Source organism: Peromyscus eremicus, chromosome 6, assembly GCF_949786415.1.
Source record: "Peromyscus eremicus chromosome 6, PerEre_H2_v1, whole genome shotgun sequence".
NCBI classification, from domain to species: Eukaryota; Metazoa; Chordata; class Mammalia; order Rodentia; family Cricetidae; genus Peromyscus; species Peromyscus eremicus.
The window spans coordinates 62,623,623-62,761,498 of record NC_081421.1 but is presented as its reverse complement, the minus strand read 5'-3'; the positions used below and the strand labels follow the sequence as shown (position 1 = coordinate 62,761,498).

General features: G+C 51.0%; 8 protein-coding genes across 12 annotated transcripts; 6 read left to right on the top strand and 2 right to left on the bottom strand.

Annotated features, from left to right (window-relative positions):
• Positions 1 to 4,992: 4,992 nt before the first annotated feature.
• Lmna (lamin A/C) lies at positions 4,993 to 25,344 on the top strand. 2 transcript variants are annotated; one of them, XM_059265614.1, is made up of 12 exons: positions 4,993 to 5,580; positions 18,133 to 18,289; positions 19,268 to 19,393; positions 19,628 to 19,798; positions 19,985 to 20,110; positions 21,399 to 21,619; positions 21,707 to 21,929; positions 22,349 to 22,456; positions 22,552 to 22,671; positions 23,083 to 23,172; positions 23,875 to 24,141; positions 24,392 to 25,344. In XM_059265614.1, exons 1-12 carry the CDS (start codon positions 5,225 to 5,227, stop codon positions 24,416 to 24,418), a joined length of 1,992 nt encoding a protein of 663 aa, XP_059121597.1. In that variant the 5' UTR covers positions 4,993 to 5,224; the 3' UTR covers positions 24,419 to 25,344. The 2 variants fall into 2 exon arrangements, with proteins under 2 accessions (XP_059121597.1, XP_059121598.1); XM_059265615.1 differs by lacking the exon at positions 4,993 to 5,580 and adding an exon at positions 13,454 to 13,587.
• A 29,952-nt stretch (positions 25,345 to 55,296) lies between these two features.
• Positions 55,297 to 76,325, top strand: Sema4a (semaphorin 4A). 2 transcript variants are annotated; one of them, XM_059265612.1, is made up of 15 exons: positions 55,297 to 55,384; positions 59,238 to 59,405; positions 60,948 to 61,108; positions 61,995 to 62,057; positions 62,304 to 62,402; positions 62,633 to 62,738; positions 63,455 to 63,571; positions 63,964 to 64,088; positions 64,208 to 64,368; positions 65,938 to 66,088; positions 71,011 to 71,191; positions 73,693 to 73,811; positions 73,915 to 74,078; positions 74,366 to 74,466; positions 75,044 to 76,325. In XM_059265612.1, exons 2-15 carry the CDS (start codon positions 59,267 to 59,269, stop codon positions 75,634 to 75,636), a joined length of 2,280 nt encoding a protein of 759 aa, XP_059121595.1. In that variant the 5' UTR covers positions 55,297 to 55,384; positions 59,238 to 59,266; the 3' UTR covers positions 75,637 to 76,325. The 2 variants fall into 2 exon arrangements, with proteins under 2 accessions (XP_059121595.1, XP_059121596.1); XM_059265613.1 differs by lacking the exon at positions 55,297 to 55,384 and adding an exon at positions 58,327 to 58,533.
• Positions 76,326 to 88,672: 12,347 nt separating this feature from the next.
• Slc25a44 (solute carrier family 25 member 44) lies at positions 88,673 to 101,909 on the top strand. 3 transcript variants are annotated; one of them, XM_059265610.1, is made up of 5 exons: positions 88,673 to 88,834; positions 88,899 to 89,087; positions 92,426 to 93,063; positions 98,547 to 98,674; positions 101,539 to 101,909. In XM_059265610.1, the coding sequence occupies exons 2-5, from the start codon at positions 89,032 to 89,034 to the stop codon at positions 101,728 to 101,730; spliced, it is 1,014 nt and encodes a 337-aa protein (XP_059121593.1). In that variant the 5' UTR covers positions 88,673 to 88,834; positions 88,899 to 89,031; the 3' UTR covers positions 101,731 to 101,909. The 3 variants fall into 3 exon arrangements, with proteins under 3 accessions (XP_059121593.1, XP_059121594.1, XP_059121592.1); XM_059265611.1 differs by lacking the exon at positions 88,899 to 89,087; XM_059265609.1 differs by having other exon boundaries at positions 88,673 to 89,087.
• Positions 101,910 to 104,030: 2,121 nt separating this feature from the next.
• Positions 104,031 to 121,655, top strand: Pmf1 (polyamine modulated factor 1). The gene is made up of 5 exons (XM_059265606.1): positions 104,031 to 104,242; positions 115,666 to 115,771; positions 116,649 to 116,749; positions 119,531 to 119,726; positions 121,267 to 121,655. The coding sequence occupies exons 1-5, from the start codon at positions 104,091 to 104,093 to the stop codon at positions 121,318 to 121,320; spliced, it is 609 nt and encodes a 202-aa protein (XP_059121589.1). The 5' UTR covers positions 104,031 to 104,090; the 3' UTR covers positions 121,321 to 121,655.
• A 2,108-nt stretch (positions 121,656 to 123,763) lies between these two features.
• LOC131913742 (osteocalcin-like) lies at positions 123,764 to 124,501 on the top strand (the record flags this gene model as incomplete). Its single annotated transcript, XM_059266532.1, has 3 exons — positions 123,764 to 123,818; positions 123,958 to 124,027; positions 124,239 to 124,501. Coding segments are annotated over 3 exons (258 nt in total), but the record flags the coding sequence as incomplete, so codon positions are not given.
• Positions 124,502 to 124,912: 411 nt separating this feature from the next.
• Positions 124,913 to 126,208, bottom strand: LOC131912501 (membrane progestin receptor delta-like). Its single transcript, XM_059264788.1, has 3 exons — positions 126,062 to 126,208; positions 125,696 to 125,846; positions 124,913 to 125,383 (listed from the first exon to the last, which is right to left on the bottom strand). Exons 1-3 carry the CDS (start codon positions 126,188 to 126,190, stop codon positions 125,109 to 125,111), a joined length of 555 nt encoding a protein of 184 aa, XP_059120771.1. The 5' UTR covers positions 126,191 to 126,208; the 3' UTR covers positions 124,913 to 125,108.
• Positions 126,209 to 132,120: 5,912 nt separating this feature from the next.
• On the top strand, positions 132,121 to 133,042 carry LOC131912500 (osteocalcin-like). Its single transcript, XM_059264787.1, has 4 exons — positions 132,121 to 132,184; positions 132,327 to 132,359; positions 132,499 to 132,568; positions 132,780 to 133,042. Exons 1-4 carry the CDS (start codon positions 132,121 to 132,123, stop codon positions 132,910 to 132,912), a joined length of 300 nt encoding a protein of 99 aa, XP_059120770.1. The 3' UTR covers positions 132,913 to 133,042.
• Positions 133,043 to 133,280: 238 nt separating this feature from the next.
• Positions 133,281 to 136,586, bottom strand: Paqr6 (progestin and adipoQ receptor family member 6). Its single transcript, XM_059264786.1, is given in 7 exon segments — positions 133,281 to 133,925; positions 134,238 to 134,388; positions 134,604 to 134,700; positions 135,378 to 135,550; positions 135,553 to 135,781; positions 135,880 to 136,007; positions 136,514 to 136,586. Coding segments are annotated over 7 exon segments (1,104 nt in total). The 5' UTR covers positions 136,565 to 136,586; the 3' UTR covers positions 133,281 to 133,650.
• Between the last annotated feature and the right edge of the window lie 1,290 nt (positions 136,587 to 137,876).

Here is a 137,876-nt window from a genome sequence, read left to right as displayed (position 1 = left end):
TCTGTCTCAGCATCGGGTCCAACCCCACTCCCACTTGTTCTATCCTGGCCCTTCATTCACACTTTCCCGTCTCGCCCCTCTACCGGGTCAGGCCACAGCCTCTGCTGCTGCTCATTTCGGACCGGTGCACAGAATTTCTCTGGCACAGGTTCACCCCTTGCACCTTCCTCACAAGCACTGACAGAAGGTAGTAAAGCAGGCCCTAGGTTTGGATGAGGCTGGGGGTCTGAGCTGACCCGCTGCTGCCTACCTTGCTGTCTGATTAGGAGAATGGCAGACTCGCATGAAGCATAGGGTGTGCATTTCCAACCCATGCCGTTGTTTGGTGGTCCACGTTAGGAATGTGTATAAAAACACAAATAGAAGAAGTATAGAGGAGCCGGGCGGTGGTGGCACACGCCTTTAATCCTAGCACTCAGGAGGCAGAGGCAGGCGGATCTCTGTGAGTTTGAGGCCAGCCTGGGCTACCAAGTGAGTTCCAGGAAAGGTACAAAGCCACACAAAGAAACCCTGTCTCGAAAAACAAACAAACAAACAAACAAACAAAAAAGAATTGTAGAGAGGCTGGCCAGAAGACAAGTAAAGGTGCTGGCCACACAAGCCTGGTGACCTGAGTTCAGTTCCCAGAACACACGTGAAGGCAGAAAAGAACCTATTCCACAGAGTTGTCCTCTGACCTCTGTATTCATGCTGTGGCATGGGTGGCCACACATACATAATGCACACAGACACGAGGTAATTCTAAAAAAAATTATAGGAGCCAGGTGTAATGAAATGGGGCATGCCTTTAATCTCAGCACTCAGTAGGCAGGCAAATCTCTGTGAGCTTGAGGCCAACCAGGGCTACACAGTGAGGTCCTGTCTCAAAATGAAACAGGCCAGGCAGTGGTGGCGCATGCCTTCAATCCCAGCACTCAGGAGGCAGAGGCAGGTGGCTCTCTGGGAGTTCCAGGCCAGCCTGGTCCACAGAGTGAGTTCCTCCCAAGTGCTGGGATTAAAGGTGTGAGTCACCACGCCTGGCTTGCTTGGTATTTTTATGCTCATGACACTCACCACCTTGTTGTAGTGGAATTCTGTCCTTCGTTAGTTACCGTCTTACCTCCGCTAGACTGTCACAGTGTCAGCTCCAAGAGGGCGGGAGTTTTCAACTGTTGTTTTTTTGTTTTTTTTTTGTTTTTTGTTTTTTTTTTTAAAGATTTATTTATTTATTATGTATACAGAAGAGGGTGCTAGATCTCATTACAGATCTGGGAATTGAACTCAGGACCTCTGGAAGAGCAGCCAGTGCTCTTAACCACTGAGCCATCTCTCCAGCCCCCTTGTTTTTGTTTTTTTGTGTGGTGGTTGGTGGTGGTACTTGTGTGTGTGTGTGTATCTGCATATGTATGTGTATATGTGTGCACATGCGTGTGTATCTGTACACATAAACGTGTGTGTGTGTGTGTGTGTGTGTGTGTGTGTGTGTGTGTCTGTGTCACATGTATGTGTGTGGTGCTAGGGATGGAATTCTGGGTCTTGCACATGTTACACAAGTGCTCTACTGCTAAGCTATCCTTCCAGCCCATTCTGTTTTATTTTAGTCTCTCTCTCTCTCTCTCTCTCTCTCTCTCTCTCTCTCTCTCTCTCCCTCTCTCTCTCTCTTTCTTCCTTTCTCTCTCCCTCTCTCTCTCTACTTTGAGGCAGGGCCTCACTGTGTAGCCCAGGCTGTCCTGGAACTCACTAATGTAGACCAGGCTGACCTGAAACTCACAGAGACCTTCCTGCCTCTGCCTCCTAAATACTGCATACCACCACACTTGGCTCCCCAGCCCCATTTTTTTTATATGTTTTATTCATTGCTATATCCCTAGTGTCTAGAAAAAAACACTGGCACATAGTAGGTCCTCAGTAAACGTTCATTGAATGAGTAAATTCTCCATCTACACTTGAGGCCCGTGTGTAGCAGCCCTAACCTACCTCTAGCCAGGATGGTTCCTTCAGTGTGTGTCACCCACTCTGGCAGCACAGCTTCATTTACAGATGGAGGAACTGGGCTAGGTGACTCAGTCTCTCGCCTGAAAGTGCCAGGGCCAGGTGCATTTGTTTCTTAAAGGACACCAAGCACCTCTCGTGTCTCAATACAGAGATGACCAAGGCTCATGTCCCTCCCAGCACTCCCAGAAGGAGGAGTTACAGGAGGAGGCCAGCACCCTTGGTCCTGAAGCCTGGTAGTGGTGGTGCACTCCTTGAATCCCAGCACTTGGGGAGGCAGAGCCAGGCGGATCTCTGTGAGTTCAAGGCCAGCCTGGTCTACAGAGTGAGTTCCAGGACAGGCACCAAAACTACACAGAGAAACCCTGTCTCGAAAAACAAAACAACAAAAAAAAAGACCGTTGGTCCTGATGGCAAGTGCCACACAACCCTGTAGAATCCATTGTTAGATTCCAATAATGCTTCAGCTCCCAGACTTCTGGGTTCCATGTGGAATTCATTATCCAGTTTTGAGTTCCAGGCTCTGTAACCGTAAGTTCTTCTTGTGTGTGTGTGTGTGTTTCTTTCTTTCTTTTTTGATTTTCTTTTTCTAGACAGGGTTTCTCTGTGTAACAGCACTAACTGTCCTGGAACTAGCTCTGTAGACCAGACTCACAGAGATCCCCCTGCCTCTGCCTCCCTTTAATCCTCTGGTTCTTCCTGGTTTTGATCCTCTCCACCCTTCTCTGTCGGTGGGAGGCTCCCTTGACACCAAGCAGGGTAATGCTGCTGCCCTGTAGCATTGTTTGGAGAACTCCACACCCTGGAAGCCCAGTCCCCAGGTCTTTGGTGGCTACTTTGCCCATGTGACAGTTGAGGACCAGGGAAGGCAGGTGCAGAGCTTATGTGACACATCAGAGGATTGAGAGCTGGTCACCTTCCATTGCACGTGGCCTCCCATTCTGCTGCGGCTTCTGGCACTGATGAGCTGTGCTTTCTTCACAGAGGAAGAGCAGACTCAGGGCTTTGGGACACAGAATTAGGATGGGACACTCAGGACAAAGATGTCTCTGAAGTTCAGGTTTAGGATTGAGGCCACCTTGATTGTAGTGGTGACACAGATCCTTCCATAAGAGCTCCGAGTACAGTTTGGGGTGAACACCCTCTTCTCTGTCTTCTCTGCAGAACGGGGACTGGTAGGAGAAGAAGGGTTAAGGGTGGTTTTGTTAGGGAAGCCAGGCCAGGGAGGGGGAGGGAGGGGATAGGGAGGGCTGAGACAGTGGGAACAGCCCAAGCCCCAGCCCTCACGTTTCGCTGGCTCACCCACTCGCCTCTGCTTCTAGTTTAGGAAATAGGAGTGGGAGAAGCAGAAGAAGCTTTTTTGCTGTTGTTTTGTCTGGGAAGTTGAGTGGCAGTGCCACACCCTGAGGGAGAGGACTTGCAGGGAAAGGAAACTATGTTCTCGGACCCCTAGATGCATCCTGGGTCCTCATCACACTGCCCAGTCACCCTCACAGGAATAAGAACTCTCCCTGAGCCTGGCAGTGGTGGTGCATGCCCTTAATCACTCGGGAGGCAGAGGCAGGCGAATCTCTTGAGTTTGAGGCCAGCCTGGTCTACAGAGCGAGTTCCAGGACAGCCAGGGCTACACAGAGAAACCCTGTCTCGACAACCCAAAACCCAAATAACTAAATAGAAAGAAAAGAACTCTCCCAGAGTTCAAACTCAAGCTCATTGCCCAGAACCTGCCCAGCCCTGATATCCTGGAACTCCAGGAACCAGCAGCTTAATCAATGCCCTTAGTGCCTTTTCGTAGAGGAAACGGGAAGGCACCATTGCAGACGAGGGTGACAGGCATGGCTAGTATAACCAGGGTTACAGGAGAGGACTAGGCAGCTGATCAGAGGAGTCTTTGATGGAGGCTGAAGAAGCTGGGACAAGGAACCTGGGGACCAGGGTAACTATTTTGGGAGATGGTCTAGTCTGGAGAGGCACATGTGCTGTGGCTGAGGAGGGGTAGCTTTGCTGTTCTGGTTCCCACTGCTCTCTCGGAATGGAATCAGGATGGAGACCCTGCGGTAACGACCCGACTCCCCACCCCGTTCCTCTTTGCAGGCCCTTCTTGCAGCCACAAAAATCTGGAACCTGGTGTCCTGGCCATGTGATGAATGCACGTACAGCCCTGGTATCTGTTTTAAATTATCCATTAAAATAAGTACAGTCCTGGAAAAAAATATAAGTACAGTCTTGGAATTGGTTGGGTGGGGCAAGCTGCTGAAAGGGGCTGAAGTGGAGGGATTTCAGCAGCCTCTTTTTCCAACTGTCTGGGTTCAAAGGGAAGGGGCAGGAGATGGGAGGGGCCAGCTCCTGACTTCTGTTCTTGGCCTTCTCTGGAGGACTGAGGCCCATTGCTTAGCGCTAAAACCCAAGGCTTGGTTTTAAAGTCAGAAATATGGGGGAAGTACATAGGTAAAAAGGTCCTTGATCTTTGCCCCACACTTGAGGGCATAAAGTAATTCCTCAGCCACCTAAGAATCCGGACGGTCCTTTGCCATCCCACTCCTGGTATACTGAAAAGAAGCCCTGAATGGCCCGCCCCTGTGCGCGGGGGAGAGGTGACTCACTATTGCTACTGGGGGGGGGGCGGGGTGGAAGAGGAGTGAATCACCGATGGGCCTTAGCCCTAACCCCCCCCCCCCCCCCAATTTCCTGGCTCCGTGGCAATGCCTGGCTCTCTCCCTCACTTGGTACCTACTTCCCCCGTCCCTCACCACTACCCTTTGCCCACCCACTCTCATTCCTTGGCTCTGCTCTTTACCCCAGAAGGCCAAAGGCAAGCTTGGAGCTGAAAGAGTTGAGCAGGCAGGAACCCATACTGTGAAGCCCTAGGCCCGAAAGGGGTGTTCTGGAGAGGGTGAGGCTGGGCAGTCCTGGCCCCTCCTCACCATACCTGCCCCCGCCCCTTTGGGTCTGGGCTGGCTCCTTTAAGAACAGTGGATCCACCCCCTGGAGAGGACGGCCTATTAGAGCCTTTGCCCGGCTGTCAGTGACTCAGTGTTCGCGGGAACGCAGCCTCAGCTTCGACACCAGCCAACCCAGATCCCGAGGTGCGCCAGCGCCCAGCCCAGATCTCCACGCCTGCCAGGAGCGAGCTTAGAGCCAGTCGCCGGCTCGCTCGCTGTGCCCCCGAGCAGCCGCCTTCTGTCCTTCTGTCCAAGTCCCGCGCCCTTCTCGGGACCCCTGCCCAGTGGGCAGCACTGCCACCCTGCCGGCCATGGAGACCCCGTCGCAGCGGCGCGCCACCCGCAGTGGGGCGCAGGCCAGCTCTACTCCGCTGTCGCCCACCCGGATCACCCGACTGCAGGAGAAGGAGGACCTGCAGGAGCTGAACGACCGTCTGGCGGTGTACATCGATCGCGTGCGCTCCTTGGAGACGGAGAACGCGGGGCTGCGCCTTCGCATCACCGAGTCCGAGGAGGTGGTCAGCCGAGAGGTGTCCGGCATCAAGGCGGCCTACGAGGCCGAGCTGGGGGATGCCCGCAAGACCCTCGACTCGGTGGCCAAGGAGCGCGCCCGCCTGCAGCTGGAGCTGAGCAAAGTGCGTGAGGAGTTCAAGGAACTGAAGGCGCGGTGAGTGAGGCCAGGCCGGCACCAGAGAGGCAGAATCGCCGGTAACTGGCCATCTAGTCCCCTCCCTCCCCGGAACTGCCTCCCGCGGGTGACTGGCAGTGCCAAGGGGAATAGTCAAGACAGGACACAGAAGGGAGGGGTCCCTGTGAGAGGGTGAGGGGTATAGAGAGTGGTGGGGGTATTGGGACCGAGTAGGGTTGGTGACAGGGCCTCATTCTGTCAAGGTGGGATTTTACAGCCATTTGGAGCCTGGGGGGGATGGGCTTGAGCAAAGCAGAACTGGCTCTACCGGGTCTTGGAACTCCGGGACACCCGGGACACATCGGAATGGGTGAAAGGGTTTTATTAGAACTTTCTTGGCAGGTTTGGCACTTTGCCAATTTTGCCCAACGTGGTTCTGAACACATGGTGTCCGGTAAAACATACCTCCCACACTGACATTTGTCCAGCCGGACTATAGAGGGGTCACCAAGGCAGCATACCCTCCCTTCCCCCATGGCTGTGGTAGCGGTGGCCTTCTCCTGGTTCTTTCTAGGAGTTAGGAATGTCTGGGACTTTCCCTTGACTCTCAGGCCCACCAGAAGCTCACCAGGAGATCTGCTCCCCCGCAGATCCCACAGCCCTTGGCCTGCCTGGCCCAGGAATGCAAGGGAGGGTGGGGAGGGAGGCTGGGCACAGAGGGCACTGGCTCAGGAAATACTGTTATGCCTGGGTCTCCGGCACCCCACTCCAGGCCCTCTCTGCTTAGTGACTTCAAGGTCTGGAAGCTCTGTCCTTTCCTCCTCCTCCACCAGGGAGCTACTTTCATTTCCCTAGCCAAGCCAGACTTCACTCTGGCCCATCCTCTCAACTGCTGATGTCTTGATCTGGCCTTATTAAACTGCTGGAACACAATGACATTTTTGAAATCCAGCCGTTAGGGAGCTTCAGACTACTCCCGCCTCACCCATCCCTGCCCCACCCTACCCCACCCTACTTGGCTCCACCTTCTTTCTAAAAAGCCCTTCCAGAGCCTGGGAAGTTTGGGCTGTGTTCTTCCTCCCAGACTCCCACTTGGTTCTGTGCTCCTCGGTCCTTTCTTCAAGCCACAGAGCACTACAAGTGATTGCAGACACCTAAGGGGCCGGTAGCTTTGAACTCTCCTCTTTTTTCCTTTTGCATTATCTTCTCCCCAAGCTCAGCATGTGTCTGTGGTTAGTCATTACTGGATCCCAGCCCTAGGTGTAAGTATGGCAAATTCATCACTTCCTCAGGTATAAACGGAAGTTGTGTGAGCAGATGGGTCCAGCCTTTCTTTCTGCTAAAAGGAATTACCTGTCTTTTTTTTCCCCCCCGTCAGAGATATGAACAACTTATTGAGAAATGTAAGAGGCAAGTTTGAGGAGTTAACCAGTGAATTAACTAGTTAGTGATCTAAACTAGTTAAATCAGCCCGATCCCTGGGAAGAACTTGTGAGGCAGATCTGGGGTTAGCACTGACCGGAAACAGGGCTAGTGGAGTCTCTAGCATCTCATTCATGTAGTTGTGCCTCCTCTGCCTCCCAGTGCAGCTGTCCAGGCCTGGGACACCAGGCGGTGTGTGCACGTAGGGTAGGGGCCGGGTGATGTGTGCAGTGGTTATATTTAGCCACCTGCCTCTGTTCTGTACAGGATCCTAACTGAGGAGGAGGCGGGGCTTCCGGGAAGGCGGATGGGTGGGTGTGCACACCTGGGTCCAGGCGGGTGGGACGGAGTGGAGAAGGGACCTGAGATGGGGTGTCCGACCTTCTATGTCTGTGGTAGGAAGGCCTGTGGCTGCTACTCCTTCTTGTGGCTCTTGAACTCAGGCTGAGGTAGAGAAAGGGCCTGAATGAAGTTTGGGGAGGAAGAAAGGAATTGTCCAAGCCTTCCCACCAGGGCCGGGAAAGGTGACTGGTTTAATGTTTAATTAGATTTAGAGCTCAGAGTTCAGAGTCAGGCTCGGAGTCAGAGACAGCTGCTTGTGAGACCCTGTGACAGTCTTTGGCACAACCCAACTGGGGTCCCTCAACCACACCCATAGGCCCCTTCTTTTCCAGCTGGGTTTTAAGTTCCAAGGGAAGAAAAAGAAAGAAAGAAAACAAACAAGGCCCTCTTTCTCCCTCTTCTCAAGAGGTTCAGACACCGAAGCTGGGAGGAGAGGACAGCTGGAAGCTTGGGGAAGGCTCGCCAGTTCCAGGCTGAGAGCTGGATAAGCCTCACTCCGGGCAGGACAGCTGCAGGCGTGAGTCAGATGCGGCCCCTCCCACCCTAGTGGCTTCGTGAGACACCGCAGGAGACCAGTGTAGACCACAGATAGCCTGAAAGGGAAGGAGAGGGGCCGAATGTCTACATCTTCTGCCTTCTCCCCACAACCGCCTGGGGTCCCCTTCCTGCCTCCCTCCTTAGGTTTATTTAAGTGCATGTGAGAGTGTGTACATGCACGTGTACCACCGTGTGCACGGCAGAGCGCAGCTTGGGGGATTTGGCTCTTAATGTGGGGCTTGGGGATCGGACTCACGGCACCAGGCTTGACATCAAGCACTCCTACCCATTAAACCTCCTTGATAGTCCTTTCCTTGGAACCTGATAGTAATCCTAGCACTCAGGAGGCGGAGGCGGGAGGATCACCCTAAGTTCAGGTTAGGCTAGCCTAGCTTACAAGGTTAGTCAGGGCCCAAGCAAGGCGTAAGAGCAAAGCCAGACGAAAGAGAGGATGCGGGCTGTAGTTCTCCGTAGTTTCTGTCCTTCCTCCCAACGCACGGCCTCTTGCATAGTGCACAGCGCTCTTTTCTTTCTTCTTTGTGAGGAGTGACACACATAGAGGTCAGAGGACAATGTGCAGGGTCCCTCCACTATCAGGCCCCAGGGAACGAGGCTGTCAGGCTTGGTGAAAAGGGCCCTTACTCCCTGAGCCATCTCGCAAGCCCTCAATAAGCTATTCGTTTATTCTCCTTCAGGTCTTTACAGTTTTTATGTGCACGAGTATTTTGCCTGCGTTTATGCATGTGCACCACTTGCATGGATGATGCCTGTGGAGGTCAGAGGAGGCTCAGGTTCTCTGAAACAGGAGTGACAGGTGGTTGTGGGTGCCGGGAACTGAACCTCTGCAAGAACAAGTACTCTGAACCATTGAGTTCAGTTCCCAAGCCACTTACAACTGCCTATGACTCCAGCTACAGGGATCCGATACCTTCTTCTGGTTGCCACAGACTGTGGCAACCACACAATATATCCTAATCACCACCCCCCCCCCACACACACACACGCACACACACAATTTTGAAATTTTTTGTTAAAAAAAAGACTGGTAGAATCTGGAACAGGCACTGCATATGAAATTAGAATGGCAAAAAGACTAGGGTGTGGCTGTATGGCATGGTGCCCACCCAGCACACCCAGCCCTGTGTCCCATCCCTATCAACACACACACACACACACACACACACACACACACACACACACACAAGTATATTGTTGTAGCTAAGGCTCAGTGGTAGAGCACTTGTCTAACATGCTTGGGGCCCTGTGTTCAGTCTCTAGCACTAGTCAGGTGTGGTAGCACAAGCTTGTAATTCCCAGGGCTTGAGAGGCGGAGGCAGGAGGAATATGGTGAATTCAAGGCTAGTCCGGGCTATGTAGAGACCCAGAGTGTGATCTGAGTGTGCCTTCTATGAGAAACTGTTGGAGTGAGCCTGGGTCAGAAATGGGGACAATTCTAGACCCACCACACAGAAGCACCTCTTCCCCCTGTAAGGCCTTCACGTTAGATGCCCCCTGGACTGGCAGGCTTCTGTGACCCCAGCACAGAGAAGCAGGGAGATGCACTCTGTGGAGGCTGTGGTCACAAGAACAAAGGCGGAGGTTTGTCCCATACTCTGAGGGGTGAAAGGTCAGGATGTGAGCATCTGACTTCCCAGTGGCTACTCTATTAAACCTCTAGCCTGAAAGACAGGTTGGAAATCTAACTGAGGCTCATTTCTGCTGCCTAGAGATCCTGCTCTGAGGCCAATGCCATGTTTGCCTCGATCTGTACCTAGAAAGACCCAGAACCATGCTAAGCTCAGCATCATCAACAGTTCAACCCTGGGAGCCTGGAGATTATGCCTTCAGTCTTGAGGCTTGGGGTAGGACTTGGCTGCCCAGGTTGGAAGGAACTTTGGAGGAACTGTTACACTGATAGAGGCAGGTGTCCTTGAGGGTACCTGGGCCCTAGGTGTCCCCGTCCACACTCTGATTATAAGGACAGAAGAGGTGCAGCTAAACAAACCTGGGGGCTGAGAAGTACTTATGGAGCCCAGGGAAACAGAAAAGCCATTCCTCACTGGGGTCCCCATTGCCTTCCCCTGGCCTCACGAGGTCAGTGGTCCTCCTGCATGCAGCTCAATGTCTCATTGTCAAGGCTGAAGCCAGGGACAGCTGGGAGGACAACTGGGGGTAGATGCCTTCACCTACAGCTGCGCCCTCTTCTCTCCCCATACCCTCCTCCTCCCAGCCCTGTCCAGCTCTGACAGCTGTGGCAGCTAGACATGCGGCCGGCCGTCTGGAGACCCAGACACTGGGCAGAGTCTCTCCCATGCTCCCCTCCTTGGCCCCGGCCGGGAATGCACTGAAGGGGTCACGGCCAAGCACTAGCATCCACGGAGACACTGGAGAAGTGCAGGATCTGCTGTGTGTTCCACCAAGGTGACAGATAGGGTGAGGTCACAGTTAAGACAGCTGTGGCCCTCAGTGTCCATAATTCTAGGTTTACCTGTGTCTCTAAACTGCTGTGTAACCTTGAATTAATCAACTCCCCTCCCGTGTTTCCCTAACAAGGAAAGGGAGTTAGCACAGCGCTCCAGACGTACCTTGAGTTTCAAAGTAGTTCAACGACCCATAAAGTGAGGGAAAGTCCTCTAAAGACCACACGAGAAGTCATAAAGCCAAGCACAATCAATTGGAGCGGAGTTAACAGCCAGTACAGCTTTTTTTATAGAACTATTTCCCACCGCGGTGGGATGAAAACCACTCTGTCTTCTTCCTGTCTCTCAAAGAGAGCTTGTTAGAAATGGTTAATTATTGTGACATTACTGTCTTGGCACAGGCTTTGTTTCCACTGCTGTTGGGAAAATAAAGTTCATGTCAGTGTGTCTGCCTTCAGACAATAGAAAGGGCCCTATCATGTAGCAGGACAGAGTCTGTCCCCGAAATTGACTGACCAGTTCTTGGGGACTGGAAGGGAGGGGAGGCTCCTGGGAAAGACAGGACTGACCTCTTCAGCTGCCAGGGTCAGATCTCACATGCTAGGAGCCTGTGGGTGGCGCACAGTGACCTTACCTGCTCGCCTGCCACTCGCTGGTGTCTCCAGCCGGAAGTGGGGCTGTGAGTAGGTCTTGGCCCTTACAAGTCCCTTAAGAAAGGGACAATATTTGGGAGCAGGGGGGGTCTCAATATCTTACTGTCTAGTTACAGGAGAGGAAGCCAGAATCCTGCCTGCTGAAACCAGGAATAATTCTGGCTAGGGTCCATCCGGGGCCCAGGTTGGGGAGCTGAGTCATGGTGGAGTACAGGGTTGGGTGGAAGGGAGTCCCAGAGCTTCTCCAGCCAGTGGAGAAGGTGCTGAGGTGGACTTTCCCTGAGCATTACATCGAGCCACAGCCAGAAGATCAGTGTCTGAGTTTGGTGGGGACACACAGAATCTCTTTAAGGTCAGCTCAGAGTTAGAAGCTGGGTAGGCCTTTGGGATACAGTGAATGACGGTGAGGAGGTTTGTGGAAATGGGAAGACTCCCTTTTCTCCCCAAGAAGCTGTATGGCTGCCACCTCTGCCAGCCGGGAGAACATGGTGCATCTTTCCAGGTGTAGCTGAGATGCAGTGAGACCCGACGATGTCCAAAGCTTTCCTCTACTTCCTCTCCTGACTTGGGGTGTGTCTCAGGCTCTCTTCCTGAGACAGTCAGGGTTAATAAATGTGTGCTACCCGTGGAGGGCTATTAAGTCCCGAGAAGTCCTTGCTGAGTGACATTTTATGAGGAATCCCTCAGGTCCCCACCCTTCCTCCCCTCAGGGCATCCTGTCTTCTTAGGCCACTCCCCCCTTACCTTTTTGCTCTCTCTCTTTTGCCTGTCCCCACCCTGACATTTTGTGACAATACAAGCTTGACTTCTGGAATGATAGGCTAGAAGGATGGACAGTGAAGCTGAGCAGGGCCCTGAAGGGAAGGACGTGGTTTGTGAAGAAGCTGGTTGCCCGGTGTCTAGGACCCCTGTGCAGCGCTGGCCTCTGGCTCCGGGCTTCTCTTTTGCACAGTGCCACGTTGATACACCCAGCAGCTGTGACTCAGGCCTGGCCCCTCGCCAGGCCCACTGCCTCTGCTGGAGTGGTGTCTGAACATGTCAACAGGCTCCTATCCTGCTCTGGGCACCAGAGCCCTACCAGACTCCCTCCTCCTGGAATTAAGACTTGCTTTGTCTTTGGGGAGAGCCACCGAGATTCTGGCTGCTCTGGAAGTGGATCTGAGAGGCCTCAGATCCCAGGCCTGTTTAGCAGTCCACGAGAGGCATGAGGAAGCTGAGCTTTGCCAGCTGCGGGCACATGTGCCTATGTGGGGAGGTGTGGGATACACGCTGTGGTGCTTACCATGTGCTTTTCTTTGTATTTCTTCCTTTTCTTTTCTTTCTTTCTTCTTCTTTTTATTTTTTTTTAATTTTTTTTTTTTTTTTTTTTGGTTTTTCAAGACAGGGTTTCTCTGTGTAGTTTTGCGCCTTTCCTGGAACTCACTTGATAGTCCAGGCTGGCCTCGAACTCACAGAGATCCACCTGGCTCAGCCTCCCGAGTGCTGGGATTAAATGCGTGCGCCACCACCGCCCGGCTTTTTTTTTTTTTTTTTTTAAATTTTATTTCTTGAGACAGGGTTTCTCTTTGTAGCCCTGGCTGTCTGGAACTCACTCTCTAGACCAGGCTGGCCTCAAACTCACAGAGATCCGCCTGTCTCTGCCTCCCTAGTGCTGGGATTAAAGGTGTTTGAAGGTGATGTTTGAAGGTGGTCAAGGGTGGTAGATTTCATTAGGCCTTTGTCCTTTTGACTGGGGTCTCCTGGGACACAGATATTGCACCTTCTGGACGGCCTGTATCTCTGTCTCTGCCACTCTACAGCCCACTTGTGCCCTAACATCTTTTCTTTCTCCTCCCTTTCCAGTAATCCTCCTGCCTCATCCTCCCAAACCTTCTCTTCCCTTCTCTTTTAGTGTTGGGACTTGAACCCAGGAAATTACCCCCCCAGCTCCATGTGGTTTTCTTTGCTAGCCTCTGTCTGTTGTGAGTGCCCTGCTGGGTAGATTTTTAGAGTCCGGCCCTGGCCTCTCTTGGCTTTCTAAGTCGGAAGGTCAGTCTAGAAGCCCAGAGCACCTGAGCTCTAAGGTATCAAGGGACATAGAGAAAAAGCCAAAGATCCCACAGGTAAAACCCGAGCTGACATGGAGCTCAGTGGAGGTGTAGAAAATGGGTGGGGTAGCTGTGCAGGGTTAGATACAGAACCCTTTCTCTATTTAATATGCAGTGCATGCATCATTCATGTCTACATAATTAAGATAAAGAACACTGCGTTGTTAATGGAAAAAAAAAAACAACAGAGCCTGGGAATGTAGCTTGTGAGAATTTAAGGGTTTGGATTTGATCCACAGCACCCCATAAACCACATGTCATTCCCAGCACTTGGAAGCTCCGTGGAGGCAGGAGGATCAGGAATTTAAGGTCATCCTTGACTCCTTAGCAAATTTGAGGCAGTTTAGGAACCTGAGACCCTGTCATGAATGAATAGTAAATAAACCAGCAAGGGTCTAGGTCGCGCAGGGGCCGGGGCAGGGTCGGGCCGGAAGTCAGCCAGGTAGGGGGTTGCAGCCCAGGGGATCTGGGAGCAGCGCCTCAGGACCCTGCCTAGCCACAGGGGTCAGCGGATCTTTCCGGAACTCGCAGGGGGCGAGGCCTCCCTCGCTTCTCTGGTCCAGCTATGGGGAACGCCGAGGGCCGGTGAGGCTGGCTGCGGGCGGCGGGGCGCGGGCCGGTCTGTCACCCCCTCCCGCTCCTTATTTTTAGCCGAGTGTAGCGTCTGAGCGGCTGGTCCCTCCCCCAGGACAGGGGAGGAAATGCAGGCCACTCCCTCCGGGCCTAGGCTGTTGCTCCGGGCAACCGGGCCAAACAGGCCGCGCGGCTTCCATATCTGGCGTCTGAGGTGGCCGAGGAGGATGACTCAGTGGGCGGGTCAGCGCCTGGCCCTGTGCCCATCCCGTCCCTCTGCTACTGCCGTCTGTCTTCCCTAAAGCAGCCCGGGGACCCCAGCTGCGCCCCCCACCCCACCCCACCCCACCCCGTCGGCTTCTCACTTACCTTGTTCTGGACTGCTCTGCCCCCCTCCCCCACGCCCCTCTCTGAGCCAGGATTGCCCACTGGGATGAGTTAAACCGGATACCCAGCCCTTCTGGCCCCTGGCCCCTGGAGGCAGCGGGGATGCAACCACTCCTTTGCTCACGCAGAGCGCTCTCGTGACACCAGGCCTGGAACGGGACACTGGCAGGCAGGGCTCACTGCCCCTGAGAGCCCTGGTATTGTGGGTCTGGACGTGAGTCACCCCAGGAGCCCAGGTTCCTATCCCTTTCCAGCTCCCCTGGCCGGCCCCACCCAGGCCTCCGTACCAACCCAGCACAAACCCAGCTTTCCCACTACCACGCCCAGTGGGCTGGCGCTGGACCTCTATGGAGAGAGCTGCAGAGGCCTAGTCCTGTCCCGGTGTCTGGCCTGCCCAGGCTGAGGCCCCTCCTCTCCTAGGAAGGAACTAGTGTTTGGTAGAGGACAGGCATGGAACTCAATTTTTTTTCCTCTCTTTTGTTAATCTATTTTAAATAACATCACATAATTCTGTTACAGTGTTATTTAAACATGTAAATTGTATTGCTATCTATAAAATATGCTTTCTTTTTCTTTTCTTTTTTTTGTTTTTGTTTTTGAGACAGGGTTTTTCTGTGTAGCCCTGGCTGTCCTGGAACTCAGAGATCCACCTGCCTCCAAGTGAGTGCTTGTATTAAAGGTGTGCTCCACCACCCAGTTCTTCCCCCCCCCCCCCAACTCGGGGAATAATACCTCACTATGTAGTCCTGGCTGGCCTGGAACTCTCTGGGTGTACCAAGATGGCCTTGTGGCCTTGAACTCACTGAGATCCTGGCCTCTGATTCCCAAGTGCTGTGAACTAAAGTTGTATACCACCATGCCAGGCTTAAAACATGGCTTTAAAAGAAAAAAAAATTGTTTTAATTAAAAAAAGAGAAAGGGAGATATTAGCTGGGCCATGATGGCACACGAATCCCAGCCTTTGGAGGCAGACAGATCTCTGAGTGCGAGGCCAGCCTGGTCTATAGAGTGAGCTCCAGGACAGCCAGAGCTACACAGAGAAACCCTGTCTCAAAAAAATACAAAAGAAAAAGGGATTAGAGAAGGGTGTAATGTGGGTTCTGGTCCCTTCCCCCCACATTTCTTAGGGTGTGCTGTGGTTCTCTGTCTACTGAGCTCCAAGGGTCTGAGTCATGAGCTCATGGGTGATAGTGGCTTGCTTCTTCCCCCAGATGGGGCTCCCCAAGCCTGACAAAGAAAACCACAAAAGCTCTTCCCCGATTCCATCTGCTTGAGGTTCCCTCAGCTACAGGGTGTGTCTTAGTCCTTTGGAGTCTCTTCAGGGCTGGGTAAGCGCTGGAAGCAAAGGGAAATAGTCCCTGGTTTCATGGAAGGCATGTGCTGGATGGGTACAGAGAGGAACTCAGACCCCGCTTTCTGCAGGGCCCTGGCTGGAGCTCTTGCTGCCTTCCTTTTCTGAAATCACATTGGTAATGGCGCCCATCTCCGAGGGCGGCCATGAAGATTAGCCGAGTTAATACTGTCGTGGTTAGAGCAGTGCCCGGCACATATAAGTTCATTAGATGTATTTGCTGTTGCAGTCGTGTGCTACCCAACAATGTTTCTGTCGGTGGCAGGTCACATATGATGAGGGTCCCCAAAACTATCATCTTGTGTGAGCACACTGTGATATTTGCATAATGACGAAACTAATAACTCCTCACAACGCAACCCATTGTTATATGACACATGGCTATATTATCCTAAAAACCCAACCCTGTGCCTATATTATCCTAAAATCCCAACCCTGTGCCTATCAGACCGTACACTTCTGGAGGACAGGGCCATTTCACCACCTCCCAGTACAGCCAAGGACAAGGGGAACCCTGGGAAGTCCCCCTCTAGTGTCCAAGGAGGCTGGACTAGGAAGTGGCCTTGAGGCATGTTCAGAAAGCATCCTCAGGCCCATCAGGGATGGATTTGTTGAGTGGGATCTGCTTTCTTCCCTCTCCTGGCTTATTTCTTCATGCTCTCTACACCTGTGCCTTAGGAAGGCCGTGAAGTAGAGGGAGAAAAAGTCTGAGATCAGCAAGCATGGATGAGAACGTTGCCCCTGCACCTGGCTGCCATCTACCCTGCGCCTCAGTCTCCTCGTCTCTGAAAGAAAGAGGCTGAGTGACTCTGAGCTGGTTCTCTAAACTCTGAGTCCCCCTACATCACCAGCAGCAGCCCATCAGGTGGCCTTCAGGGTGGCGGGTCCCCTCTGGGAAGCCCCCTGCCAGCCTTGGAGCTGGCCCAGGGAGCTCGGACTCTCTGTCTGCAGCTTGTTTCGCCTGTGTTTTTTCTTCATTTTCTTTCCTCCCCTGCAGCTGCCTCAGCTTCGGAAAAGTTCTGAAGTCATGGAAAGTTGGGGCTGTGCTTCTCGCCAGGGCTGGGCCGGATGGCAGCCAAAACCTGAGCTGGGTTTTGACTTTATTTTTAGCTTTTCGTGCTAAGATGGAGGAGGAGAAACAGTCTCTGGTTCTGGAAGGGCCTCTGCAGGAGAAAGACACGATTGCATTAAATAATTAGTTTTGCATTGTGGATGGAGCAGTACACCGCCTGGGGAGCAGCCTGGGGGACTTCATACTCTTCCCAGCCCCTCTTTCCCCTCCCAGACCAGTAGAGCCTAGGTGGAGGGCGTGACTCTCTGAAATGTCCTGAGTGGCTCCTCCTCTGCAGCGTCCCCAGGTCTAGCCTTTTCTCTCCTGCTCCGGGGTGAATTGCTAGAACTGTTATTGCTTAGCAATTTTGTGGCAGGAGAGAAATGTTGGCAAGGCTGTGCTTCCTGGAGTGGGTCCCCGGCCACATTTGCCCATCTTTTTCCTTTTCAATCTTGGGGGATAGATGACGTGATGTGAATGAGTGCTGACCTAGCAGAGGTAGAGGTGGAGGTCAGAGGAGGTCCTTCCCCATTCACCTGGTTTGAAACATGGTTTCTTGTTGGCTACTGCATAATCAGGGTGATTGAGCTGCAAGCTTCCAGCCGTGTTCTCCCAGCCTCCCATCTCCCCACGGAAATGCTGGGGTTCCATACAGGCTTTAAGTGGCTGACATCCAAACAGTTCCTCATGCTTGTCGGGCCCAGAACCATCTCCTCAGCCCCTGGTGTTCCTGCTGCTGTGGCAGGCTCCTGCTGAGAACTGATAATGCTTCAGATGGCTGCTAGCAACAGACCCTTGGGTCTTCTCTGGGTTTACGGCTCCCCGCCCTCTTTGGTACTTGGGAAGGGATTATGTCTGGAAAGTTCTCAGGCTTTCCAGAGATTTTTCAGGAAATTAGGGCCTCTCTGCTTCTCTGGCTCACTAGAAGAAAGAATCAGGAATGTGGGGGAGGCAGAGGCAGCCTCGGGTGCTAGAGTCTTGCTAAAGCTAGGGATAGGATGTGGCTCCAGACTGGAACCCCATGGACCTGGGACCAAAGGCTCCACATCTGGAGTGAGAAGGGCTTAGCCTTCTGTCTGGGCTCTGATGGAGCAGGCTGGCCCTCTGCCCTGCCAGGATCAGGGGTCTTAAGATTAAGTCCCAAGAAGGGAAAGGTCTAATACTCTGCCTCCTTGTCCTTGTTCCTGGCTTCCCTAGCCAGACTTTCTTTTCCCAAAGTCCCACATGGGCAAAAGGGTTTAGACCAGTTTGAAACTCAAACTTCTTTAGACCAGTTTGAAACTCAAACTTTAGACCAGTTTGAAACTCAAACTGAGAGGTGCTGGGACTTTGGGTTGTGTGTGTGGCCAAGACACGCCCAGTCTGTTTGCTCCGAGGGAGGGAAGGGAGCTGAATGGGGAGCCGAATGGGGAGCCGGGTGGAGTCCAGGGGAGGAAAAGGTTAAGGCCCTGTGTGGGAAGGGGTGGGAGACAAAGGTGCCCTGTCTATTTTAGAGGGACTGGGAGCGGGGAGAGCGCCAGGCATTTATATCATGAGATCTAGCTTTGCCCTTGGCCCCAGGCACGTTCCTGGGCCCTGAGTCATGGGAAGGGAAGAGAAGCAAGAAGGGGCTTTTGGGAAATCTTAGGGAGGTAAGCACCCAGCCCCAGAAGCTCGTGGATGCAAACAAACCTAATGTAAGGATGCCCTCTTCTGACCGTTGGGAGGACCACAGAGAGGCCCTGTCCTAGCCAAACAGGATCCTGAAACCGACTCTTCTCTTTCCTAGCAATACCAAGAAGGAGGGTGACCTGCTGGCTGCCCAGGCCCGGCTCAAGGACCTGGAGGCTCTTCTCAACTCCAAGGAAGCCGCCCTGAGCACTGCTCTCAGTGAGAAGCGCACACTAGAGGGCGAACTCCATGATCTGCGGGGGCAGGTAGCCAAGGTAGGCCTTCCCGTGACCCCAGTGACCCACCCAGATGAATGCATACTGACTCTTCTTCCTTAGCCTGCCCTTAGGCGGTGTCTGGTCTGACCTGTCACTCCGTCCCAAGGCCATTCACCTGTCTAGCATCACTTTAGCTGGTCTAGACCATTGCTCATCCTTCTTTGGCCACCAAGGAGCAATCCACAAACCAGTTCCGTTTAACTGCACAGTGTGCTTGCTATGCATAGCTCTGGGTCCCTCCCCTCCCGTCTCCTCTAGACAGCCTAACCTCTTCAGAGGAAAGCTGTCCACCGAGGCCACCATAGAGTCCTGATGGCTGATTATACCTAGGTGTGGGTCAGTACTGCTTTGTGTGTGCAGTGTCCATTCCTTTCAAAGCACTCCTCTCTGATCCTCTGATTTCTCATCTTACGAGAGGAGCAGGGCCGCAGAAGCCAGTGACGCAGTTTCATGGTCTTGCCTGTTTAGAGTGGGCCAGACCTGGAGCCCATGACAAACTGGCACCCGAGATGTTTTCCTTTTGGGTCCTTTTCTCACCCCCATCGCACCATGAAACACAGGAGAAACCAGCTGGCTGACTCCAGAGCCCAAGCTGGGCCCCTCCCTGCCCAGCTCTTCCAGGCCCGCTGAGGGGCCGGCACTTTGGGTGGCTTGGCTTGTGCTTCCTGCGGGAACAACTTGTAGGGATCTGTTCTCTCCACTTGTCATGTGGGCTCTCGGGATAGAACTTAGGTTCTGCCCTGAGGATGGCAAGCACCCCTACCTGCTGGACCTTCTCACTGGCCCTCACCCGTGACTTCTTAGTGCCATGGCTACCATGAGTAGTTACTGTGAGAATGTGGACATTTTCCCCCCCTAACGGGCATTGAAGGCCTTTACTGCCTCTAGGCCTGTTCTCCCTGGGGACAGCTATCACTCGGCTTCTTTGGCATGTCCTGAGCACCCTCTCCATGACCTGGACTTTCTTCCTCTCAGCTCGAGGCAGCCCTAGGTGAGGCTAAGAAGCAACTTCAGGATGAGATGCTTCGGCGGGTGGATGCTGAGAACAGGCTGCAGACCCTGAAGGAGGAACTGGACTTCCAGAAGAACATCTACAGTGAGGTGAGCACCACACTGTATGGGCCTGAGAGCTGAGGAGCAACAGCTGGACACTGGGCTAGGGGCACAAGCACACCTGCCTGAAGGCCTGTACTCGTGGTATGCGCCCAGCTCCCAGGCTAATGGAAGGCTGCCCATGGCCTGTAGGGTTAAGGGAAGACGGGGAGCTAGGGCTTCTGGGTCTCAGCTTCTAAGGAACCATTCTGATGTGCATTCCCGTGTCTTGAACCCTTTCAGGAGCTGCGTGAGACCAAGCGCAGGCATGAGACCCGGCTTGTGGAGATCGATAATGGGAAGCAGCGTGAGTTTGAGAGCCGGCTGGCGGACGCCTTGCAGGAGCTGCGGGCCCAGCATGAGGACCAGGTGGAACAGTATAAGAAGGAGCTAGAGAAGACTTACTCTGCCAAGGTGCTGGCCTCACCCCATCCCGCCCGGTGCTGCCCCGGCAGCCCATTCTGTCCATGCTGGGTGTGCCTTGGGTGGATGGTAGCAGGGAGCTTGAGCCAGGACCTGAGGCTGCCGCAGCAACATCATCCTCAGGTCCCTAGCTCTGTCCCTCCAGGTCCCTGTTCTAATACCGTCTGCTCCCTGCAGCTGGACAATGCCAGGCAGTCTGCAGAGAGGAACAGCAACCTGGTGGGGGCCGCCCACGAGGAGCTCCAGCAGTCTCGAATCCGCATCGACAGCCTCTCGGCCCAGCTCAGCCAGCTCCAGAAGCAGGTGATGCCCCGTTTACCCTTTCCACCAGGGCACTGGGCTGAGCAGAAGCCCACGGGAAGAGGGGGAGTAGAGGGGAAGAGGGACCCAGGACTACACACTGTGTTTGGAGTCTGACACCTGCCTGGGTTTCCAGTATCCCCCTTAGCCTGCCTTGATCCTCAGAGCCTCTGGTTTACCATTTGTGTACGAGAGGTTTCTTCCTGTTTATTTTGTGCATGCTGGGGACTGAACCCCAGGCCTGGTGCATGGTAAACAGGTACTTTATTCCTGAGTTACATTTCCAGCCTCATTTCCTATTTGAAAATGGAGATTACCTTTGGCTGGGCTTATAGCTTAGTTGGTAGAGTGTTTGCTTATCATGCATGAAGCCCTGGCTCTGTCCCCAGCATGACAGAACCTGGCATAGTGGTCCATGCCTTTCATCCCAGGCTGAAGTATCAGAGATTCAGGGTCATCCTCAACTATACAGCAAGTTTGAGACCAGCCTAGACTACATGAGACCCTGTCTCAAAAAAAGAAAAGAAGGCCAGGTAGTATGAGTGCACGTCTTTAATCCCAGCACTCAGGAGGCAGAGGCAGGTGGATCTCTGTGAGTTCAAGACCAGCCTGGTCTACAGAGCGAGTTCCAGGACAGCCAGGGCTATACAGAGAAACCCTGTCAAAAAAAGCCAGGTGGTGGTGAAACACAATTTTAATCCCAGCACATGAGAGGCATAAAGAGGTGGATCTCGCCGGGCGGTGGTGGCGCACGCCTTTAATCCCAGCACTCAGGAGGCAGAGCCAGGCGGATCTCTGTGAGTTCGAGGCCAGCCTGGGCTACCAAGTGAGTTCCAGGAAAGGCGCAAAGCTACACAGAGAAACCCTGTCTCGAAAAACCAAAAAAAAAAAAAAAAAAAAAAAAAGGTGGATCTCTGTGAGTTCGAGGCCAGCCTGGTTAGGAAAAAAAAAAAAAAAAAAAAAAAAAAAAGAGCAAAACAATAACACCCAAACCAAATAAAAAAGAAATCCTTAAAATAAAATTTAAAAAAAAGAATGGAAAATGGTAAACATTATTGTCCTCCCTGTTCACAGATCTGTCCTAACACACTGTGAAATATTATTTTAGATGGCTGTGCTATTTGCGACAAGAGATTTCAGTTAGATGTTAGGAAGAGCTTCCTGGTCACTGGATACGGCCATGTCAGTCAGTGCTCTTAACCGCTGAGCCATCTCTCCAGCCCAGGCCATGGTGTTTCTAATTAAGCACCTCTTCATTATTTTTGGCCCTTGCCTTTCCCACCCACCCCAGTTGGCAGCCAAGGAGGCAAAGCTGCGTGACCTGGAGGACTCGCTGGCCCGGGAGCGGGATACTAGCCGGCGGCTGCTGGCTGAAAAGGAGCGAGAGATGGCCGAGATGCGGGCGAGGATGCAGCAGCAGCTGGATGAGTACCAGGAATTGCTGGACATCAAGCTGGCCCTGGACATGGAGATCCACGCCTACAGAAAGCTGCTGGAGGGCGAGGAGGAGAGGTGAACCAGGAGGGTGAAGAGACGCTGGCGGGAGCCTCCGGCCTGCAGCCACCGTGACTAACCCCCACCCCGTCTCCACCTTCTTAGGCTGCGCCTGTCCCCCAGCCCTACCTCGCAGCGCAGTCGCGCCCGCACCTCCTCTCACTCCTCCCAGTCGCAGGGCGGGGGCAGCGTCACCAAAAAGCGCAAGCTGGAGTCCGCTGAGAGCAGGAGCAGCTTCTCACAGCACGCTCGCACTAGCGGGCGCGTGGCCGTGGAGGAAGTAGACGAGGAGGGGAAGTTTGTGCGCCTGCGCAACAAGTCCAACGAGGTGGGCCCCTGGAGGAGGGTCTCGCATCCAATGGCTGGGAGACCCTGGTTCTCACGGAGGGAGCATCGACTCTCTGTCTGGGAATCTGGAGTGTGTGGCAGTCCCTACATCTCTAAATTGTTGGGGAGATGAAAGATGCCAGTGTGTGTGTGTGTCACAGCATACACGTTCACACAGCCACATACGACCCTCGAGGGGTAGGGTGGGTTTGAGTGCCGGAGATGGTGGGGCAGGCCTGCCTTTTTTCTGTTTTCTTTCTTTCTTTTTCTTTTTTTTTTTTGAGGTGGGGCCTCAGCCTCCAGAGTAGCTGGGACTACAGGTGTACACGATGGCACCCAGCCTACCTACCTGGGCTCTTGCGTGAAATAAGCCAAGCGCCAGGCTGAGCCTGCCCATCTTCCTCCCTCCCCCTCCGGCAGGACCAGTCCATGGGCAACTGGCAGATCAAGCGTCAGAATGGTGATGACCCCTTGATGACATATCGCTTCCCACCAAAGTTCACTCTAAAGGCCGGGCAGGTGGTGACGGTGAGTGGAGGGTGTTCGGGACCCAGGAGTGGAGAGGTTGGCCTCTGGACAGGAACAATAAGAATAAGCACCCTTCGTAAACTGTCTTTCCCCAGATCTGGGCTGCAGGCGCTGGGGCCACCCATAGCCCCCCTACTGACTTGGTGTGGAAGGCGCAGAATACCTGGGGCTGTGGGAATAGTCTTCGTACCGCCCTCATCAACTCCACTGGAGAAGTGAGTATGTTACAAGCTGGCCGCTTGCTGGAGTCGGCGCCCCCTGGTGGCCATAATGGGAGCCCGCCACCCCCAACCCAATGCAACCTGCCCGTTTGGGATCACTTTCCTGAGCCCAAGTGCTCAACCAGTAAGCAAGCTAGAAGTCTCCCCAGTAGGATGATGGGTCGAAGTCAGCCAGTAGACGTTGCTCGCCACGGACTCTAAGCTAAAGAACACTGAGCTCCCAATGGTGTCCTTCCTGCCTGTGTCTATAAGCACATTCCTGAGCTCCGGCATCAGAGGTCCGGGCAGTTAAAGAGCAGAGCCTGGGACGGTTCTAGGTGGGAAGGTTCTGGGAAGGTACTATGGGTAGACAGGCTGCACGGCCCTCCCCCCCTGACTCTCGGACCTGCGCCTATGTCCCCATAGGAAGTGGCCATGCGCAAGCTGGTGCGCTCCGTGACCGTGGTTGAGGACGATGACGATGAGGATGGAGATGATCTGCTCCATCACCACCACGTGAGTGGCAGCCGCCGCTGAGACCCAGCCCACATGGGTAGCCCTACCAGCCTAGGGCAGCTCTCCCACCTCCATGCCAAAGTCTTTTCATTAAAGAATGTTTTGAATGCCACTTGCTGCCCTGGCCTTTCTTCTCTCTCCTCCCTCTGCCTTGCCCAGGGACCCCAGGTGTCTGGTAAGGAAGGGAGTGGGAACTTTCTGATTCCATGGACTATTCCACGGTGGCAGTGGGCAGGATCTGGATTTGTCTCCGGGGAAGGGGATGGGAGGACAGAGATGCCCCCCAGCCCTGTCTCTCTTCCCCATCCCATTGCATGCACCCCTCTCTTGTCTCTTCCTCTCAGTTGCATGCTTCTCTCGTTTCCCCGACTTCCTGCAACACTGCTTTCTCTCGTTCCTGTCTCCCCACAATGAAAAATCTCCATCTTTGGTCTCCCTCCCAATTCCCCTGCGAGTTTCTAGGATTCAGGAGAGAGTGAGAGCCACGCCCCTCCATCTCAAAGCCTTCCTGGCCATTTCCCCCTGTCAGGTCCTTCCTCCCAGCCACAGGCCTCCCCAGTCCCTATTCACTCTGGCTGTCTGGGTACAGATGCCACCTTCCTGCCCAATGGCCAGGAAGCTCCAGAGCCCAAGCTTGGGTGCTGGTCCCGAGCAGTCAGTCCCAGGCGCGCTGTCCCTCCTGAGCCGTGTCTCCCTTCCCAGGGCTCCCACTGCAGCAGCTCGGGGGACCCCGCGGAGTACAACCTACGCTCTCGCACCGTGCTGTGTGGGACTTGTGGGCAGCCCGCCGACAAGGCTGCCAGTGGCTCAGGAGCCCAGGTGGGCGGATCCATCTCCTCTGGCTCTTCTGCCTCCAGTGTCACAGTCACTCGAAGCTACCGCAGTGTGGGGGGCAGTGGGGGTGGCAGCTTCGGGGACAGCCTAGTCACCCGCTCCTACCTCCTGGGCAACTCCAGTCCCCGGACTCAGGTGAGTCATCTCTGCCTCTACCCCTCCAGCAGGACACTGCTCACTGAACAGCAGGGCAGGGCAGGGCAGGGGGTGGGACCCTCCTCCTTGCAGCCCCCCTTGCGCCCTGCCCCTTCTGTCTGAACCCCAGACTGGAGGGCAGGGCCAGGGCCAGAGTGTGAGGGTTGGGGAGACACACCCCCCTTTGGGGTCAGGGAGGGAGAGGAAGGGCCAGCCACTGTGCTCACACCTGCCTTCTCTTCTCTCTTAGAGCTCCCAGAACTGCAGCATCATGTAATCTGGGACCTGCCAGGCAGGGGTGGGGTCAGAGGCCACCTGCTCCCTCCTCACCTCATGCCCACCTCCTGCTCTGCACCTTATGGGAGCAGGCCTGAAGCCAAAGAAAAGTTTATTCCCTGCCTTTGGGTTTTTTTTTTTTCTTCTATTTTTTTTCTAAGAGAAGTTATTTTCTACAGTGGTTTTATACTGAAGGAAAAACACAACCAAAAAAAAAAAAGTCTCTATCTCAATCCTAAGTCCTTCCCCTTCTTTCCCGTATCTGCCTTAAAACCAAAGGGCTGCTTCTCCCCGGAGCCCAGGGGAAGGACTGCTTTTATAGTCTAGATTTTGTCCTGCTGCCTTGGCCTTGCGCTCATCCCAGGACCCCGTGACATGGTGCCTGAGAGGCAGGTGTGGAGTTCTCTTCACCAGCTTCCTCCAGACAGCTGGCCCACTGCCATGCCAGCTGCAGAGAAGTGGGGTGCAGAGGGGATGGCCGAGAGAGGTCAAGCCCCTCCTGGGTCCACTACACTTGGCTGAGGCTCCTCTGCCTGCCTCACCCTCTTCCTGCCCCGTCCCCCCGCAGCCTGGGGTCAGTGGATTCTCCCAGGCACCTCCGCCATGCTTGCTTTTTCTATATTTTATTCAGACAAGAGATGGAAATGAGGTAGAAGGAGGAGGGAAGGTCAGTTTGAGCCCACCTTTTCCCAGCTTTACGGCCTGGTGGGCCTTGTCCCGTCGCTGGGAGGCAAAACCAAGTGGGGTGTAGGGAAGAGTGAGAAAGTAGGCTGCTGGAAAGGCGGAGAGCCTGCTGGGGCCCTGCCGCAGGGGAGTAGAGGGTGTGGTGATTGATGGGGATGGTAAACACTAAGGAGCCCTTCACCCCATTTCCCATCTGCACTTCTGCTCTCCCTCCAAATCAATACACTAGTTGTTTCCATCCTGGATGCTGTGGTGTCTCTTTGTTGGGTGTCACGTGTGTTTCCAGGGGCAGACACATGCACACACAGGTGCCACAAGTCACCACATATTCAACGCTACCCAGCCTCCCCCTCATCTAGGGCCACAGGAAGATGTGAAGATGCATGTTGGGTCCTGGAAGGGACTTCTCTGAAGACTGGCACATGCGGTGTGAAGGAGAGGCATTTCCTTCCTAACCTTCATCTGCCCAGCACTGATCCAGCACTTTCTAAATGGGGCCCTCAAGTGTGAATCAGAAGACACAGGGACACAGATGGAGGACAACGTGGCTGAGTAGGGAGCAGCAAAGCATCCCTTGCGAAAGGCCACACCTGTAGTCCCAACACTCTGGATGCTGTGATTGCCTTGATAGTCTGAGATACTCTCACAGGAAAAAAAAACAAAAAACAAAAAACAAACAAACAAAAACAAACAAACAAACAAAAAAAACCAGGTGTGACTCACACCTGTAATCTCAGGACCTGGGAGGCAGAGGCAGGAGGACTGCTACAGTTCCAGGCCAGCCTGGTCTACATAGTGAGTTCCAGGCCATCTAGGAACTCTGTCACAATAGGGAGAGAAAAAAAAAAAAAAAAAAGGCTGAGGTGTGGTGAGTTTGAGGCTATCCTGGGATACATGAGATCCTTTTTCTTTTTCTTTTTCTTTTTTTTTTTGGTTTTTCGAGACAGGGTTTCTCTGTGTAGCTTTGTGCCTTTTCCTGGAACTCACTTGGTAGCCCAGGCTGGCCTCAAACTCACAGAGATCCACCTGGCTCTGCCTCCCGAGTGCTGGGATTAAAGGCGTGCGCCACCACCGCCCGGCTGAGACCCTTTTTCAAAAACAAAATGTTAGTGTTTCCATGTAGAAGAGCTGAGCATTCAGTCAAAAGTAACTGAGGTCTGAAGAGATGGCTCAGAAGTTAAGAGCTTGTAATGCTCTTAACAGAGGACCTGAGTTTGATTCCCAGCACTCCTATCTGGGGGCTCACAACTGCCTGGAACTCCAGCTCTAGAACATCCAACATGTCTTCCGGTCTCCAAGGACAGCTGCTTCATATATTCACCCCCCATATACCCTAATTAAACCCTTTAAAGAAATGATTGAGCCGGGGTGGTGGTGCACGCCTTTAATCTCGGCATTCCAGAGGTGGAGGCAGGTGGATCTCTGAGTTCGAGGCCAGCCTGTTATATATAGCAAGTTCCAGCAACCAGGGCTACATAGAAGAAACCCTGTCTTAAAAAAAAAAAAAAAAAAAAAAAAAAAAAAAAGGCAGGAGGGGCTGGAGAGATGGCTCAGAGGTTAAGAGCACTGACTGCTCTTCCAGAGGTCCTGAGTTCAATTCCCAGCAATGACATGGTGGCTCACAACCATCTGTGATGAGATCTGGTGCCCTTTTCTGGCCTGCAGTCATGCAGGGGGTGGTGATGTTGAGCGCCAATGAGATGGCTTCATAGGTGAAGGCCTTGCTAACCTAAGTTCCATCCCTAAGACACACTCCTGCACAACGTCCTCTGACCTCTACGTGCATGCCTATTCTGTGATACCATTCTTTGGGAGACTGAACGATGACTACTGACCCCAGATAGAGACATGACAAAAGTAAAAATTAAGGAACCACAAAGCCCAACTTGGTGAACCGGTGAGCTTTATTGGGGTAACTGACAGAGTGTGGGTGAGGGGTTAAGAGGGCTGCCTCACCAAAGCCCACCCAGCATGGATGACAGCTCCTAGACGCCAGAAACCTGGAGCACACTGCACAGACTGCAGCAGCTCCACAGACTGGAGATGCCCTTTCTGGGTGGCTCAGTCGGCCCAAGCCTCTTCCAGGCAGCTCACCTAGTCTCCGCTTCTAGGCATCTTCGTTTGACTGAGTCTCTGGGTAGTCCTTACTGCTTATATATACTTGAGGAGGGAGGAGCCTAGTGAATCTGGTCAGTTTTGGGGACTTCCTGAAGCTATTGAGTTGTTCACTTCCTCACTGAGGCAAATGTATTGAGTCTTTCTTTGTACTGCCAGCTCCCAAGTAATGACATGGAGACTTCTTATTAAGTATGAAGGTTTGGCCTTAGCTTAGGCTCATTCCCAACTAGCTCTTGTAACTTAAATTAACCCGTTTATATTAATCTCTGTTCTGCCACGTGGCTCTTTACCACCTCAGTACCACACGTCTGACTTCCTCTGTGTCTGTCTGGCCAATGTCCTGCGCCTCAGATTCTTTCCCAGAGTTCCTATCTCTCCCTGGGAGTCCCACCTACCCCCTCCTGCCTAGCTATTGGACATTCAACTCTTTATTAAACCAATCAGAAGGTGCCTTTTAGGCAGGTGAGGAAGGACAGAGATACATCTTCACCTGGTGTACAAAAAGATGATCCCAACACTTCCTGAGCGTAACCAGTGGGTCTCCCCACCCATGAAAGATGGAATGTTTCACCTTCTGTTGGACAAGCTGAACATCCTGTTGTTTTATCCCCACCTCCTTTTTGAGACAATGTCTCACTGTGTAGCTCTGGCTGTCCTGGAACTCCCAATGTAGACCTAGCTGGCCTTGAACTCACAGAGATCTGTCTGCCTTTGCCTCCCTAGTGCTGGTATCAAAAGTGTGGGTCACCATGCCCCATCCTAACATCCTGTGTCTTAATAAGCTTCCCTCCAAGATGAAAGGTTTTTTTTTAATATGTATTTTTATTTTGACATGTGTACTGTATTTATGTACACCTGTGTGCATGTGCATATACATGAGTTCATGCTCCTATGTGAGGCCAGAAGAGCTTGTTGGATCCCTTGGGTTGGATTTAACAGGCAGCTGGATGTGGGGAATCAACTCAGGTCCTCTGCAAGAGAAGTCTGAGCTCTTCACAGCTGAGCCATTTATCCAGCCCCCGGGATAAGAGGTTTTAATCTCAAGGGAAACTGCCACGCCACGCCTCCACCCACAATAAATAAATGTAATTTTAAAAATCTCGAATTCATTGAGAATGCCATGGTGCCACTGGTAGGCAGGAGCACTTGCTTAACATCCTGCCTTCTCTGGTCCATCCCCAGCATGGAAAAAAGAAAGAGAAAGAACAGGATGTGGTCCTCATGCCTGTAATCCCAACATTTAGGACATGAATTTGAGGCCAGCCAGGACTACATTGTGAAACCCTGTCTCAAAAAAAACCTAAAATAAACAAACAAACAAATAATTTTTTTTTTTTAAAGAAAAAGACTCAGACATTGGTGGCACAAGCCTTTAATCCCAGCACTTGGAAGACAGAGGCAGGTGGATCTCTGAGTTCGAGGCCAGCCTGGTCTACAGAGTGAGTTCCAAGATAGTCAGGGCGGTTACACAGAGAAATCTTGTTTCAAAAATCTAAAAAAATCTTAAAAAAAAAAAAAAAAAGAAAGAAAGAAAGAAAGGAAAAAAAACGCCAGGCGGTGGTGGCGCACGCCTTTAATCCCAGCACTCGGGAGGCAGAGCCAGGCGGATCTCTGTGAGTTCGAAGCCAGCCTGGGCTACCAAGTGAGTTCCAGGAAAGGCGCAAAGCTACACAGAGAAACCCTGTCTCGAAAAAACAAAACAAAACAAAACAAAAACAAAAACAAAACCAGCAGCATGTTTGGAATTGAAAGAAAAGAAATTTAGGGACGGGAGAAGAAGAAATTAATGAACGGAGAAAGGGCTCCGGAATCACGCAGCATGTCCTGGGCATCTCCTCGGCTGAGGCCCACAGCCTCAGGGGAAGGGATGGGAAGAGGAAAGGGGCTGGTGAGAGTCCAGCCTGGGTGGGCATCCTCTGCCGGCCCAGCCCTGCGCATTGGCAGCAAGGCCCCAGCAGATAGCTGGGCTCCGGCAGGGGAACAGTTTCTAGTCCACAGTTACATGATGTACGCATGCACTTTCCATCCAGAGCACCTGGGGGCGCCAGGAGTCACCCCGCGGCTGCGAGGTGTCAGTGCGCGCACAGGAGCGGGCGGGGCAGGGCTCAGAGCTGACAGAGAAACCAAGCAGACTGCAGAATGGAGAAAGCCTGAGGCTTTACCGTCACCGTGCGGTCGGGAACTGCACTCACAGGCCTCGAAACCAGCTACTGGGCTGAGGGCCATTAAGGCAAGTGCTAACTGGAAAACTCGCCTTGAGGGTAGAATCCGCAGTTAGTGTCTTCATGCTCTTGGTTTTTCACGAGATCCACACAACTCAGTACTCAGGCTTCAAAGGAATACTTTGTCCATATATTTTTTTTTTTTTTTTTGCTTTTTTGAGACAGGGTTTCTCTGTGTAGCTTTGCGCCTTTCCTGGAACTCACTTGGTAGACCAGGCTGGCCTCGAACTCACAGAGATCCGCCTGGCTCTGCCTCCTGAGTGCTGGGATTAAAGGCGTGCGCCACCACCGCCCGGCCATATTTTTGTTAAACATGTAATACAGGGCTGGCGAGATGGCTCCGCGGGTGAGGACGCTTGATGCCTACCTGACTACCTACCTGAGTTTGGTATCTGGAGCCCATGTGGTGAACGAGACGGGACTCTAAAAGTTGTTCTCTGCCCTCCAAAGGAGTACACACAACACACACACACACACACACACACACACACACACACATTAATGAATATCTTTAAGAAAAATAATGTGGGGCTGGATAGATGGTTCAGTGGCTAAAATCTGCGTTGGCTGCTCTTCCAGAGGACCCGGGGTTCAATTCTCTGCACCCACATGGCAGCTCACACCTGTCTGTAACTCCAGTTGCAGGGGATCAAACACCCTTATACAGACATACATTGGCAAAACACCAATGCATGTGAAATAAAAATTAATTAATTTTTTAAAAAGGCGAATGCCTTTAATCCCAGCACTGGGAACACCAAGACAGGCAGATCTTTGTGAATTCAAGGCCAGTCTGGCCTACAGAGTGAGTTCCAGGACAGCCAGAGCTGTTACACAGAGAAACCCTATCTCAAAACAAACAAACAAACAAACAAACGAACAAACTAACAAACAAACAAAATAAAAAAACGAAAAACAACCACCCCCCCCCAAAAAAAAACCAATAATGCAATACATACTTGTAAATCTGACACACTTTTTTTTCTCTTTACAAATAAAATGCACTCCGGCCTGTGCACACCTTCACGAATGTGGTGCTCACAAACTCATGAAGATACACATACACATAAATAAAAGTAAGTAAATCTTTTGTAAAGGAATCCTTGTCAACCATGCATTGAAAGCCACTGATGGCTTCCCTCAGTGCTTTTTTGTTTGGTTTTTTGAGACAGGGTTTCTCTGTGTAGCTTTGTGCCTTTGCTGGAACTCACTCTGTAGCCCAGGCTGGCCTCGAACTCACAGAGATCTGCCTCCTGAGTGCTGGGACTAAAGGCGTGTGCCACTGCCACCTGACTCCCTCAGTGCTTTTGTACTTAGCTCAGAGCTTTTCTTTTCTGTCTGGTTTGTAGTTTGGGGTAGTGATTCTTTTTTTTTTTTTTTTTTTTTTTTTTTAAATCAATGGCTGTATTTCCAAGAAGTGATTGTTTCCAAGGCAGGGTCCCATGCCGCTCAGGCTGGCTTCAGGCTGGGTGTGTAGCTGAAGATGGCCTTGAACTCCTGCTCCTCTAGGTTGGATGACTGGTATGTAGCCAGGAAACCCGTTTTCTGTTTTGAGACAGGCTGGCAGTGGACTGTCATCCTCTTGCCTCAGTCTGTGAGGGCTGACAGGCGTGCACCCCCATGCCTGGTTCCATTGTGGTTTAATTTTTCCTGGGTGGGGTTTCATGTTGCCCCCAAACTCTCAGACAGCAGAGTCTGGTTCTGAACTCCCAATGCTTCAACCTCTGCCTCCCAAGGGGTGGGACACAGGCCTGCACCACGATGTCTGTCTCACTGTGGGTTAAATATGTCTTTGCTTTTCTCAGTCAACAGGGATAAGCATTTTGCAGTGGTAGTTCAAAATCTGTAAACACAATTTTAAAATATAAACAGGCATAGTGGCTCACGTCTAGAATCCCAGCACTTGGGAAGCATAAGCAGGAGTTCCAGGTCATTCTCAGGGGCATATCGAGTTTGATGCCAGTTTGATGCCGGGTCACATGAGACCCTGACTCAAAACAAACATGTCTCTGACATGTTTGAGGTTGGAGGCTTAGGTCTCTGGTGGCTGAAGCAGGAGTGAGTCCCTCTGGAGGACTCATTGAGCGTGCTGTAGCTGTTGGTTGAGTCCTGGAAGTTGGACGGATTTGGCAAGTCTTGAAGCATGGGTGTCTGTGAGGTGAGGACTGGGCTCTGAAGTCTCCTTGTCTCTGTAAAGTTCAGAGGAGAAAGCATCTTGAAGCTGCAGGTGTGCCCGAATTTATGGAGAAACCATCGGAGCCCTGATTGGTGGAACGGGGTATGCAAATAAGATGAGACTTAGGACCAATCAGAGAAGAGCTATCAAACTTACACGTTTCTTGCTGTGGACAGTCGCTATGTTAGTCTGTGCAGGCTTCTGCCTGCTGCTTCCGTGAACTGGGCTCTGTTCAGCCAGCGGTTTTCTGTTTCCTTGGAGTCTGCTGTTGTCTTGACAGCTGTCAGCAGTCAGCTCTCTGCCCTGGGGGAATTTAGTTCCACCCAAAAAGAAAGTCTGGCATCGGATGGGAAGTTTCTTATCAGGCACTCCTCCTGCCCTGATTGTCGTTGTACATTGCCTGCCAAACTCAACTAAAATGAACCGTTCCTTCTTTAAGTTGTTGGGGTTTTGTTTCTCTGTTGTTTGTTTTGTTTTTCAAAACAGGGTTTCTCTGTGTAGCCCTGGCTGTCCTGGAACTCGCTCTGTAGACCAGGCTGGCTTTGAACTCAGAGATCCACCTGCCTCAGCCTCCTGAGTGCTGGACTAAAGGCGTGTGCCACCATGCCAGGCTTGTCTTCCATTGTTTTTATCAGGTGTTTTGTCAAAGCCACAAGATAAGTGACTTGTACAGTTGGTTCTGTGAGATAGGGCCTCACTGTGTATCAAAGGCTGGCCTGGAACTCATGGTGATCCTCCTGCCTCAGTCTCCTGAGTTCTGGGATTATTGTCATGTGCCACCATGATGGAGCTTATTTGTTTTTCATATTAAGAGAGAGTTTTCCCCTCTGGAGTGTATCTATCTCAAACTACACACATGCAAACATTTCATAAAGGATGCTTGTTATAGAAATGCCCCAACTTTATTATGGCATAATTGACAGACAATAATTATATATACTTATGACATGCAAGGTGAGGTTTTAAGATATGTAATCATTGTAAAACAATTCTTAAACTAATTAGCTGTTGTTCAGCTATTTTTTCCAGACTGAAACATTCCCTCCCGGAGGGAGGCTTCTTACTACTGAGGAAGTAAATGAAATAAGGCTCAGGAAGTAAACAAAGCTTGTAGGTCTCAGGAGCTTAAAAGATTCACAAAGCGCCGGGCGGTGGTGGCGCACGCCTTTAATCCCAGCACTCGGGAGGCAGAGCCAGGTGGATCTCTGTGAGTTCGAGGCCAGCCTGGTCTACCAAGTGAGTTCCAGGAAAGGCGCAAAGCTACACAGAGAAACCCTGTCTCGAAAAACCAAAAGACCAAAAAAAAAAAAAAAAAAGATTCACAAAGCACTATCAGTAATAGTGACAGCAGCTGGGCAGAGGAGACTTGCAGACACTCCATTGTAGCTAAAGTTTTCCTGCTTGGCCCACAGTCAGAGCAAATCTCTCTCACCTGCCAGTCCCACAGCCACTCAGACCCAACCAAGTAAACACAGAGACTCATATTGGTTACAAACTGTATGGCCATGGCAGGCTTCTTGCTAACTGTTCTTAAAGCTTAAATTAATCCATTTCTATTAATCTATACCTTGCCATGTAGCTCGTGGCTTACCAGCATCTTCACATGCTGTTTGTCATCGTGGCGGCTTGCAGTGTCTCTCTGACTCAGCCTTCCACTTCCCAGCTTTATTCTCCTCCTTGTCCCGCCTACACTTCCTGCCTAGCCAATGGCCAATCAGTGTTTTATTTATTGACTAATTAGCAACACATTTGACATACAGAACATCCCACAGCACCCCATGCTGCCTGCAAGTTGTGCATGGAGTTCTAGGCATGCAACTGTCCTGAGTCCCCTCCCCAGCTGGGGGTGCCTTTTACCTTATGCAGCTGCTTTTGAATCACCCATGCTCCTGTAAGTAACTCTCATCCCTAGTCCTGTAAGTAACCTCAATAATCTGGTTCACTAAATTAGATTTGGGCAGAGTAACGTCTTTCTTTTCTTTTTTTGAGACAAAGTTTCGCTTTGTAGCCCATGTTGGCCTTACCTTGTTATGTAGGGTAGCTTAGCCTTGAACTCACAGAAATCCACCTGCCTCTGCCTCTCAATTATTAGGAGTATAGATATGCCGCTGTGCCTGGCAATTTCTTCGGTCTGTCTTTGTTGATAAATATGGAGTGAACGAATGCTTGTTTATGTCGTTCGTTTGTGTCGCCCCAGGAAAAGTCACACAGCGTAATTGGCACAGTGGGTTGTGGAGAATGGTCGCAAAGCCCCTGCAGTGAGTGCTGTGACGGGAAGCTAGGGGGTCCCTGCAGCCACTGTGGCCAGCAGAATAATGATGCAAGGGAGGCAAGACCGTAGCTAGGTTCAACACAGCTCGGCAGCTGGTGTTGGTTCAAACTTCTAGGGTATAACTCCAAGTAGTTTATTTTAGGCATATTTAAGCACAGCACGATTTGGTGAAAACTTATTTTGCTGATAATTAACTCAATCCCAAGCTGACAACAAAGCATACCTGAATCCCCTTGAGGAACAAAGTACGCTAAATACAGATTAGATAGGACTACATGGAAACTCTTTGTAAGGTCCATGAAGATAGGTTCTATAGATTGACTGAGAAAAATTTACCATAAGGGTCTGTGGGAGGATCTGGTGCAGGAAGAAAATCTCTAGCCACACAGACAGAGCAAAGGTCACCAGATTACTAAACATGTCTATTCCCAGCCTTCTGGGCAAAAAAAGATTATGCATTCCTTCCCTTGAAGGAACAACCCCGTGTGTTTAACATTCCAGGTTCCCTAGAGCTTATCTGTGAGCACAAAGACCTCTCTGTGTGTCCTACAGGAAGCTGTGGCTGAACCACGTAAGGGTGGGTCATCCTTGGAAGCATTCTGCATATGTTCCCTTTCCTCGTGTGGTATGGAGTGGTGTGCCTGTTTGCTGTAGTCACATGCTCCCTGAGTGGGGTCATAGGACAAGCAGCCAAGGTCAAGCTGTCGGATGGGGAGCATTGCTGTGTGTAGGGAAGGTATCCTCCTTGATAAATGGGGACACGTGACTGTAGGGATGCCCCCAAACCATTAGTAGACTAGAGAATGTATTACCCTCCTAAACGTATGGGACAGGATCACCGCAGGCCTTGGCAGCAGTTGTGAGCAATAAGATATGCTATGTTACTCCAAAACCAAAAAGCACGGTGGAGAGATGGCTCAGTGATTGAGAGTGTGTACTGCTGTAGCAGAAGACCCAGGTTTCGTTCTCTGCTGTTGGGGTTTTTGCCAGTTTGACACAAACCTAGTCATGTCTGGGAAGAGGGAACTTACTTGAGAAACTACATCTATTATACTGGCCTGTGGGGCATTTTCTTGATTTCTGATTGAAATGGAAGGGCCCGCTCCCTGTAGGGGGTAACGACCATTGGCAGGTGGTCTCAGGTGGGATGAGAAAGAAGACTGAGCAAGACTTGAGGAGTAAGTAAGGCAGTATCAGCGTTCGCCATGGTCTCGGATTCAGCTCCTGCCGTGGCTTCCCCCGATAATGGACTGTACCTGTAAACCAAATAAACCCTTTCCTCCTCAGGATGCTTTTGCTCATGGTCCTTACCATAGTCATAGACAGTGTGGTAGTTTGAATGAAAATGGCCCCATAGGGAGTGGTGCTGTTAGGAGGTGTGGCCTTGGAGGAGGGGTGGGGGGGGAGGGGGCTTTGAGGTTTGAAATGCTCACACCAGGCCCAGTGTCTCTCTCTCTCTTCCTGCTGCCTGTTGATCCAGATGTAGAACTCTCAGCTCCCTCTCCAGCACCATGTCTGCCTGCATGCCACCACGCTCCCTGCCATGATGATAATGGGCTAACCTTCTAAACTGTAAGCCAGCCCCAATTAAATATTTTCTTTTATAAGAGTTGCCATAGTCACGGGGGCTGGAGAGATGGCTCAGAGGTTAAGAGCACTGACTGCTCTTCCAGAGGTCCTGAGTTCAATTCCCAGCAACCACATGGTGGCTCACAACCATCTGTAATGAGATCTGGCGTCCTCTTCTGGAGTGCAGGCAGAGCACTGTATACATAATAAATAAACCTTTAAAAAAAAAAAAAAAGAGTTGCCATAGTCACAGTGTCGCTTCACAGCAATAGAAACCCTAAGACAGAGTGTGTGCTATTTTGAATGTAATTGGCTCCCATAAGCTCATAGGAAGTGGCCCTATTAGGAGGTGTGGCCTTGTTGGAGTAGTGTGGCCTTGTTGGAGTGGATGTGGCCTTGAGGGAGGAAGCCCAACACTCCTTGTTGGGGTGTCACTGTGGGGGTGAACTTTGAGGTCTCCTTTGCTTAATCTATGCTCAGTGAGGTGGTCAGACCACTTCCTGTTACCTGCAGGTCAAGATGTAGGAATCTTAGCTCCTTCTCCAATACCATGTTTGCCTGCATGCCACCATGTGATAATGGACTAAACCTCTGAAAATGTAAGCCACCCCAATTAAATGTTTTTCTTTTATAAGAGTTGCCATGGTCATGGTGTCTCTTCACAGCAATAGAAACCCTAACTAAGACAGAAGTTGGAAAGCAAATTCCAGGACAGCCAGAGCTGCTGTGGAAAATCCTTTTGTTTGTTTGTTTGTTTTTTGAGACAGGATTTCTCTTTGCTTTGTAGACCAGGCTGGCCTGAAACTCACAGAAATCCACCTGCCTCTACCTCCCAAGTGGTGGGATTAAAGGTGTGCACCACCACCACCTGGTGGAAAATCCTTTTGTACACTGTGAATATTGTGAAGATTTGTCACTGTAATTGGTTTAATAAACAAGCTGACTGCCCAGTAGCTGGGCAGGATGAAGAATGGTGGAATGGGGAGAGACACAAGCGAGCCTCCCGAGAAGCAAGATACCAGAGGACCGGTAAAGCCACGGGCCATGTGGCAATACATAGATTAATAGAAATGGGTTAATTTAAAAGTAAGAACAAGTTAATAATAAGCCTGAGCTATTGGCTGAGCATTTTGTAATTAATATAAGCCTTTATGTGTTTATTTGGAACCAGGTGGTCAGGACAGAAAAACTCTGCCTCCATTTACACAGGGCTATACAGAGAAACCGTGTCTTGAAAAGAAGAAGAAGAAGGAGAAGGAGAAGGAGGAGGAGGAGGAGGAGAAGGAGAAGGAGAAGGAGAAGGAGAAGGAGAAGGAGAAGGAGAAGAAGAAGAAGAAGAAGAAGAAGAAGAAGAAGAAGAAGAAGAAGAAGTTGGTACTAGGGACTGGGGTATTGCTCTGATAGGTCTGACCATGTTTTGTTTTATTAATTAAAAAACAAACCCAGTTCGAGGCCAGCCTGGGCTGTGAGTTCCAGGAGAGGTACAAAGCTACACAGAGAAACCCTGTCTCAAAAAACCAAAAAAACAAAAAACAAAAAAAAACAAAAAAAAAAAACAAAAAAAACCCCAGAGCCAGATATTGGGGAGAAAACTGAGAGATCAGAGGAACAGGACAAGCCACAACCAACCTCACCTTACCAACTCCTCAGCCTCCAGAGAGAGCTAATTCCTGTATACTCATGCCTATATCCTTTCTGTGCCCTGCCATCTCACTTCCTCTCTCTGCCCAGCTACATCACTTCCTCTTTCTGCCCAGCTACATCACTTCCTGTCTGTCTGTATAGACCTCCAGATTTCTATGGTTAACTGTTGCTGGGAATTAAAGGTGTGTACCACCACACCTGGCTCTGTTCCCAGTGTGGCCTTGAACTCACAGAGATCTGATGAATCTCTGCCTCCCAAATGCTAGGATTAAAGGTGTGTGCTACCATTGCCTGACTTCTATGTTTAATATAGTGGCTGGCTTTTTCCTCTGATTGCCAGATAAGCTTTATTGGGGTGTACAAATAAAATATCACCACAGATTTGAGCTTTAATTCTGTGGGTTAGAAAAGCAGTGGAGGGCTGGAGAGATGGCTCAGCGGTTAAGGGCACTGACTGTTCTTCCAGAGGTCCTGAGTTCAATTCCCAGCAACCACATGGTGGCTCCCAACCATGTGTAATGAGATCTGGTGCCCTCTTCTGGTATGCAGGCAGAACACTGTATACATAATAAATAAATCTTAAAAAAAAAAAAGAAAAGAAAAGAAAAGCAGTGTAATGCTTTAAGCACGGCTTAAAGGGCCATACTAGTGGGCTCATGGGAGACGTGAATTGTGGAGGGCCTGACTTGAGCTGTTTCAGAGGAGAAGAATTTTAGTATGTTGCTTAGAGATCATTCTTGTGATATTTTGATGAAGAATGTAGCTGACTTTTGCTCATGTCCCAAGAGTCTACCTGAGGCTAAAGTGAAGAGATTTGGATTAATTCTATTGGCAGAGAAAATCTCAAAACAGCCTAGTATAGACTCTGTTGTGTGGTTATTAATGGTAACTTTAATGAAGATTTATAACGAAAAGGAGCAAACTGAGCAAGGAAAAATACAAAATGTACAATTTGAGGAGAAAAGAAGCACCAGGAAGTAGAATGGAGCTAAGTCCTGTGTTCAAGGAGATAAATAGATTAAGAAATGGAATAAAGGGGGCTGGAGGGCTGGAGGGCTGGCTCAGAGGTTAAGAGCACTGCTTGCTCTTCAAGAGGTCCTGAGTTCAGTTCCCAGCAACCACGTGGTGGCTCACAACTGTCTGTAATGAGATCTGGTGCCCTCTTCTGGTACGCAGGCAGAGCACTGTATACATAAATAAATCTTTTAAAAAAGAAAGAAAGAAGCCAGGCGGTGGTGGCGCACGCCTTTAATCCCAGCACTCGGGAGGCAGAGCCAGGCGGATCTCTGTGAGTTCGAGGCCAGCCTGGACTACCAAGTGAGTTCCAGGAAAGGCACAAAGCTAAACAGAAAAACCCTGTCTTGAAAAACCAAAAAAAAAAAAAAAAGTAAGAAAGTAAGAAAGAAAGAAAGAAAGAAAGAAAGAAAGAAAGAAAGAAAGAAAGAAAGGAAGGAAGGAAGGAAGGAAGGAAGGAAGAAAGAGGGGCTGGAGAGATGACTTAGTGGTTAAGAGCACTGACTGTTCTTCCAGAGGACCCTGGTTCAATTCCCAGCACCTACATGGCAGCTCACAACTGTCTGTAACTCCAGTTCCTGAGACCCAACACCCATGGCAAAACACCAATGTATATGAAATAAAAATAAATAAATTTAAAATATTAAAAAAAAATTTAAAAAGAAAGAAAGAAGTGGAATAAATGGAGTAGTGACCTCAGGGCAAGATCCCACCCAGATAAATTTCCAACTTGTGAAAAGTAATTAAAGAAAAGCTTAGAGGTGGGTGTGCTGGTGCACACCTTTAATCCCAGCACTCCAGAGGCAGAGGCTAATGGATTTCTGAGTTTGAGGTCAGCCTGGTCTACAGATCCAGTTTCAGGATAGCCAAGCTTAGGCAGAGAAGGAAATTATCAAAAACAGTAAGCTGGTGAAGATGTGTTTGAATGAGTGGGGCATGTTTCAGTCCCAGTAAGCAGCAGAAATTGTCAGCTTTGGCCACATGGTAATGGCTTCAAGGACAGAAGAAAGGGGTTGTGGAATTTGCCTCTGAGACTAAGGAAAGCCACTGAGGCCAGGGATGTGTCAGGGGTGTCCTTGAATGGAGGCCTAGAAAGGCCGTTGCATGAAGCTGTAAAGTTGAAGCCTGGATTGCCTTGGAGACCCCAAGATGTTGGAGATGCTAAAGCCATGGGATACCTGTTGAGGAGAGCTGCTAACAGGGAGTGGAAACAGCCCAAGAGAAAGAAGTGTGCTGCAGTCAATAAAACTGAACAGAGTTGGAGATCTGAAGATCGTTTTGACATCAGACATGGAGATGTAGAGTTAGGAGTTTGCCCCACTGGCTTTAGGTCTTGCTTTGGTCCAGTATTTCCTCACTATGCTCCCTTTCCTACATTTTTGGAATGGTTAATGTATACCCTGTGCCATTATATGTTGGAAGTATGTAATCTGCTTTTTTATTTTGATTTTTATAGGGGAATTACAGTTAAGAGATTGCATGAATCTCAGAAGAGACTTTGAACTTTTAAATATTGTTGAGATTATGATAGACTATGAAGTTGAATTAAATGCATTTTGCATTATGGTATTGGTACAAGCTTATGGGGGCCAGGGAGTGGAATGTGGTAGTTTGAATGTAATTGGCCCTCATAAACTCATAGGGAGTGGCACTATTAGGAGGTGTGGCCTTGTTGAAGTAGGCGTGGCCTTGTTGGAGGAAGTGAGTCACTGTGGGGGGTGGGCTTTGAGGTCTCTATTGCTCAAGCTATGCTCACTGAGATGGTTAGACCACTTCCTGTTACCTGCAGGTCAAGATGTAGGAAGCTTAGCTCCTTCTCCATCACCATGTCGGCCTGCATGCCACCATGTCGCACCATGATGATAATGGGCTAAATCTCTGAACCATAAGCCAGCCCCAGTTAACTGTTTCCCTTTATAAGAGCTGCGGCCATGGTCACGGTGTCTGTTTACTGCAATAGAGCACTGACTAAGACAGAAAGCAAACTAGAACAAATCCCCAGCATTCACATTGTGTCTTCACAACAGCCTGTAAGTCCAGCTCCAGGGGATCTGACACACACACACATACACACACACACACACACACCACACACACACACACACACACACACACACACACCACACACACACACACTTAAAATAATAAAACATCTTAAAAAAAAAAAACAGAAACAGGGCTGGATAGATAGCTCAGTGGTTAAGAGTACTTACAGCTCTTGCAGAAGACCTGGGTTCAGTTCCCAGCCCCCACATGGTGGATGGCTCACAATTACCTATAGTTGAAGTTCCAGGGAATCTGACACCCTCTTCTGACATCTGCAGTCTCCTGCATGCCTGTGGTGCACATACCTACACTCAGGCACACACACACACACACACACACACAAAATAAACAAATATAAAAGAGAGAAGAAGAAAAGAAAAAAGATGTCTGCATTCCCAGATTAAGACATTAATGTACTCCCTGTGTAGGGAGGGTTTACAACAGGAAAGAGACGTGCGGATGCTGTCCCCTGCATTAGCCTCTGATGTGACAGGAAACACGGGAAACGAGGACAACCCGAGATACTGCGTGCCATTTCTTACAGCCAGCAGGATGCAAGGGGCAGAGAATGTAAACTAAACTTATGCTGAAGAGCCTTTCCTGGGACTTCAAACTAGAAACTCAGAAACAGCCAGATACTGAGTGTCCTGGCTGGTTTTCATCAATTTGACACAATGTGGAGTTATCTGGGGCGAGAACTTCAGTTGAGAAAATGCCTCCATTAGACTGGCTTGGAAGCAATTGTGTGGTACATTTTGTAGATTAATGATTGATGTGGGAGGGTTGGGTGTGGGGATCCAGACCGATTCAAGACTTTCTCAGAGGCTCTGGTCAAAGGGAACTTCAGTTCTGTGCCCTTGTCCAGGTATGGACTTGGCAAGGCCTGATGCTGGAGCTGGTGCTGTGTAGGAGTCAAGGGAGCAGTTTCTGGGGACCAGACTCTTCCCCCTGGACTGTGGTTATCAGTCCTTAGGCAGCTGTGTCTAAGATATCCTGTGTTCTCTTTGCCAACATTGACTCAGCTCTCAGCTGACGCTGGCCATCTTCCCCTGCAAATAGTATATATGATGCTGTGCTTCTTAAGAAGCTTGCTTGGCATAAGTCATCAGCTGTGGAAGGCCTCCTGGTCCCAGCTATTGCTTTTGTCTTCTTTATTTCTTTTTTTTTTCTTTTTTTTTTTTTTTCCGAGACAGGGTTTCTCCGTGTAGCTTTGCACCTTTCCTGGAACTCACTTGGTAGCCCAGGCTGGCCTCAAACTCACAGAGATCCGCCTGGCTCTGCCTCCCGAGTGCTGGGATTAAAGGCGTGCGCCACCACCGCCCGGCCCCACCCATTCTTAAGACAAAGGACCCCAAACTGCAGCAACATGAGGCCCATCAGTCCCTAATGGATTGGCTCCCATGAGCCACTGAGAGAGCAGTTATTACTGAGCTCCCCACGAAGATCAGACTGGAAGACAGCAGAGGAGGGACAGGCTTTGGAAGCTTTGCTGTACCCTCTGAGCCATGTCACCAGCCCCAGTTGTTTGTTGTAAACGGATGTTTCCCCGTCTGACCACTGTAGCTAGAGTTTTCCTGCCTGGCCCACAGTCAGGACAAATCTGCCACCCGCCAGTCCCAGAGCTGCTCAGACCCAACCAAGTAAACACAGAGACTTATATTGCTTACAAACTGTATGGCTGTGGCAGGCTTCTTGCTAACTGTTCTTATATCTTAAATTAACCCATTTCTATTAATCTATACCTTGCCACGTGGCTCATGGCTTACCAGCATCTTTACATGCTGCTTGTCATGGTGGCGGCTGGCAGTGTCTCCTCCCACCTTCCTGTTCTCTCAGTTCTCCTCTCTGTTAGTCCCGCCTATACTTCCTGCCTGGCCACTGGCCTATCAGTGTTTTATTTATTGACCAATCAGAGCAACAGATTTGACATACAGACCATCCCACAGCAGACCACTTGACTTATATTAATTACAAATGCTTGACCGATAGCTCAGGCTTGTTACTAGCTCACTCTTATCTCTAAATTAGCCCATGTTTCTATTTATGCTTTGCCACGTGGCTCATGGCTTGTTGCCTCATTTTTTAACGTCCTGCTTGCTCAGCAGCTGACTGGCTCTGACTCAGAGCCTCTCCCGACTCAGCTCTCTTTCTTCCCATCAGCCTCAGTTTGGCTTTCCCGCTTAACTTCCTGCCCAGCTATCGGCCTGTCAGCTTTTTATTAACCAACGAGAGTAAAGTATATTCTTAATGTAGAAAAGGGTTGTTCCACAGCAGTTTGGTTATTTTTTTCTTTTTTGAGACAGGATCTTACTATGTGGCAGTAGCCTTGACTGGCCTGCAACTCACTGAGTTCCACTTGCCTCTGCCTCCTGGGTGCTGGATGTAAAGCTGTGTGTCTCCATGCCTTGCAAAAAGAAAAATTAATGCTACAGCAATCAGAGGGATTGGAGAAGGGCCACCCAGACGAGGGTGTTTCTGGCTCACCCAGCAGGAAATGTGGCAAGCTGGAGGTCCTATGGGAGGGGGATAAGAAAGAGTCAAATGCTGTGAGTTTGGGAGGGCTTTACAGCTTGCACAGAAGTTCACAGGTGACTAAACGACATAGCATAAGGCTGGAGAGACTCCAGAAGTTAGAGCACTTGCTGTTTGTAAAGAGGACCTGGGTTTCCAGAACCCACAAGGTGGCTTACAATCCTCCCTAACTCCACTTCCAGGGCATCTGATGCCTTCTTCAGACCTCTGAGGGCCCCAATCATGCATGTGGTGCATGCACATACATGCAGGCAAAACACTCATATACAAAAAATAAAATAATGCTGGGCGGTGGTGGCGCACGCCTTTAATCCCAGCACTTGGGAGGCAGAGCCAGGCGGATCTTTGTGAGTTCAAGGCCAGTCTGGGCTACAGAGCGAGATCCAGGAAAGGCGCAAAGCTACACAGAGAAACTCTGTCTCAAAAGACAAAACAAAAAAAAAAAAAAAAAAAACCAAAAAAACAAAAAAAAACAAAAAAACCAAACATTTTTTTTTTTTTTAAGATAGCCGTGCAGGTAAAACGATTAACCATGAGCCATCAAGACAGGCCAGTGGGCAACGCATTTGCCACACAAGCCTGACCACCTGAGTGCCGTCACTGGAGCCCATGTAGAGGTGGAATAAGGGACCCAACTCCACAGTGTCCTCTGACCTCCACATAGGCACTGTGGTATGTGTGCACCCCACACAGGCGTCACAAACACACACACACACACACACACACACACACAAACACACACTAAATACAAAGTAAAGACTTAGGTTGGGGGCTGAAGAGATGGATGGGAGGACAGGAAGCCATACAGGTCCTGCAGAGGACCTTAATCCGATTTCCAGCACTGTAACTTGGTACCAGGAGATCCAATGCCTCGGATCTCCTCCAGCATCCGCACTCCTGTGTACACACCCACACACAACTGAAAATAAAATGGATCTTAAAAAAATAAAAAAGGTTTAGCTTGTGTCAGGGCTGGACCACTATCACCCTAGTGTATGCAGTTTATATGTTTCTTCCCTGCAAGAAAGTGTACGAGCTAAGTGTGGTGGCGCACGCCTTCCATCCTAGCACTTGGGAGGCAGAAGCAGGCAAATCTCTCGAGTTCCAAGCCAGCCTGGTCTATAGTGTGAGTTCCAGGACAGCCAGGGCCACACAGAGAAACCCTATCTTGAAGAACTAAAAAAGAAAAACAAACAAACAAAAACGCGTATGGGTTGGAGGTGCCCTAGTGGTTAAGAGTGCGCGCTGCTCTTCCAGAGGACCCGAAAGGTTCGGGCCCTTACAATGATCTGTAAAACTACAGCTTCAAGGGATCTGAAGCCCTGATGTGGCCTCCGTGAAGTATGTTTAAAGACATAGAGTATGTTTAAAGACACACAGGCAAAACATTTGCACACGTAAAAATAATGATAAATAAAATCCAGATAATGATATAAAACAAAATAGAAGTGATTCTTGGAAGAAAGCCTACCGGGCATGAAGACTGTCTGCCTGACTAAGACCCTTTCGACCGCCAGGTGTCGCTGTTGGAAAGTAAAGGGCTACAGAGTCAGGGGCCGGAGACTGAGATCTGGGGCCTCCACTGACAAGCCCAGCGGGCTGGCTTAGGCCTGTGTGCCTGAGCTGAGCTGAGCTGAGCGGTGTGGACACCATCGGCTTGAGGAAATGTCCATGGATTATGGACGCTCAGTGAACTAGTGTCTCCCATCCATGCTGTACCCAGCACTGCTTTATTTTTTTTGTCTTTTTTTTAAAGATTTACTTTTATTTTTATTTATATGGGTGTGTGTGCAGTGTGTGTGCAGATACCAGAAAAGGCCTTGTATCCCTTGGAACTGGAGTTATAGGCAGTTTCCAGACGTTTTACCTAGGTATTGAGAACAGCAGGAATGGAACTCAGGACCTCTGGAAGAGCAGCAATTGCTTCTAACCACTGAGCCCTCTCTCCAAGCCCTAATATTGCTGTTTTTAATGAAACAATTGAGTCAAATGATGAGATTGTTTTGTTCCATAGAGAATCTTGCTAATATTTCTTTCTTTCAAGTGTTTTTTTTTTTTTTTTTTAGACGTTAAGACGGCGTTTTCTCTGTGTAACAACCCTAGCTGTCACAGAACTAGCTCCATAGACCAGGCTGGCCTTGAACTCACAGAGATCTGTCTGGCTCTGCCTCCCGAGTGCTGGGGTTAAAGGCGTGCACCACCACCTCCTGGCCTTAAGTGTATTATTAAAAATATTTTATTTTGCTGGGCAGTGGCGCACGCCTTTAATCCCAGCACTTAGGGAGGCAGAGGCAGGAGGATCTCTGTGAGTTCGAGGCCAGCCTGGTCTATAGAGCGAGATCCAGGACAGGCACCAAAGCTATACAGAGAAACCCTGTCTCAAAAAAAAATTATTTCCCTTCTTTCTTTTCTTTTCTTATGAGCATTGGTATTTTCCCTGCTTGTTTGTCCTTGTGAGGGTGTCAGATCCCCTGAAACTGAGGTTACAGACAGCTGTGAGCTGCTATGTGGGTGCTGGGAATTGAACCTAGGTCTTCTGGAAGAGCAGTCAGTGCCCTTAACCTCTGAGTCATCTCTCTAGCTTTCTCTCTCTCTCTCTCTCTCTCTCTCTCTCTCTCTCTCTCTCTCTCTCCCCCCCCCCCCTCTCTCATACTCTTAGCTGTAGAAGACTAACTGGCACAATTTTGGAATACATGATGGTGAGCACCTGCTCACTCTCTGTTAAAACATTTCTTTCTTGCTGGGTATGGTGGTACAACCTTCTCAGCATTCAGGAGGCAGAGGCAGGCAGATCTCTGTGAGTTCAAAGCCAGCCTGGTCTACAGAGTGAGTTTGACAGCCAGGGTTACACAGAGAAACTCTGTCTCAAAAAAATTTTTTTTTCTTTTTTAGAAAGGGCCTCACAGTGTAGTTCTGGCTGTCCTGGAACTCACTCTGCAGACCAGGCTGGTCTCAAACTCACAGAGATCTGCCTGCCTCTGCCTCCCAAGTGCTGGAATCAAAGGTGTGCATCACCATGCCTAGCAAAACATTTTTTATCTAACTGTACCTCTTTAGTGCCTTATGAATTTGTTAAAACATTTGGAAGGACAGTGGTGACAACAGTTAAGGAGTTCAAATGAAGGCACACTGTGTGGGTAGGAATGAAGGCACACTGTGTGTGGGAATGAAGGCACACTGTGTGTGGGAATGAAGGCACACTGTGTGTGGGAATGAAGGCACACTGTGTGTGGGAATGAAGGCACAGTGTGTGAGTGGGAATGAAGGCACACTGTGTGTGTGGGAATGAAGGCACACTGTGTGTGTGGGAATGAAGGCACACTGTGTGGGTGGGAATGAAGGCACACTGTGTGGGTGGGAATGAAGGCACACTGTGTGAGTGGGAATGAAGGCACACTGTGTGAATGGGAAAGGCCACTGCTGGGAAACATAAGGTTGTTGGGTAAAAATTCCAGCACTAGTGGTACCTGGGGTGGGCCACATCCCTATGAGCTGTTGGCTAAGGAGGCCCCTTGAGGTCCAAGGGATCATATGTCATTGTCACACCTGTTGGTTGCAGACATACATGCAGGTAACACTCATATACAAAAGAATAAAAAAATCAAAATGCCTCTCGAGATTTGTCTTCATAAATTACTGCTGCTGTCTGCATCTTTTCTTTCTTTTTGGTTTTTCTGAGAGTTTTATTTTGTTTTTGTTTGGTTTGGTTTGTTGGTTGGTTTGTTAAGACACAATTTCTCTGTGTAGCCTTGGCTGTCCTGGCACTCACTCTGTAGACCAGGCTAGACTCAAACTCACAGAGATCCTCCTGCCTCTGCCTCCTGAGTGCTGGGACTAAAGGTGTGTGCTATCATTATCCTGCTTTTTTAATTTTCATTTTATTTTTAAAAAATTATTTATCTTATGTGTATAGATGTTTTGCCTAAATGTATGTGTGTACTTTACATGTGTGCCTGGTACCCCCAGAAGTCAGAAGAGCCTGTTGGATTTCTGGGGCTAGAGCTGTGAGCTGCCAATATGGGTGCTGGGAATTAAACCTGGGTCCTCTGGAAGAGCAGCAAGTGCTCTTAACCACTGAGCCATCTCTCTGGTCCCAGGAAACTTTTTTTTTCTCCTTAGAAAGAGAGGTGTCCTACAGAGGCTCCTAACATGTCAAGCTCCTAGGACTAAGTGTCTGCCACTATGATGAGCTCCCCGATACTCAGCAACAGATGGAAGAAAATACCTGAACATCTGTATCACCTGTCAAAGGCTCAGAGAACATTATGAAAACAGAGGAAGAAAGAATGTAAGAGGTGGAGGAAGGAGTGGGCTGCCAGTAGCTACGTACTCAGAGGTGAAACATTCCCTTCCTCCCGAAAGCTCATTAAGACCCAGGAAGAAAAACAAACTCACAAGTCCTAGGAAGCACCCGAAACATACAAGACTGACAAAGCCTCTTCCCCAGGTGATGTAAGCAGTAACAGCAGCTGGGCGGAGGGGACAGCCAGACCCACATAGCTGCCTGAGAATTGCTCATAGTAGTCCAGGGGGATACAACTTTCATGGATTATCATGCTGGGCTGGGTTTTTTGGTTTTACAGCACATTGTGTGATCCTCACACCGCACCCCACGCCCACCCCCACCCCCAGGAAGATCTACTCTCTCCAGATAGGGAATCAACAACAGATCAAATGACTCCAACAGGTCCAACTTGGCCAGTCGATGGGTTTATTGGGGTTATTTACAGGAGCATGGGTAACTGAGGCACCTGTATCACAGCCTGGGTGACAGCTCACGAGAATTGCATCCCTGAAGCTCTCCGCAATGACTTGCAGACAGCTGCCCGAGTTGGAGAGGGCTCGTCTTGTTACATAATCCCTAGGAGGGAGCCTCATGAATCTTGTAAGTTTTAGGGATTTCCTGAGTTTTAGCTGGTCTCCCTCCAGGATGGAAATGTTTCCATTTGGAAGTTATTGATACACATCAAAGCCTTTGAGTTACATCCAGTCCCTTAAACTCCAGAAGTTAGCAATCCAGTGGCTTCAGACATTCCCTGAAACTGACCAAACTTGCTAAGTCCTTCATCTCCCCAGGTATATCTAAGCAGTAAGGTCTGCTGAGAGACTCTCTCAGGCAGGCTAAGCTCCGAAACCAGCACAACTGCCTGAAGAGCCGCAGACCAGCTGAGTTGTGTGAAGAACAGTCTCTAAGATGCTGCACTGCAGGCTGGCTGTGAGTGTGTTTCAGGTTCCCAGACTTTGACCATTCTGCCATGGTCTGTTTGCTCCTGTAAGGCACCCCGAAACCTCCAGTAGAGCTCATCTGTTCACCAAGTTGGACTTCGGTGGTATCCATACTTTGACCTGTCTTTGATGCCCTATTTGGGGTGAGTAGACATGGCTTCATGTTTCCTCAGGAAGACGTTTGTTACACAACAGTCAACTACGTCACAGTATCAGTCGCTTAGTCTTGGGAGCTGACCAGCCCTGAGTCTCTGCAGGACACTTCTCATTACAAAATAGAAAATTTCCCAGCCGGGCAGTGGTGGCGCACGCCTTTGATCCCAGCACTCGGGAAGCAGAGGCAGGTGGATCTCTGTGAGTTCGAGGCCAGCCTGATCTACAAAGTGAGTTCCAGGACAGCCAGGGCTGTTATACAAACCCTGTCTTGAAAAACCAAAAAGGGGGGAAAAAGAACATTTCCATCTAGGACCAGCTAAGACTTTACAGCCGCAGTAATCTATGCAAGCTATGAGGTAAACACAGATGTTAAGGAAGAATTTGACAGACTCATTGCATCCTCTCTCTCTCTCTCTCTCTCTCTCTCTCTCTCTCTCTCTCTCTCTCTCTCTTTCCTTCTGATACACACACACATATACATATGAATACATATGTCTATGTCAGGTAAATCTGTGGGACAGAATCCTGACAATTCTGCTGCTGAATTTCTTTTTTTCTTTTTTGAAACAGTCTCATTATGTGGCCCTGGCTGGCCTGAAACTCACTCTGTAGACCAGGCTGGCCTCAAATTCACAAAGATCCACCTACTCCTGCCTCCCATGTGCTGGCACTAAAGGTGTGCACCACCACGCCCAGCTAGCGGACCGATTTTTCAGTCATAACTGCACTCTCTTGACCCTACTGTTACCAGCTCAGGCGTCCTTACCCCTGGACCCCTTCTCTTCGGACCCCCCATCCTCATCCTCACTCACAGATGCTGCCATGTGTCCTGCGCTACACCACCAGCTGCTCTTGCCAAGGTCCCCAATGTCCCAATAGTCCACAGTGTAAACCCAATGACCGCTTCTCAGTCCTCAAGTTACTTGACCTTCTTGTCCCAGGTGACCCATTCTTCTTAGACAACTTCACTGATTCCCCCTCTCTCCCGGGGCCACTGGGCCGTGGGGCACCCCGGGCTCAGTTTTCTGTCTACACTCAAAGCCAAGAGCCTTCCTCTAAGCTAGTGGCTTTCAGTATCACGCATGCTGCAGTAACTCTCAGGGCCACTCCTTCTCTTTAGCACTCACTTGAAGACCCAGATTGTCCACTTGAAGGTCCAGTGGCATCTTAAAGTTTATGTGACCAAGTGGCTTCCACCAGCCATCCCAGTACTTGAGAGATGGAGCAGGAGATCAGCAGTTTTAAGGTCATCTTTGGCTACATGGCAAGTGTGAGGCTAGCATGGGCTACAGGAGATACTCCCCCACCCAAAAATCTGAACAAATATAGAAGTGTTAAGGGTCCATGATCCTAGGTGACCTTCTGATCACCAGCTTCCAAATGTTCTCAGAATCTTCCCCAGGAGCACCGATGACATCACCCTTCTGTCCAGTTACCCAGGCTCAGAACCCGGGAGCCATCCTTGACTCTCTGCTGCCTCTTCCACCCCACATCAGCTCTGGAGGAAAACCAATCTGTACTTTGCTGTTGTTGTTTTTGTTTTGTTTTTCTTTTTTTGTTTTTTGTTTTGTTTTGTTTTTCAAGACAGGGTTTCTCTGTGTAACAGCCCTGACTATCCTGGAACTCGCTCTGTAGACCAGGCTAGCCTCGAACTCAAAGATCTGCCTGCCTCTTCCTTCTGAGTGCTGGGATTAAAGGCCTGTGCCACCGCCATCCGGCTCAAAGAAATATTTATTTTATTTTTATTTATGTGTGTATATGCAAGTATGTATACACATTTGTATGCAGGTTCCTGTAGAGACCAGAGGAGGCCATCAGATCCTGGAGCTGGTGTGGCACATGGTGTGAACCAACAGTTGTGGGTACTGCGATCCAAACTTGGGTCCTCTGTAAGATCAGTATGCACTCTTTTCTGTGCTGGGAATTAAGTGTCTCTGTCTCTGTCTCTGTCTCTGTCTCTGTGTGTGTGTGTGTGTGTGTGTGTGCGCGCGCGCGCGCGCGCGCACGCGTGCTGGGAATTAAGTGTGTGTATGCATAATAAAGCCAGGGGACAACCTCAGGTGTCATCCTCAGGAAGGCAGTTCACCTCCTTTGAGACAAGGTCTGTCATTGGTCTAGAGCTCACCAATTAGTCTAGATTAGCAGGTCAATGAGCCGCAGCCCCTCCCCCTCCCCAGCATTGGGATTACCAGCACCACCACCACACCTGGTATTCTTATGTGGATTGAGGAGTTGGAAGTCGGGTCCCTGGGTTTATGAGGCAAACACTTCTAGATCCTGAGCTCAGGGTCTTAGGATTTTGTTTCTCTGTTTTTTTTTTTGGGGGGGGGGTTGTTTGTTTGTTCGTTTGTTGTTTTTTGAGACAGGGTTTCTCTGTGTAGCTTTGTGCCTTTCCTGGAACTCGCTTTGGAGACCAGGCTGGCCTCAGAAATCACAGAGATCCGCCTGACTCTGCCTCCTGAGTGCTGGGATTAAAGGCGTGCGCCACTACTGCCCGGCGGGTCTTAGGGTTTTAAGAAGGCATTTTACCAAGTATTTATTTCCTTCCTTTCTTGTTTTATTCTCTCCTTCACCCCTTTATTTTTCCTAAGATTTATTAATTTTCATATTTTGAGTGTATGGGTGTTTAGCCTGCTTGTATGTGTGTGTACCACATGCATGCTTGGTGCCTGAGGAGACAGAAGGTATGGGATCCCATGGAACTGGAGTTACAGACAGTTGTGAGCCACCATTTGGGTGCTTCGAATCAAACCCAGGGCCTCTGGAAGAGGAGCCAGTGCTTTTAACCACTGAGCCATCTCTCCAGCCCCTCCTTCCACCTTTTAGATTTGGTTCCTCTCTGTTGCCAAGAATGGTCTCCTAAGCTTAACTGATCCTCTTACACCAACCTCCTGGTAGCTGGAACCTGTAGGCATGTGCCATCATGCCCAACTCTAGGTCGTTATTGAAGTCTTTCTTTTCAAATTCATAGACATAGAGACAGCTTATTGGTGGAAAGGCCAACCCTCAAAAGCCTATTTTTATCTTGTAAATCCATGTGGACTACAGTTTGTTCTTGCTGCTGTCCCTCCCAAATCAGCACCCCAGTTTCCTAAACTGGACCCTAGCCCTCCCTCTGTGCAGTTTACTCTTCCTTGGGCAGCAGGGTGGCTTGGCAACTGCTTCACCCAATGCCCTCAATGTCTCCTCAAAGTGCACAGTATGAAAGCCCCGGTTCTGACAATGGTAGGGCAAAGCCAAGCACAAAAACCTGCCTCTGGCCGGACATAGTCATGCCAGCCTTCAATTCCAGCACTCGGGAGGGCAAGGTGGGCAGATCTCCGTGAGTTTGAGGTTAGCCTGGGCTACAGAGTGAGTTCCAGGACAGCCAGGCCATATATAGAGACTTTGTATAAACAACAGAAAAAGAGAGAGGAGAGAGAGAGAGAGAGAGAGAGAGAGAGAGAGAGAGAGAGAGAGAGAGAGAGAGAGAGAGAGAGAGGAGAGAGAGAGAGCAAGCTTTGGTAGGCTGGTTGTTACTGCTCCTTCTAAGTGAGGCAGCAAGGATGCAGTGGAGAGGGAGTCTAGCTGAAGTACCTCAGGGCTCCTGACTCCCAGAGAATGCTGTGGCAATTCCAAGTTCAGTGGGGCAATTGTGGAGGGGTTTGCAGAGGACAGGGATCTCTGGGCTGGGTGTGAACTGGATGAGGGAAACAGAGTCATGCCAGGTCAGGGACAGACGCAACAGGAACTAAAGAAAGATAGACTCAGAATGGACCGGGGTATTCGGGTACTACAACTGTCTCCTCAGGCAGGAAGTGTGAAACCTGTTCCAGAATTAACCACGCAGGCAGAGGACAGATATGGGCTTTCTCTCTCTGTCTGCTGTCTTTCTTTGTTCTTTACTTTTTTTTTTTTAGTGTGTATGAGTGTCTGGCCTATTTGTGTGTCTGTGCACCGTGTGCACACAGTCCTGTGGCAGCCAGGAGAGGACCTCAGATTTCCCCTAGGACTGGACTTACAGTCTGTCCACTGCCACGTAGGTGCGGGGAATCCAGCCTGTGTCCTCTAGAAGAGCAGCCAGAGGTGTCTCTTTCCAGACCCATTCGCTGCCTCGATTTTTAGACAGGTGAACCCAGAGCTCAGCAACTGGGCAAGATTGGCTGGCCAGCAAGACCCAGGGATCTTTCTGCCCCCCCTCCGCAGAACTGGGATTATAGGGGTGCATTGCTACCCCTGACGTTTTATGTGGGTGCCAGGGAACCATGCTTGCACATCAATCACTCTCCCAACTGAGCCGAGGTCTCCCCAGCCTTCTTTTCTTTTTGAGATGAGATCTCCCGTAGCCCAGGCTGGCCTCGAACATCCTTTTTGTTTGTTGTGTGTTTTGTTTGTTCATTTGTCGTGAAAGAGTGTCTCACCAGGCAACTTTGGCTGTCCTGGAGCTCACTGTGTAGACCAGGCTAGCCTCGAACTCACGAAGATCCACCTATGTCTGCTGGAACTAAGGGTGTGTGCCACTCACATACTTCAACTCCTAATCTTTCCGCTTCTCCATCCCAAGAGCTGGGATTACAGGCTTGAACCTCTACACCATATTTCACTTTCCCTTTCTTGTCACAGCGCTGATGGTCATCAGAAGTGGGAAGCAGGGGTGTCCAGAGTCTCCCCTCTCTCTGCCTGAGGGACAGAGAAGACCTGGGAGCCCACTGAATGCCTACACCAGCTCCAGACTGACCATGGGGGACGGCCCCTCCCCCTAGAGCTCGGTCCCAGGTCTTTTCACTTCTTGGGTTTGCTCTCCATACCTCGTTCCAGCCAGTGCCAGCTGGCATCCCTCACTAGAGACTGAGGTGGCATGAATATGGGGGAGGGGAGGAAGTGGGCAGGAGCCCAAGGGGAACAAGGGCCTGGATGTGGGAGGTAGTGGTCAGAGCTGGGTGGCCAGCATGGCAGTCCTCATGGAGTGAGGAATAGGACGGACGGAGAAGTCTGGGGGCTTTCGGGGACGGCGGGGTGGTGTCAGGCTCTCACCCTGCTCCCCAGGCCCTGCTGTCTCCTTTCCTCTACATTCACCCCTTAAGCTGCCTGTGGCTAATTCTTCCTGGTCTCTTTAAGAGCTGCCTGGGAACTGGGGCACTGGAGGGGGCTGGCAGGCCCTCTCCCCTACCATGGCTGCCCTTGCTCCGCCCTGCCGGGTACAGACTCTACTGGAACTCTCGGACGCCTGGGTTAGAGTCTGTACCGCTGGGGGTAAGGTGTAAAAGTGGTCGGGGAGGGAACACGATCCCTGGGGCCGGGGAGTGGGGTATGCCTGGACATGGAGTGTCTGAATGCCAGCTTTAGTGTGTCATGGTGGGGTGAGGTACGTCTCTTCTGCCTCTTTGAGGGACAGAGCACACCCAGGAATCTTTAGGGATGACTCTTCAGCCACAGTCTGCCTGGGTCTCTTTATCTCCCTCCCAATCTCATTTCCCCCAGGGACCTTAATTTGCTAAACTCCACCAGCCACTCGCTGTCCCTCTCACAATCAACGATAGTGGCTACCCCATCTTCCCACAGATGGGGAAACTGAGGCTAGGAATCAGAGGAAACTGACTGCCTTCGTAGTGGCAGAGGCGATGGCTTTTTCCTTTCCTCCCGAGAGTTGGAAACAAGAGAGCCGGCCGGTGTTAGGCCATTCAATCGGAGCCGAAAGCCCTGTTCTGATGTTTGGAGAGCTTAGCTCCAGGGTAAGGCAGGGAAGACCTGAACACCATGGAGCCAAGGAGACCTGTAGGCACCCCCTTTTATTGGATTACTCTGGGAGGCAGTCCCTTCCAATCCTGCCACAAAGACTGGACTCAACTCCCCTAGGGGGTGAAGGTGATGGTGGCGGAGAGTCAAGGACCTCCGTGGAGATGAGTTCTTCTGCATCAGCCTCTAATCTACCCCCCTTCATTTCTTCAAGTGCCTGGGGCGAACTCCCGGAGCTCATGGACACAGGTCCCATGTTGGAGGTTCAGAAGCAGGAGCCTGCGGGTGACCCCGCTGAGTCCGTTTCTACCCTCAGCACACAGCACATCCTCTTCATCCCACCCTGAAAGGGAATGCTCACCCCCATCTCAACCTAGACCCAAAAGGGAACCAGGATTGGCCTGTAAAGCCTCCTGCCCTGCCTGGCCCCTCCAGGGCACTCACTTCCTTCCTTTTTCCTAAAAATACTGTGAAGTTTGCCGAAGAGCCAGGCTGCTCGCAGGTGGATTGAAGGGTCCTTCTTTTACTTACGCGAGTCAGCGAGGACAAGGGCCCAACCTGGGATCACACAGTAAGTTACAGACTGCCAGGCTGGCACCCAAAGACCCTGTTTCTTAGGCCCACGGTGCCCAATGGACAGTCCTGAACTCCTAGGAAGCCAGCCTGCAGGGTCTCTCCTAGTTCCTCTCTTTCTTGAAGAAGTTGAGGTCCTGCGGGGACAGGAGGAGTTCTGGGGACAGGGTTACTTAGGAGCAGGGCGGCTTCTAAAGCTCACCCAAACTCTGCTTGCCTTTGCTGTTTTCCAAATGAGAAAGAATCCAGGTCAGAGTTGTTTCTAATCTGTTCCTATTTACTGCTAGACTTTTAGGAAGTTTTTTTCTAAAGTCTGCCTCCTATCCATCTCTTACAGCACAGACCTTCTTGAGTCCCAGGGGGTGTTAGTTGAGGGTGTCTGGAGACACCATTTTCCTTGTAAGGTGGCTCAGGAAAGAAATGCAGGGCCTGGACCTGAGAAAAGTAGCCCCTCCCCCAGAGGTCGGGAACCAATGAAGATGGTCTCCTCCGCTCTTGGTGGAGGCCCTGCATCCGCAGATGTGTTTGCATACATCCTCATTGGTAAACTCCAGTTGTAGGTGACTGGCTAGCATCCAGGTGCATCTTCCTTATGCATTCGTAGTACTTAGGAAAGCTGGAGATGAAGAGAAACTGGCCATAAAGGAGATTGCCTCAGTGGTCTCCTAACCCAATACCTGCACACTGGGGCTTGCCTGAGGGTGGGCAAAGGAGCTGAGCAGGGACCCGGGGGTTAGAGTATCCCCTCTTGTCACATCTGGAGTCCTGCCTACACATATGAGAATCCAGGAGCCACCGAAGTGGGGCACAGTGGGACAGGAGAGGAGGAGGAAGAATATGGGGAGATTCTAGTCCCTCCCACTTAGAGATGCGGTCGCCATGGTGACTAAGGACCAGTGAGGTGGGATGGGGTTGGGGATGGGGGTGGGAGGGTGGCGGGAAGGAGGCACTGGGAGACCGGAAAGCCAAGCCGCCTGGCATTCCAGGGGGAGGGAAGCGCAGCGGCATCCCGGGCTCCAGGTAAGAAGCGGGAGAGCCGACAGACAGTGCGGAACAGAGGGGCGGGCCATTGTCTGGCGCTGACTCTGCCCTGACGAGGGGCAGACGGAGAAGTCAGAGCATTGTGTGTAATGCTCAACGCAGCTTCCAGCACTAGCCAGACTGGGAGAGGGAACCCAAGAGGCACTGGGTAAGGGGTTAGGTGGATGGAATGGGGTGGGTGGTAAGAACGCTGGAGACCTGCAGGGACAGGAAGAGGTGGGGGGTGCTAGGGACACAGACTGGGGACACCCTTAGTGTACACACACACACACACACACACACACACACACACACACACACACTGTACTTATCTATGTAAGTTGATTTGACTGGCTATAATCATAAAAGAAGGGCAGGGCCATGGGTTGAAAGCAGAGCAGGAAAAGGATATTTCCCCAAGACCCTGCTCTCCTGAGGGCTGCCCCTAAGGCTAGGAAGAGAAGGAGGCTGGGAAAACTAGACCTGCCAGTCACTGGTGAAGCCAGGGCTGGTTTCTGTACTGATTCTCTTAATGAGACATCTGTACAAGACAGGGGCTCCAGAGCGGCAAGGGGTACGGTGAGGATCAACCCTTCAACATCCCTCCTTCCTCACCCCTGCTTCCCATCTTTACTTTTGGTGATCAAATCCCACAGGAAGGGGCTACTCTCCTTTACGGTCTAGGGGTTGTGGGGAGAACTGGGGGGGGACTGGAGTCTGACATGGGGTGCTTGAATTTAATGCTGTGATTTCCAGGGGCTGACGTGCACCTGGGGATTCCCCAGGCTGAGCTCCAGGCCTTATGGAGAATGGAGTTGGGAGGACAGGGATGGGACAGTGAAAATGGCATTTCCCTCTAGAGACTGCCTGCTGCCTGACGCCAACCCTGGCTCAGATGCTTCCGGTCACCGGCCTTGGTTTCCTCATTTGTGTAGCAAGGGAGGGTGTGTGGCTTGCCAGCTCGGAGCTTCCTGTGAGCAGAACCTGCTACATAATTTGTGGGGCCCCGTGTGAATGAAAATGTAGTCCCTTTTAAAAAAAAAAAAACGATTAGGACTCTCAAGGCAGCAGCAGTGGGAGAGTCTCCCAAGCATGGCCTCTTCTGACGACAGAGCCCTGTGTGACTGTAACTGTGAGGTCCAAGGGTGAGGAACGTGCTGTGGGGCCGTGTGCCTTTCTCCCACCTGCCTCTCCTCTGAGCTTGACCTGAAAGGCGCCATGAGGAGAGAGTGGGTGGCACCCAGGGACAGGAAGTACCTGGGCTGAGGTTGACATCAGATGGCCTCTCTTTGGGGTGGTTTCTGTTCCTTCTGAGTCAGGCATCATCCCAGGGTGATTGTTTCTCAGCTGGAGGAGAGGGAGCCCCTGAGGCTCCCACCCTGATGCTTGCTCCATCCATTGATCAGTTAATCCACTAGGGCAGGAGATGGGAGCCAGCCCTGTAGAGTGAGCTTCCCAATAGCCAGGTCTGAGGTAGATGCTGGCTGGCTGGACAGCGTCCCTGGTCTCACTTCCCTTCTCTGTGATAGAAGACTATCGTGGAAACTGCGTGTGAAAGCTGGGAGGCCTGAAGCCCCCTGCCGACTCCTCACGTGGTCTGGTGGGAGAGGGATAGCACTGGGTCTTGTGGGGAGGCCCAGGGACAGGAATAGGGGAGAGAGCATGGCACTGGAGCTGCTCCTCTGGCTTCCCCTATCATGGCTCCTCCCCATGACCCAGATAGGCCAATCTGTCCCCAAAGAGAGGCCCTGGGGTGGTGGCTTCCCAAGACTGAGCAGGAGGTCAAGGAGACTCAGAAGACATGTCAGGAGAACAGAGAGTTTGGTGGAGTCCTGACAATCAGCATCAGGGTTTGGGGGAGTCGTGGCCAGTTCTGACAGGAAGAGTCCTCAGGAGGGGTCTGTGTGAGCCCAGCTCCTGGGCCATGGCAGAGGATGGGAGCGGAAGTGTGAAGGGAAGGGATTCGTGGGATCTACCAAGGAATGCTTCTACCCTGGGAGCTGGAACTGGAAGGGTGGAGGTTATCCTCCAGGGAGGTCTGGCCTGGCCGTGAGGAATGTGTTGAGGATGGAGATGGGGTGCTAACTGGAGGTAGAGCCGCCTGGGTCACTGTGCTCCTCCACCTGAGGTCAGCTGACCTGGGTGAGTGGGCAGGAGTCCAACCACTCTTTATTGGCCTAGGAGCCCTTGGCGCCTCATTAACCCTGCGTTATGAGGTCTTCCCGGGAGCCTTTGGAGAGGAAGAACCAGCCACCATTCCAGCTGAGCGTCTCATCTCCCAAGTGCATCCTATGAAGCATGAGCTCAAAAGGGAAATTCCTCAGATTTCCCATTGGCTTGATGCTGCCCTAAGGGTGGCGAGGGTCGATGACAGGAGAGTGTCCTCAGCCAAGCCATGGATACAAACCTGACACAATGTGGGGGTTTTGTGGTTGCTGCTGTGGTGGTTTGTTTGTTTTGAGACAGGGTTTCTCTGTGTAGCCCTGGCTGTCCTGGAACTCACTCTGTAGACCAGGCTGTCCTGGAGCTCATAGAGATCCATCTGCCCCTGCTTCCTGGGTGCTGGGATTAAAGGTGTGCACCACCATTGCCTGGCTTGAAATGTTTTATCTTTCAGGGATGTGGGAGGTCGGAAGATTAGGCCCCTGTAGCTGTTTCTCAGTAGTGGGGGAACCCCACTACAGGGTCAGCGAAAAGAGGAATATGAAAGACAATGTCATACTGAGCTGTCTTGAGCAAGAGGAGAGACCACAGCGTAGGCTGGTTAGAATGAAAGTAGTGTGCCAGAGAGACAAGGACATCACTGAAGTGGCCTAGAAGAAACTCTTAATTTCTGGATAGACTAAGCGCAGGGAGGGAGGTGTGTCTCCTACAAAGCCTGTGAGCCTCCCCCTCCCCCCACCCCCCCAATCTCCCCGCCCTGATCCACCATCACCAACTTCCGCCCAAGCCAGGATCTGTCACAACTCGAGGTAGAAATTCTGGTTTCCCTGGCCTGGAACCCACACTGGCTCTCGCAGGATGGGTGCCTGGAGGGCCGTGCTCCCATTCCAGCCAGGCTGAGCCTTCTGTCTTTGCCTGGACCCCCTCCTTTGCCTTGGATGCTTCAGGGTTTGAACTCGGGACTTCTCAGTGTGGCTGGCTCAAGGGTATGTGAGATGAGGTGGGCGACTTGCATTCGGAGGTCATGGGGGAGGGTGATGCAGGGCCCCAGGGAGGCAGACAGCAGAGGCACAGAGACAAGGGGGGGCTCTAGAGGTTGGGAGTCTGCCAGTGACTCCTGCCCAGGCCATTCCCAGGAAATGCAGACGGCCAAACTGGTAGATAAACTGGCATGCCCCTACTTCAAAGAAGAAGGCTAGATAGGCCCAATTAAGCAAGAGTCAGAGCCCCTGGGGGCTGGAGAAAGAGTGGGCTGCTTGCCTGGGTTGGGGTGAGTAGCAGACACAAGGTATAGGCACAGCTGAGTGACAGGCCAGCCTGGGGATCTACCCTGTGGATGCAGGAACTAGTTCCCCAGAAGCCCTTTGTCCAGGGCCAGGAATGATCAGGGCTCTGGACCATGGGGGCAGGAGATGCTAAGAGGCAAGAGTGGGAAGTTACTTTACTGTGTGTCAGGTGAGAAATGACAAGGGGGACTTTTAATAGGAGGGGACCAGAGATACAGCATGGGCCACGCCAGAGCCCCTATCTAGAGGGCAGCGGGAGGCAACGTCAAGGCTGGGAGTGGGATGGAAGTGAGACTCTGAGGGCCCTTCCAGAGAGGAACTTCTGCCCCCCTGGGGCTCTCCTATTGGCCCTCAGGAAGGGTGTGGTAAGCACTGCTTACCCAGAAAGTGCCTGTTTCCCCCAGAGCCATCTGGCGACAGTCTCTGTCTGACCATGGCCCCACCATCCCTGGGCCAGGACCCCTGGAGTCTCCTGGGAGTTTTTTTCTTCCAACTGCTCCTGCTGCTGTCACTGCGACCTGCTACGGGCACTGGTGGGCAGGGGCCCATGCCCAGAGTCAAATACCACGCAGGTAAGTGTCCGGTAACTGGGAGGTGTGGATGGCAAGACGGAGGGGTCAAGAAAGGAGAAGGGGCCGTCAGAGGGGGGGTAATCGAGTGGAGAGACAGAGATGCCAAGGAGCAGTGGAGGGCCCGGGAGGAGGGGAGACCACACATTGATCAGGAAGGGCAGACAGGGCCACTGGCGCCCTCCTTCTGCTAAGTCTGATTTTTCTTTCCCTCCTCAAGTGACACTGTCACCAAGCAGGACACTAAATTCCTGACTGCTTTCAAAGCTCCAGGTGTCCCAAAGCCAAAGCCCAGGCCAGCTTGTCTATGGAGCTGGTGGCCCCGAGCCAACCCCAGAGATCACACCAGGGCCAGGTTGTGTCCAGTAGGATGGGCACCAGGAGAAGGCATCCGAGGCAGCTCACCTGGGGGTCGGCTGGAGCCTGATACCCAGTCTCAGTGACTTCCTGCTGGGGCTGTGGGGCTTCTGAACCCTCTTGTTCTAGGAAATGCCCCAAGAGAAGCGCTATACACACACACACACACACACACACACACACACACTCCCCACACCACCCGCGCAGAAGTTAGGCAGTTCTGTTTGCAGCTTCGGAGGCAGAATGGCAAAGGAGGTGTAGTGTTAGTGGAAAGAGGCATCCCTGGGTGGGATGGGAGTGTCAGCATAAGCAAACCTGGGCTTCAAGGGGAAGCTGGATGAGGCCTCAGGGCGAGGAGCACAGAGTTCAGGGCAGGGCAGCCTATGCAGGATCTTTTCCATCTGGTCTTTCGATTCCTCTTGGTCCTAAGATCCCTTGAGGCCAACATGGTAACAACCGGGCTGCCCTCTGACTAACCCAAAAGTCCAAATGTGCTCATGAGGGAGGAGCTGAAGTGCCATTGTGACAGGGGCTCACGCATTCACACGTGTGTAAGTGCACACACACCACCTCACTAGGTAGTGACCGGGCCCTAGTAATCAACATACTTAGCCTGTCCAGGTGGCATTCAGTCATGCCCACACTGACGGGGCTCAGACAGAGAGAGAACATGGCCTTTCTCGTCATGGTGGCGGCGGCGTTGCTAGTGGTGGGGGATTCCTGTAACAGAGCAAGGGAGGGAACCGGGGGTGGGGGTGGCAGGAATCTGTAGCTGTGACAAGTCTTGAAGCAGACCACGGTTACCTCTGTTGCCTGTGGTTGAGAAGCCCTTCCTGTGTCTACCTGTCAGCCGTTCTCTCCCATCCTGCCTCACTGCAGGCCCCTCAAACCTGAGAATGCATCTTCTAACCTCCCTCCATTTCCCGTCTGTGTCTTGAGCAGGCTTCCCTGCTCTCCACCAGCCCCAGGCTGTCACCACCTTGTCTTTGGCACATCTCTCTTCTGGGGACTCTGCACACAAAGTCCAGACGCCTGCTATTGGGGGTTCAGGGGAAAGGGGGGGCTGCCGGTAGAAGAGCTGGTCCAGCCACTGAGGCCTGCCACCCCTCCCCCACCTTTGTCCCGGGAATCAGCAGCTGTTCTCAGTTCCTCCTCATCCTCTCTCTCCTTATCACTGCCTCCCAACAGGAGATGGGCACAGGGCCCTCAGCTTCTTCCACCAAAAAGGCCTCCGAGACTTTGACGCCCTGCTCCTGAGTGCCGACGGCAACACTCTGTATGTGGGGGCTCGAGAGGCCATCCTGGCCCTGAATATCCAGAACCCAGGAACCCCCAGGCTGAGGAACATGGTGAGGAGGCCCGAGACAAAGGGGCTGGCTGGAAGTGAGGACAGCAGCTGCCCTGGACCAGCGCTGCTTCCTGTGAACAGCCACCTGCCACTCTCTGAATCAGCAGTGCTGGGATGGAAATGCCGCTGTGGTCTCACTGTTTCGAGGCCCTGAATACCAATCGGGCAATGTCAGCTGCCGAAAAGGCTGATGCGGAAGTCACTGGCATAGCAGAAAAACATTGACTCAAATCAGTGACTCAAATAATTTGATGTGCACCGACCTACTAGAGAAATCCTTGCTTCTAGTGCTATCAACCCCGATGATAGCCGTGTGAGGGGAAGGGGGCAGGGCGGGGAAGGAAGGCGTAGTTCACGGATTCTCCTTAGTGGGTGGTCTCTTGGCCATCTGCACATACAGGGTATGGGTTAAAATTCCAGAGTCTCGGACTAGGAGTGTAGTTCCGTGGCAGAGCACGTTGTGTAGAGTGTGGAAGGCCCTAAGTTCATATCTGCACCCCACCTATGGAGCTCCTCTAAGGGGTGGCTCAGGAGCTGACAGGCTCCCCCAGGAAATGTGTGGTTTATAACCACTGCTGTGTATGCCAGGCACTTAAACATGCCATCTAGCCGCAACCAGCAGCGGGCTGTGAAACTAAGCCAGAGTGCACAGTCCGTTGGTGGCAGAGCCTAGATTTGAACTCAGATCTTTCTGCTTCTACCACAGAGCCATGTCTTGATGAACCCTAATATTATGGAAGTTATAGTCCTAATCAAATTGGCATTATGACTGCCTACTGAACACCACTAACTACCTTACTGGTGTTTTTACGCCAGAGCTGGAGAGGGGATGGCGTGCAGAAAAACCAGACTTCATTTCATTTCCTCCTCTTAACTCTCCACTTCAGATACCCTGGCCAGCCAGTGAGAGAAAAAAGAGTGAATGTGCCTTGAAGAAGAAGAGCAACGAGGTAAGTGGAGTGTGAGCGCTTAGAGACTCTGGCTACAGAACCCTGGCGTACCTCGGACCATCCCTGGTGACCCGAGGGGTGGGCACAGGAGGGCTTGTTCCTGTGATTTTTGCCTGGATCATGTCCTGTCAAAGCTCCTCAGTGCTGATCTCAGCCCTTCTCTCCACTGGGAATGGAGGAGCAGCCTCTAAGACCAGGAGTTTGGGGTGAGAGGCCTGGCAATTTGATTTCTCTGCTTCCCCCTAGACGCAGTGTTTCAACTTCATCCGTGTCCTGGTCTCCTTCAACGCCACCCACCTCTACACCTGTGGGACCTTTGCCTTCAGCCCTGCCTGTGCCTTCATTGTGAGTTCCCTGAGGCCCCACTTGCTCACAGGCCCCCCAACACGTCTTCTCACATCCACCCCAGCCTACTCTCGGTACCTTTGGGAATCTCTGGTCCCCAAGGACCCGCGCAAGATTCCTGGCCCCAGACCAACGTCCCTCTCCGTTCCTTTCACTCCCTCCCTCATGCTCCTTATCTATGAGATGTGCGACCCTGGCATTCTGGGCTCCCAGCCTCTCCCCCCCTCTAGGAACTCCAAGATTCCTCCCTGCTGCCCATCTTAAAGGACAAGGTCATGGATGGGAAGGGCCAAAGCCCCTTTGACCCTGTTCACAAACACACAGCTGTCTTGGTCGGTGAGTATCAGGCTTCCCAGACCATACTAAAACTTGCCTTTTCCAGCCCCTCTGGGAAAAGTGAGGCATGATAGTTGTCCAAAGAAAAGGACAGAGGGAACCAGGAGCTTCGGAGGGCAGGATCAGAGGGAGAACCAGGAAGCCCAGGCATTAGCCCCTCCTGAAACTGTCCCCAGAGGGGCGCAAGGAAATCCATGTGGGAAGATATTAGTCCTAGTGGTCTAGTACGTCACCAGGTGATCCCTGAGGTTCAGCCACTTGTTTAACCACTGCGTATGGGCAGATGCCTCTCCTGATGTGTTACACATTGAGCTGGGTACTGAAGGGGCTACGACAAAGATGTTGTGTGCCTCTGCCCGGACACAGACCATCAGAGACTTCCCACCTGGCTGCCTACAGGAGATGGCCATTGCCTTTTGAGCAGACTTAAAAGATAAGCAGGGACCAAGATGTGTGAGCACCAGATAGTCATATTCTGGGGTTGGTGTTTGAGGAAGGACCAGAAAAGCTGGCAAATGCTCAATACAAAAGGCATCACAGGCCATTGCCTGTGGCCAGAGGGGTCTAAGAAGGGAGCCTTCTGTGTGTGGGGGGCGGGCAGTATGAGCTGGGCTTTGGGGTTCTGCAAGAGGGTACGGAATAGAAGGAAGCATGTCTGAGCAGGGCAGGCAGCCTCCCCTGATACACCTGCTTCTCCTCCCTCTCCCTGGTCCTAGATGGGATGCTCTACTCTGGCACCATGAACAACTTCCTGGGCAGCGAGCCCATCCTGATGCGCACGCTGGGATCCCAGCCTGTTCTCAAGACTGATATCTTCCTACGCTGGCTGCACCGTAAGGCCCTGATTCCAGTCAACACGGCTTTGGGCCCCCTTCCTGACCCTGGGTCTGTGATTTGCTTTAATTCACTCAGCTCTGTTTGGTAAAAATTAATTAAAGAAGTACACGAAGCCGGCTGGGGTGGCGCACGACTTTAATTCCAGCATTTGGGAGGCAGAGGCAGCAGCAGGTGGATCTCTGAAGGGAAGCCAGCCTGGTTTACACAGCGAGTTTCAGGCCAGCCAGAGCTACAGTGAGATCCCATCTCAAAAAGGAAAGAGTACACATGCCTCAACAGGCTGTGGGATGGGAGACTTCTGTCCCGGTCCTCAGAGCCCACCTGTCACCAAGGGAACCCTGAGCATCCTGATGTTCAGTTTCTACTCCTATCTGTCCTGCCTTCACAGCGGATGCCTCCTTCGTGGCAGCCATTCCATCTACACGGGTCGTCTATTTTTTCTTCGAGGAGACAGCCAGCGAGTTTGACTTCTTTGAGGAGCTGTACACATCCAGGGTGGCTCGAGTCTGCAAGGTCTGCCCTTTGGTCTGGTGGAGGGCTGGGCTGCCAGGGAGCCAATGGGAGTGGGGAGAGGTGGGTGGGGCGGGTCCACAGGCTAAAAGGTCGTCCCATGACTCCACCGCTTCCCCTAGAACGACGTGGGCGGGGAAAAGCTGCTGCAGAAGAAGTGGACCACCTTCCTGAAGGCCCAATTGCTCTGCGCCCAGCCAGGTCAGCTGCCATTCAACATCATCCGCCACGCGGTCCTGCTGCCCTCAGTTTCCCGCATCTATGCAGTCTTTACCTCCCAGTGGTGAGCAGCAGGGCAGGGAAGAGGAGGGACCCCAGGGAGGCGGGGGCCGATGAAAGCCTGCTTTATACACTGCACGTTACATAGGAAGGGAAGGCATTTGACTGCTGGGATCCTGCGGTCTTTCATGCATAGGGAGAAACAAAAGTTCAGAGACTAGCTTTATTCTGCCTGGTTCCAAAAAGGATGGAAGGAAGCTTACAGAAGGTAGACACTAAAAATCAGCAAAATACCCAGCGTGACTGGTGCATGCCTGTGATCTCAGCACTTGGAAGGTAGAGGCAAGAGGATAAAGAATTGGAAGCCAGTCTGGACTACGCAGAGAGAGCTTGTCTTAAACAAGACAAAAACATCGATAAAATAAAGCTAGACATGGTAATGAGGAAGGAGGATCAGTTCGAGGACTAATGTCTCAAATACACACAAGGGCTGGTGATGTAGCTCAGTCAGTATAGTGCTTGCCTAGCGTGTACAAAGCCCTAGGTTGGATCCCCAGCATCACGTAAATCAGTGTTGGTGGTACAAGGGACCCACGAGAAGAAAAGACTGGAGGATCAGATACTCAAGGTCATTCTCAGCTACGTAGTGAGGACAGCCTTGGCTACCAGAGACTGTCACAAACAAACACACAAACAAACAAAAAATCCACCTAGGTCAGGAAATGGAAGTAAAGAGAAATTCCCAGCAGGTAGGGGAAGATCTGTATCGCACAAATGCTATTGTAATGCTAGCCACAGATTTATCTCCTCCCGGTTCCTAATGGCCAGGGCCAAGACCACTATGGCTGAAAAACCAGGAAATCCTTGCTCACAGACCAGGAAAGGTTAACTGATTTGCTAATGGTCTGGCATCACCACGTTTAGGCATCTGCCAACAATGTGCCAGGAAGAAAAGGATTCTGGGAGGCTGGGTCTGATATCAATGAAATGCAGAACTGAGACCCCAGTGTGTTAAAGAGAGTATGAGAGACCAAGACAGAAGAAATCACAAAGCTGTGGTTCACTCTCTGAGAGCCAAGAATCCAAGGGCCTTAAAGAAGGCTACATGTGCCGGGCGGTGGTGGCGCACGCCTTTAATCCCAGCACTCGGGAGGCAGAGCCAGGCGGATCTCTGTGAGTTCGAGGCCAGCCTGGACTACCAAGTGAGTTCCAGGAAAGGCGCAAAGCTACACAGAGAAACCCTGTCTCGAAAAACCAAAAAAAAAAAAAAGAAGGCTACATGTAAATCCAGCCTGAAGCAGGTTCTACCACTCTTCCTGTGGGCCCAGCCCAGCCCAGCCCCGGCAGGACAGGCAGGGGCCACCCCAGGGCCTATGCCCCAATTAATCCTCATTAGGAACAATCATATTTCAGATCCTGTGATGGGCTTCTAGCCAGGCCTCAGTCCAGAGCCAGGGAAGCCCGTGGGGCTCCCAGGTCCTTATCATAAGCAAGGGAAAACAAACCTCCAGAGGCTGGCCTGTCCCCTGCCCTCCAGGCCTGCTGGGATTCCGCTGAGCTCTGCCCGGGCTGGAGGGGCAGTAGCTGTCGAGGAGAGGAAGCCACAGTGAGTGCCCTCTCCGGCTGTCTTCAGGCAGGTCGGTGAGACCAGGAGCTCAGCGGTCTGTTCCTTCTCCCTCGCGGACATTGAGCGAGTCTTTAAAGGAAAGTTCAAGGAGCTGAACAAGGAAACTTCCCGATGGACCACTTACAGGGGCCCGGAGGCCAACCCGAGGCCAGGCAGTGTGAGTAGCACCTATTCCTCCCAGAACCTCCTGGAATGCATGTGAAAGCACCATCATGGCAGGGCAAATGCCCACGCACTAGCCCGTATGCCACAGATGTTCAATACCGCCCTACGTTCAGAACAGTTGCCAAGGACCACCTCTTCCCAGTGCTAAGTGAGCACCAAATACCTGGCTGTATGAGCAAAGGATTAGGAGCACGTGGGCTGGGTGCCAAGCTCAGTCTTGGGCAGCTTCACCACATTTTATTGTTTTCAGGCTGGGTCTCCAGTACCCCAGGCTGGCCTTGAACTCCTGATAACCTGCCTCCACCTCCCAAATGCCTAGATTCCAGGCGTGTGCCACCATGTCTAGCTTTTCACCTGCATATTTTCCTGTAGTTTTTTTCATCTGAATTATATGTGTACGTATTTAAAGACTCCAATAGGCCGAGTGTAGTGGTGCATGCCTGTACTATCGGCACTCCAGAGGAAGCCGAGGCAGATTCAAGGCAAGCCCGGGCTACACAGCAAGATTCTATCTCAAAGATACCAGAACGGGTAAATAAATACAAAATCAAAGACATCTACTGGATTGGTGCTGGACCCCCGCTCCCATCCAAGGCTTGCCTCAAACTCACCTCCCACTTCTATCCCAAGTGCCTGGATTACGGGCGTGCACCACACTCCCAGCTTTCTCCTGCACATCTCTTTTCAAACTCGTGCTCAGTGTTGTAACATTGGTAGCTTGAAATCATTTTTAAAGGCAGTGTGCACCTTGGAAATTAGCAAATTCTGCAAATCGGCTTTCCGTTCCCTTCCTTTCCAGTGTGTTATCCCTAACTTCTGCGTGAGCGTTAGCAGGTAGGCTCTTTCTTTTCAGTTCTGAGAATCAAACCCAGGGCCTCACATGTACCAGGCAAGTGCCCTAACACTGAGCCACACGCCCCACCCCTAGTAACTTTTTAAAAATTAATTTTTATTTATTTGTTATCTGTGAATACGTGTGTGGGTACGTGTGTGCCATGGCACATGTGTGAAGGTTAGGGGACAACTTTGGGGACCTGATTTCCTTCTGCCACTGTCAGATTTACCTCCTGAGCCACCTCACCAGCCCCTCCCCCCAGTGCTGGGATTAAAGGCGTGTGCCACCACCGCCAGGCAAGGCTCACTCTTGCCTGTATTCCAGAGCTGCTTTGGAAATGTGATAAGCTGTTTGGGCACCTAACCCTTTGGATGTAACTTGTTTTCTCTCACTGTTCTAAATGTTTAAATTATGTATTTGTTTGATTGTTTGCTTATTTTGTGTGAGGGGTCAGAGGGCAATTAAAGGAGTCTCCTCCCTCCTTCCCTTCCAGGGAGAGAGCACAGGCCATCCTCAGGCTCAGGCTTGGCAGCCGGCACCTTTCCTGCTCAACCACCTGGCCAGTCCCTGGTGCTCACATATTCCACATGGAGTTCCTGTGGTCTCTGTGTTGAACTGGAAGCCCAGTGGACCACTTCAGCCCGAAAATCTCAATTGTTTTCTTCAGTTCTGAGAAACTTTCTTATGCTCGTTAGCTCAGTCATTGTTCTATTGTTGTGAGGAGACACCATGGCCAAGGAAATGATAAAAGAAAACATTTAATTGGGGGCTTGCTTACAGTTTCAGAGGGTGCCTAAGGAGTCCAGATGTGGGCATTGGATCCCCTGGGACTGGAGTTATAGATAATGTGAGCCACCATGTAGGTGCTGGCGACTGAACTCAGAGCCTCTGTAGGGAGCAGTTAAGTACTGTTTACCACTGAGCCATCTCTCCAGCTCCCTTATTTTAATTTAATTTTTTGAAACAGGTTTTGTTATGTAACTCGACCTGGCTTCAAAACTACTATTCTCTTTTCTCTGTCTTTCAAGTGTTGGGATGACAGGCGTGTGCCACCATTCACAGCTCAGACTTCAATTAGTCTAATGATGTCACAGATGTCATAAAGGGGTTTTGGTGTGTATGTACACACATATGTATGTGTGCGCGCATGTGTGTGTACATGTGTGCGCGCACGCATGTGTGTGTGTATGTGTGTGTGTGCGCGCACTCGTGTGTGTGTGTGTGCGCGCACTCGTGTGTGTGTGCACATGTGTGTGTGTGCACGTGTGTGTGTGCGCGCTCGTGTGTGTGTGTGTGTGTGTGCGCGCTCGTGTGTGTGTGTGTGTGTGTGTGCATGTGTGTGTGTGCGCTCATGTGTGTGTGTGCATGTGTGTGCACGTGTGTGTGCGTGCGCTGTGTGTGTGCACGTGTGTGTGCGCTCATGTGTGTGTGCATGTGTGTGCACGTGTGTGTGTGCGCTGTGTGTGTGCATGTGTGTGTGCACGTGTGTGTGCGCTCATGTGTGTGTGTGCATGTGTGTGCACGTGTGTGTGTGTGCTGTGTGTGTGTGTGTGCATGTGTGTGCGAGCATGTTATGGGCCAGAGGTTGATGTTCTGCTTCTTCCTCAATTGTTTGACCATCTTCCCCTCATTTTTTCTTTCTTTTTACTGTGCTGTCCTGGCTGGCCTAGAACTCACCATTTAAACTAGGTTGACCTTGAACTCACGGAGATTGTCTGCTTTTGCTTTCCGTATGCTAGGACTACTATGCCCAGCCTTCCTTCTTGTTTTTTTCTTCCCATCTTGTTTTTTTTTTTTTTTTTTTTTTGTTTTGTTTTGTTTTGTTTTGTTTTGTTTTTGTTTTTTGAGACGGAGCTCTCGCTGAACCTGGAGCTCATTGATTGGCTAGACTGGCTGTCCCTCAAGCCCTGGAGACCCTCTTGTCTCCACCTCCCAGCATAGGGTTACAGGCACACACTGCACCTGGCTTTTAGGAGGATCTGGGGACCCAAACTCAGATCCTTGTTCATTTATTGATTAAGCCATCTCCCCAGATCCCCACCCCTCTTTTTTTTTCAGACAGGGTTTCTCTGTGTAGCCCTAGCTGTCCTGGAACTCACCCTGTAGACCAGGCTGGCCTCGAACTCAGAGATCTGCTTGCCTCTGCCTCTAGAGTGTTGGGATTAAAGGTGTGTGCCACTACCACCTGGCTACCCAGCTCCCAAAATTTAAAAATGTGGCTTGTTTATTTGACTCAAGAACCAAATATGATCTATAAATTGTGATAGATTTCCCTCCCCCCTCCCCACATTGATTTTTCCAGACAAGGTTTCTCTGTGTAGCCCTGGCTGTCTTGGAACTTGCTCTGTATACCAGACTGACCTCGAACTCATAGAGATCTGCCTGCCTCTGCCTCTCAAGTGCTAGGATTAAAGGCGTGCGCCACCACCGCCACCCAGCTTTTTTTGTTTGTTTGTTTGTTTTTTCGAGACAGGGTTTCTCTGTGTAGTTTTGGTGCCTGTCCTGGATCTTGCTTTGTAGATCAGGCTGGCCTCGAACTCACAGAGATCTGCCTGGCTCTGCCTTAGATTGTTTTTCTAAGTCTCTTATCATTTATACTTTATTTTCTTTTTAAGATTTATTTTTATAGCTAGACAATTTATTTTTGTTTATGTGTATGTATATGTGAGTGTTTATGTGTATACCACATATGTGCAGAAGCCTGCGGAGGCCAGAAGAGGTGTCAGATTCCCTGGAGCTGGAGTTAAGAGTGAGCCACACAGCACAAACCTTCTCAGTCTGAGCCCCCTCTCCTGCCCTGCCCCCTTGTCTTGCAGTTAACTTGTTTGGTAGAGTTGTCTAGTCTAGATCCTAGTGATGTTTCTGTGATATAGTTCATCTAGTTGTGCGTGCATGCGTGTGTGTGTGTGTGTGTGTGTGTGTGTGTGTGTGTGTGTGTGCGCGCGCGCGCCTTACTCTGTAGCATAACCGGCTTGAACTCACAGCAAACCTTCTCTGTTAGGCTGGAGTGTGCTGGGGTGATGGTGTGAGCCATCACACCTGGCTTCCTCCTCCTGGGTTTGTGTTTCTTTCTTTCTTTTTTTCTTGTGTGGTTTAGTTTCTGTCTTTCTTGTTTGTAGTTTTGCCTACAAATCCGATGTTCCTTGGCCATGCACTTACTTACATAAAATGTGGTGGCTCACACCTGTAATTCCAGCACTCAGAGGACTGAGGCAGATTGAGAGTTCGAGGCCAGGCTGGGCTATAGAGCTATACCATGCCTGGAATTTTAAAAAACTGTGGGAGAGTCTGGAGAGGTGGCTCAGTGGTTAAGAGTGCTTGCTGGTTTTGCAGAGGACCTGAATTTGGTTCCCAGCACCCATATCAGGCAGCTGCAGGGGATCTGATGCCTGTGGCCTCCACAGGCACCTGCCCTCATGTGCACACATCCACACATATACACCTAAAGAAAGAGTAATAAAATGGAATATTTTAAAAACATCTTTAAAAAAATCTCTGTAGCAGGAGGCAAGAATAGGTACATGTGTCCTTTGCTGGCACAAAAGTGGGATATAGATGTTGTCACCTCACTTTCCAGTTGAGGAATTTGCGGCTCGAAGGGGTGAATTGACTTGTGTTACTACACCTTGTAGTAACCACACTCCACGCCTCGTAGGTGACAGTGGGGACTGGCTTCAGGACGATGCTCTTGAATAGGGAGGACAATTATCTTGAGCAAAGATGCGCTCCAGTTGACAGGGCCTCCAGAGAACAGCCGGTCCGACACCCTCGAGTATGAGTGAAAAAAAGAGGCTCAGAATGGAGGAGGAACTCCCCCAAGTCACGAAGCGAGTTCATGCAGAACTGCCACACCGCCCGCCCTTCTCTGTCACACCTCCGTTCTGTCACTGACTCAGCGCTGCCTGTGCTGGGTTCTATGCCGTGCCTGGGACCACAGACAGCAAAGCGGGGTGTTTGCCTGAAGGAGCCTTCACCCTGCTTTGTGCTGGCATTGCTGCAGGCACCGAGGAGCAGGGCAGGGGACATGGCTAACACAGTCCTCGGGGCCTGCCGGGCTGACAGTCTGCTTCCTCCTCCAGTGCTCCACGGGGCCGTCCTCTGACAAAGCCTTGACCTTCATGAAGGACCATTTTCTGATGGACGAGCACGTTGTAGGAAGGCCCCTGCTGGTGAAGTCTGGTGTGGAGTACACACAAATTGCTGTGGAACCAGCTCAGGGTCTTGATGGAAGCAGGCATGTGGTCATGTACCTGGGCACATGTGAGTATGGGGTTCCAGAAGTATACCTGGGATGACCAGAGCAGGGACTGCACCCAGGCTGAGGCAGGAAGCCTTGGAGTTCATCCACATGTCAGTTCATTCCTTTAACAGGTGTTTAGGGTACGAGTCCCCTGCTGGACTCTGGAGACACAGTGGAGTCGCTGAACCATCCGGTCTCTAGCTTTTCTGAGCTTTCAGTCTGCTGGGGGAAACACCCTGGACCTTCTCTGGTCTTAGAAAGAGCTGCCTGCCTTCTGGGAGGAGCCATACCAGACGCAGGAGGAGTGAGTGGGTAGAGTAGGAAGTGTGACTGAAGGGCCATCAAGGCGCCCTGGAGAAGGTGGGGAGCCAGGCCCTTATTTTATTTATTTGTTTGTTTGTTTGTTTTTGAGAGTCATATGCAGCCCTTGCTGGTCTCAAACTTACTATGTAGCTAAGGCTGACCCTGAACTTCTGATCCACCTGCCTCTACCTTTGCAAATGCTGGGATTACAGGTATATGCCACCAAGCCTCAAGCCTGGTTTTATGTGGTATGGGGATCAAACTCAGGGCTTCATGCCCTACAGGCAAGCACTCTACCATCTGGGTGTGTTCTCAGCCCCATCATGTTTTTTTTTTAAATATTTATTTATTTATTATGTATACAGAAGAGGGCACCATATCTCATTACAGATGGTTGTGAGCTACCATGTGGGTGCTGGGAATTGAACTCAGGACCTCTGGAAGAACAGTCAGTACTCTTAACCTCTGAGCCATCTCTCCAGCCCCCCCATCACTTTTGAATAGATAGAAAAGACTAAAAGGACCCAGTGGAGAGAGATCAAGCGAGGAGACACCTGGCAGGTCAAACTGTGAAGGGAACAGGAGGCTGGGCTGGGAGATCCAGGGAGCCTGTGTCCTCTAGGAGGCAGGAGGATCAGGGTCCGGAGCCAAGAATGAGGGTGGCTTCAGGAGAGAGGGTGGGTCTGACAGTGGTTCTGGAAAGAGAGGGACAGTGAGCTGGGGGGTGTGGCTAGGTCGCCCAGAGTGGAGGGCAGGGCGCTTTACTGGGAGAAAGCGGCTCCTTCATTCACTCTTCCAGGCTGGAAGGCGCGTCTCTGCTGCGCCTCTGCTGAGCATACAGTAGGAAAGACACAGAAATCCCCGTGCTTGTGGAGTGGGTGGAGACAGACCGTACTGTTCTGAATGAGAACACTGCTTGGAGCTTTAGCTGCAGGATCAGAAAACCAGGTAGAGCAGAGTGAGGTCGATCCTGCCCGGGGAGTCAGCCTTCTTCACTGACAGTGTCTCTCTCATTCTGTTACGCAGTGGAGTAACAGCTTTGTAAATGATTCTATTTATTTATTTATTTTGGCTTTTCGAAACAGAGTTTCTCTGTGTGACAGCTCTCCCTGTCCTGGAACTTGCTCTGTAGACCAGGCTGGCCTCAAACTCACAGAGATCATCCTGCCTCTGCCTCCCAAGTGCTGGGATTAAAGGTGTGGGCCACCACTACCTGGCATTTTATTTTATTTTTGAGACAGGGTCTCACTATGTAACCCTTGGCCAGCCTGACACTCACTATGTAGACCAGGCTGGCCAAGAACTGCCTTTGCCTCCCGAGTGCTGGAATTAAAAACATGGACCACCATGCCTGGTCCTTTTTGTTGTTACGTTTTTTGGTTTTGTTTGAGACAGGGTCTCATTCTATATTCCAGGCTGGCCTGGAACTCATAATTCTCCTGCCTCAGATTTCTGGATTCCGGCAGAAAGTTGCAACCATTAAAAGGGCGATCAGAAGCAGGGCTTGGTGTTGCAAACCTGTTTGCCCTAGTTACTTGAGAGGCTGAGGCAGGAGGATTGCATGTTAGTCCAGCCTGGGCTACAGAGTAAGACCCTGTCCCAAAAGGTAAAAAGAGGGCTGGGAATGTAGCTCAAGGGGAGAGCATTTGCTTGCATGTGAGAGGCCCTGGATTTAACCCTTCACTTACCCCGATACTAGGGGAAAAAAAAAAAAAAGACAGAAAGAGACTGGGGAAATGGATGACTCAGTTGTGAGGACCTGAACTCAGAGACTCGGAACCCATGAACAACCGGGTGCTGCACTGGGTACCTGCAACCCCAGCATGTGGGGTGGGAAGTGGGGGACACAGATGGGGGGGTCCCTGTTGCTTGTTAACCAGGCAGTCAGTCTAGACTGGCTCCAAGTTCAAGGAGAGATCCTGTCTCAGCAAACCTAGTAGAGTGCCTGAGTAAAACCGCTAACTTTGACTTCTGTCGTCCATGTGCAAGTGTGCATGCACATCAGGCAGGTACATACATCACACACACACACACACACACACACACACACACACACACACACACACACACACGCACACATGGAAAGAAAGCTGGTTATCACAGCCCTCCGTCCCCGGGCCACAGAGGGACTGAGTGGCCTGGATGCTCTGTGCCTGGCTTGCTGGGGAGGCGTGTGAGGGCGGTTAGGAGAAGTTCCGCCTTCTCTTTGTCTCCCCAGCCACGGGGTCCTTGCACAAGGCTGTGGTACCCGAGAACAGCAGTGCTTACCTTGTGGAGGAGATCCAGCTGAGCCCTGAGCCCGAGCCTGTCCGAAACCTGCAGCTGGCCCCCACCCAAGTGAGAAGAGACCCCAACGGAATATGGCCTTTCTGTGGGGATGACCTGGGGGAGCCTGGGCCAGGGTGCTGGCGCTTCTGACCCCCCTCCATCTCTCTCCCAGGGTGCCGTGTTTGCAGGCTTCTCAGGAGGCGTCTGGAGAGTTCCCCGGGCCAATTGCAGTGTCTACAAGAGTTGTGTGGAATGTGTCCTTGCCAGGGACCCCCACTGTGCCTGGGACCCTGAGTCAAGAACGTGCAGCCTTCTCTCTGGCTCCAGCTCCACCCTGTGAGTGTTGGTCCTGGGTGGTGGCTGACGACAGTCTGCCAAGGCTCCCCTTACACAGTTCTGCTACTGTTCCTCCCCCATCAAGGGGCACCGACACACTCCCTCCCAGATACCACTCCTCTGCATCCAGTTCTCGCAGGTGGCCTTTTGCGGGGCGGTTTTGAAGTTGCCCTTGTTTTTCCCTGCTCTTCCTAGCCCACCTTCTTCCTTTTTTCCTTCCTCCTCCCCACCCCCCCTCCCACTTCCGTGTCTTTCAAGAGCTGAGTGTGCTTGCCTTGTCTTCTCAGGAATTCCTGGAAGCAGGACATGGAACGAGGCAACCCAGAATGGGCCTGCGCCCGTGGTCCCATGGCCAGGAGCCCCCGGCGTCAGAGCCCCCCTCAACTTAGTGAGTGTGGGGCTGGAGGAGGTGCCGTGGCACTGGGGGCTTGGGGCAGGGCTGGCTTTCATGCCCCAGTGGCTTCCGCAGCACCTGCCTAGGCTGAGAGCTAAATCCCTCCTGAGTCAGGATGGATTGGAACCTGGCTGTGGATAGGAGAGGGATTCTGAGCTGCAGCCACACTAGGATCCAGGTTGAGGTGGACGTGGCTTTGGTGTCTGAGCTGGAATTAGGAATACTGGAGGCTGGTCTATAGTCACCACCAACATGCTGAACAGGCCAGATCTTGGCTGACTTCAGAAGCTAAGGGTTGGACCTGGTTAGACATTAGATGGGAGAAAGACAAGGGGGCTAGTTTGGAGTCTAGCTTGGAGATAGAGACGGGGTGAGCCTTGAGTTTGGGAGTTGAAGTAGAATCAGAAGACATACAGGCATGGTGGTCCATACCAATAATCCTAGACATCAGGATTGCCAAGAGTTCAAGGCCAGCCCGGGCTACAGAGTGGGACTAGATGTGAGTAAGGTTGTCTCTGCCGCCTCCAAGCCTCCCTCCCCCTGAACATGTTGCTTCTTTGCTGACCTCCAGTTAAAGAAGTCCTGCCAGTCCCCAACTCCATCCTGGAGCTGCCCTGCCCTCAGCTGTCAGCGTTGGCGTCCTACCACTGGAGTCACGGCAGGGCCACAATCCCAGAAGCCTCCTCTACCATCTACAATGGCTCCCTCCTGCTGCTGCCTCAGGATGGTGTTGGGGGCCTCTACCAGTGTGTGGCCACTGAGAACGGCTACTCATACCCTGTGGTCTCCTACTGGGTAGACAGCCAAGACCAGCCCCTGGCCCTGGATCCTGAGCTAGCCGGTGTTCCCCGGGAACGAGTGCAAGTCCCACTGACCAGGGTCGGTGGTGGAGCTTCCCTGGCTGCCCAGCGGTCCTACTGGCCCCATTTTCTCATCGTCACTGTCCTCCTGGCCATAGTGCTCTTAGGAACACTCACTCTCCTCCTTGCCTCCCCACTGGGAGCACTCCGGGCTCGGGGCAAGGTTCAGGGCTGTGGGACACTACCCACCAGGGAAAAGGCCCCATTGAGCAGGGAACAGCATCTCCAGCCCTCCAAGGACTACAGGACCTCTGCTAGTGACGTAGATGCTGACAACAACCATCTAGGCACTGAAGTGGCTTAAACTGGGGCCACAGGTGGGAGCTGGGCAGAGCAAGGCCCTGGTACCGCCTGGGCCAGGTACAGTGCACTGTGACTAGGGTGGGAGGCTCTCCTGCCTCTGTGGATCACCTACAGCACCCAGGAGAGCCTCACGGCACCCAGGAGGGCCTCCCCTATGGGACTCTCTTCCGTAAGCACATGGGCTGTCTCCATTCCTGCACCCTTGCTGGGACAGGAAGAGCCAGACAGGATTCTTCAGTTTTGGTCAACCAACCCCAAGAGCTCCAGGAGACCCTGAAAGGTGTGGCTGTCCAGGAATCTGTGCTGACAGACCCGAGCATCTGAGCAAGCTGGGGGCTGTTCCTGCAAACTCCATCCTGGGAGATGCCACTCTGGAAGCAGCTGCTGCTTTGAACACCAGCCCCCCATTCTCCCAGGGTCTCCAAGATTGTGCTCCCCTTACCAATCATGCCCTACTGTTTGGGAAGTCTTTTCTGAAGTTTGACCACCTTCCTTCTTGCTTCAGTTTGGACAGGTTGTTATTGTCTCTGGCCTGGCTAGAATGGCAGGCATAATCTGAGCCTTGTTCACTTGTCTAGTGTGGCTTGACCCCTTGAACTCTTCCTTCTACTTCCCCGTGTTTTGACTCAGAAAACTGCTTGTCACAGACGATTTATTTTTTATTAAAAAAAGATATAAGCTTTAAACAAAGCTTATGATGTGCTGTTTTTGTCGTGGCCAAGTTCCCACCAGGACAGCCCGTGTGGAGGACTCGGTTTTGGGTGGCACTCTGTAGCTCCTGCCTGCCAGCTCCAGCCTGCCCCAGCCGACCCCTCCCTGTGCGCCAGGCAGGGCTAGGACTGCGTGGACCAGCCTCAGCTGTGCCTGCTAGACACTGTGACTGCCACACCTGCTGTCCCCGGCACTCCCACGCTCTTCGTGACTCCAGTTCAGCTCTGTCCCCGGCAGCAGAGATTACTCCACAGCCACCCCCACCCTGGCCACATCTCTCTCCACAGCTGACAAGACAGGCTCTAACCACACCCCCACACTGCCTTTTCCTCCCTCTGCCAGGAAGTCACACGTTGGCCTGCAGCTAACGCCTGCCCCTCTGTTCTGTAGTCTGACTCCCAGCAAGTTTCTCCCTCACCTAACTGGCTCCCCGCTCCTGACTACAGGTGTGCACACACCGTGAAAAACTGAACCCACCCACGGGTTTGGGGTGCCCACCTGTGATCCCAGCACTCAGGAGGCAGAGGCAAGAGAACCAGGAGCTGAAAACTAGCCTTGGCTACATAGTGAGCAACCTGGGTTAGAAGAATGTCTCAAAACACCAAAACGGAGAAGCCAATAACCTTCCCCACAGCTCCATCTATCAGTCTGTACTTGGTTTCCCTTTCCTATGACCACTGACCACCAAAGAGGGTCCAATAGCCTCCCTGGTCCCCTTCCCTAGTTCTCTTGAATCCCCTGGGATTTAGCTCTCCCCACCTCCCTGCCCCAGGACCTCCCCTCCCTGCTCCAGGACCTCCCCTCCCTGCCCCAGGACCTCCCCTCCCATGACCTCCCCTCCCTGCCCCAGGACCTCCCCTCCCTGCTCCAGGACCTCCCCTCCCAGGACCTCCCCTCCCAGGACCTCCCCTCCCAGGACCTCCCCTCCCTGCTCCATGACCTCCCCTCCCTGCTCCATGACCTCCCCTCCCTGCCCCAGGACCTCCCCTCCCTGCCCCATGACCTCCCCTCCCTGCCCCAGGACCTCTCTCAGATCGCCCATTCTGCCCTTGACAGCAGATTAGCTTTGGCCCCTGCTCATCCACCACACCCTTCCTCACCAATCTTGTACTGTAGAGAAGATTTTAGAGGCAATGACATGGCTCAACGTAAAGGTCCTTGCCACCAAGCCTGTTTGACCTGAATTCAGTCCCTGGGACCCACATGGAAAACCGGAATCTGAGCTCTACATGTGTGCTGTGATACCTATATGTCCACACACACAAATGAATAAATGTAATATGAAAATTTGTTGTTTTTTAAAGCCAGGCAGGGTGGCGCACGCCTTTAATCCTAGCACTTGGTAAGCAGAGCCAGGCGGATCTCTGTGAGTTCGAGGCCAGCCTGGTCTACAGAGCGAGATCCAGGAAAGGCACCAAAACTACACAGAGAAACCCTGTCTCGAAAAAAAAAAAAAAAAAAAAAATGTCGCTTTTAATTGTGGGAACTGGAGAGACGGCTCAGCGGTTGAGAGCACTAGCTACTCTTCCAGAGGACTGGGGTTCAGTTCCCAGAACCCACGTGGCAGCTCACAACTATCTATAAATCCAGTTCCAGGGCTTCTGGCAACCTCACACAGACGTATATGCAGGCAAAACACCAGTGACCATAACATTTTTAAGAAACAGAAAAATAAAACAGCAATGCTAACCCTCTCCCCGTTCCCTGGCGCTTACCACTCTGCTGCTGCTTTTTCTTTTTCAGTTAAATTTTGTTTATTTTACCCGTGCAGCAGGGAGGGGGGCATGCCTGTGCCATGGCACATGTGTGCAGTCAGTTCCCTCCTTCCATCATGTGTGTCCTTGGGACAGACGTCCGATTGTCAGGCTGGGCAGCAAGCACATTGATCTACTAAGCTGGCTCGACCGCTCAGGATTCTTATTTTTTTACTTTCTTTTTTTGTTAGACTTATTTTACTCATGTAAGTGTTTGCCTGCATGTATGTCTGTGTACCACATGCAAGCTTGGTGCCTGAGGAAGTGGTGAACCTTTATGTGAGTGCTGGGAATCGAACCTGGATCCTTGATAAGAACAAGTGCTCTTAACCACTAAGCCAACTCTCCAGCCCCAGGGTTCCTTTTTAAAGACTGAATAATATTCCATTGTGTGTAGCTACTCTCTTTTCTGTCTCCATTTATCCACAGATAGAGATTTGGGTTGCTTTTCCTTTGATTATTGTGAATAATGCTGCTGTAGTAACAGAAGTATGCAAAGAATCTCTCTCTCATCCTCTCCACTAGAGACTGGTTTTGGTTTCAGATTTGTTTGCTTGTGTCTATGTAAATATACAGGTGCCGTAGGAGGCCAGAACAAGGTGTCAGATCCCCTGGAGCTGCAGTTGCAGGCAGTTGGGACCTACCCGACATGGGTGCTGGGAACTGAACTCTGGTCCTCAGCCAGAACAGCAAGTGCTCTGGTTGTTTTTTTTTTTTTTTTTTTTTTTGAGACAGGGTCTCTCTATGTACCCTCTATGTAGACCTGGCTGTCCTGGAACTCACTCTGTGGACCAGGCTGGCCTCAAACTCACAGACATCTGCCTGCCTCTGCCTCCCCAGAGCTGGGGTTAAAGGCGTGTTTCAGCTGTTTTTTTTGTTTTGTTTTGTTTTAAATTTATTTATTATATATAGTGTTCTGTCTGCATGTATGTGTGCAGGCCAGAAGAGGGCACCAGATCACATCACAGATGGTTATGAGCACCATGTGGTTGCTGGGAATTGAACTCAGGACCTCTGAAAGAGCAGCCAGTGCTCTTAACCTCTGAGCCATCTCTCCAGCCCTGTTTTTGTTTTTTATTGGAGCAATTTGGCTTCTTTCATTTCTTTTCTCCCTACGAACTCCTTTTCTTCCTCGCACTCAAAAGGCACCTAGCCAAAGGCCCTGCATACTCCACCCTGGCCCTTTCCAGGCTAGTCTTGCTGCTCCCAAGACTCTAGAACAAGGAACGTGGGGAGGGCACACGATGAGGCTGGGCTCCGGGCTTCCAGGCTTTCCTTCCTGTGCCGTACGGGAGCTTGGGTAGCCCTTCTGGCTTGACCCTCGATTTCTGCAGCTGTTGATTGACTGAGTGGACAAGGAAATAGTCATACTTTCCAGCATCATGATCCCTCACCTCCCTAGAGGCCAGTGTCCCTCCACGCTCCAGTTGGCCCTCACTCTGCTGATCATCTTTCTGCCACTCACTCAGAGGCTTCTTGAACCATCCCCTGTGGTGGATAATTCCAGGCTGGGCTAGGGAATACCTAAAACGTCACCTCTGTGAGTGTCTGCGAGGCTGTTTCTAAAGCAGACAGCAAGCTGGCTGGGAAGGAGCCACCCTTAATGTGGCAGGCACTGTCCAGCCATCCTTCCAGACTCCAGGATTCACACCTGTGAACACCTGAACAGTGCCCCTCTTTTTCCACTCAAGTGCAAAGTCACACCATCAACCTCTTTGATCTGAGGTTTTAGGACGTGTACTGAGCCACTCTACCTGCATCCATGGGACTCCTCAGCTTCTGTAATCAATGCTTTTTAGTTTTTTTTACTTGTGTATTTGTGTGTGTGTGTGTGCTTGTGTGTGTGTCTATGATAGATAGATAGATACATAGATAGATAGATAGATAGATAGATAGATAGATAGATAGATAGATAGATAGATCTGTGTGTACAGGTGCCCACAGAGGCCAAAGGAGTCAGGTCCCCTGGATCTGTAGTTACAGATGTTTGTGAGTCAGATGATGTAGGTGCTGTAAACCGAATTCCCATCCTCTGCAGGAGCAACACACTCTTAATAACAGCCATCTCCTTAGATCTGCAATTTTTTTGGTCATTTTTATTTTTAGATTTGTTAGTTTTTGTATGTAAATGTTTTGCTCACATGTGTCTGTGCACAATGTGCATGCCTGGTGCCCAAGAAAGTCAGGACCAGGCTGGCCTCGAACTCACAGAGAACCACCTGCCTCTGCCTCCCGAGTGCTGGGATTAAAGGCATGCAACACCACCACCACCTGGCTGGCACTGGATTTCTTGGAACTGGAGTTCTGGGCTGTTGTGAGCTCTCATGTGGGTGTGGGGAATGTAACTGGAGTCCTCTGTGAGAACAAGTACTCTTCACTGATGAGTCATCTCTCCAGGCCCCTTTAAAAGTTTTTTCATTTTTAATTATGTGTCTGTGTATGTCTATGTTTGGGTATATACCTTTCTGGGTGCAGGTGCCCAAGGAGTCCAGGAGAAGATATCAAGACTCTAGGAGCTAGAGTTACGGGAGATTGTGACTCACCCAATGGGGTGCTGTTGGGAACCAAACTCAGTCTTCCTCAGGAGCCGTAAGCGTTAACTGCTGAGCCATCTCTCAACCTCTTGTTTTCAATTCTTTGAATAAGAGGCCAAGAACGCAGATGCCACCTCAGCCACCAGTAACAAGCCCCCACCCTGCTATGCTCTTTGAGTGTAACCCAGGCTGTCCTCAAACCACGACAAATACCTGCTTCCGTGTCTAGGTGCTGTTCACATATGTGAGCTACCATGCTTGTTGAGAATCTTCTCTCTCTCTAGTTACATTAACCCTAGCGTCTCATGATGCATGCTAGGCAAGTGCTCTACCACTGCCCTGTGGTGATATAGTGTGTACCCTAATAAAGCTTGTCTGAGGATCAGAGGACAGAGGCAGCCACTAGATTAGACATAGAGGTCAGGCAGTGGTGGCGCACACCCTTAATCCTATCACTCGGGAGGCAGAGATCCTGAGTTCAAGGCCACACTGGAAACAGAGTCAGGCAGTGGTGGCACACACCTTTTAAACCTAGTACTGGGAAACACACACGCCTTTAATCCCAGGAAGTGACATGGCTGGGTGGAGAATGGTATATAAGGTGTGAGGAAACAGGAACTAAGGCAGTTCAGCTGAGACCCTTTCAGGTGAGGTCTCAGAGGCTTTCCTTCTGAGGATTTGTGGAAACAGGTTAGACTGAGGAGTTGGCGAGATGAGGTTGGCTGTGGCTTGCTCTGCTTCTCTGATCTTTCAGCTTTCATGCTGATATCTGGCTCTGGGTTTTTTATTATAAGACCATCTTAGATTTGAACAACACTGAACTATATCACCCGTCAATTTTCATACTTCTGAGACAGGGTCTCACCTGCCTGATCTGTCATTGAACTCACTCTGTAACTCCAGCAGGCCCTGAACTTGTAATCCTTTCTCGGCTTCCCAAATAGCCAGGATTACAGACTTTCACCAGCACCCCTGGCAAGAGGAGCTATGTGGTGATACATTATGGTAAAAATATCTCTTACCTTCTAAGAGACTGGAGAATTTTTTTGGTTGTTTTTTACTCTTTGGCTCTTTAGGGGCCTGCCACCCAGCTCCCAAATAAACACACAGAGTCTTATTCTTTCTTATGAATGCCCGGCCATAGCTTGGCTTATTTCTAGCCAGCTTCTCTTAACTTAAATTATCCTGTCTACCTTTTGTCTCTGGGCTTTAACCTTCCTCTATTTCTGTTTATCTTTTCTTTTCCTTCTTCTTCTGTGGCTTGTCCCTTGTGTTTTCCTCTCCTTTTTTTTTTCCTTGATCTTGCTCCCCTCTTCCCAGATTTCTCCTCCTATTTATTCTCTCTGCATGCCAGCCCCGCCTATCTATTGGCCATTCAGCTCTTTATTAGACCATCAGGTGTTTTAGACAGGCAAAGTAACACAGCTTCACAGAGTTAAACAGATGCAACATAAAAGAATGCAACACATCTTTGTATCATTAAACAAATGTTCCACAGCATAAACAAATGTAATACATCTTCAAATAATATTCCACAACAATTTTTTCTGGACCTCACAGTCAAAGTTAATAATACACCTTGAAGTCACGTAAGACTTAACATGGATATCCTGCTGTGTACTCAGCCTGTTGGTTTAACCTGCCTTTAAGGGAAGAATGTAACATTCAACCTCACTTGCCTTGGATTCCCATGTAATCAACATTTACACCCTGAGCTAATGTGTGGCTGTAATCTTAAATTATGTAGTCTTCCATGTCCCTGACCCAGAGTAATGTGTGTGTTCTAATAATCATTTGCTGAATACAGCAAAAATAGAGGTTGAAAGCAATCTTATAAAATGAAGATCCATCACGAATGTTTCACACAACATTTGGATGTTGATGTTTGTGGTACTCATTGTTATCTGGGTCAGTTGGAGTCTGTAACTTACTCTCTTATAAAATCTGTTAAAGATTTCTATAAAGAAGCCGGGCGGTGGTGGTGCACTTGGGAGGCAGAGCCAGGCAGATCTCTGTGAGTTCGAGGCCAGCCTGGGCTACCAAGTGAGTTCCAGGAAAGGCGCAAAGCTAAACAGAGAAGCCCTGTCTTGAAAAACAAAACAAAACAAAACAAAACAAAACAAAAACCAAAGACAAAAACAAAAAAGATTTCTATAAAGTATCCGGTTCCTTCCCCATGTGATGCTTCCTATGCTGTTCAATGAAGACGAAGCAAAGCCCTTCTCCTGTCTTAGACTACTCACAAGACAGCCCTCAGGCAGGCATAGACTCAAACAACAGACAGAGGGAAAGACAAAAGACACAGAGTAAAAAGTGGAGAATACAAAGCTGGGCCTGCTCTTCTTTAAATGACAGCGGGGTGGAGTGGGGGAGTGTTCTGGAGTTTGTGGCCCTTGGAAAAAGACCATGAAATCTATGGCATAAACTCAATCCAATTATAATTAAAAGATTTATCGATTAGCTGTTAGAAGGATGAACAATCTCTGAGCCAAATTTGAGAGTGAGGTGAGAAGGAGGTTGAAAGAAGAATTTTTAAAGGAGAAAACCTTCAGTGTCTATGCAAGCAAACAAAAACTGTTATGTTTTGCCAAGTGAAGTGGTTAGGGCAACTCAGAACAGTCTTTTGGTATCTGCGTGAGCAAGTTACAGAAACCAGAAAGCAGTTAGTCATATCACAAGTAGATGGTCACGGCTGTACATTTTTGGGGTTGTGGGGGTCACTGAGTCAGGGTTACTGGGAACTTACCTTCCAGGGACTGGAGTCAGAGATAAATGGCTAGTGGGTGCTAAGATGGATGTCTAGCATAAAATGGAGTTTCATTTTTGGAGGGGGTGTAGTTTGAGACAGGGTTTCTCTGTGTAGCCCTGGCTGTCATGGAACTCACTCTATAAACCAGGCTGGCCTTGAATTCAGAGATCTGCCTGCCTCTGCGGAGATTAAAGACATGGCCACCACCGCCTGGCAAAATGGAGTTTCTTTAGCCATCACAGAAGTACTTAAATTCCTTAAGGTGATGCCAACACATCATTGGTGATTTGGAGTTTTTTTTTTTTTTTTTTTTAATCAATGTATTCAGGCCAACCACAGAACTAAATTGCTTTCTTGTTAATTTTTCTTTATTCTTGAGAATTTTATACAATATAATCACATCTACCCCCATTTCTCTATCCAGCTTTTCCTAAATTGCTCCCAATATGGCCCCCTCTCAACCTCATGTCCTCTTTTTTGATAACCTGCTAAGTCCAGTTAGTGCTGCCCATGTGTTTACAGTTATGCGGTCATCCACTGGAACACGGGAAATGTGTTTTAAAAAGAGAAGAGAGAAAAAGGGAGAGAGGGAGGGAGGGAGGGAGAAGGGAGGGAGAGAAAGAATTTGAATATGATTCTTCCTCCTCCTGCAGCTATCAGCTATCAACTGCCAATAACTCCTCAGTAAGGGGTGGGCCTGGACAGCACACACACACACACACACCTATGCTAGAACAAGAGGAGCTTTCTAAACACGATTCTGTCTCAGAGCCCAAAGAGCTTTTCCTTGAATTCAGAATAAAATGAGAAGAGCCTTAGGAAGGGCGCGTTTTGCTTCCGGCTCCTTTGCAACTGAGCCCCGAGCCCACCTGCTCCTCCCTTGGGTCTTCCCTGAAAGTCCTGCTGCTTTGTGATTCACAGACGAACAGACAGCTGGCCGTGGTGAACTGGTGGTGAGGTTGTTCTGCGTGTGCGGCGCCTCCCACTTCAGCCACTGTCTTCCAGAGGTACTTTTCTAGTGTCCCACACGGCATTGGCATCCCAAAGCCTTTTGACACAATGCTGCTTTGGTGCCGGGAGCTCTCCCATCTTGGAAATCTACTCATCACTTAGCCACAAGGATCTACTAGAATGCGACCAGCATTGTGAGGTGCGGAGTACGTACCAATGAGCAAATGGCTTGAACACATTGATTAAAAAAAAAAAAAAAAAAAAAAAAAAAAAAAAAAAAAAAATCCCATTCTGGCCTTCGTAGCACATGAAAGACAGAAAGCACACACAAACAAAACAGCATCCGGCCAGGTGGGCACGAGCACACCTCCTGCGTGAGTCCCTGTGTGACGAACCATGACCCTTCTTGACACGAGCGGCTGAGTCATCTTCACAGCCTCTGCCAATCAATCACAAGGAACCAGCTGGTTAAAGAAGATGCTCCAGCCCTGTCCACAGTGAGGCTGTGTCTGCAGCACCCTGTTCTGCTCCTAGATACTGCCTGACCGTCCCCTGCCTGACCACACCCCTGCCTGACCACACCCCTGCCTGAGCACACCCCTGCCTGACCAACCCAACCCCTGCCTGACCACACCCCTGCCTGACCACACCCCCTGCCTGACCACACCCCCTGCCTGACCACACCCCTGCCTGAGATTGGGAGTAGGAGGTGATTCCAGGCTAGAACTCACAAGTAAAATAAAGTCTGAACGACGTTGATGTGAACAGTGCATCAGTGAAGGTAGGCGCTTGAGATAAGACCAGCTTGTCTGAGGTCAGCTGCTGTGGGATGTGCTGTATGGCAAACGTGTTGCTCTGATTGGTCAATAAATAAAACACTGATTGGCCAGTGGCTAGGCAGGAAGTATAGGCGGGACTAACAGAGAGGAGAAAAGAAAGAACAGGAAGGCAGAGAGAGACACTGTCAGCCGCCACGATGACAAATAGCATGTGAAGATGCCGGTAAGCCATGAGCCATGTGGCAAGGTATAGATTTATAGAAATGGATTAATTTAAGCTGTAAGAACAGTTAGCAAGAAGCCTGCCACGGCCATACAGTTTGTAACCAATATAAGTCTCTGTGTTTACTTGGTCGGGTCTGAGCGGCTGTGGGACTGGCAGGTGAGAGAGATTTGCCCTGACCATAGGTCACGCAGGAAAACTCCAGTTACAGTCAGCCTTGACTACAGAGTGAGACTGGGTTCAAAATCATACAGTTCAGTCTTCCCCAAAAAAGAGCACACCAACTGGTTATCCAATACCAACGGTCAGCCCTGACGACACATACGGGTAACGTTATATGGACTGAGCAAGTGTTTTGTTTTTTTGTTTTTTGTTTTTTCGAGGCAGGGTTTCTCTGTAGTTTTGGTGCCTGTCCTGGATCTCGCTCTGTAGACCAGGCTGGCCTTGAACTTACAGAGATCCACCTGGCTCTGCCTCCCAAGTGCTGGGATTAAAGGCGTGCGCCACTGCCACCTGGCTTTTAATAATGTGTTTGGTGACTAAACTGTTTTTGTTTTTGTTTTTAATCTGCATTAGTAATGTTTTGCTGTGTAAGAGTGTCGGATCCTCTGGGACTGGAGTTACAGACAGTCGTGAGCTGCCATGTGGGTGCTGGGAATTGAACCTGGGTCCACTGGAAGAGCAGTCAGTGCTCTTAAACACTGAGCCATATCTCCAGCCTGAGCAGGTGTTTTATACATACACCTGAAAGAAAAAGAGTCAAGGAATTTGAATCAGAACAAGGTGGGAACACAGGAGGGGCGGGGCAAGAAAGCCAGAGGGATGAAATGATGTGATTATACTATAAAAAACGTGTATTAAAAAAATTCAATCCTTCAATAAACAGCATTCAGCATTAAATAAATAAAAATAATAATAAAATAAATATCTGAGTAGTCAAAAAAAAGAAAGAAAAAAAATTCAAGATTGCAGGACAGTGGTGGTGCCCGCCTTTAATCCCAGTACTTGGCAAGCAGAGGCAGGCAGATCTCTGAGTTCTAGGCCAGCCTAGTCTACAGAGTTCCAGGACAATCAAGGCTATTACACAGAGAAACCCTGTCTCATAAAAACAAAACAAAACAACAAAAAAAATATGTTCAAAGGTCATCATGGTGGCTCATGCCTGTGATCCCAGAACATGTAAAAATGAGGCAGGATCACTGCTGTAAGTCTGAGGTCACCCTAGGACCACAATAAGTCTCAAAATAGATTGGGCTACAAGTGTGAGACCCCATCTCAAAACAAAACAAATTCACATGGTACCCATTAATTAATACATTCAAATTCCACATATTCATGTATCAGTGAAATCCAAAACAAAAATAAAAATGGAAGACGGTGTCCTAGTTTGCTTTCTGTTGTGATAAACATGACCAAAAGCAACTTGGGCCGGGCAGTGGTGGTGCACGCCTTTAATCCCAGCCCTTGGGAGGCAGAGGCAGGATCTGGGTGAGTTCTAGGACAGCCAGGACTACACAGAGAAACCTTGCTTCAAAAACCAAAACCGCCGGGTTGTAGTGGCGCACACTTTTAGTCCCAGTACTCAGGAGGCAGAGCCAGGCAAATCTCTGTGAGTTCAAGGCCAGCCTGGTCTACAGAGCGAGATCCAGGACAGACACCAAAGCTACACAGAGAAACCCCATCTCGAAACAGACAAACAAACAAACAAAACAACAACAAAAAGAAACAAACAAAAAAAACCAAAAGCAACTTGGGTAAGGGTTTATTTCTTTCTTTTTCTTTTTTGGTTTATACTATGTAGTCCTGGCTGTCCTGGAACTCACTATGTATACTAGGCTGGCTTTGAACTCACAGGGATCCTTCTGCCTTTGTCTACTAAGTGCTGGAACTAAAGGCATGTGCAAGCACACCCAACCAGGATTTTCTTAATCTTTTTTTCAGATATATTTATTTTTTTTATGTACAGTGTTCTGTCTGCAGGTATACCTGCACGCCAGAAGAGGGCACCAGATCTCATTACAGATGGTTGTGAACCACCATGTAGTTGCTGGGAATTGAACTTAGTACCTCTAGACGAGCAGCCTCTGTGCTCTTGACCTCTGAGTCATCTCTCCAGCCCGGATTTTCTTCATCTTAAAAGTTATAGTTCATAATGAAGGGAACTCAAGGCAGGAACCAAGAGGCCAGAACTGAAGCAGAGACTGAGTGACTACATGGTGCCTTTCTCCTCAGGCTCACATTCAGCCTGCCCAAGGGTAGCACAACCCACCCGTGGACTGCCTTTTCACATCAATCATTAACCAATAAAATGCCAACCTACTGGCTTACAGGCCAGTTCACTGAAAGCAATTACTCAATTGCCATTCCCTCTTCCCAGATGGGTCTAGCCGGTGTCAGGTTGACAAAAGAATAAACAAAACAAAACAAAACAAAAACAAAAAACAAACAAACAGAAACCCACTAACCAGCATAGAATAAAAGTAACAACTTTTAGAAACCTACATATGGGGCTGGAGAGATGGCTCAGAGGTTAAGAACACTGGCTGTTCTTCCAGGGGTCCTGAGTTCAATTCCCAGCACCCATATGGTGGCTCACAAACATCTGTAATGAGATCTGGTGCCCTCTTCTGGCCTGCTGGGATACATACAAACAGAACACTGTATACATAATAAATCTAAAAAAAAAAAAACAACCAAAAAACCTACATATGAGTGAAACCATACCCAGAGCTGGAGTCAGTTCCCCTGTTCCTCCAGTTTGCGTTGTATACCAGTGCCCGCTGCACTTTGACCTCTACTGTTTGGGCTCCGAAAATGAGAACAGGTATGGAAAAATTAACGATTAGATTCCTTTCCTCTCTCTACTGAAAATCAAATTCTAAAAGGTGCCTCATTTTAACTGTATTGTCAAGAAGAGCTCCGGAAACCAGGCGTGGAGACGCAGGTCTGTGATCGCAGCCCTTGGAAATCCGAGGCAGGGAGATTAACAAGTTGGAGGTCAGACAGGCCTTCATAGCAATACCTGTCCCAGAAAGAAAGGAAAATAAAAAAGAGAAGAAAAAAGAAACGAGAAGGAAGGAAGAAAAAGTAAGGGAAAGGAAGAGAGAAAGAGAGGGAGCAGCTACTTCTGACTCTTGGTTTCTGTGTCAGCCAATTACGAAGGTCCCTAGCGGGACACGCATGCGCAACAGGCTTGAGGGCATATGGAAGCTAAAGTAGGCGTGGCTACTTCCCTAATCCAAGATGGCCGAGGAGGCGCTCCTAGAGGGAGGCTCAAAGACTGAGAATGCCATTGGTGGAATTATAGCTACTTCACAGTGGGCGGGAATGACAGCATCCCGGTTTCCGGTTCCGGCAGTACCAGGATCCCAGTCGAGATGGAGGAAGATGCGAACCGATCCTGGCTGCTGCTGGGAATGGAGGGTAGTGCGCGGACTGCGTTCTAGAAGTTCAGGCCTGGATTTCTCAGACGCGGCCGAACCGCCGGGGTCTGAGAAGGTAAGCGACAACGGTGCTTGGGTGCCTTGAGGGATCAGCGGTACCTAAGGACCGACTTGTTTAGGAGGCAGCGGATGTCTGCTCTGCGGGGCTTCATCGCCATGGGAAGCCGTCCTGCAGTTTTGGCTACGAAAGGCAAGTCCGGCGAGGCATCTCCTCCTGGCACAGGAGCATGAGAGGCTGACGACTAGAGAAGCATGGCAAGGGGCATACCTGAGGACCCTGAGTTCGCCGTGCCAGAGCCGGACCGAAGGTGCATAAAGGAGGGTGTCACGTGGAGTATGTGGAGGGGATTGTCATGTGGTGTCTGTGATGAGGGATCACGTGGAAACCTATATTGAAGACCAAGGAAGACTGGGTGGGAATCTCACCGTGACGGAGGGAGGAGGCTGTCTGGAAGTGGGAGGAGACATCGCCAGGACCTAGGGAAGGGCAATGAATAGTGAGCGGGACAGGTGTTCCACAGGATAGTGCGTTCACGTTCAAGTGGGTGACAGCTCCCAGAATGCACAGCCTGGTGCGGCAGAGAGGGCAGAAAGAAGGGAGGAAGCTGGTTAGTATTCGTTTCTGTCTAAGAACTGCAGCCCACTGGGTGTCTGGTCAGGAGTTGACCAGCACAAAGTAACCTGATGTGGTGGGAGTGGTCGACAGAAAAGATTGGAATGAACCAATTGGTCATTATTGTGCGAGTCAGAGGGCTTCTAACCTAGTCCTAGGGATCTTGGACTCCAAGAATAGTTATAATTCTCATAAAACTGACCATCTCTAGTAATTAAAGCAGTGCTCCCCACACTTGGACGATACTTGTAAACCACCTAGAGATGTCAGTGTTATTTCTTAATCAGCAGGTGTAAGGCAAGGTATGGCCTGAAATCCCCTTCCCCCAGCAAGACAGAGTCGTGCTGTGTAACCCAGGCTGACTTTGAACTCCTGTTTCTCTTGCCTCAGCCCCCTTGTGCTGAAGTGACAAGCATGTGCTACCATGCCTGGTTCTGCTCTTGTAATAGGCAACTCCAGGTAATGCCCATGCTGCTGATCTGTGGATCACTGTGGGAATTGAGGACTTAGAGCATCACTGCTCAATAGAGCTTAGTGCACGAAGAGAAATACTTTACTGTGAAAAAAATCCTTTCACAGTTAGTAGCTCCAAGGGCTGATGATCTGGCTCAGTTGGTAGAATGTTTGCATAGCATGCAGGAAGCCCTAGGCTTGATCCCAGCGCCGAATAAACTGGACAAGAGTATGGTGGCTCCCGTCTGTAATCCCAGCATTTAGGAAGTGGTAAAGACAGGAGGATTCAAGGCCAGCATGGGCCACGTGAGACCCATACAAAACAAACAGCAAAAACAGCAGCAACAGCAAAACCAAGAGAATAGTCTAGTTGTGAATTTTATGTATGTGAGCAGAGTGGAGGTGACAGATGAGCATACTGGTTTGTCTTCCATTTCATGTGGTAACTTGCAGTTACCACAATGCTCCCGAATCTGGGTTAGCCGTTGGGATGTTAATAATTCACAACGCTTTGTTTTGTTTTTAAAGCAGGGATTTTTGTAACCCTGGCTGGCTTTGTACTTGCTGTATAGTCAAAGATGACTATAGACTTGTCATCCTCTTCTGCCTCTGCCTCCCAGATGCTGGGACTGTAGGCATGGGCCACCACACCTGTTTTTTTTTTTTTTTTTTTTTTTTTTTTTCATGTCATGCTGGGGACTGAATTTAGGGCCTGGTACATGCTAGGCAGCCACTCGGTCAACTGAGCTACATCCCCAGCCCCATGCACAGTTATAAAGGAGCCAGAGAGTCCAGAATTGTCGTCAAGTACCGGGTTTGACAGAGGGCCACGAAGAAGTTGGACGGGCGGAACCAAGAGAAAGGAAGGCTGAAGAATGTTTGTGTTCAGATTTCTGCAAAGAGGATTTTCCAGCAGATGAAACAGGAGAAACAGATATTTCAGCGGGACGTCTGGGAGTTAGGTGACAAGTGAGCAAGCTGAGATCCTACTTTTAGGGGAGAAACTTCTCCTTTTCCAAGGGTGTAACGCCCTCTTAGCCTTCTAATATGGTGCTTTATTGACTGAGTCGTGACCTTTAGTGGCTCCTCCTGTTATGACATTGGTGGGAATTACCTGCCTTGGGGAACTGTGGCTCCCTTCAGAGGAATTAGAGTGACTGACACATGTGAGAGATGAAGGCCAGAGGGGACATGGAGCCGTGGGTCCTGCCTTAGGATTGCTCATTAGAAATGCCTGCCCAGGCGGCCTTATCTTCATAGGTTAAGAAGGTGCCCATGAGAGCAGGTCTTGGAAGAGAATCCTTCCTTGCTCTGCCCTTCTGCCCTGTACTGCATGCAGTTTGTGCATGCCCGGCAGGAGCCCCAGCGTGAGCCCTGCTGTTTGTCTTCTGATGACCACATGCCTGCTCAGCCAATCAGCTCAGTCAGTCCACGAGAACACTGAGAAAGAGGAGGCAGCCCCAGCTCTCCCTGGAATAAAGCTGAGAGAACTGGTGGTCGGGAGACCATTCACACCACCTCCCATGGGAGGACTTAGTTTTGAGAAAACTGGGTTGAGCTCTTCAAGAACTCACACGGCACCGGAGGCATAGTGGAGTCGAGATCTTGCCTTCTGTCTTGTCTCCTTGCTGCTGAGCAGCTGCGTGACTCGGGGCTGGTTACATTGGACCTGTCATACAGGCTTCAGTTTGCTCCTTTTCCAGGGATGTTGTGTTGTTGTTTGTGGTTTACACACCTAGGGTTGGCAGCCCAGATTCCAGCAGGTCCTGTCGCTTTCTACTCTGAAGGGAAACCAGCTCAGGTGGTTCTTTTCTCTTTCTGGGGTTAGCTAGTGGCCAAAGAGGACTCTGACCTTTGGCCTGTTCCTGACTTTTAGACTCCTTTCCCTGGAGAGTGGGGAGGTGGTTGGGAAATGCTCCGTAGTGTGAAATCCCTGCTTGTATTCTTCCCTACACTTTCTTCTAATATAGACTAGAGAAAAATACACATTATGGTGAGGGTAGGGCAGGGGTGGTCAGAGCAGCCAGTGTAGGGGGCAGAATTGAGGTAAGCAGGCAGCAAATGTTAGTAAGGTGACTCACACTGGAGATGGAAAGGTGGGTGCTTCTTCAGAGGAACCAGGAGCCTCCTCTCTGTCACTTTGTGACATCCCATTAGCCATGTAGGCCTTGATTCCAGGTAGATGGATTGTCCACAGCATCCTAAGCATGCCCAGGCAAGTAAGACAGAGAATGATCCGTGTTCAGGACTCTGATGCTAAGACCTAGGCAGAGACAAAATTCAGAATGGACAGTCCTACAAGCTGAGTGGGGGCTGAGGTGAGGGTGGTCTAGCCTTGTCATGTGGTGAGGAATGATTTCTGGAGGAAGGACTCTGAAAGGAAAGACTGGTCAGGACAGAAGTGCAGAGGGGCTGCCCTGGGTTGTGTATGAACAGAACCAGACTGTTTGAAGGCTAGGCCTTGCTGAGGTGAGGGTCCTAAGAGATACAGCCTGAGAAGGTGACTTTGAAGCCTAGGCAGGAAGGAAAAGAAATGGAGTTCTGATCTTCCTCACCTCCCCCTGCCTGCCCAAATCCCAGGTCTTCAGGCACAATGGAGGACAAGCGAAACATCCAGATCATCGAGTGGGAACACCTAGACAAGAAGAAGTTCTATGTGTTTGGTGTGGCAATGACCATGATGATCCGGGTTAGCATGTACCCATTCACCCTCATCCGTACTCGGCTGCAGGTTCAGAAGGGCAAGAGCCTCTACCATGGGACCTTCGATGCCTTCGTCAAGATCCTCCGAGCAGATGGAGTGACTGGCCTCTACCGAGGTTTTCTGGTCAACACCTTCACGCTCTTCTCTGGCCAGTGCTATGTCACCACTTACGAGCTGACCCGGAAATTTGTAGCTGACTACAGCCAGAGTAACACAGTCAAATCACTGGTCGCCGGGGGCTCTGCCTCCCTCGTGGCCCAGAGCATCACGGTGCCCATTGATGTTGTCTCCCAGCACCTGATGATGCAGCGCAAGGGTGAGAAAATGGGTCGCTTCCAAGTTCGTGGGAACCTGGAGGGACAAGGGGTAATTGCCTTTGGCCAAACTAAGGACATCATCAGACAAATCCTGCGGGCTGATGGGCTTCGAGGCTTCTACCGAGGCTATGTGGCCTCACTGCTAACATATATCCCGAACAGTGCTGTATGGTGGCCCTTTTATCACTTCTATGCAGGTAAGCAGGGCCTGGGAGGGGCGCTCTTACTGATGGGGCAGGGATACTGTTGTTTCTGCGTGTTTTTAAAGTGGAGATGCGTGTAGAGAGGGGGTCACATTAGCCCCACTGAGTGCTGGGGTCACAGGTGCATGCTGGCAAACCCAGCTGAACCCTAGTTTTGCTAGCTCTGTTTCTTCTACTTACCACAGTATTTCATCTAGACTGTGGTAAAATGAACCCTGTACTGTTACCCTGACCCTTTGGGAGTACATTCTGGTAATCAATGTTTGTTCTGTTTTTGTGAGACAGGGTCTCCCTGTTTAACCTAGACTGGCTTTGAACTCACTCTAGTACAACACTGTAGAGCTAACAGCATTGCTTTTGCTCCACAAGTGCTCACAAGGATTACCTCAGCAGGCACTTAGGAAAGCTGGGCACGTAGCTCAGTTGAGGAGAGAGCTTGGCTAGCGTGCACGGGTCCCGAGGTTTAGTCCCGAGCACTGTAGAAAAGCAAGTTCCAGGACAGTGTTTTCTCTGGAGTCTGCCTCTGGCCTTTGGCCTCACTTGATCTTAAGAATACTTAGAGTTATGTTTCCCTGTATGCCCACATTCTGTAGCATTGTCAGCCAAAGCTGTCCAGAGGTCTCAGCCGACATTCTAACTGTGGGGCTCTGTGCACTGAAGGCCCTGGCTGTAGCACGAGGGACTGAGCACGAGGGACTGAGCATGAGGGACTGAGCATGGGGCTTCGTGCACCCTTACACATAAGTAGCTGCTTGTCCATTGAACTGCATCGCTGGCTCCTTAAAAATTAAATATTGATTGTTTTTAAAATAGGGTCTTATTCTACAGCCCAAGCTAGCCTGAAACTCAGTGTGTAGCTCAGGCTGACCTTGAACTCTCAGGAGTTTTATTGCTTCAATCTCTAAAGTACTAGGGTACAGGAAGGGATGCCCAGCCTAAATTTTATTGTTTGGGAAGGTCCTGCCTTTGTCTCCTCTTCTGCTGGAATTACATACAGGCTTACACCACCACACTTAGCTAATTTTGTCTTTGTTCTTAAGTTTGTGTGTGTTGTTTTTGTTTTTGTTTTGTTTTTTGATTGGGACTCATGTACCTCAGGCTGGCCTTAAACTGCTGATCCTGCTGCCTCTACCCACCTAGTGCTTTTTTATTTGAATCAAGGTCTCATATTATCCAAGCTGGCCTTAAACTTGCTCTGCAGACAAGAATGACTTCAAACCTCCACCTTCCATCCACGTGCTGGGATGACAGGCATGTGTCCCCAGGCCCAGCTTGTTTTTGACACAGGGTCTCACCGTGTATCCCAGACCGCCTCCAACTCACTATGTACTTGAAGATGACCTTGTTTTCGTTTTCTTTCTGAGATAAGGCCTTGTTTTATAGCCCTAGCTTGCCTGATAGATATGTAGGCCAGGCTGCCTGACCTTGAGTTTCAAATCCTCCTCCCTCTACCTCCTGGGTGCTGGGATTAAAGGCTTGAAGCATGCATGGTTTATGCAGTGCTAGGGATCAGAGCTGATGTTTCATCTCTGCTAGGGAAGCTCTACCAGCTGAGCCACACACTCTCCCCTCTTCATACTTTTTTTTTTGTTTTTTTGAGACAACGTTTCTCTGTGTAGTTTTGGTGCCTGTTCTGGATCTTGCTCTGTAGACCAGGCTGGCCTTGAACTCACAGAGATTTGCCTGACTCTGCCTCCCAAGTGCTGGGATTAAAGATGTGTGCCACCGCACCCAGCGAGAACTTCTTTACCCTGTTGGAAAGAGGTCTGTCTCTGTTTTCTGTTTTGGCTCCTTTAGTCCCTGACATTTCAGTTGGCAGTTATTTTACCCCCAACTTCTAGCTCCTTAATTAGAATCTGAAGATCCATGACAATATTTCTCTGTTTTTATTTGTTTGTTTTATTTTTGAGACAAGGTCTCTCTATATAGACCCCCTGGCCAGGAACTTGCTATGTAGAGTCTCCCAGGTGCTGGGATTAAAGGTGTGCACCACATGCGTGGCTCTTTTTTCTCTGCACGGGTCTAGTGTTCATCATAATGCCTGGCATTTTTCAAACATTAAATAAATATTCATTTATTACTGGGGGCCAAAGTTACTTAGCCAGAAGATAGTTAAACAGTCAGCTTGGACTTACTCTGTCTGTAGATTAGGGTGCTCGGTAAACATTTGTTGAACGAATAATGAAGAGGGAAGAAAGACATGGACCCTGTCCTGCCCTTTAACTCTCTCCTTCCTCCTGTGAGCTCCAGGAAAGTGCCATGTGTACAGGACTAGAGTTGGAATCTGGATCCTGTGCAGCGTGCATGCCTGGGCCCGTGAATACAGGCCCTGGAGGCAGGCAGTGCGGATCTCAGTGCTACAGTCTAATGATTACAAAATGCCTTCTTCAGGAGAAAAAGGGCATCCGGGAGGCAGACTCCAGATCACCCTGTTTCTGTTGGCATGCGTGACTTTGGGGAGAAACACGGTTAGGAACTGGGGAAGAGGTGGCTCTGCCGGGCTTACGGAATTCTGCCATGTGGACTGAGACCGGAGCTGTGGCTTTGGCTCTGCCAACCCTGCCCTCCCCCCTCTCCTCTAGTCTTTACCTCCCTAGCCACAAACTGCCAGCACCAAGCACCTGAGAAAGACTTCCTAAGGACTGGTGACTGACCATAGAAGAGAAACCCTTGGGAGGAAATCTTTGAGATTATGAGTCTATGACCTCCTGTTTTAGCATAAAAGCCTGAATTCTCCTAGAATCCTCAGGGCCCTTGGTTACTCACTGCTCCTTCCGACATTCGAGTCCCGGTCTTGCTGCCCCTGTGCCCCTCAGGCATGCCGCCGCCGCTGCCTTGGTCTTTGAGAGCTGTTGTCCTTGGGGAGCTCTTGGCCCCAGGCACATGTGGCTTAGATCCCACCACCAGGTGGTCTCTGGTGCTGTGTCTCAGTCACAGCTTGCTTCCATCGGCATCCCCTGCCGACCTCTGCCACTTGATGTGAGCTGTAGTCTGCACCTTCTGCAGGGCTTTGGGTTTTCCTTTTTACTTGTTTGTTGTCCCTTCTTTCCTACTAGAATGTGTACTTCCTGAGGTCCAGAATCTGAGGACCCAGGTCGGTCAACCCATGGTACTCACTGAATCTTTGTTGACTAAGTAAATGAACTCTGTCTTTTACCTTAAAAGAGAGTAAGGCAGAGAATTTATTTGCAGGCATACTTCCCAGTGGCACTATGAGAAAATAGGCCTTAGTGTTCTTGTTCTTGTTCTGGGAGACATGGTTGGCCTCATAAAAATTACAAGCATGCATCGCTATGCCTGGCTTTTTTATTTTTTATTTTTATTTTTATTTTTATTTTTAAATAGACTCTGGGCCAGAGAGATGGCTCAGTGGTTGAGAACACTGGCTGCCCTTCCAGAGGACCCAGGTTCAATTCCCAGCACCCACATGGCAGCTCACAACTGTTTGTAACTCCAGTTCCTGGCCTTCTGACACCCTCACACGGACATACATGCAAGTGAAACACCAATGAATACAAAATAAAAATAAATTATTAAAAAAAAATTTTAGATAGACTCTCATGTAGCCTTGAACTTCTGATCCTGTGTCTACTTCCAGGGTACTAGAATTAGCTATATGCCACCATGCCTGGTTTTATGTGCTGGGGATCAAACCCAGAGCTCCATGCATGCTAGGCTCTGTACATCCTAGGCTCCATGCATGTTAGGCTCCATGCATGCTAGGCTCCATGCATCCTAGGCTCCATGCATCCTAGGCTCCATTCATCCTAGGCTCCATGCATCCTAGGCTCTGTACATCGTAGGCTTCATGCATGCTAGGTTCTGTACATCCTAGGCTCCATGCATCCTAGGCTCCATGCATGCTAGGCTCTGTACATCCTAGGCTCCACGCATCCTAGGCTCCATGCATGCTAGGCTCCATATATCCTAGGCTCTGTACATGCTAGGCTCCATGCATGCTAGGCTCTGTACATGCTAGGCTCCATGCATGTTAGGCTCTGTACATCCTAGGCTCCATGCATGCTAGGAGAGCACTCTGCTAATTGAACCCCTTTTGATTTTCTTGAGACAGAGTCTCGTGTAGTCTGAGTTGACCTGGAACTCGCTCTGTAGTTGAAGATGACCTTAGACACCCCCGCCCCCCCAGCCCTCCGGTTTGTGTTTTAAGTGCATCACCATGCCTGGCTGCAGCTTTTGTTTGTTTGGTTTGGTGTTTTGAGACCGTTTCTCTGTGCAGCCCTGGATGTCCTGAAACTGGCCTTGAACTCAGGGATCTGCCAGTCTCTGCCTCCCAAGTGCTGGGATTAAAGACATGCTCCATTACGCCTGGCCATTTTTCTTTCTTGGAATAAGCTGGTCCTCACTGTAGGGTAAGACTTCCTATTTTAATATTAATGGTTTATATTTGTAAAAATATTTACATAAAATTTCCAAATGAATTTTGAAGGGCTAGGAATGTGGCTGAATGGGTAGAGTGCTTGCCTGGCATGCTTGAAGTCCTGGGAGCCATCTCTGGCACCCTGTAGACCAGCTGTGGTGCCACCTGTCTATAATCCCAGTACTTGGAGGTGACGACAGGAGGGTCAGAGATCATCCTCACCCTCATACTGAGTTCCAGGCCAGCCTGGGTCCATGATACCTTGTCTTCCCCCAACCCCCTAAGGGTGAAGAACTTTGAAAGGAAAAGGTTTGCAGTATGTAATGCCAGTCACCCAGTCCCTTCCATAGAGACCACTGGGTATCAGTGTCACATTTTTTTAATAGTTTGAGACAAGGCCTCACACTGAAGCTCGAGCTGGCCTGGGATTTACTCTGCAGCCCATGTGGTAACAAACCCATAGCAATCCTGCCTCAGTCTCCTGGGTGCTAAGATTACAGGCTGGAGCTACCATGCCCTGCCTGGCTGATCATGTGGTTTTGTGTTACCTACTAGAATGCCACGTAAGGAAATGTGCAGTATGTGCTTTTGTTTTTACACCAGAAATGATTTTCTGTCTATCAGAAGAAAGGAGTCACCAAGTAAAGAGGGTTTTGTTTGTTTGTTTGTTTTGTTTTTTTAAAGATTTATTTATTATGTATACAGTGTTCTGTCTGCATGCTGAAAGAGGGTGTCAGATCTCATTACAGATGGTTGTGAGCCACCGTGTGTTTGCTGGGAATTGAACTCAGGACCTCTGCAAGAACAGCCATTGTTCTTAACCTCTGAGCCATCTCTCCAGCCCTGCAAAGAGTTTTTTTAATCCCTTTGTAAGTCTTGTCCTTTTAAAATGGATGATATGTCCAGAATGGCATCTGGAAAGCTCCAGAGATATACACGATGAATTTTTGGTGGATGCAGGTAGACGCAGAGAAGCAAAAGAGATATTGTAAAGGTCCAAGATGGCAGAGGGCTGAGGGCTTGTCTTGGCTGTAAAGGCACTGTGAGGGCAGTGGCCAGTACCTTGTATCTTGAGGTGTTGTCTCTCCCTGGGTTCCAGAGCGGCTGTCGGACCTGTGTCCCCAGGAGTGCCCCCACATCGTCTTCCAAGCCATCTCCGGGCCCCTGGCTGCAGCCACTGCCTCCATCCTCACCAACCCCATGGATGTCATCCGAACCCGTGTGCAGGTAACACTGGCCTCCTCCCCAGTCACCTCTCCACCCTGACTCAGAGATTAGAAGCAAGAGCTGTAGGCCCAGTGTCCCTGTGACCTCAGTGTGCCATGACCCTGATGTCTAGTCAGCCTTATGACCATTCAAGTCCCTTCTTTTGCTTATCTGTGCAGATATCAGCTGAGCGCTTAAAAGTGTCCAGATTGTTTTCCTTACCCTGTCTGCACCTTGTATGTCTCTACCCATTACCTGCCCGGCCTCTGGGAATTCTGTCTGCTTTCTTCTAGCCGTCAGTTGAAATCTGTTCCATACTCTATTAGCCTAGGCCCTAAGCCACCCTCCTTGCAGGCTGTGGTGATTAGAATTATTGTTTCATATTAACTTCCGAAGTCTCTGATTTTTTTCCACTAGGCTCTGAATTCACAGAGAATGAGAGACTAAAATCAAACGTTGTGATCTGGGAGGAGGGAGGAGGAGGCAAGACCCTTGAGAAAAATAGAAAGAGAGACAAAAATGTCCCTCTTCCGTTCAAGATTACTACATTTATTTATTGTGTGTGCATGCATGTGTACACGAGATTGACATGGAATGAGCAGAAGCTAGAAGAAAACTTGTGTGAGTGGGTGAGTCCTTTACTTGCATTGTGTGGCCCTGGGAATCAAACTCAGGTCCTCAGGCCTGGCAGCAGGAGCCTTTCCCCACTGAGCATCCTGCTGGTCCTTTTTTTTCCACCCTTAAAGACAGGTTCTGGTGTATCCCAGGCTGGATTTGAGCTCTCTAACTAGCGCCAATGACGGCCTTGAACTCCTGACCTTCCTCTCCCTCTAGAGTACTGGGTTAGAGGGTGTCCTGTCGTACCTGCTTTAGAAGTGCTGGTCTTGCTGAGCAAGTCCTGAGCCAGCTGAGCCCCCAGCTCCTTCTGGTTTGGTTTTTGAGACAGGGTGTCATGTAGTCCAGTCTGACCTCAAAGTTGTTGTAGCTGATACTGCCCTTGAATTCCTGATCTCCTGAGTGCTGAGATTACAGGAAGGTGCCTCCATATTTGGCCTTTTGTTTATTTTGAGACAAAGTCTTAGAGTTCAGCAAGGCTGCCTTCAAACTCACTCTGTAGCTGAGGATGACCTTGAACTCTTGATTTTCCTGCCTCCACCCTCCAAGTACCGGGATTAAAGGTGCATGCCACTATGCCAGCTGTGAAACTCCTGGGGGTTTTTGTTTGCTTGCTTGTTTTGATTTTTGGTGTGTGTGTGTGTGTGTGTGTGTGTGTGTGTGTGTGTGTGTGTACATACACACTATAATGTACGTGTAGCGATCTGAGGTTAACTTGAAGTAGTTGGTTTCTCTTTCCACCATGTGGGTTCCAGGGGATTGAACTCATGTCACCAGGCTTGATGGTAAGCGGTGAGCCATGTTGCTGGCCTGAGACTGTTTTTAAATAGCTTTCACAGGTTGTACTGTGTAGACTCATTCAAAACACTGACAACTCGTGGTGCTGCCCAGAAATTGTAATCCCTGTCTAAAGTCAGCTCTGAAGATAAGTAGCTAGCACCAAGAAATAGGATCTGAATATGATACATGATATGCAGAGGGTAAGTTTTGCTGTATCAAGTCTTCGGTGTAAAGCGAGGGGGGCTTTTAATGTGTTACTAGGGTAATTTAGAAAGGTGGAGAATCAAGAAAAGATACATTCGAGAAGGATCACTGGGATGTGGTGAGGACAGGAAGGAAGAAAAGGACCCTTAACAGTTTGGGGCAAAGTATTTTTGTGTCACTAGTGTGTCCAAAGAGGGGCAACAGATATATCCTCCGGTGTCTTTGTCATGGAGAACCAAGGTTGGCCCCATTCGTCCCCTAACGTTGCCAGGCATTTTAGGAGGGAGTCTGAGGGAAAAGACAGCTCTCTGCTCTGTGGCCTTCTAGGCCAGAGTCTAGGGCCAAGCTGAAAATGCCTTTGACACGGCTAACGGAGCTTGTGGAAGCAGAGTGATGAGATGCGGTGCTAGAGGAGACAAAGGTGTGGAGGAGATGCTGAGGAAGGCAGGGTAGAGTAGGGAGCCATGCAAACAGGGCTGGGATCACCTAGAGAAGATGCACTGGACAGGGACGGTATGAATAAGAAGTACTCTGACCTGGGCTCTATAGCTGTGATTTGGGAGTAGGGGGAAAGAGATAGAACTGTTAAGAAAAAGGGGCAAACATCCATGTCCTGGCTACTGGCTGTGTGACCAACACTGAACAGAGTGGAAGCTTCTAGCCCTGAAGCTGGGAGGGATTGAGATGACCAGAGCCTGCCATGGATGGGTAGAGCTGCCTGAGGGCCTTACTAGGGATTGAAGGCAGCCTCCCGAGACAGAGAGAAGCACCTAGTCCAAAGACTCACAGCTGGATAGCTTGCCTGAGACAGGGAAAGCTGGTACTTAGTGAGCATGCTCTTACCAGACAGCGCTATTGGCAGTCTTTTGTTTGAGAAAGGTTTCATCATAGAGCTCTGACTGGCCTGGAACTCACTGGATAGTCCAGGTTGGTCTCAAGTTTACAGAGGTCTGCCTGCCTCTGCCTCCTCAGTGCTGGGATTAAAGATGTGTGCCACCATGCCTGGCTCTGTTGTTGGCATTTGTAAGTATTATTTTCTTCTTGCTTGTAACAGCCTCGTGACACAGGGACTATTATCACCATTTTCTATTTGAGGAAACTGGGGTAGGAAGGGTTAAGTAAACTCAGGTAGTCTGTCACCAGAGCTTAGAGGAAGTCACTGTGCTGTCCCCAGAAGCAGAGTCTAGCCCTTGGAGTCCCCACTTGAGCCTGAAACACAGAGTGGGTGAGCAGAGCAGATGTGACCGAAGACAGTTGGTAGCGCCTCACTGTGGTGACTTTTCCAGGTGGAAGGCAAGAGCTCCATCATCCTGACCTTCAGACAGCTGATGGCAGAAGAGGGGCCCTGGGGCCTCATGAAGGGCCTCTCCGCCCGAATCATCTCGGCTACACCCTCCACCATCGTCATTGTGGTGGGCTATGAGAGCCTCAAGAAACTCAGCCTCCGACCAGAGCTGGTGGACTCAAGACACTGGTAGCCAGTGGTGGACAGAGAGCCTACGGTCTCCCACATTCTTCTGGGCCAGGGTAGAGCAGGGAGGAGAGTACCCTTGTGAATGCCACCACCACACACCCATCCTGCTCCCAGCCAGGTGGCCTATCTGGGACAAGAGAAGAAACTTCGGATTGCTCTTGCTGAAGAGGTTCTGTGCCTGGCTTCCCTGTTCCCAGTCATTTTATTTCTCCTGCAGATCTGGGCCCCTCACTAGGTCCTTGTACTTAGTCACAGCCTGAAGGTCAACCTCCACGGGACCTGTTAGCCCCTCACTGGTGCCCCTTTCTCTGTGGCCATCCCTCAGGCCTAGAGAAGAGCTGCTAGAGAGTTTGTTTGTCCCCTGCTTTTTCCGCTTGAGTCTTTAAGCCAAGGCTCTAAGCAACTGCCCAAGATATATTTTTTATGCTTGCTTATTTTAAGTTTGGGACTGAGTTGTCCGCTGGACTACTCTTCTTTGCCCTGCCTTTTGGGGACAAAGCGGAGCAGCAAACACTCTGCAGGGAATTACTAGGAGGAACGCCAAGGCTTTACTTGGTGTTCATAGCTGGACATCTGTGAACCAGGCAACTAACCCTGACAGCATCAGGCCTGCTATTGGAACCCACTCCTTGAAGAAGTGGAAAACTGTGACATCAATCCCAATTCCTTATCCCTTCCCTGTCCCTTCAGGTCTGGGAACCTGAAGACAAGAATGGACTGTGGCCTCCAATGGCCCAGGAGGCTACAGTGGAGGGCACAGTTCTAAGCGGATCAGACTTCCTGGAAGACACTGGACTTGGAACATTGCCCTGAAGTCAGGTTGAGAGAGCCACTGGCTTGGAAAGTAATGAGAGGGTGTGTTCCTCACTGTTCTTTCCTCAGGCCAGCTGAGCCAAGCCCAGGAGGGAGCAGTGGAGGTTCTGAGCCCCAGGCAGTGATGTCACACACACATACCTGTCACTCAGATGAACAACAGGGGCCTCACAATGGGACTCTGGAATACGAACTGTCCTTGTTTTTCTTGTCTGTGGTTGTGAAGTGTCATCCCAGTCATGGTACCCTGTGCTGGCAACAGAAAAAAGAACAGTCAGGAAGGCACCCAAGGCCAGGCCCACTGCAGTTACCAGCCTCATACTGCCAACTTCGGTGAAGCTCCTTCAGGAGCGGCTTCTCTGCCTCCAAGCCTGTGCTGGGGGCAGAGAGGCACAGCGTGTGGAATGGGAAGGTGATGGCCTTGGGAAATGCCATGGTGCCAATTTGGAAGGTGCTAGCTAACTGAAGCCTTCATGGTTCTCACTGCTGCTCCACATTCTTCCGAGGTGTTACGTGTCCTCTTATCCGCCTCCTCTGTACTTAACTCTTATACTCATGGTAGTCTGTATTTGTTTCCTTTGGAACCCTTTACTTTTGTCTCAGCATATTAGTTGTTTTGAGACAGGCTGGGTTTGATTCACTCTGTAGCAGAGGATGCCCTTGAACTCCTGATCCTCCTCCACCTCCTGAGTTCTGGCTTTGCAATATGCTGCCAGGCCCCACTTCCTGCACTTTATTGAGAGAGCCCTCCAGTTTTGTCCGTAATCATCTGAAGGGTGGATCCCACAGATCACTTTGAATCTTTCTGCTCCTCACCTCTACATTAAGAACTGCCAATACAATGGAAGCAAGGACACCCCCAAGGAGAACTATCATGACTTTTGCTCCGTATTGTCTTTCCTCTTTGGTCCTTCCTTACTGGGACAGAGTGTGGACAGCACAAGAGGTTCTTGCTTTTCATGCCTTAGGTTATTTCTTCCTCCTGACTACATTTTCTTGTGTGGTGTATAAATCTCTCCCTCTCCTGTCGCTTCTCTCGTCTTCTTTCCGCTTATTTGAAAGAGTAATACATGTGAAGGTAAAGGCACCTCCCCCATCCAGACCCCTACTTTCCCCCAACGTCAGGGACTAGGATGGGCCAGCGGGCGCCCGTTTTTCCATAACTGGAGAGCAAACAGAAATTTTATCCCTTTGGTCCGTAACCTAATTTAGAAACTAGAAAAGACAGGAAAACTGGAGGGACATGGGGAAGAAAACGTAAGCATTTGATAAAATGGACTCTTGAGGATATTAGCTGCGAATATTCACTTTGCACTGTACGAAATCTTTGAAATGTAATTAAAAGTTTTTATTGAGCCCCTAAACTTCGGCTTGAGAATGTTTTCCCGGCCGGGAACTAAATTATCCGAGGTAGTACGTGTCCTCTGGCCCGCCTCCTCTGGCAACTGCCCCGCCCCATCCGGTCTAGTGATGGGCATTCCCTTGCCTCCAATCAGAGGTCTTGGTGGGAGGGGCTGCAGCAACAATTCATTTTGGCGGTTCAATTTCAACATGGCTGAGGTGAGCCATGGTAATGAGGCCGTGGAAAGGGGGCCTGAGGCCTCGTCTCCGGAATCTGTGCCAGTTGACACGACCATCTCCAGGGTGAAACTCCTCGACACCATAGTGGACACTTTTCTCCAGAAACTAGTCGCCCCCAGGAGGTAGGTGGAGACCAATAGGAGCGAGAAATGGTGGCGGTAGGGCTTGTCCTCGGGATGGTAAATCCCGCGAGATCGGGTTGGTTCGGTCACGTGATCCCGGCGGCTCCTCGAAAGCCTGGCGCCCGGGTTCTCCCTGGGCTTAACCTGCGGAGGTCCCGCTCTCCACCCTCCCGCGAGGCGGCCGCAGCTGGAGCGCGTCTCCTGGAGGGTCATCTGGTTACCTGCGCCTAACGCGCCAGGGCGCCAGTGTGCACAGGGAGCGCTGTGGGCCGCAGTGGAAAGGCGCCGGAGGGTGCTGGACTAACGTAGAGTCAGAAGGAGGAACTTTGTGGCGCTTTAGACTTTCAATCTCATTCCATCTGACGGTTTTAAAGCGAGAGTTTTGCCCCTGATCCCACCACGCCGGCGCCCGGGATACTGATACCCTTGCACCCCGCACCCGTCTTCCATGATCCCTTGACCTCAGTGATTTCCATTTTGTCAGGCTTGGTGGCCCACTTTCGTAATCCCATTTGCTCAGGAGGATCGTGAGTTTAAGGACAGCCTGGACAATTTAACCAGACCCTGTCTCAAAATTCAAAACCGGGCAGGTGGTTCAGCTCAGTAGTCTATGGTTCATTCTTCAATCTAGCGGTGAGGGGAGAGATTTGGGGAAGAATAACACTCCCTTTTTTAAAATGTTAAGTAGAAGCCGGGCGGTGGCGGCGCACGCCTTTAATCCCAGCACTCGGGAGGCAGAGGCAGGCGGATCTCTGTGAGTTCGAGGCCAGCCTGGGCTACCAAGTGAGCTCCAGGAAAGGCACAAAGCTACACAGAGAAACCCTGTATCAAAAAAAAGAAAAAAAAAATGTTAAGTAGAAAAACAACTGGTCCTGGTCCCTTTAGTTAGTTTGTTTTGAGACAACTTTCATTCCATTGCTCAGACTAGCCTGAAACTCACCATGTAGCTAGCACAGGCTGGGCTGGAACTCACTGTAGCCTCCTCAGTCCACCCACTGCTGAAATTACAAGTGTGAGCCGCCACATCCAGATTAAAGTGTGTGTGTTCTTGTGGGTGTGCGTGGATGTGGAGGCCAGAGGTCAACCTCTAGTGGCTTTCCTTGAGAACTTTCCACCATGTTCTTTGAGACAGGGTCCCTCATCACCATGTCGTGAGGCTTGTCAGTTAGACTCAACTGTGTGGCCAGTGAGTTCCCCTATCTCCCTGGTGCTGGTATTATAAGCACATACCATCACACCAGGCTTTTTTACACGTGTTCTGGTGATCCAACTCAGGCCTGCCCCAGGTTCTATTCCCAGCAATCACGTGGTAACTCATAACCAAATGTAACTCCAGTTCCAGGGAATCTGGCACCCTCTTTTGGCCTTCACAGACACCAGGCCACACACACGTAGGCAAAACATCCATACACGTAAAATGAGAAATAAAAATCAATAATTATACCTTCCCAAACCTCAAACCTTGTCCTGATGCTCACAAGGCCAGTATTTTACAATTGAGCTGTCTCTAGCCCCTTAAAGTATATTCTTTAAAGCCCAGATTGGCTTTCCCTACAACTCTGCAGATTAAAAAAAGAAAAACTTGTATGTGTGAGGTATATGTGTACAAGGGTGTGTGTGCATGTGCATGCTGAGGTACCAGAGGGCACCAGGTGCCCTCCTGTGCCCTCCTCTACAACTCTACCTCGTTCTTCTGGGAGCTTGTGGTTTTGGGCTAGGCTGGCAGTCAGCAAGCCCCACAGTCTTCTTCCCCCTTCTCAGTGCTGGGGTTAGAGTGTGTGCGGATTGTGCCTGGCTTTTGTGGGGATCAGGCTTGCCCTGCAAACATTTATTACCACTGAGCCATCTCTCCAGCCCCATCTTTTACATATTTTTAATATAAATATTAGGTTGAGTAAGAAAGTGAAGTCTTTTCTATACTCACAGCCTCCTGGACCTTCAGAAACAGCCATTCTCTTCTTTCTTTCTTTCTTTCTTTCTTTTCTTTTTCTTCAATTTTTAAAGTTAGGCTGGCCTCAGACTTGTGATCCTCCTGCCTCCTCCTCCTTCAGCAAATCTTACTGGCGTGCGCCACCACAACCGGCGGCCATTCTCTTTAGCCGCAGCAAGCAAGGGGCTCCTTTTCTGTGTTTCGTGCCATCTGAACCTGCCAAGAGAGACAGTGCGGGTGGAATTAGTGGAGCCCAGGCCTAAAACCATAATCCTAAACAGAAAAGCCAGGTCTGCCATAGCACACGGTGCAGCCCAGCTGCTTGTCACAGGAGAGTAGAGAGAGCTGTGTGAGCGAGGAGCAATCGACAGCTCCTGAATTCTTACCATGTCCTGATCCAGTCTTGTGGCCGGGGATTCACTATAGTGATGTTGAGCCCAGTGAAAGAGAGCAAACAGCCACTGTGCCTAAGTTGATAGCATCTGAAACTAATGGCAAGGAGGTGAGGGATAGGGCTCAGTGACAGAACACCGTTGAGGCCCTGGATTCTACCTCCAGCTGTGGGGATCCAGAAGAAAATCATACGTAGTAGCGAAGGTGGCATTCAGGAAGCAGTTCTTTACAGAAAGAGTAGTTCTGTGTGTGAGCCACAGGAACTCCTTACCCACTGTACATGCTCAGGTGATCTGGTTGTGGTGAGAATTCGTTTCGGAGTGCCTGGCTCTTCAGTGTAGAGTGTGCTCTGGTCTGGCCTGCTCCGTCCCTCTCCTTCATGTTTCCAGACCACCCACCTTACTGTGTCTTCACTGTCCGCCATCTTCAGGCGGCCATCTCAGTCATGCCTCCTAAACCTACCCTTGGATTGAGGCAAGCATCTTCAAGTGCAGATGGGATCCTGTCTCGGTCCCTGCTTCAAGCCCTTTGGCCCTTTTATAGTTCCTCTGGCGTGAGTCAGTTCAGGTGCTGTTACTCAGGCCCCTCCCTTCCTTGAATGGTGGAGTGTACATTCCAGTTGGCTACATCATGTCCCAGCCCAGTGACTTTGGACAAGCCTTCGTTTGCTAGTTCTTGCTCCTCTGAGCATTGGAGATGACAGTAACGGAACCTGCCTCACAAGGATCTTGTAAGGGTTTGGTGAATGACTTCATGGAGAATGCTTAGGACAGGGCCAGGTACCAGGCAGTCCTCTGGATGTTTCCATGATTACTGCATCTTTGCACACGTGTGTACACAGTGCACTGCCCTTGACTCACTCTACCTGAGCCTCAACACATCTGTTCTTCTGTACATGGAGCCCTACCAGTCTGCCACCCACCTCATAATACCTAATATCCCAAGCTTATTCCCTGAAGGCTTGTCTGTACCTCCGTGTGTGTGTGTGTGTGTGTGTGTGTGTGTGTGTGTGTGTGTGTGTGTTGGTGGGGGGTGGGAGGGTCAAAGGGTAACTTTCAGAAGTCAGCCCTCTCTTTCTACCGTGTGAATCCCAGGGATCAAACTCAGGTCATCGGTCTTGACAGCAATTACCTTTACCCATTTAGCCTTTTTTGAAACATGGTTGCTCGCTAGCCTGAGGCTTGACCATTAGACTAGGTGGTAGACCATCAATCCCCAAGAATCTAACCATCTCTGCCTCCTGATCCCTGGGATTTTTACGTGGGTGCTGGGTACCAAGCTCAGGTCCTCATGTGTACATGGTTTCTCACTCCACAGTTGGAATTGTGCTTTGTGTTTGTTTTATCAAGGTTGGCCTGCCCTGGTGTTACACTGTTAGAGCTCAGTAAGTTGTTTGTGTTTGGTTGGTTAGTGCTTGTTTGTTTTTGAGACTGGGTCTTGTGTAGCTCAGGCTGGTCTTTGCCTCCCAGATGCCGGGATTGTTACGATCTACAAGGTGTATGTCATCATGCCTGGTTTTACTCAGTTCTGAGGGTGAACTCATGGCTTGGTACACTCTAGGCAACTGCTCTACATCACCAACTGGAGAATCCCTTCTAAGGGATCAGAGCAGTTGTAACTGCAGGTGGCATTGGACAGACTGAGTATTTTATAACCCAGCTTCGTCTGTTGTTTTCAGATCCCTGCTGCTTCTGTGCCAGTCGCTGCTTGCCCTCTGGTGGACAAACTATGGAACTGTTGAATCGGGAAGCCCACTATGCATGCATGGCAGCATAAGGCAAGCCTGGCTTTTTTGGTGTGGGTTTTTTTTTTTTTTTTTTTTTTTTTTTGGTTTTTGGTTTTTGGTTTTTGAAGACAAGGTTTCTCTATGTAGCTTTAGAGCCTGCCCTAGAACTCACTCTGTAGCCCAGGCTGGCCTTGAACCCACAGAGATCCACCTGCCTCTGCCTTCCAAGTGCTGGGATTAAAGACGTGTGCCACCAACAGGCTGGTTTTGTTTTTTTGAAACAACGTCTCATTTGGCCCATGCTGGCCTAGAACTCACTATGGCTCTTTCTGCTTCTACATCCTGATAGAGGGCTGCAGGTGTGTACCACCACACACAGCTTCTGGCCCTCTTGGCTCCCTTGGCACTGTGTACACTTGTGATACTGCCCAAGAGTGTTATGTGTTTCTTGTCTGGGCCTCTTTCACCTTTTGGTGTATGTACAAAACAATAGGTTGTATTTGGGCATCTACATAGAGAATCCGAGGACAACTAGGGTTGTATAGAGAGACCTTGTCTCAAAACAAAAACAAAACAAACAAAAACCAGGTTGACAAAGGACTAGCTTTCTCCAATCTCTACAATGAGTGCGCGCTAACAAGTCCAGATCCCCCGCTTTACCCCCCCTTTTCTTTTTTATTACATGGACTCTCTATCACACAGGATAGCCTGGAACTCAGACTGGCCTTGAGTTGTAAATGGTCCTTCTGCCTCTGCCTCTGCCTCTGCCTCTTAAAAGTGCTGGGATTACAGGCATCAGCCACCACACTCGCTCAGCTCTAGAGCCCTGGCTTTTTACATGGGTACTGGCTATCAAACATACTCTTACCTGTGTATGGCAGGCATGTTACTGGCTGAGCCATCTCCCCAGCCTCTGAAGTTACATTTTTGTAAAGTAAAGCCTTAGCTCTTTTACAGCGAATCGTTTATTCTTGATTTTTATTACTGGGCATTGAGCCCTGCACCTCATGCCCCACCACCGAGTTCCATCCCAGTCCCTATCTTGGGTCTTCAGAAAATGAAATGCTGTTTCAGTGAGCTCAGATAATGCATGCCGATTGAGAGAAAATGCTGGGTTAAAATTGGCCACCATATTCACCTCAGGAGTTTCTATATATTTATGGGTGTTTGTTTGTTTTGAGACAGAGCCCTAGCTGAACTAGAGTTCATAGAGATCTGCCTGCCTGTGCTGGGTTACTAAAGGCATTCACACCACAACCAGCCTTTTACTTCTTTCTTATCTATCTATCTATCTATTTATATTTTATGTGTCTTGGTGTTTTGCCTGCATATGTGTCTGTGTGAGAGTTACAGAGAGTTGTGTGAGTTGTCATGTATATTACTTACAAACTGCATGGCCTGTGGGTCAGCTTATTTTAGCTATCTCTTTTAACTTACTTTAACCCATTTCTGTATGTATGTTGCCACGTGGCCATGACATTACCGGTCTGCTGGCATCTTTTTGCTCCTTTGGTGATGGCTGGCATCTCTCTTGACTCTGCCCTTCTTTTTCTCATATCTCTGCTTGGATTTCCTGCCTGCCTCTAAGCTGCCTTGCCATAGGTCAAAACAGCTTTAATTATTAGCCAATGGGAGCAACACATATTCACATCATACAGAAAGACATCCCACAGCACTTGGCCCTTTTTTTTTTTGTTTTTTGAAAACAATATGTTGCTATATAATGCAGACTGGCTTCAAAGTCACTATGTAACTGAAAATCTGTTTTTTCTTTTTCTTTTTCTTTCTTTTTCTTTTCTTTTTTTTCTTTTTTATTTTATTTTTATTTTATTATTTTTTTTTGTTGTTGTTTTCAAGACAGGGTTTCTCTGTGTAGCCCTGGCTATCTTAGAACTTGCTCTGTAGATCAGGCTGACCTTGAACTCAATAAATCAGTCTGCCTCTGCCTCCTGATAAGGGCTGGGATCAAAGGTGTGTACCACCACACCCAGCATCAGAAAATTTTTGTTGTTGTTGTTTGGTTTTTTGAGACATTGTTTCTCTGTGTACCTCTGGCTGTCCTCAAATTCCCCCTGTAGACTATAGGCTAGCCTCAAACTCACAAAGATCCACTTGCCTCTGCCTCCTGATTGCTGGGATTAAGGTGTGTACCACCATGGCCAGCTAGATGCTTTCTCTTAAGAGACAGGGTTTCAGGGGCTGGAGATACAGCTGGAAGGAAGAACACTTGCTTAATGGGTACAAGGTCCCGAGTTTAACCCCCAGCACTGCCAGAAGCAAAGGAAAGAAGAGGGAGCTTTTCCTGTGTTGCTGAGTCTGCCCTCAAACTCCTGCCTCAACTGTGCATAGCTACTTTTATCTAGAAAATTTAAAAGAAGAAAATAAACCTATGATAATGGAATCCAGAAAGCTAGTGTGTATTAAGAGAACTCTATTTAGTAGCTTTGGAAGCCCGAGGCCTTGGACCCCACCTCCAGCTTCCTGGTAATGCTAGGAAGCTTAACTTAGCTTTAAAACTTAGTTTATGGGTTTCTTTGTTGGTGTTTTGAGACAGGTTGTTACTTTGTAGCCCTGGCTGGCCTTGAACTCATGATCCTCCTACTTCTGCCTATTATGTGATGAGGTTATGGATATGTTACCACCATACTGAGCTAGTAATTGGGTTTTGGGTTTTATTTTGTTTTCAGGAGTATCACATCATACAGTCCAGGCTGGCCTGAATGATCCTCCTGCCTCTGCTTCCCAAATGCTAGGGTTACAGATGTGTGCTGTCATGCTTTGTTTTATGTGGCACAGGAGATGGAACACAGGGCTTTGTTTGTGCTAGGCAAGCACTCTGCCAACTGAGATACACCCCAGCCCTAGTAATGAGGTTTAAATTAAGTTACATTTTGTTGTTGTTGTTTTGCTTTGTTTTGTTTTGAGACAGGGTTTCTCCATCCGGTCCTGGCTGTCCTGGAACTTATTAAGACCAGGCTGGCCTCAGATTTGCAGCGATCCCCCTGCTTCTGCCTCCTAATTGCTGGGATCAAAGGTGCACTACCCAGTAATATTTTTCATAGGTGTACACTATCATGCCTGGTTTTCTGCCTCTCTTTCAAAAGGATACCATTTATCCCAGATTGGCCTCAAACTCCTTGTGTAGCAGAGGATAAGCTTGAACTCCTGATCCTCTAGCTTCTAGATCCTGATGGGTGGGATTGTATGCCTGTCCCAGCACAGCTGCATTCTGCTCTGTGGTCCTGGGTTGAACCTAGGGTTTTATGCATACCAGGCAATCACTCTCCCAACTGAAGTGATAGTCATGTTGGGATGCATCCTGCAGCATTGCCTAGAGTTCCAGGAGCCAGAGGATCACCCAGTGTCCTGATGTCATCTTATGTAAAGTCTCCTTAAGAAAAAAAACAACCCCTTCTCCCTCTCCCCCTCCCCCTCCTCCTCTCCCTTTAGTAATAACCAGAGTGGGCTGCATAGTGAGACTATAAAAAACAAACAGGTGGGCCGGAGAGGTGGCTTGTTGCTCTTACAAAGGACTCAGATCTGGTTCCCAGCACCCACGTGGCAGTTCACAACCATCTGTAACTCCAGTTCCAGGGGATCCAGTGTCCTCTTCTGGTGTCTCTCTTTGTGCAACAGGCACATATATGGTGCACAGACATACATGTAAACAAAACACCCATCCATACAAAATGAAAATAATGAAATTTCAAAAGAAAGGGGGAAAGGACAGAGAGTGGTAGAAGGAGACACCCTTCATCACACATGCACATGCGTGCACACTCAAAGAGTACTCTGTATTCCCAATGGCTCCCTGGCTTAGCAGGAGAACTCTGGCCTTCCTTCCCTGGCCTACTCCCCCAGTGGAGGGCAGTGATGCCAGGGCCTCAAGTGTGGTAAGCCCGCTCTATTACTTAGCTGCAGTCACGGTCTGCCTCTCTCTCAGACCATTTTCCTTGGAGATGTATTTATTCTCTGGTGTTGGCTGTGATTGGTAGCCCATAGACAGTGGTATGGGCTGCCTGTAGGGAGGTAGAGATGGCGGTAAACACAGGTGCTCACTGGAGTGGAGCAGTGAGCAGTGTGACAGACTCCCACCATCTAAGGGGAAACAGCTCTTAGGATACTTGATGACTGTGCTCAGATATCAAAAGGACAATTCAAAGGACAGATGCTGGGAACCCTTCCAACCCACAGCCCACAGCAGAGTTCCGGGCATCTTGTTTTGGTCCTGGTCTCCACAGCCACTCAGCCTGTGGCTCTGGAGGAATGGGGGGGGGGGGGGGGCGGGGCGGGGCGGGGGCGGCGGCACATGATACAGCCCAAGGAGGCTGAAATTGAAATGGGGCAATTGTGGCTTACACCAGAGATCCTGTTCCTTTCCACAGCCCACTCCGGCATCCGGGTCAGGCCGGGCATTGCTCCTCAGCTCCACCAGTGGACAGGGCCCAGGGAGGGGTGAAGCAGACTGCCCACAAGGGTCACTTGAGAACTCTTCTATAAATGTGAAGGACCCCAGAAATGTGCACATTTCATAAGAAGGGACACTTTTCTACAGAGTCCCAGGTAGGTGAACTAGGAAGGAAGGTAGTTAGACCAGCACTAACAGCACAGGAAGATACTGGGGAGAGGGAAGGAAGGAGACAGACAGAGACAGAGAGAGACACACAGAGAGAGAGAGAGAGAGAGAGAGAGAGAGAGAGAGAGAGAGAGAGAGAGAGAGAGAGAGTGAGTGAGTGTGTCTGCACACAAGGAGGTCAGAGGATGATGTTGGGTGATTTCCTCAGCCAGTGCTGGTGTGGGAATGGCTTGAATGCCCTGTGGATTTCTTGAAAACTACAGTCAGGGAAGAAAGTGATGTTTTAGAAAACGCCCATGGCCATGTGTTGGCCAAACATAAAATTACAGCATCTTATAAACGCTGTAATGTCCCTGTGGAAAAGTGCTGGAACCTGGATGCCCCACAACAGTGTTGGAGACCAAGCAGTATGGAATCTACACAGACTAGGCAGCTGGGATGAGTTACGGCTGCAGGCCTGCTCCACTCCTAGCTGCCTCTCCCCGCTGGGCCTCAGGTCTGCTGGGGTGGCAGAGCCCTTCTGCTCAGGCCCCCCATGGCTCCTCTGTCTGTGCTTCCTTTATCCTCACAACGGAGCAGTTCTTGGCCTTGACTTTCTCAGTGTGCACAGGCCAGCCAGCTCTGCACCAAAAAAGCATGCTGGCTCATTTTTGTTGTTGTTTGTTTTGAGACAGGGCTTCTCTGTGTAGTTTTAGTACCTGTCCTCGATCTCTCTCTGTAGACCAGGCTGGCCTCGAACTCACAGAGATCCGCCTGCCTCTGCCTCCCGAGTGCTGGGATTAAAGGCGTGCGCCACCACTGCCCGGCTAGCATGCTGGCTCTTAAGGACACACTGCCTGGGTTCAAGTCCTGCCTCCACAACCTCTTCACTTCCGTAAGCCTTGGTTGGCTCCTTTGCGAGTGGGACAGCAGCATCTGTGCTGCCCAGATTGCTCTAGGGATGAAGTACTAAGTGCTTTCTCACATAGCCCCACTGCTGCAGGGCCTAAGACAGCTAGCCAGCTGGCTTCTCAGCTCAGAAGTTTCTTCCTTCCCCTTGGGAGGCAGCTGCTTAGCTTAGAATGTGAAGAAACAATCCAGCAGCAGGACTCAGAGATCCACCTGCCTCTGCCTCCCAAGTGCTGGGATTAAAGGTGTGTGCCGCCACCACTGGCTTTGGTGTGGGCTTTTAAAACCTCAAAGCCTATCCCTAGTGACACACCTCCTCCAACAAGGTCACACCTCCTAATCCTTCTCACACAGTTCCACCAACTAGGGACCAAGTATCAAGACATAGGAGCCTATGGGAGTCATTCTCATCTGTGGTGGTTGGAATGATAATAGCCTCTATAGTCCCCTATATTTGAATGCTTGGTCCCCGGTTAGTGAAACTGTTTGGGAAGGATTAAGGGGTGTGGCACTGGGGGTAGACTTTGAGGGTTTTTTATGAGGCATAGTTTTTGAGACAGGGTTTCTCTGTGTAGCCCTGGCTGTCCTGGAACTCACTATGTAGTCCATGCTGGGCCTCGAACTCAGATCTGCCTGCCTCTGCCTCCTGAGTGCTGGGATCACAGGCCACCCATCGCCTAGCAGCTTTGAGGTTTCAAAAGCCCATGCCAGGCCCAGTGTCTTTCACTCTCCCTCTGCTGTCTGCTTCCCACCATGATGGTCATGGACTTTACTACCCTCTGGAACCATGAGCCCCAAATTAAATACTTTCTTTTCTAAGACTTGTGTTAGTCATGGTGTCTATTCACAACAATAGCACGCTAAGATATCATTCAAATCACCACAACGACCTGCTTCTATTTTTACTGTTTGTTTATTTCAGCAGGGTCTCATGTAATGTAACTTAGGCTGGTCTTGAATTTACTGTGTAGCTGAGGTTGTCCTTGAACTCCTGACCTCTGGCCTCCATCTTCCAAGTGCTGAGATTAGAAATGTGTTCCTGGTTTTAATGCAGTACTGGGAGTCAAACTATGGCTTCATGCATGTGAGGCAAGCCCTCTTCCAGCTGAATCTCCATCTCCAGCCCCATAACCCATTTGGTTTTTTTTTTTTTTTCTTCACATCTTTCAACCTTTCAATAAAAGCACAGCAAACAATACCTCCCCACCCACCACCCGCTTTTCCTGAGTATGGTCTATGAAGCTACAGCTGCACATGGCCAAGACAGGCCAGAGGCCAGGCCAAAACGCCCACTAAAGGGCAATTCCAGCAGGACTTCTCGGTTGGCTCAGCAGGCATTCACACAGCTACCAACAAGACTAACCATGCTTAATAATCCAAGAGAAGCTGAAGAAAAAAGAAGGGAAATCAGGGAGAGAACAGAAAGAAAAGACGCTAACAGCCTAGGAGGGAGCTCCAGTTAGGCCTCATTTGAGGCAGTCCCTGCAGACACCTAGCCCAGGCTGCCCTAACCAGAGCCCCAGTCATCACAGGCCAGTTCCGGACATGCTCAGGACGTGGCTCGAACTGTTGGATTATGTTGTTCAACTACATCAGGTTCTGCCACAGCATTAGGCTTTCCTTCACATCTATCCACCAGGAAGAACTGAGGCACCAGAGCGGCTCTCACTGCTGGGCTGACTTAGAGAGGGGTGAGCTGGCCAGGGAGAGAGAGCTCCTCCAAGGGTAGGTGTCTGAGTGTCTGCCATAACCCATTTGCAAATGCTACCAGAGCCCAGTTTGGAGTGGAAGTGGCCGACCTGTCACTGGAGGACATTGTACCCACAGCCGTTACCCGGGGCTCCATGATAAACACAGAGGTGACTGGCTGGGGCTGCTCACCCCAGGTTTGCTTGTCTCCTTCCTGACAGCTTCGAGAGATTCACCAACTGTTACCAACACTTCCATGAGTTGGATCCTGGGGTGACGCGGAGTGTCTATGACAAGTTTGTGGCTCAGTTACAGACATCCATCCGGGTGAGTGGCACAATGGCCAGAAGGTCCTTTTGCGTAGGGTTCACTCTGTATTCAGCTCCCTCAAGATGGCAGCCTGTTTGCGGTCCCTGTCTGCTCAGCTCCTAGAACTGTCATCCAGTGCCCCCTTACCCTCCAAACAACGTGTGTCTCAGTGCCGCCTTCTCTCCTGGTCCTGTAATATAACTGTTTGTGAGTTGTCTACCAGCCAAGGCGGTGTGAGCTCAGCCAGGGCCCAATGGGCCTCACTCACTTTTGCACGCCCAGCTTCTGAAGCGGCCCTTGATAAACTGAGTAGTATTAGAAATGCCACAAAGGACAGGGCTCCACTCCACTCAGGTCTCACTTACTGTGATGATTGCCCAGTGTGGTGGCGCACACCTTTAATTCCAGGACTCAGGAGGCAGAGGCAGGCGGATTTCTGTGAGTTCAAGGCCAGCCTGGTCTACACATGAGAACCTTCTCAAAAAGGAAAAAGGAGTTCCCATGATGTTCCTAGAGAGTCAGCCGTCTGTGCTGTTGCTCCAGGACGGTGTTAAAACAGGTACCTGGTATAGAGACAAGAGAGTCGCAGCCTCTGGAGTTTGCCCTGTGTAGCCCTGGCTGGCCTTGAACTCACAGAGACATGCGTGCCTCTGCCTCTGGACTGCTAGGATCAAAGGCATCTGCTACCACTCTTTACATGCAGTTTCTTTTTTAGTGTTTGCTATTTTATATTTTCTTGGGTTAATTCTAAAAACCACACATTGTAGAGAAATTAGATTATTCAGGAGAGTGATAAAAATTAGCCAAAGTCTTCCTCAGTGCTGTTAGCAGCTCAGCATGTTTCCACTGAGAGCATGCATGAAGTCCTCACAGCTCTTTCTTCTCTTCTGCTCAGGAGGAAATCTCAGAAATAAAAGAGGAAGGGAACCTGGAAGCTGTCCTCAACTCCCTGGATAAGATCGTAGAAGAAGGCAAAGCCCACGGAGAGCCAGCCTGGTGAGACCAGGTAGAGGGTACTTGAGCAGGGTGCTTCAGTGTCTGGAAGAAGACCAGTTCTCACCCGTGTCTGAGTTCCTGGCCTCCTGGCCTCTGAAACGGGACCGTTCGAGGCTTCCTGGGACCCCCAGGACCTTACAGGAGCAAGCAGAGGTGGGGCTCCGAGGGCCAGGATTAGGTGACCAGTCACGTGGCTTTCATTCATGTGTTCGTGCCACACTTAGGAAGCATGGGCTGTCTCAGTGTGTTCAGTGCCACACTTAGGAAGCATGGGCTGTCTCAGTGTGTTCAGTCGTGAACAAGCTGCCCTCGGCAGCTGGCATTGCATTGGCCAGCATGGCTGTCTGGTCTGCCGTGTGCTGGACAGAGAAGTGGTGACTGGGGTGAGGAAGGCAGGAGACGGTCATGACCAGAGTGGCCTGGGCTCCAGGAGACTTCCTCTGCCTCCCCTTACCTTACCTACAGCTCCCAGGCTACACAGTTGGCATGTCTTTTTATTATTCTGTTGTATTAGGCACTGAACGCAGGGCCTGGGGCAGGCTAGGCAGAGGTCTACTGCCTTAGCCCTGTTTCTACGTTTTCTTTTGGTACAGGGTCTCGCGGAGTTCCCTCAGCTGGCAGCTCAGTGATCATGAGTACTGGCTGCTACTCCAAAGCACCAGGGTTTGGTACCCAGCACCCGCGTAGCTGCTCACCCTCAACTCCAGTTCTGGCCCCACCAGCACTCATGTAGCGCACATACATAGATGCAGGCAAAACTCCATCCACATAAACAAGTTCTTTTTCAAGTTCCTTCGGCTGGCCTTGAACTCGCTGGTTCAGGGTGACTGATCTTGCTGCTGCTGTTAAGATAGGTCTGTTTTCTGGAACGAATGTTTGTCTCTGCACCTCTCTCATGCCTGGTCTATCAGAAGAGGGCAGCAGATCTGACTGGAGTGACCGACAGTTGGGAGCCTCCATGTAGGTGCCGGGAATCAGACTCCAGGTCCTCTGATTGCCTTAACACCTGAAACATCTCTCCAGCCATAGCCTAGAAAGTGTGGGTTTGTTTGGAGACAGGGCCTAGATAGCCCTGGCTGGCCTGGAACTTATTGTGTAGACTAGAAATCATAAAGATGCCTGGGATTAAAAGCGTGCACCACCATGACTGGCCTGTAGGCTGTGAACCTTGACTCCTGCCTTAGCCTCTCAGGTACTGTGGACTGCTATGGACCACCAGGCCCAGCCTGGATATCTTTTCTTTTACTTGTCCTTAAAAAAATGAATGATTGGGCTGGGCGGTGGTGGCGCACGCCTTTAATCCCAGCACTCGGGAGGCAGAGCCAGGCAGATCTCTGTGAGTTCGAGGCCAGCCTGGGCTACAGCGTGAGTTCCAGGAAAGGTGCAAAGCTACACAGAGAAACCCTGTCTCCAAAAAACAAAAAACAAAAAACAAAAAAAACAACAAAAAAAAGAATGATTAGGGCATGGTTCAGGATGGACAAGCAGGTGGGGGGGGGGAAGGCTGGGGTCAGCATGTGACTTGGGCCTGGGACTAGAGTGTCTGGCCCTTCTCCCTGTGATGGGCTGTCAGAGGTGGCCCACCATCCAGGTGAAGTACCAAGTGGATGCTTGGCTGAGGGACCTCTGGCTCTCTCAGCCCAGAGAGTGCCCAAATAGTCAGCACAGCTGCTCCAAGCCTGCACCTCTCAAATTTTAAAATTACATTTATTCTTTGGGGGTGTATCCCACAGAACATGTGTAGGGGTCAGAGGACAGCTGAAATTTTATAACTGAAGGAATTCGTAGAAGAACCTGCAGTAGTCTTTGCTCATTGACTAATCTCGCTCCCTAAAACACCTTCCCTTATCAGTCTATACTTAATAGCTCTCACAGGGCCTCTAAGAGGCTGGGCCCTCTCTGAGGAGGCACCCAGTCTGGGAAAGGTCACCCTGCCTCCCCCCAGTTCTCCCTAACTCATAGTCCGTTGGGGTAATGTACCAGCACGGACTCGTGGTCATAAGGACAGAGGCAAGGTCTGGAGAGCCACTGTGAATTCTAGGGTGCTGGAGATGGGTGTGTGGAGGAGCAGGCTGTGTGGGGAGCTGAGGGAGGAGGCCTGGAGGGGTGCCTGCCTGTAGGCAGGGAGGCTGAGGGCCAGGAAGTCAGAGTCCCATCGGAAACAGATTCAAGAGGTAGCAGGGATCCCAGAAGAGTCCTAGCTTAGCTCAGGACTTGAAGTAGGACTGTTACTGGTTAGGTTTAGAGGTAGAAGCCTCCTGTACATTATATTCCTCCCTCCGTGTCCCCTGGAAACCATGTGCTGTAGAGGAAATTCTAAACGGCCTTATTAAATAAGAAACACAGCCAAATACAGAGTTAAAAGCCCAAGAGACCAGAGCACTAGCTAGCCTTTAGCTTACCACTTGCTGCTGTCCTTCCCCTGAGAGAGAGACTGTCTCCAGTGTGACCTGTCTTTTTATTGTCTTTCTGTTCTACCTTCTCATTGGCTCTAAACCCAACCACATGATTTCCTCGTCACTGCCTGTCTATACAGACCTCCAGGTCTCTATGGTTGGTACTGGGATTAAAGGTTCGGGTCACTGCTTGGCCGTGTCCTTGAACACACAGAGACTCTGCCTGCCATGTGATTGGGATTAAGGGCGTGTGCCATCACCGCTGGACTTCTGCTAAATGGCTTGCTTTTAGCTCTGATCCCCAGGCAACTTTATTTATTAACATACAAATAAAATCACATTTCAGCACAAGTAAAATATCACCATACTGTGCCCCTCTGTCCAGGCGACCCAGTGGAATCCCAGAGAAAGACCTGTGCAGCGCCATGGCACCCTACTTCCTGCAGCAAAGAGACACCCTGTGCCGCCGGGTGCGGAAGCAGGAGGCCAAGAACCAGGAACTGGCCGATGCCGTCCTGGCCGGGCGCAGGCAGGTGGAGGGACTGCAGCAGCAGGTCCAGGCCCTCCAGCAGGCATGGCAGGCAAGTGCTGGCCTTTGCCGGTTTTCTCCATCTCGGGGCCCTGGCTGGTGGCTTCCTCTCTCCCAGCCGAAGGGATCCCATGGGGAGCGGGCTGTGCCCACAGCACCTTTGATGGGACATGCGAGGTTGGCTCCTCAGTGCTTGTGCTGAAGTCCAGTCACAGCACATGTTCCTATGCAGCTGCTAAGTGAACGCAAGCAGAGAGGGCGAGAGCCTGGGCCTCTGTCCGGGTGGAGTCCACCCGCTGAGGCCAGTGGTGCAGCCTCTGCTGCATGCAGGCAAGCAGTGTCCTTAAACAGAAGGACCCCAGAAGGACAGGGGTTGGAGTCCCAGCACTCACGTGGGGGCTCACAACTGTCATAACTCCAGTTCCAAGGGATCTGTCACCCTCTTCTGGACAGTATGCACATTTAAAAAATAAGTAAATAAAAAGGCTCCAGAGCTTCCGGTGCTTGGAAACATGTGCCAGGAAGTGTGTGTCCCTTGAGAGAACAGTCAGCTTCTGAAATCGGTCCCAAGGGACTTTGAGGTAGTGGAGCTGGGTGGTGCAAGTGTTAGGTGTGACTGGAGTAGTGAGAGCGCTTCTTTTTGTTGTTGTTTTCGAGACAGGGTTTCTCAGTGTAACAGCCCTGGCTGTCCTAGAACTCACTCTGTAGACCAGGCTGGCCTCGAACTCAGAGATCCACCTGCCTCTGCTCCCCGAGCCCTGGGATTAAAGGCCTGCAATCGCTTCTTAGTGGCTTCAGATGGGGTTCTAAATGTCTCTGGAAGGCCCGAGTGTCACTGTTACTTCTGGGGCCTCTTCATCCGCTATAGAGCTGCCCGGTCTGTGCCTAACAGTGGACAGCCACTTGCTGAGGCTCGTGGTGCCCAGGTTCCTTCTGGTTTGCTCTTCTGCAGCCTGCCCTAGGTTGGGACAGGTAGCCACAGGTGGTAGACCTGTCCCCGTCCCCTCCAGTCTCCCAGTGCTTGTTGGTCCTTAGGTACTTGGAGCCACCTTGCTGGATCCTCAACCCCTCCATCCCTAGGAGGCTCTTAGCACTCTTGTCTCCCTGGATAACAAACTGTCCAAACCGTGGTCCCCGAACCTGTCAGCTCTGTTCCCATAGCCTCACTCCAGCCCAGCTTCCATCCTGGCCTTGTCTGAAATGCAGCCGCTGGACCGGATGTTCAGTGTTGACCCTATGTGCGAGCCTCAAAACCTCTTTCACTGTCTCGGTGCTCAGTGATTGAGCGTTACCCAGCATGCCCTGGGGTCCACTTTCAGCCTGCGGGGAAAGAATTTCTCCAGTGAAGGCAAAGGAGCTGGAGCCACTTGGGAGTCCTTGTTGGACATGGATTCTGCTCTGGAGAGGCCCAGCAGAGGTGGCCAGGGCATCCAGATGGCCAGGAATACTACTGGGTGGCAGGGACTTCCTGCTTGTCTTTGTCCTGTGACATGAGCCACAGACCCAGCCACATTGTTCTAGGGACCTGGGCTGGGAAGGGGCCTGGGGTGTGCTTTTCTCATGCCCCACACATCTCCTCTCTTTGGTTTCAGGCTCTTCACAGAGAGCAGAAGGAGCTGCTGTCAGTGCTCAGGGCACCTGAGTGAGGAGCCACTGGGCCCCAGAGCAGAGGGCAGTCATGGTCTTGTGGAAGGCCTGTGGAGCCAGCTCCCCATCCCCACTGCTTAGTTCTGGCGGGGTCACCCACACATACCTTCAGACTCCTGCCGCCGCCCCACCCTGGGCATCAGACACCAGCTTTGTCTCCCGGAGCTGCAGCCAGCCTTGCCCCCCACCCTCCTTCCGGTTGGTTCCCCAGCCCCCCTGCACTGGACGGGATAGTGTTTTCAGTATGCTCTGATTGCTGCCTTGCTGGCCAGCCCAAGGGCCCCTGCCATGTTCTCCCCACATCTGTAAATAAACTTCCTCTCCTGCACTGTAATCTGTGAGGATGCTTCCTCGCCAGGCGTCTGGGGTCAGGAGCACTTCTGGGCTCCGGAGCTCTGTCTGCAGTCGGGACATGGGTCTGAGGATTCTGGAAGCCTGCAGGCTAGGGAGTGGGTTGTTTGGATCACCCTGTGCAGGATGGCAGCAGGACCCAGGACCATTGGGTTCCCCGAGGTCAGGATGAGCTGTCTGTGCAACCAGGGCTGCCCTGTGCTGCTCTTTGGGGCACAGAGGATGTGAGGAGGCCTGTAGCACCGCTGAACACTTAACCTTGTTTCTCCCACCGCACTCTTCCTCAGCCAGGCCCACCAAGAAGAGACATTCTTCTCTCCTGCCCGAGAGCTTCAGCTTAACCCAAGGGCTGCTTGTGTAGATCTGTCTGAGGATCCCTGAGGACAGGAGACCCCAAGGTGGTCTCTGCACTGCCCCTCTCCCCATAACCGCCTGGGCACCACTCCAGAAAGTTCCAGAGTTTATGCCTCTGGGTGCTCTGCTTCCTGCTTACCTGGCCAGAGTCATCCTGCGCTGTCACCTGTCACCATTCTGAATTCAAGCTGGTGGCTAGGTGACCAAAGACAGGTCAGGGACAGGTGTAGGGTGTAGCAGGTCTTTAACCCCAGCACTCTGGAGGCAGAGGCAGGCAGATCTCTGAGTTTGAGGTCATCCTGATCTATATCCCCAGACTATCTCAAAAAAACCAAGAGGTCAGACAGGTCACTTTCTCATTCTCCGCCCCACCCCCACCCAAGCTGGGAGACAGTGGTGGCTCATGGGAGACGGGCCTTAGGCTAGGATGCTGTCCCTGTGAAGACGGTCTTTGTCACCTGGCTCACGGGAGAGCAGGCCCTATCTGAGGTTGACACTACCCTGGCAGGATGGAGACCACAGGGTGAGGACCCAGACTTGCATTCCACCCCTGTACACCTTGCAGGTCTGCCCACCAGGGCCAACCTCCCTGGTCTGTGTTCCGCACTGCCAGAATGGAAGAGGCTGGCCTTACCTTTGTCAGCCTAGGTCTGAGCTTTGGGCCCTTGGCCTCATGCTACCTGTCCTAGTTAAGGTTACTAGTTACGTGATGAAGCAGCATGGCCAAAGCAACTTGAGGAGGAAGGGGTTTCTTTGGCTCACACTTCCACAGCACTGTTCATCGAAGGAGGGACGTCAGGGCAGGAGTCTGGAGGCAGAGCTGATGCGGAGGCCACGGAGGGCTGAAGCTTACTGCTTTGCTCCCCATGGCTTGCTCAGCCCACTTTGTTATAGAACCCAGGACCACCAGCCCAGGGATGGTACTACCCACCACGGGCTGGGCCTCCCCCATCCATCACTAATTAAGAAAATGCCCTACAGCCAGATCTTAGGGAGGCATCCACTCAATAGTACACTGTCCCCGCCTTTCCCCACTGAGCTGAGCAGAGCTACCCTGCACTGGGCAAATGAGGACATTACTGGCCACTCCTTCCCCAGGGTTTGGCTCCTGCCCTCGTGGCAGACACTGAAAATCACAGGCTATGAGATCTGAAGCCCAGTTCTTCCCAAACCTATTTTAGACCTCTGTGCCCTCAAGGGTACTCATAGGGCCCAGCCAGTGCTCCAGCTGAGGCCTAGGAAGATAACAGAGACTAGGGAGGTGGGGCACCCTGCAGGGAAGAGGTCTAGGGCAGTCTCTGAGTCTGGCAACCTCTGATTGTGGTCCACACTCCACTCCCAGGGCCTTGCCCAGGCAGCTGCAATCCTCAACCACAGCATCCTTTGGGTTTGACCTACTGAGCCAGGGCACATGACCCCCAATTAGTCCTGGCAGCATCCCCTGCCCCGCCTGCTCACACTGGGGCACAGGCAGTGGATATAAATGGTACTGGAGGCTGAGGGCTCAGAGCAGAGAAGTCCCATTCAGCATCCCGGTGCAGAACTGGCAGACACCATGAGGACCCTCTCTCTGCTCGCTCTCCTGGCCCTGGCTGCATTCTGCCTCTCTGGCCCAGCAGGTGTGTGTCCTTGTTCATTTCTGTGGGAAACCGCACCCCTGAAGATCCAGGATCTGCTCTGGGAAGGCAGAGGGAGGCACAAAGCACCCAGGAGGCAGGGGTGGGGAAACAGAGCTAACTGCACCCTGTTTCCTTTACAGATGCAAAGCCCAGAGACTCCGAGTCTGACAAAGGTACTGGTGGGCCGCCTGGAGCCTCAGCCCCGCCCCCACCCTGTCCCCTAGGCCCCCAGCTCCCCCTGCCTTCTGCCTGGCTGCCCCCACCTTCCCTCCCAAACCCAGAATCACCTGACCCTGTCCCTCCGCTCCACAGCCTTCGTGTCCAAGCAAGAGGGCAGTAAGGTAGTGAGTAGACTCCGCCGCTACCTGGGCCATGGGCTTGGGTAAGTGGGAAGGAGTACCTGGCCGAGTTGTTGGCCTTCCATATTGGCAGGGAGGAGTTGTGCTGGGGTAGTCTCTATGAACTGCGGAGGGCCGGCCGGCCAGACAGTGCAGACTGATCCTCCCATGCCCAGGGCCCTGGAGCCTCTTGTACCGTGGGAAGGAGGTGTGTGTCCCCCATGTTGGTTGACGCCACCCTATGGTGTTTCTCAGAGCCTCAGCCCCATACCCAGATCCTCTGGAGCCCAAGAGGGAGGTGTGTGAGCTCAACCCCAATTGTGATGAGCTCGCGGACCACATCGGCTTCCAGGACGCCTACAACCGCTTCTACGGTACCACTGCTTAGGGCACGTGTGGCCCTGGGGCCAGACGGCAGCCTCAGCCTGGCTACTCTCCCGGACTCGACTCTCCCTGTTCCCTCTCCCTGCCCTGGGTGGCACACAGCTGCTCCAAAATAAAGTCCAGAGGAGGAAGTAGGCTCGCGTCTGTCCATTGTGGTGGGGGTAGAGGTGGGGGTAGAGGTGGGGGGAGGCTTCACACTCAATCCCAGAAAGCTACAGTCCAGTTTATTTGTTATACTGCTTTGTTATGGGTAACACTGGAGGTGTCGTCCTAAAGTCCAGCCCCCACCTCCCCCCAGCAACTCCACCACATCCATATATCACTGCGGACACGACCAAACACATGAACCAGCAAAGGCCTGGTCACGGTGGTGAGCAGACAGGCAGCTCGTGTGTGGACACAGTTGCTGACAAGGGCCACCGTCTGGCCCTGGGGCAGGGCAGGTATGTGGTCCACATGGCTCACAAGCACTCAGGATGACCTGAGGTGAGATTTCAGGGCAGAGGCCACATGAGGAGCCCCACACCTCCAGCTCTGCTCGGGCCTGGGTACCTGTCTCCACTTACTGGCCTTCACTACTTGCCTCTAGGGTCCTGTCCTTCCACCAGCCCCCTAGACTTCCTCTTCTCTTCAGCCACTCCGTTCAGAACAGCCTCTGCCTTCTCAGGCCCCTGTCAGGGCCCCTCCACAGCAGTGAGGCCTGGCCTCTGCCTCCCTCCACGCCAGTCCCGGAGATGGGCCTCACTCTTGTTTAGCCTGGAGTCCCGCTCCTAGCGGGTTACCCTGCAGCAGGGGACAGGTTCCAGGGATCCGAAGCAGAGAGGCTGTGAAGGCAGCGATGATGAGCAGGTTCCCAATCACTGCCAGGCTCAGTGTGGCCACGGTAGCCTCCAGACCAAGGGTGGGTTCTTGTATGACCAGCCAGGCTCTGCGGGATCCCATATCAACCAGCACTGCCTCCAGCTGGAAATGGGTGCCCAGCACTGCACAGATATGCAACAGCTGGTGGCTGTGGCCTGGAGGTGGGGGTGGACTGGTTAGGTACAGACCCGCCCCAGTTTTGAACAGATTCACCTGTAACCTGGGGTAGTCACCTGTCCGTTGGGCCTGGAAAGAAAACAGGCCCCTAAAGGTTCTGGAAGAGCGACTGGACTGAGTTGCATAAAGCCCTAAATTGTGTGATTACTGAGGGCTGAGGGGCTGGGGTAGCCCTCTTGGCTTTATCACCCACCCTCAGGCGAGGATACCCCATGTTCCTGGCTCACTCTGCACTTGGGGAAGCAGTCTCCCTGCTCTGCCAGGCCAGCCTGAGCCAGGCTTGTGCTCACCAATATAGTCGAAGCGCCCAGGTGCCAGGCGCTCTGGCAGACGGGCTGCGAAAAGGAAGCCCGTGAGCAGAGCACAGAGGAGGTGGTAGGCGTGGCTGGAGCTCAGTGCCTCCTGCCCACAGCTGTGGGCCCTGCCCCAACACAGCTGCAGCTGGTGAGAGAAGAGAGAGAGCCCCTGGGGAGCGTCCCTGGGAGAAGAAACAAGGGACCCAGCTAAGGTCTGATGGGGGCAGGGATGCTGAGGTGGCGGGCACCAGGGTCCTGCGCCTGGAGAGTGGGCAGAGAGCTGAGGATAGAGGCTGAGGAACACCACGAGGTCAAGAGGGCAGGCAGAGCAGGGGCCAGGGAGAGCCCTGGTGCCCTTACCCTGTAGAACAGCGGGAGGTTGTCAAACAGGAAGGGGTAGACAAAGGCGGCTGTGCGCAGAGCCTTGCTGAACCTGGGCTGGTCTAGCTCTGGGAACCTGACGGGCAAGAGAAGTGGGTTGGTCTCCATCCCTGGGGGGAGTACAGGTCCAGAAGGTGTCTTCGGTCAAAGGGGGTGTAGGACCTCAGTGGCTAAGAGAGCATCAGGAAGCAAGTGTGTCGAGATGCCTGTAACCCCAGCACAGGGAGGTAGAGGCAGGAGGGTCAGCCATATAGTTCAAGACCCTCCTGTCTCAGGGCGGTGGTGGTGCAGCCTTAAGTCCCAGCACTTGGGAGGCAGAGACGGGAGTGGGGGAAGGGGGGGCGGGCGTCAAGCAACATGGGGTACACACACCTCCTTCCCACTGCAATCCTCAAAATCCTGAACCACAGCATCCTTTGGGTTTGACCTACTGAGCCAGGGCACATGAACCCCACTTAGTCCTGGCAGCATCCCCTGCCTCGCCTGCTCACACTGGGGCACAGGCAGTGGATATAAATGGTACTGGAGGCTGAGGGCTCAGAGCAGAGAAGTCCCATTCAGCATCCCGGTGCAGAACTGGCAGACACCATGAGTGAAGAGTTCACAACACGCCCCCACGGTCGGGCGTGTTTGCGCATGCCCGGCAGGCGAACCTGGACACTTCTGCCTAGCCAGTTCCAGGTCAAAATAGCCATTTCCGAGTCAAGGCATCTCTCATGACCAGGATCCGTGACTATGCATGTTTATGTAAGCATGCAGTGTAGCCATGTGATCTACGCACATGCATAGAGTAGTTACGTCGACCTGTGCACGCCCAGCCTTTATAAGCTGGTGTCATATTCCGGGTTCCTCCTTCTCCACACACGTGTCTCCCACAGGCCTGAGCACTCTCTGTCCCTTTATCTTTAATAAAACTCTTATTAGCGGATTCTGTCGAGTTTCATGACATTTCCTTGCAGGGTAAGAGCACAGCACCAAAAATAACTAACATATGGTGCCGTGAACCGAGCGGGCACTTCTGGGTGCCCTGCGCCTGGAAACCCATAAACCGGGGACTGCTTCACACCAACCGGGGACTCTGCTCTGTACGGGACAGACTGCTGTCCATTTTGCCTGGCCGCACTAAACTCCATCCAACAAGGCTTTCTCTGATTGGTGTGTCCCCCCACATTTCGGCCAGCGTAAACGGTTTCCTGAATCTGTGAGAACGACCGTTGATCGTCCGGTGCCTCACAAGTATTCTTGAGACCGAGGAAATCCCCGGCCACGGTCTTTATTGGCTACGGTCGGCCTCTATCACAGGCCTAAATTTCTAGCCATCTCCCACGTCTGCAGCCTGAGATATTTCTCACATTGGGACTGCCACCGTTGGGTGCATCCTGGTGGCCACGTCAGGCCGACATGTTCATCAGACTTGATGAAGTGGCAAACGCTGTCCGATTCCTGGGGAATCCTTGCCTCACTTTGGGGGGGGGCTGTTTCTCTGGCTGACGAGCCGAGAAGCAGCCTGTGCCCAGTATCCGTCCTTGGCCTTGGGGACGCCTGGGGCCTTGGCTCCGGATCAAGTTTTTTTTTTTTTTTAATTTTTCTGCCTCTCTGCTGCAGACATAGGAAACAAGGCTTCCAACCCTGTAGTCCGTCCTCTCCATTAGGCTGTATTCTTGAAGCTTTAAAACCTCTCAGCTTGGGGCTGGAGAGATGGCTCAGAGGTTAAGAGCACTGGCTGCTCTTCTAGAGGTCCTAAGTTCAATTCCCAGCAACCACATGGTGGCTCACAACCACCTGTAATGAGATCTGGTGCCCTCTTCTGGCCTGCAGGTGTACATGCAGGCAGAACACTGTATACATAATAAATAAATAAATCTAAAAAAAAAAAAAAAAAAAAAAAAAAACCTCTCAGCTTAATGCCTTACATAAAGATTCCTAAGCTGACCCGCCTATGTACTAAAAAATGGCCCAAATATGCTTTAAAAAACAACAAAAAATGGCCGCCGAGTGGCTCCTTAGATCCCGATATTTTACGGGAGTTCTCTAATTTCTGTAAGCGTGCCGGCAAATGGAAAGAGTTGCTTTCTTCTTTCTCAGTGCTAAACTGTCCCTTCTCGATTCCTTCTCTCCTGCTCACATGCTCCTAGCTATGCCTAAACCAGAGGATTCTCTGCCTCTGGAATCTCTGACTCTAGATCTTGCTAACAAACCTCTGATTAAGGTTCATGTTCTATTCTCTCTTGCAGAACTCTCTCAGATAGAAAGTAAGCTGGGTTCTTATACTTCTAATTCTGCTTCCTTTATTAAACACTTTCAATTTATAACTCAATCTTATAGTCTCACCTTTCATGATATATTCATGATACTTTCTAATAATTTATTTCCTGAGGAGCGCAAGCGGGTATGGGAACAGGCTAGGACCCATGCAGATGAAATTCATCAGACTAACCTTTCACACCCTCCAGGAGCTGAGGCGGTTCCTGACCGGGAGCCACACTGGGATTATAACACCCAGGGTGGCTGTCTAGCCAGAGATAGGTTTATTACCTGTTTCCTGACAGGTCTCCGTAAGGCTACCCTAAAACCAGTAAACTATGAAAAACTAAAAATGGTAATTCAAGATAAGGACGAAAATCTGTCTCACTTCTTAGAGCGGCTCACCAAGGCTCTACTTCAGTTCGCTAGCTTAGACCCGGAGAGCCCTGAGGGCAGGCAGCCCCTAATGACCCACTTTGTCTCACAGAGCTTCCCTGACATTAGGGATAAACTTAAACATTTGGAGAACGGCCCTCTGACTCCACAGGCAGATGTGCTGGCGATAGCATTTAAGGTGTACCATGGTAGAGATGAAAAAGCCCATAGAAGGAACTGCCAGATGCTGGCAAGCACCATCTGACCGGCTCCCTGAAAGCCGTCTGGTCCCTGTTTCAAGTGCGGGAAAGAAGGCCATTGGGCCGGGCGGTGGTGGCGCACGCCTTTAATCCCAGCACTCGGGAGGCAGAGCCAGGTGGATCTCTGTGAGTTCGAGGCCAGCCTGGGCTACCAAGTGAGTTCCAGGAAAGGCGCAAAGCTACACAGAGAAACCCTGTCTCGAAAAACCAAAAAAAAAAAAAAAAAAAAAAAAAAAAAAAAAAAAGAAGGCCATTGGGCCCGGGCTTGCACCACTGGCCCACGAAGGGCACCAACAAAGCCTTGTCCAAAGTGTTGCTAAAAGGGTCACTGGTCAGCTGACTGTCCTAATGTCCCAAGCGACATAGGAACACCAGAGGAAGACCACCCTCCAGCTGACTTTCTAGGCTTGGCCTATAGCGAGGACTGACGCTACCCGGTTTCTGCCCCGGCCACTCCCATCTGACACAGGGAACCAAGGGTAATAATAAAAGTAAATGGGCGCCCCACCTCGTTCCTTTTGGACACTGGAGCTACCTACTCTGTCCTGAGAGAGTTTTGGGGGCCCACCTCTCCTGCTCGTCTCCCTATTGTTGGGGTTGGGGGACAGCCTTACCTACCTCATTAGACAACACCACTCAATTGCATTTTCAGAGGCATCCCTCTCACACACACATTCTTAGTGGTCCCAAGCTGCCCTGTACCCTTAATGGGGAGGGATCTTTTAGCTAAGGTAGGAGCGTCCATTTCTTTCGCTCCACACATTCGCCTCATCCCAGACGTGCCAGCAGCTCCTCTATTCCTTCTCCTAGCCACTCACTCTACAGACTCCACCAAATATGCTTTTCATATCCTGCTGTCCCACTCTGCGTGGCCTTCTCACAGAAAAAGGGGGATCCATATCTAACTCAGGCCAAATAATGGCCATGCTGGAGGCTTCCCACCTCCCCAGGGCTATAGGAATTTTCCACTGCCGGTCTCATCAGACCGATAGCTCCATCATCTCTAGGGGAAACAACCGGGCTGACCAGGCAGCCAGGACAGCGGCCCTCCAGGGCCGAGTCTCACCTCACCCACCACAGGGAATCCATACAGTACAGCCTACACCCTCACAGGGAACTCCAGACACTAGACAAATTCTTTCCTATCTACACCAGCTCCTTCATCCTAATAATCTTGCTCTGTCTCAATTTGTAAAAGCTCACCTGCAGCCTACCTCTGAGGACTTACAGTTCTTAAGAACTATTACTGCCTCTTGTGAGATCTGCCAAAAAACAGATCCTAATACCAAGTATAGGAGTCAGCCTTTTCCCACCCACCAGGCTAGAGGTTCCCTTCCAGGGACTGACTGGCAGCTCGATTTTACCCATATGCCCACTGTCAGGAAAGTTAAATATCTCCTCGTGATGGTAGACTCATTTTCAAATTGGGTGGAGGCATATTCGGTTTCTAATAAGCGGGTTCAGACAGTTGCAGACCTCCTTCTCCAAGAAATTATTCCTCGGTTTGGAGTTCCTGCTTCTCTCCAGTCTGACAATGACCCAGAGTTCCCCTCTCAGATTTCTCAGACACTAGCTAAGGCTCTTAACATTCCTTGGCATTTTCATATCCCATACTGTCCTCAATCCTCAGGAAAGGTGGAGCGTACCAACCGGTCTTTAAAAACTATCCTTACTAAGATGTCACAGGAACTTCATCTCGACTGGGTAAGATTATTGCCTCTAGCTCTCCTCAGGCTCAGGGCTCTTCCTAAAAAGCCTCTTTCAATTTCTCCATTTGAACTAATGTATGGAAGGCCAGTTCTAACACCAGGTCTTTTATCCAACCCTCCAACTGTTCCAGATAGCCTGTTAACTCCCCTTTTATGCCACCTAAGGTCTATCCTATGGAGCTTCGCAGACTGTTCATTACCTCAGCCGTGTGACAATAATTGTCCACCTCCAATCCACATCGGGGATCAGGTTCTTCTCTTCCCTCCAGGCCAGCGCCCTTCACCCCTTTCCCCTAAGTGGCAGGGACCCTTCAAGGTAATTCTTGTGACTCCTACAGCTGCTAAATTCAAGGGCTTTCCTCACTGGGTCCACCTGTCTCACCTAAAACCTTTTATCTCACCTCCATCCCAGAAAAATCTCTCTTCATATACAGTAAAACAAACAGGGCCTTGTACTCTCAAGCTCCAGAGGACATCAGGATCCATTGCCTTGTCAGCAATTCCAGAGGAATAAGGTATCACCCCTTCATTTCGGCCACACAGACCCGAAGGCAAAAAGGGCCATCAGAAATATCCAGGTGGTAAGGAAAAATGTAATACAACAGTCTATCATTGTTCAATGCTCAGTAACTGATCACCTGTGTTTCCTAAATGCTAAACTAATGAAGGAAACAGGTGCCTTAAATAAACTACCTCTAATAAGGCTTGTCTCAGGTAAAAATTAAGCAGAGTACTAAGGCCAGATCTACCTCAGATAAATGTCATATGTCTCCATCTGGGCAGGCCAGATCTACCTCAGATAAATGCCAACTCCAAAAATAAAATAATAATGATTCTTTTTCTCTAAGCCTTTTCTATGTCAACAGTATCTTGTCAAACAGGTTTCCAGCCACAGCACGGATGGACAGCTGCAGAAAGAGGGGACGGAAGAACGTCATTCCAGGACCTCCCCACCATCATCCCAGGACTTCACAAGCTACCATCTCATCCCCCCCCAAGAGCCAACCAACGCCCACTATTCAGCTGGAAGCAGTCTTTGAGAGAAATTTCACCCCCATACCCAGTCAATCATAATTTTTTTTCTTTTTTAAAAGGAAAGAGTCAGGGATGAAGGGTTCACAACACACCCCCACGGTTGGGCATGTTTGCGCATGCCCGGCAGGCGAACCTGGACACTTCTGCCTAGCCAGTTCCAGGTCAAGATAGCCATTTGCATGTTTATGTAAGTGCGCAGCGTAGCCATGTGATCTACGCACATGCATAGAGTAGTTACGTCGACCTGTGCAGGCCCAGCCTTTATAAGCTGGCGCCATATTCCAGGTTCCTTCTTCTCCACACACGTGTCTTTTCCACAGGCCTGAGCATTTAATAAAACTCTTATTAGCGGGTTCTGTGGTGTTTCATGACATTTCCTCCCAGGGTAAGAGCACTGCGCCGAAAATAACTAACAATGAGGACCCTCTCTCTGCTCGCTCTCCTGGCCCTGGCTGCATTCTGCCTCTCTGGCCCAGCAGGTGTGTGTCCTTGTTCATTTCTGTGGGAAACCGCACCCCTGAAGATCCCGGGATCTGCTCTGGGAAGGCAGAGGGAGGCACAAAGCACCAAGGAGGCAGGGGTGGGGAAAACAGAGCTAACTGCACCCTGTTTCCTTTACAGATGCAAAGCCCAGAGACTCCGAGTCTGACAAAGGTACTGGTGGGCCGCCTGGAGCCTCAGCCCCGCCCCCACCCTGTCCCCTAGGCCCCCAGCTCCCCCTGCCTTCTGCCTGGCTGCCCCCACCTTCCCTCCCAAACCCAGAATCACCTGACCCTGTCCCTCCGCTCCACAGCCTTCGTGTCCAAGCAAGAGGGCAGTAAGGTAGTGAGTAGACTCCGCCGCTACCTGGGCCATGGGCTTGGGTAAGTGGGAAGGAGTACCTGGCCGAGTTGTTGGCCTTCCATATTGGCAGGGAGGAGTTGTGCTGGGGTAGACTCTATGAACTGCGGAGGGCCGGCCGGCCGGACAGTGCAGACTGATCCTCCCATGCCCAGGGCCCTGGAGCCTCTTGTACCGTGGGAAGGAGGTGTGTGTCCCCCATGTTGGTTGACGCCGCCCTATGGTGTTTCTCAGAGCCTCAGCCCCATACCCAGATCCTCTGGAGCCCAAGAGGGAGGTGTGTGAACTCAACCCCAATTGTGATGAGCTCGCGGACCACATCGGCTTCCAGGACGCCTACAACCGCTTCTACGGTACCACTGCTTAGGGCACGTGTGGCCCTGGGGCCAGACGGCAGCCTCAGCCTGGCTACTCTCCCGGACTCGACTCTCCCTGTTCCCTCTCCCTGCCCTGGGTGGCACACAGCTGCTCCAAAATAAAGTCCAGAGGAGGAAGTAGGCTCGCGTCTGTCCATTGTGGTGGGGGTAGAGGTGGGGGTAGAGGTGGGGGAAGGCTTCACACTCAATCCCAGAAAGCTACAGTCCAGTTTATTTGTTATACTGCTTTGTTATGGGTAACACTGGAGGTGTCGTCCTAAAGTCCAGCCCCCCCTCCCCACAGCAACTCCACCACATCCATATATCACTGCGGACACGACCAAACACATGAACCAGCAAAGGCCTGGTCACGGTGGTGAGCAGACAGGCAGCTCGTGTGTGGACACAGTTGCTGACAGGGCCACCGTCTGGCCCTGGGGCAGGGCAGGTATGTGGTCCACATGGCTCACAAGCACTCAGGATGACCTGAGGGGAGCAGATTTCAGGGCAGAGGCCACATGAGGGGCCCCACACCTCCAGCTCTGCTCGGGCCTGGGTACCTGTCTCCACTTACTGGCCTTCACTACTTGCCTCTAGGGTCCTGTCCTTCCACCAGCCCCCTAGACTTCCTCTTCTCTTCAGCCACTCCGTTCAGAACAGCCTCTGCCTTCTCAGGCCCCTGTCAGGGCCCCTCCACAGCAGTGAGGCCTGGCCTCTGCCTCCCTCCACGCCAGTCCCGGAGATGGGCCTCACTCTTGTTTAGCCTGGAGTCCCGCTCCTAGCGGGTTACCCTGCAGCAGGGGACAGGTTCCAGGGATCCGAAGCAGAGAGGCTGTGAAGGCAGCGATGATGAGCAGGTTCCCAATCACTGCCAGGCTCAATGTGGCCATGGTAGCCTCCAGACCAAGGGTGGGTTCTTGCATGGCCAGCCAGGCTCTGCGGGATCCCATATCAACCAGCACTGCCTCCAGCTGGAAATGGGTGCCCAGCACTGCACAGATATGGAACAGCTGGTGGCTGTGGCCTGGAGGTGGGGGTGGACTGGTTAGGCACAGACCCGCCCCAGTTTTGAACAGATTCACCTGTAACCTGGGGTAGTCACCTGTCCGTTGGGCCTGGAAAGAAAACAGGCCCTTAAAGGTTCTGGAAGAGCGACTGGACTGAGTTGCATAAAGCCCTAAATTGTGTGATTACTGAGGGCTGAGGGGCTGGGGTAGCCCTCTTGGCTTTATCACCCACCCTCAGGCGAGGATACCCCATGTTCCTGGCTCACTCTGCACTTGGGGAAGCAGTCTCCCTGCTCTGCCAGGCCAGCCTGAGCCAGGCTTGTGCTCACCAATATAGTCGAAGCGCCCAGGTGCCAGGCGCTCTGGCAGACGGGCTGCGAAAAGGAAGCCCGTGAGCAGAGCACAGAGGAGGTGGTAGGCGTGGCTGGAGCTCAGTGCCTCCTGCCCACAGCTGTGGGCCCTGCCCCAACACAGCTGCAGCTGGTGAGAGAAGAGAGAGAGCCCCTGGGGAGCGTCCCTGGGAGAAGAAACAAGGGACCCAGCTAAGGTCTGATGGGGGCAGGGATGCTGAGGTGGCGGGCACCAGGGTCCTGCGCCTGGAGAGTGGGCAGAGAGCTGAGGATAGAGGCTGAGGAACACCACGAGGTCAAGAGGGCAGGCAGGGCAGGGGCCAGGGAGAGCCCTGGTGCCCTTACCCTGTAGAACAGCGGGAGGTTGTCAAACAGGAAGGGGTAGACAAAGGCGGCTGTGCGCAGAGCCTTGCTGAACCTGGGCTGGTCTAGCTCTGGGAACCTGACGGGCAAGAGAAGTGGGTTGGTCTCCATCCCTGGGGGGAGTACAGGTCCAGAAGGTGTCTTCGGTCAAAGGGGGTGTAGGACCTCAGTGGCTAAGAGAGCATCAGGAAGCAGGTGTGTCGAGGCATGCCTGTAACCCCAGCACAGGGAGGTAGAGGCAGGAGGGTCAGCCATATAGTTCAAGACCCGCCTGTCTCAGGGCGGTGGTGGTGCAGCCTTAAGTCCCAGCACTTGGGAGGCAGAGAGGTGGTGGTGGGGGGAACCTCTGAGTTTGAGAGTTCCAGGACAGCCAGGGCTACACGGAAGAACCCTGTCTAGGGGAGGAAAAAAAAAGGAGCAAGGAAAAAAAAAATAAATGAAAGAAGGGGGAGGAGGGAAAGGAACGGGCTGGTGAGATAACGCAGCAGGTATGGTAAACACACAATAAATAAAAAATAATAAAAAAGAACGCCCTCAGAGCACAGGGTCTCCCCCGCTCCCAACCCTCGTGTAAATGCCACATCTGTTATGTGGCCATAAAGACAACTGCCTCTCCAGGACCGCACACTGGCCAACGGTAAGGCCTCCTACTGGATAGGTTACTGGGGTGGCTCAAGAGCTGTGTAGTAGCCCTGAGCCTGAACCCTGCCTGCCTACCCTTTCCGACACTGGGGGGGGGGGGGGTCCAGAACCCACCGCGAGTAGCAGGAGAGACCGGTGCACAGGAAGGAGTTGAACGCAGCGGCGGGCACGAAGAACTGGTGCAGGCGGCCGTGCAGCCAGGAGGCCGGCATGGAGTAGGCGGCGTAGGGGAAGGCGCAGCCTGCGGCGAGGTGCGAGCTGAGGCCTGCGGGCTCACCCTCTGCGCCCCACCATCACCCACTGCCCTCAGCTCACCCAGGCTGTAGAGGCTGAGCGCCCCGTAGTCCAGGAAGTAGCAGATGTGGCGTGCGCGGGGCGACATGGAGCTGAAGGTGTGCGCGCAGCAGGACGCGAAGGGGTAGAGGCAGGCGGGCAGTAGGAAGACCAACAACGGCAGGTGGTACGGCTCGGCGCGGAAGCCCGGGCTGCCCAACGCCAGGAGGCGCCACAGAAAGTACCTGTGCCGGGCACCTGCTCAGGCGCTGGGGCCGGAGTGCCTGGCCGGTCCCTGCCCACCTGGCACCCCATCTGAACCTAAGGCAGAGCCTTCGCTCACCAGGTGGGCAGGAAGTGAGTCCAGATGTTGACCGTCTCATTGGTCATCTGGAAGGAGCTGAGGACACAGTCTAAGGCCGAGCTTGTGGGGTGTCGGTAGCCAGACAAGATGCTGTCTTCCCAAAACACCTGCGGGTGGTGGGGGGAGCGAGCATGAAAAGTGTCTGGTAGCCTGGTGCACGCCTTTAATCCCAGCACTCGGGAGGCAAAGGGATCTTTGTGAGTTTGAGGACAGCCTGGTCTACAGAGTGAGTTCCAGGACAGCCAGGGCTACACAAAGAAACCTTGTCTCGAAAAATAGAAAAACAAAAATGTCTGGAAACAGGATAGAAGTTGCGCTGGAGATCACAGTGGTCCCAAGGCAAACTCAATTCCAACTCCTTTCTTACCACAGCCTTCCAAACCCACAGGACTATACTGGGATCAGATAGGATGGGGATACACACACAGGGTGTTCTGCAGAAGGGGACTCTGGATGGAGGGTATTAGGGGAGTGGTTGCAGGTTCTATACTGCAATGGAAAGATAAGAAAGTTAGCTTGCAGGAGGGACTTTCCTAATAGCTAACAAGAGAAAAAGCTCTGCCCCAATGAGTCCTTTGGGGAGAGACAAGGTTGATGGGTTGGGGCCCCTCACCCGGGGAACCTGGTGGACTCGAAGAAGTTGAGGCAGCTTGAGACTGAGCATGGTGGTCAGGTAACTCCACTTCGACCTGGAGACAGAACAGGGGCGGGTCAGGGACTGGCACCCATCCACAGGTTCCTACGACCAGATTCAGGGTAAAGTCAGCCACTGAGCCCAAGCTGGGCTCCCACACGGGCGGCAGCTGGTGCTGGCCACAACTGTCTCCCCTTTCCCTCCTGGCCCTAGCCTGGGGCACCCAGTCCTGCAGGAGAGGTCCTCAGCGTCTGCTGGCGTGCTGTAAGGGCACCCAGCGGCGAGGCGGCCTCCTGTTAGAACCCCCGTTTGGTCCTCAACCAGAACCCTGACTTTAGGACCCCCCACCCACCCTCCGGCAGAGGACGGAGACCTCCCCCGACAAAATTAGTGCCCTCGGGGAAACTGCTTAATTAAGCAGGGCAAGGAATTAGGGGTGCCCTTCCCTTCTCGAAGGACACCACTTGTGCCCTTGAGGCCACTTGGGACCCCTGCCCCTCCTGGGTCCCGTGCCCCTCAGCCCAGACCTGTGCACGGCGTCCGGGTGGCCTCGGCTCCGCCTGCCCCGCCCGCCTCTCGCCTCTCCCAGCACATTCCTTGGCACCGGCGGGGGCGGGGCTAATGAGTGGGCGGGGCCACCGACCGGGACCCATAGGACCCTTCCCCCTGCCCTTGGCTAAAACTTCCCAGCAGCTCCACCCTCTCTTCCTGCCGCCAGACCCGCCCGTCCTGGAGTGAGGTCTGGGGGTACTTTACTGTGTTAGTCTCCTCTGAGCTAGATGCTGAGGACCTTGCCCAGCTTGACAACAAACCTGGTCCCCAGGCCCCTCATCCCAAATGAAGAGGCGGTGTAGGAGAGGGGCCTGTCCTGACTGCAGCCCCGCTCCCCTGGGAAGGGCTGAGACGATACTGGGAGGGGTCTGTCAGCCCTCAGCAAAGGATCTGGAGATCGCTGCTGCAGAGAGGAATGTGAGGTTGGGCCGATGCTTCATCTCCATTTTCTCAGATGTGAGCTGCGTTATCCCAGGCTGACTGGACTCCACAGGCAGGTCTCTGGTTCCTGCCAGTCAGCCTGACAGGGAGAAGAGTGGCTGGGGATGTGGGCCAGGCCCGGCAGAACTGGAGAGGCAGAGGGAAGCTGGGGAACAGTCTTAGCCTTGTCTGCCGGTCTTGGAGTAGCACGGGGTGGCCCAGCCCCATTAGCAGGCAGCTCACTTGGCCTCCTACACACCGCCAGCCCTTCAGCGTGTCTGGGCCCACTTCACTGTGCTGTCTGGACCAGGCTAGGGGCCCAAGCTGGGATCTAATCTCTGACCAGGACACCTGGTCCAAGATCCCCAGG

Excerpts from the sequence above, each read along its gene's own strand:
- LOC131912500 (XM_059264787.1), top strand. The coding sequence starts at position 132,121 with ATGAGGACCCTCTCTCTGCTCGCTCTCCTGGCCCTGGCTGCATTCTGC. Across the intron at positions 132,185-132,326 it reads CTGCCTCTCTGGCCCAGCAG|ATGCAAAGCCCAGAGACTCC; the intron begins GTGTGTGTCCTT and ends TTTCCTTTACAG. Across the intron at positions 132,569-132,779 it reads TACCTGGGCCATGGGCTTGG|AGCCTCAGCCCCATACCCAG; the intron begins GTAAGTGGGAAG and ends GGTGTTTCTCAG.
- LOC131912501 (XM_059264788.1), bottom strand. The coding sequence starts at position 126,190 with ATGGAGACCAACCCACTTCTCTTGCCCGTCAGGTTCCCAGAGCTAGAC. Across the intron at positions 125,847-126,061 it reads ACCTCCCGCTGTTCTACAGG|CTGCAGCTGTGTTGGGGCAG; the intron begins GTAAGGGCACCA and ends TTCTCTCACCAG. Across the intron at positions 125,384-125,695 it reads TGGGCGCTTCGACTATATTG|GCCACAGCCACCAGCTGTTG; the intron begins GTGAGCACAAGC and ends CCCCACCTCCAG.
- Pmf1 (XM_059265606.1), top strand. The coding sequence starts at position 104,091 with ATGGCTGAGGTGAGCCATGGTAATGAGGCCGTGGAAAGGGGGCCTGAG. Across the intron at positions 115,772-116,648 it reads AGTTACAGACATCCATCCGG|GAGGAAATCTCAGAAATAAA; the intron begins GTGAGTGGCACA and ends TCTTCTGCTCAG. Across the intron at positions 116,750-119,530 it reads GCCCACGGAGAGCCAGCCTG|GCGACCCAGTGGAATCCCAG; the intron begins GTGAGACCAGGT and ends CCCTCTGTCCAG.
- Slc25a44 (XM_059265610.1), top strand. The coding sequence starts at position 89,032 with ATGGCAAGGGGCATACCTGAGGACCCTGAGTTCGCCGTGCCAGAGCCG. Across the intron at positions 89,088-92,425 it reads GTGCCAGAGCCGGACCGAAG|GTCTTCAGGCACAATGGAGG; the intron begins GTGCATAAAGGA and ends CCCAAATCCCAG. Across the intron at positions 93,064-98,546 it reads CTTTTATCACTTCTATGCAG|AGCGGCTGTCGGACCTGTGT; the intron begins GTAAGCAGGGCC and ends CCTGGGTTCCAG.
- Lmna (XM_059265614.1), top strand. The coding sequence starts at position 5,225 with ATGGAGACCCCGTCGCAGCGGCGCGCCACCCGCAGTGGGGCGCAGGCC. Across the intron at positions 18,290-19,267 it reads TGCGGGGGCAGGTAGCCAAG|CTCGAGGCAGCCCTAGGTGA; the intron begins GTAGGCCTTCCC and ends TCTTCCTCTCAG. Across the intron at positions 21,930-22,348 it reads TGCGCAACAAGTCCAACGAG|GACCAGTCCATGGGCAACTG; the intron begins GTGGGCCCCTGG and ends CCCCTCCGGCAG.
- Sema4a (XM_059265612.1), top strand. The coding sequence starts at position 59,267 with ATGGCCCCACCATCCCTGGGCCAGGACCCCTGGAGTCTCCTGGGAGTT. Across the intron at positions 62,058-62,303 it reads TGAAGAAGAAGAGCAACGAG|ACGCAGTGTTTCAACTTCAT; the intron begins GTAAGTGGAGTG and ends GCTTCCCCCTAG. Across the intron at positions 63,572-63,963 it reads CTTCCTACGCTGGCTGCACC|CGGATGCCTCCTTCGTGGCA; the intron begins GTAAGGCCCTGA and ends CTGCCTTCACAG.